The sequence below is a fragment of the Podarcis pityusensis genome (genome assembly GCF_964106645.2).
Source record: "Podarcis pityusensis genome assembly, chromosome: 16".
In the NCBI taxonomy this organism is placed as follows: domain Eukaryota; kingdom Metazoa; phylum Chordata; class Lepidosauria; order Squamata; family Lacertidae; genus Podarcis; species Podarcis pityusensis.
The window spans coordinates 28,124,803-28,267,608 of NC_138041.1; the positions used below are offsets into that span (position 1 = coordinate 28,124,803).

General features: G+C 46.6%; 3 protein-coding genes, 1 long non-coding RNA gene and 2 pseudogenes across 8 annotated transcripts; 3 read left to right on the forward strand and 3 right to left on the reverse strand.

Moving 5' to 3' along the window:
• Nucleotides 1-16,755: 16,755 nt before the first annotated feature.
• Nucleotides 16,756-76,088, reverse strand: DGCR2 (DiGeorge syndrome critical region gene 2). 3 transcript variants are annotated; one of them, XM_080985183.1, is made up of 11 exons: nt 75,740-76,088; nt 54,733-54,765; nt 43,762-43,884; nt 38,101-38,226; nt 36,864-37,074; nt 35,911-35,987; nt 33,739-33,915; nt 32,260-32,463; nt 24,953-25,105; nt 23,768-24,004; nt 16,756-22,647 (listed from the first exon to the last, which is right to left on the reverse strand). In XM_080985183.1, exons 1-11 carry the CDS (start codon nt 75,816-75,818, stop codon nt 22,406-22,408), a joined length of 1,662 nt encoding a protein of 553 aa, XP_080841309.1. In that variant the 5' UTR covers nt 75,819-76,088; the 3' UTR covers nt 16,756-22,405. The 3 variants fall into 3 exon arrangements, with proteins under 3 accessions (XP_080841309.1, XP_080841310.1, XP_080841311.1); XM_080985184.1 differs by lacking the exon at nt 54,733-54,765; XM_080985185.1 differs by lacking the exons at nt 43,762-43,884; nt 54,733-54,765.
• Nucleotides 76,089-85,037: 8,949 nt separating this feature from the next.
• Nucleotides 85,038-86,077, forward strand: LOC308465464 (testis-specific serine/threonine-protein kinase 1-like). The gene has a single exon (XM_080985411.1). It carries the CDS (start codon nt 85,159-85,161, stop codon nt 85,996-85,998), a length of 840 nt encoding a protein of 279 aa, XP_080841537.1. The 5' UTR covers nt 85,038-85,158; the 3' UTR covers nt 85,999-86,077.
• A 6,298-nt stretch (nt 86,078-92,375) lies between these two features.
• On the forward strand, nt 92,376-94,347 carry LOC308465350 (testis-specific serine/threonine-protein kinase 1 pseudogene; annotated as a pseudogene). The gene has a single exon. The product of its transcript is annotated as a testis-specific serine/threonine-protein kinase 1 pseudogene (transcript).
• A 5,610-nt stretch (nt 94,348-99,957) lies between these two features.
• LOC308465337 (testis-specific serine/threonine-protein kinase 2 pseudogene) lies at nt 99,958-101,675 on the forward strand (annotated as a pseudogene). Its single transcript has one exon. The product of its transcript is annotated as a testis-specific serine/threonine-protein kinase 2 pseudogene (transcript).
• Nucleotides 101,676-102,725: 1,050 nt separating this feature from the next.
• On the reverse strand, nt 102,726-117,128 carry ESS2 (ess-2 splicing factor homolog). Its single transcript, XM_080985197.1, has 10 exons — nt 116,836-117,128; nt 114,652-114,820; nt 114,011-114,106; nt 113,520-113,689; nt 112,502-112,622; nt 111,915-112,048; nt 110,335-110,437; nt 109,338-109,447; nt 107,944-108,059; nt 102,726-107,082 (listed from the first exon to the last, which is right to left on the reverse strand). The coding sequence occupies exons 1-10, from the start codon at nt 116,989-116,991 to the stop codon at nt 106,797-106,799; spliced, it is 1,461 nt and encodes a 486-aa protein (XP_080841323.1). The 5' UTR covers nt 116,992-117,128; the 3' UTR covers nt 102,726-106,796.
• An 8,082-nt stretch (nt 117,129-125,210) lies between these two features.
• Nucleotides 125,211-128,716, reverse strand: LOC308465764. Its single transcript, XR_013980559.1, has 2 exons — nt 127,914-128,716; nt 125,211-126,390 (listed from the first exon to the last, which is right to left on the reverse strand). It is a non-coding gene; the product is annotated as an uncharacterized lncRNA (long non-coding RNA).
• Between the last annotated feature and the right edge of the window lie 14,090 nt (nt 128,717-142,806).

Genomic DNA, 142,806 nt, shown 5'->3' on the forward strand with positions numbered 1-142,806 from the left:
TTTCCCAGTCGTAAATTCAGTTCTCCCCATTTTGAAGCAATTGGGGGGGGGGGCGGTTAAAAAATCCTCCTGAAAATTCATCGGCATTTTAGTGTGAATTTCTTCTGACACACACTTTTTCATATGCAGTTTTGACTACCATACACATTTTTAAAGCAACTTCCCCTAACAGAATATGTTTGTGCCTGTGTTCTCTTCACCAATATATTCATTTTTAGGCAAGCTTTCCCCTAATATATGCATTTTGGTGAACACTGTTTGGTTGGATAACTCCATAGCTAAATTCCGATGAGTTCAAATTTTGAGGGATCGCTCTGATCCATATTCTCATATTCTTTTCAGAAAGTGCAGATTCGATAGGTTCAGCTTCACATGAGACCTTGATCAAATTTCCCCACCATCCATGCACCTAACAGACACACCTTTGCAAGCTCTTATCTGTAATGCAATGCTCTTTCACATGCTACTTTTACTAAAATCATACGCATTTTTATGCACGATTTCCCGTAAAGTACATATGTTTGTGCGCCCCTTTTTGGTTACAGAACCGCACCGCAAAATTCAGAGACGTACACGGTTAGAAGGATAGGACCCCTGACCATTAAGTCCAGTCGTGGCTGACTCTGGGGTTGCGGCGCTCATCTCGCTTTATTGGCTGAGGGAGCCGGTGTACAGCTTCTGGGTCATGTGGCCAGCATAACTAAGCCGCTTTTGGCGAACCAGAGCAGTGCACGGAAATGCCGTTTACCTTCCCGCCGGAGCAGTACCTATTTATCTACTTGCACTTTGACGTGCTTTCGAACTGCTAGATTGACAGGAGCAGGGACCAAGCAATGGGAGCTCACCCCGTCGCGGGGATTCGAACCGCCGACCTTCTGATCAGCAAGTCCTAGGCTCAGTGGTTTAACCCACAGTGCCACTCGCGTCCCAGAAATCCACGTTAGAAGGATACCTGCCCCCTTTTGTTTGCATTCGGTTCCAGGAAGGTAGAACCCCATGAAAATGCAAGCACAGCCAAATTCCCCTTACCAGGGGCATTTGCTAGCATAGCTGATCTTTGCAGCAGTTGGCAGGATTGCAGAGGTGGAAGAGAACAGCCCAGTTTTGAGTACTCAGGACTCCTCCCAGCTCCACGGCCCTGTTCTGGATTCCCTGTTCTTCTGCGCTCAATGGCTGATTGTGTTGGATAGCGGTGGGGGCAGGCGATTTTTGCAGCTGCCCCAAGCTTAAGACAAAAGCCTTCTTTCCGAGGCAATTAACCCTCAGCTACCTGGCTGAACAGATGGTCGCAATCACAGCCAACTAGCCCAATGCTCAGCTTGATGTTCTGCCTCACAAATATTTAGTCCCAATGAAGTTTCACCATGGTGGGATCAATCGTCTTATCTGGGGCCATAGCTGAGGCGCACAGAGTCTGCTTTGGCATCTAGAGTGGCTGGGAAAATGCAGTCAAATGGACAGGGTCTAATAATAATAATAATAATAATAATAATAATAATAATTCCATGCAGAAGATCCCAAATTCAATCCCCAAAAACTGAGACTGAGGAGACATGATAGCTATCTTCCGGACTGTCACATGGAAGAGGGAACAAGCTTGTTTTCTTTTCTTTTTAAAATTTTATTTATTTGGTTTTTCAGATTGAAATTTTACAGTCACATATCCAACATACATTCAGCATCTTAAAAAGAAGAGACATCACCTTGCCAACAAAGGTCCGTATAGTTAAAGCCATGGTTTTCCCAGTAGTGATGTGTGGAAGTGAGAGCTGGACCATAAAGAAGGCTGATCACTGAAGAATTGATGTGTTTGAATTATGGTGCTGGAGGAGACTCTTGAGAGTCCCATGGACTGCAAGAAGATCAAACCTATCCATTCTGAAGGAAATCAGCCCTGAGTGCTCACTGGAAGGACAGATCCTGAAGCTGAGGCTCCAATACTTTGGCCACCTCATGAGAAGAGAAGACTCCCTGGAAAAGACCCTGATGTTGGGAAACATGGAGGGCACAAGGAGAAGGGGACGAGAGAGGATGAGATGGTTGGACAGTGTTCTCGAAGCTACAAACATGAGTCTGACCAAACTGCGGGAGGCAGTGGAAGACAGGAGTGCCTGGCGTGCTCTGGTCCATGGGGTCATGAAGAGTCGGACACGACTAAACGACTAAACAACAAAACAACAACAACATCCAACGTACAATGTAAAAAGCAAGATTCCGAGAAATCTCTTGGACTTCCCTCCTCCCCTTTGTGGGCCCTTTTCTTAATCATTTCCTCCTGCATCTTTTATAATAATCCAAATCTTTTACCTCTCCATTGTGTCCAAAATACACCATTAAACTACAAGTGACATTCCAAGCCTACTAACACCTGGGTAAGGTGATTGAGAGAGCGGTTGCTGAACAGCTTGGTGGTTTTCTGGATGAAACATCGGCTCTGGATCCATTCCAGTCCGGCTTCCGCACTGGTCATGGGACCGAGACGGCTCTGGTTGCCCTAACAGATGATCTTCGTAGACAGCTGGATCGAGGCGGGTCGGGGCTGCTGATTCTTCTAGATCTGTCAGCAGCTTTCGACATGGTCGATCACGAACTTCTAGACCACCGCCTTGCCGACGTGGGGATCCAGGGCACAGTCCTTCAATGGCTGAGCTCGTTTCTCTCTGGTCGGGGACAGAGGGTGGCGCTTGGGGGGGAATTGTCATCGCGCCACTCCTTGGTGTGTGGAGTACCTCAGGGTGCGATACTCTCCCCGATGCTTTTCAACATCTTTATGCGCCCCCTCGCCCAGCTTGTTCGGAGTTTTGGGCTGGGTTGCCATCAGTATGCCGATGACACCCAACTCTATCTGTTGATGGATGGCCATCCTGACTTGGCCCCAGACACACTGACTAGATGTTTGGAAGCTGTGGCTGGATGGTTTCGTGGGAGCCGGTTGAAGCTAAATCCTTCGAAGACAGAGGTCCTGTGGCTGGGACGGGGCGATATGGGATTGGGGGGGCAACTCCCATCTCTTGCGGGGGCGCAATTAGTGCCAGCACCGTCCGTTAAGAGTTTGGGTGTAATCTTCGACACCTCCCTTTCCATGGAGGCGCAGATTGCAGCTATAACAAAGGCGGCATTTTTCCATCTCCGCCAAGCTAAGCAGTTGGCTCCTTACCTCTCTCGCCCTGACCTAGCCACTGTGATCCATGCGACGGTCACCTCCAGACTGGATTATTGTAACTCACTCTACGTGGGGCTGCCCCTGAGACTGACCCAGAAACTCCAGCGGGTGCAGAATGCTGCAGCGAGACTCCTTACGAGGTCTTCGCTGCGAGATCACATTCACCCGGTGCTATACCAGCTGCACTGGCTCCCGGTGGAGTACAGGATCAGGTTTAAGGTGCTGGTTTTAACCTTTAAAGCCCTATACGGCCTAGGACCCTCGTACCTACGGGACCGCCTCTCCTGGTATGCCCCACAGAGAAACTTACGGTCTTCAAATAAAAACATCTTGAAGGTCCCAGGCCCCAGAGAAGTTAGGCTGGCCTCAACTAGAGCCAGGGCTTTTTCGGCTGTGGCTCCGATCTGGTGGAACACTCTGTCACAAGAGACCAGGGCCCTGCGGGACTTGACATCTTTCCGCAGGGCCTGCAAGACAGAGCTGTTCCACCAGGCCTTTGGCCAGGGCACAGCCTGACTCCCTCCCTCGGCAATCTTCGCGGAGCTCTGGCCCAATGGTTGCCAGTGGCTTGAATTAATTAATTTTATAACGAATGATTTTAGACTGTTGTTTATGCTGTACTTTTGTACTGTTTTATTGTTGTTAGCCGCCCTGAGCCCGGCTTCGGCTGGGGAGGGCGGGATATAAATAAAATTTATTATTATTATTATTATTTAACTGTTTACAATGGTCTTTAAGATAAGTTATAAAAATTTCCCCATTCCTTATTAAAATTTTGGTCTTCCTGATTTCTGATTCTTCCGGTCATTTTAAGCCATTTCGGCATAATCCAACAACTTGATTTGCCATTCTTCTCTGGTAGGGAATTGTTTTCTCCTGCTCTGAAGGGTAGGACTCGAACCAATGGCTTCAAGTTGCAAGAAAGGAGATTCCGACTAAACATATGAAAAAACTCTCCGGCAGTAAGAGCTGTTTGACAGTGGAACAGTCTCCCTTGGGGACTCTCCTTCCTTTTGTGGTTTTTAAGCAGAGGTTGGATGGTCATTTGTCATGGATGCTTTAGTTAAGATTCCTGCATTGCAGGGGGTTGGACTAGATGACCCTTGGGGTCCCTTCCAACTCTACAGTTCAATGATTCTATCCCCAGGTAGAATTTGAAGCCCTGGAGAGATGCTGCCAGTCATGGAGACGTCACTGAGCTGAATGGATCAATGGTCCAACTTCCTTTTAAGTGGGACGTTCTCGAGTTTTCTACTTAGGAGGACCCTGAAATTTCCTTTCGGGGCTTGCCCTTCAGTTTCAAAATTCTTTTTAAACCAAGAAATCCATTTCCCCCTTCTTTAACCTCTTAAGCAACGTTGCTTCCAGGTTGCCACATTCGAGGCTGGTCCTGCCATGTATCTATTATTTGAGCAGCATCACGTTGATATCTTTTGACAGAATCGAGAAAGAATTGCCATTATTCCCCTCCCCATTTTATACACACACACACACACAAATATGCACATATACACACAAACATATATATGCAAATATAACCAAAAGAAATTTCAGCTCAGATTAACAACAAGAATATGAGTCCTGATTCAAACATACACCTTCATATAAGCAGTACATCTTTCCCAACAGATATCAAAACAGGATCAATGGTTAGAAGATATCCCACAGCCACAAAAGAAAGTTTGCTCCCCTGAAATTGACCGTTGTTTTTCTCCCCTCTTTTTGTTTCTGGTGGCCCAAATTTTGAATCACAACGTAGATAAATCCAATTCTCGGTTTAGTCACACACACATTAGGCACACGCATTCTGAAAGCCAGGAATATAACTGATCGATCAATCCGAGATGTGAATTTTATGTCTGTTGGTTAAGGGTCTCCTTCTCTCTTTTTTTCTGTTGTTCTTGGCTTTATATAGCATTTTGTTTTGTTTTGTTTTTTAAGAGAAAATCAATGAGAGGTTTGTCATTCACAGCATGTGGATTGCACCTTTGGAGACGGACGAATAACAGTGATCATGGGATTTTTGTTGGGGGGGGCAGAACCGACATGATTGGTCAGTTAGTTTAGTATTTCTATTGTTTTACTTCAGGCATAGGCAAACTCTGGCCCTCCAGATCTTTGGGACTACAATTCCCATCATCCCTAGCTAACAGGACCAGTGGTCAGGGATGATGGGAATTGTAGTCCCAAAACATCTGGAGGGCCAGAGTTTACCTACGCCTGTTTTACTTGACCTGGGAGGGCAGCTGCCCTTTCCTGCCCCCCACCTTGGCTACCTTTCGAAATCTGCACTGGTCAAAATGAGACTTGAAGTCGTGGGGCGCTCCAGACCCAAGCCAAATTCAAGGGGTCCACGCTGACATCTCCTTCCCTGCTCACAGTTAAACTGGCTGGGAAATCAGAGCATCTCTCCTTTTTAAGACAACCCTGAAAAGGGGGGAGGGAGAGAGAGAATATTTTGGCAACTTGGCAAGTCAAGACAGGCTGCTTCTAGCTCTCTTGTGCATCACAGAAATTCAGGGAGCCTGCCTGGGCTCTGCAGGGCTGGATCTTTGCAAATGAGGACATTCACTGGTTTGGCACAAAGTTTCCCATCCCTAATGTGATTGCCTTGAAAGAGGCTCCTGGCTGACGCAGCCTGAGCCGATATTAAATGCAGCGTTGGCAGCGAGGTTCGTGCATCTCCTTGAAGAGTGACTCAGGTACAAGACGGGGGGGAACGTCTGGCCCGGAGGACACAATAATTGTGCCCAGAATTTATGTGTTTCACCTTCCTGCCCTCTTATGCCTGGAGCACACCCCTGCCTGCAATAAAAAGAGAGTTACCTGCATGATCTCAACTCTCCTTTTTTGCTCTTGCTTATATGTCCCTGTACCTCAATGGTAGATCAGTTGTTTTGCATGCAGAACATCCCAGGTATGATCTCCAAGCAGGGCTGGGAAAAGTCCCCTGTATGAAATTCCTGGGAGTTGCTGCTCTTCAGTGGAGACAATACTACGCTATATGAACCAATGGTCTGACTCAGTGCAAGGCCACTTCCCATGTCCTCAAAACCCACCAGTGACAGACCTTGGCGTCTCAAATTTCAGTGGCGCCCTGCTCAAAGCCAAAATATGGTGTCCCCTCACATCTGCATCTCGCCTTCCGTTGTACGGCAGTGTTGCAACGCCTGCTATAGCACTCAGTGGCATAGCGAGGGTTGCCAGTACCCGGGGCGGGTGGGAACAAGGGAAACGGATGGAGTACGCATGCACATTCAACCACCTCGTGACGTCCACAGAGATAAGAAAAGAAGAGCCATTCCGTTTTCTGGAGAGGTAGTTTCCTGGTTTGCATGGAGAAGCCATTTCCAAGAGCCCAGCAACGGAAGCACACAGCTGTATCAAGGTAGCACCGGGTGTTATAATTTCGCGCCTCAGAACAATTTTACACCAGGGGAAACTGCCCCTGCAGCAGCACCCCCCAAATGGTAAGCTACTGGCGGCTCCATGCCTGGCACGACCAATCCGGTCACACTCCCCTTTGTTGTTGTTGTTTAGTCGTTTAGTCGTGTCCGACTCTTCATGACCCCATGGACCAGAGCACGCCAGGCACTCCTGTCTTCCACTGCCTCCCGCAGTTTGGTCAAACTCATGCAGGTAGCTTCGAGAACACTGTCCAACCATCTCGTCCTCTGTCATCTCCTTCTCCTTGTGCCCTCCATCTTTCCCAACATCAGGGTCTTTTCAGGGAGTCTTCTCTTCTCATGAGGCGGCCAATGTATTGGAGCCTCAGCTTCAGGATCTGTCCTTCCAGTGAGTACTCAGGGATGATTTCCTTCAGAATGGATAGGTTTGATCTTCTTGCAGCCCATGGGACTCTGAAGAGTCTCCTCCAGCACCATAATTCAAAAGCATCAATTCTCCAGCGATCAGCCTTCTTTATGGTCCAGCTCTCACTTCCATACATCACTACTGGGAAAAGCATAGCTTTCACTATACGGACCTTTGTTGGCAAGGTGATGTCTCTGCTTTTTAAGATGCTGTCTAGGTTTGTCATTGCTTTTCTCTCAAGAAGCAGGGGTCTTACACTCACCTTTTCCAGAGAGTCATTCTACAGCCTTCTAAATGTGCTTGTGGGAGGGGGGTTGTTCTTTTAACTGTTTCCTTGTGTTTTTACCTGGTGTTTTCATCCTGTGAACTGCCCCAAGTTCTTGCGGTGAAGGGCAGTATATAAATCGAATAAATAAAAATAACAGCATTCTGCGGCACACATTGGGTGGTGTGGGGTCAGGTTTCCTTCCCCATTACTGAGATTTTTTTTCATCTCCTGGAAACTTCCGGGGCTTCTGCAAATCTCAGGGTCTCCCTGAGTCTGCGTACATTTCCCTCTTACCTATCTGTGGGGGTGACTTGCGTAACCAAAAGAGAATGGCACTCAGCACTAAACGCTGCAATTGGGGGGGGGGGAGAGTGAACTCTTTTCTACCCACTTTGCAATTTCCAAAGCAACACACCAACCCAAATGGAACTGGTTTTTGAAATGTATGTATGTATAATGTGTGCAAAAATTAGTGCATTAAGGGCATGTTCATAAAAATGCACATCTTAGTGAAAATGTATAAAGTGCATTTCCTTGCAATAATGGGGGGCACGGATTGCAATTCAAAAATATTTGGAGAAATTTGTGCTGAAAGGCTAAAAAATTTCCGTGAAGACTTTCTTATTTTGAAAAAAAAAATCACAAAGTGATGCAGAAATAAGGAGAACTCGGCGCAAGCCTGGATTATTGGAAATTTGCAACAACAACGAAAATATGCTGGTGAATTTCCATGGGGCCTTCAGATAAACAAACTGCAGGCTGATGCACAAATATGGAGATGTGAAGACTAGAAAATGAGAACTGGAGAGGAAAAAAGGGACAACTTCGTCCATCCCTACTCTGCCTAAATTGAGGCCAGGGCCATTGGCTCATCGCTAGTCACAAGTTAGTAAATACACAGAGGTATGAGGTATGAATATATAGTGGCACGCGGGTGGCGCTGTGTGTTAAACCACAGAGCCTAGGACTTGCCGATCAGAAGGTTGGCAGTTCGAATCCCCGTGACGGGGTGAGCTCCCATTGCTCGGTCCCTGCTCCTGCCAACCTAGCTATTCAAAAGCACGTCAAAGTGCAAGTAGATAAATGGATACCACTCCGGCGGGAAGGTAAACAGTGTTTCCATGCGCTGCTCTGGTTCGCCAGAAGCGGCTTAGTCCTGCTGGCCACATGACCCGGAAGCTGTACGCTGGCCAATAAAGCGAGATGAGCGCCGCAACCCCAGAGTCGGCCACGACTGGACCTAATGGTCAGGGGTCCCTTTATCTTTATGAATATATAAATAAAGACCTTGCTGTATCTGTTATGGCAGCAATGCAAAAACATCAGAATGATGCCTGGTGGCGGCGGCTGTAAAGAAATGTGTCCACTTGCATCAAATCCCTAGCCTTACACACACAAGCAAATGCACGCACCTTCTTGTGAAAATGCGATTCAGTTCTGTGCTTGTGGGCACACAGCCAACTTTGTCTGAAAGGTGTTGCCTGGCCCGGCGGAGAACACAGGTTGGGGGGGAAATCCCCCGCCAAACCCACAGCAGAACAGTTGGAGTAACAGCAGGTGCCAGAAGCTCCCCCTACTATTTTTTTCTGACAAAAGAGACAGACGAGCGTTGAAGGCAGCAGATGATGATGGAAAAGCAGCCTACAGGAGCTGCTTTGGCATTGCTGCTTCTTATTTAACTTCCTCACCCAATGTGCATGGCACTTTTCAACAAATCAAGATGATGGCAGCCTCTGCCCTGAGGAGCTGACAAATTCAAACAGAATGGAGGGAAGGGAAAAGAAAGAGGGAGGGAGGTGGATGTGAACAAGGGAGGACGAGTTCTTCAGTTTCATGTAAGCCTTGAGCAGGACCCACCTGTCAGCAGTAAAATAATATTTCTAAGGCATTTTATAAAAAGAAAAAGAAAGAAAAACTACCTGAACACAGGCCAAGAAGTATTGGCATGAGATGGAAATCCCTGCATATGCAAGCCAGGTGCATTGTGGGAATATCTCTGAGCCTTTCTTAAGCACAGAATTAGCCAGTCTGCTTAAACATGTGACAGCAGACCCATCCAAGCCATCTGAGCTGTACAGAAAGGGGATTATTGGTGATGCTTAGCCAACTCTAAGGGAGGCACAATTGAAGCTGAGCTCTGAGACAAAGGAGATGAAGCACAGGTTGCTTTCCACCAGTTCAGACCACTGGTCCATCTGGATGAGACTTATGAAAACATTGCTCCATCGAGCTCAAGATGCCCTACACTGACAGGCAGCAGCTGTCTATGGTTTCAGACTTCGGTTTTTCCCTTCAGGAGGGAGGCTGCGGCTCAGAAGTGTGTGGGGAGAGCAGAGCCACATGTGTCTCCCTTGTCCATCTCCCCAAAGAATTGACAGCATGTGAGATGTGCCTATTCTGGGATGTGGAAGCAACAATTGCATTACTCTAAGCAGCCGGGACGCGGGTGGCGCTGTGGGTTAAACCACAGAGCCAAGAACTTGCCAATCAGAAGGTTGACGGTTTGAATCCCCACGACAGGGTGAGCTCCCGTTGCTCAGTCCCTGCTCCTGCCAACCTAACAGTTCGAAAGCACGTGAAAGTGCAAGTAGATAAATAGGTACCACTCTGGCGGGAAGGTAAATGGCATTTCTGTGCGCTGCTCTGGCTCACCAGAAGCAGCTTAGTCATGCTGGCCACATGACCCGGAAGCTGTACGCCGGCTCCCTTGGCCAATAAAGCGTCGCAACCCCAGAGTTGGCCACAACTGGACCTAATGGTCAGGGGTCCCTTTACCTTTAGGCAGCAGAAAACAGCAACAGAAGGAGGGGTCGGAACAAAATTAGAGCATTTCATATTTGAAAACCTTTCAAAGCAAAGTGCCAACAGTAGGGGTGGTTTTTTTTGGGGGGGGAGCAGATCTCCTGTGAAACTAATAAAGCTTAAGCTCCAGGGCCCCTAATCCTGAAAGGCCTCAGGAAGCAATTTCAGTCCACGTTGCTTTAAAAAATTGGGTCTGGTAGGCCCAATTTGAGTCCCACAGCTCAAATGGATCATTTTTTTGCTGTACGTATTTCAACATTCTCAGAGTTTGAGAGTCAGTGGCTTGTACATTGTGAAGGTTGCTGTAAATTGAAGAAGATAACAAGGGTTACCCAGACCTCGTTGCTGGTTGCAAAGGGAACCCCACAACAGCTCAAGCTTCAGGGTCCCCAAAACGTAGATCTGCCACTGGACAGGATGCTGGCATCACAAAATCCAAACACAGAACAGCAGCCTACAAAACCAACCTTGAAAATGTTATTCTTCTGATTGAGGATGCTGGACCAGAGGGGCCATTGGCCTAATCCAGATGTTCCAATGGGCTGTGGATCTGATCCAGCAATTGCTCCCTGGTGTTCTAATGATGTGATGCTCTTTGGGGATGTACAAAAACCCCTGGAAGAGGGGTTTTTTCCCCCAGACGGAACCTACGCAGAGGCATATTGGCAAACTCCCCAAAGAACCATATTCATCTGCGTCAGAATGCAAATGGTGAGCATCACACACACACACACGCCTCTGTGTTAACTGCAGAGACAGGATGGAGCTGGCGGCTGCCTTCGAACCCAGCGATTCATAGGAGCGCTTTGCTCTGCCAGCTGGCCACAATGACATCTCTGGATTCCTGCAAGACAGCGTGATGATATCAGCCACAGCAGCTCAGAGCAGCAGCAGAAAGGCTCCTGCTGAAGGAACTGTTTTGTCCTGGGATTTTGGATTTGTTTACAGGGCCGCTCATCATCTCAATTGCAGTTGGCTTTGATTGTTCAGTTCTTTTAAAAGGGAAAAAAAAAAAAAAAGACGAGCAGGCTGCTTTTAATTGTTTATTTGGAAAGATTTAACAGTGGCGATCAAACTGTTCTCAAGGTGGATTGTGATCAACTGCAATACTTCAAACAATAACCTCTACTGCTTTATATGAATAGTTCACCTACGGAACTCACTGCCACTGGAGGCAGTGATGCCCACCCGCTTGGATGGCTTTAAGAGAGGATGATGCAAAGTCGTGGAGGATAAAGCTATCACTGGCTACTAGTTGTGATGGCTATGCTTTGCCTCCATGGTCAGAGGCAGCAATACTTCTGGGTACCAACTGATGGAAATTAAGGAAAAGGAGTGCAGCCTAGTGCTCAAATCCTGCTTGCTGGTTTCCCACAGGCATTTGGTCGGCCACTGGGAGAACAGGATACTGGACTAGGTGAGCCACTGGCCTGGTGCAGCAGGCTCTTACATGAAAACCCCAAAACCCACACGACCCCGGTACCCCAAGTGCAGAGACTGATGCAAGAGGCCAGAGAGCGATTCCTTTCTGCTCCGCAGAAAGTGAAGTCAGAGTAGTGCCAAGTGTTGGTCCCTGACACACAAACACCCAAGTGGTGAAAGCAAGCTCCCTGCTGCTGCTCCTTCTGTGGCCAATGGAATTGGGCCCAGCTGGTCTTCTCCTTGCCATGTTCTTCCAAAGGCACAGGGAGAGCAGCCGCCTTAGCCTCTTAAACTGGATGGGGCCAGAGCGTGCAACACCACATCAGCTCGGCAATCCCGGAGCAATTGAAGCTGAGTTTTCTCTCTTGCAAGAAAGGTGGAGAGGGAAGCGCCTTGCTGCTGTTCTTTCTCTGGCTGGTGACTGTGGCCAAGCTAATCTTCCTCCTGCTGCGATGTTCTTTCCTGGTAAATCTCTCAGCACCTTTTGCTGCAGCAGCTAATGAATGGGGACAGGAGCCTGTTTCCTTTCTGCTCTGAATATCCAGGTCAACTGATGGCATTTTAATTTAAAATACTTTCATCTTGGCCTTTTTCTGTTTCGTGCAAATGTGCCTTCTCTGAACCGTGTGTAAACAAAGCACTGTAACCCCCAGCTTTTGCCAGTCAGATGAACTATAGAAATCCTGAAATCCAGAACAGACGGGACAAAGATTGCATTGGCTCTACAATCTGAAGCAGATCGGGCGATTTATGCCTCCACAAACATCCAAAATAAAAACAAATGTTTGTGATGGCGTGGAGAAAACCAGCCCCGTCTGTGTGCAGAACTGCAACATGTGAACATTTGGTATGGAGTCCACAGATCATGGCAGAGTTTTGCAAGAGAAAGCCTGCAGTTCAAAACATGTTTTGAACTCTAGTCCCGTTTGCTGGCTTCCCAGAGGCATCTATCTGGTGGTGGACCATAGTGAGAACAGGATACTGGACCAGATGGGCCATTAGCCTGATCCAGCCGGGCTCTCCTTATGTTTTTAGGTTGGCAAAGGTTGATTTACACGTACAAGTTATTTCTTATTAAGCCAGTGAAACCTATGAGGGTTTTGGACTGTCCACTTCACTGCAGCACAAAACCTGGAGCCTGGTAGCCGCTAAGAGATGTCGTATTTATTTAACGAAATATAGTAGGGACGCGGGTGGCGCTGTGGGTTAAACCACAGAACCTAGGACTTGCCGATCAGAAGGTCGGCGGTTCGAATCCCCGCGACGGGGTGAGCTCCTGTTGCTCAGTCCCTGCTCCTGTCAACCTAGCAGTTCAAAAGCATGAAGTGCAAGTAGATAAATAGGTACCGCTTGGGCGGGAAGGTAAACGGCGTTTCTGTGCGCTGCTCTGGTTCGCCAGAAGCGGCTTAGTCATGCTGGCCACGTGACCCGGAAGCTGTACGCCGGCTCCCTCGGCCAATAAAGCGAGATGAGCGCCGCAACCCCAGAGTCGGCCACGACTGGACCTAATGGTCAGGGGTACCTTTACCTTTACCTATATACTGCTTAACTGTACTATATCCAAAATATATTTTAAATTACCGTATTTTTCACCCTATAGGACACACTTTTCCCCCTCCAAAAATGAAGGGGAAATGTGTGTGTGTCCTATGGGGCAAATGCAGGCTTTCGCTGAAGGCTGGAGAGCGAGAGGGGTCGGTGCGCACCGACCCCTCTCGCTCTCCAGCCTTCAGGAAGCTATCCGCAAGCCTTGGGAGCCCGCGGGAGTTCCCGCCAGGCTCCCACGGCTTGCGGAGAGCTGCCTGCACCCCGAAGCCCGGGCGCGCTGAGCAGTCGCGCCCGGGCTTTGGGTAGCTCTGTGCAAGCCGCGGGAGGGCTCCCACGGCTTGCGGAGAGCAGCCTGTTCTGGGGGCTGGGGTCGGGGGAAGCCCGACCAGCCCCCGCGCCTGGGGGGGAATATTTTTTTTCTTTAATTCGCCCCCAAAAAAACTAGGTGCGCCCTATGGGCCGGTGCACCCTATGGGGCGAAAAATACGGTAATAAACTAAAAACCGATTCAAACATGTCAACATTCTACCTAGGTGTATCCCCCCCCAAAAAAAATAAATCAGCAGCAGCAGCTGGAAAAGATATAGCAAAGAAACTTGTGTCAAGAAGCAGGGAGTTCCAAAGAGTAAAAGTGCCATCCCACTAAAATATTTTTATTATACTATGAATATTAATAAATAAAAGTAAATTCATACCTGGCCCATCATGCTGGGTTTCCCCTGCCACTTTTACAGGTGCAGAACAGGTAATCTGTGGCACCTGTAAAAATGCCAGTTCTACCTGTAACCAACTCTATTTAGTCAAGCTATACTCAAGAGTACACCCACCAAAATGAATGGCTCCAAGTCATCTCAATGGGTCTACTCTGAATAGCTTTAAAAAGAAATACAACCCTCTGTTTTCAGTCAAAATTGTTCCCTGCCCCCACATAACCGGAATACAATTTCAGGGTTATGTGATATTCCTTATCCACTAAATATCTCCAGTTTTATCTAAGATATCTTTGCCGGGCTTTTAATGGATAATGTTATTGCAACCATCTCTTATTTCATTGCGGCTTTTACTTCTGTTTTTAGCTGGCGGTGCAAAAAAAATAAAATGTTCATCAATTTTTATGTCAATTGCTAGAGTCCACGTCTTTTGTTAAGGTGGCCACATTGAAGGCTTCATCTGAAAGGCAGTCTTTTTTAAATCTTCCTTCAAAATAAAATAAAAATTGTCCTTTAGAGAAAAGCAAGGCAGGCACTTATGTGCAACGATAAAAACCCAGAATGCAAATTATTCTGCAGCTAAGTAACTAGTTCACAAGGGCTTTAAACATTGCTCACTTTAATTGCATGGCTTTTCTGCCATCTGAAAACCAGTATCATCCTAGTCGTTTAAGACATTGTGTCTGAATAGCTTTATGCTCTTAGTTGGGGATAGGAACAACTTTGCTTGCAGCTACTGCCCTCTGCAGGAGAGGAAAAGGTACTGAGGGAACTCTCCATGGTAGCAAAATTGAACCATATAATCAAATTTTTAGGAAACACAGCAGAAAGATGGAAATACCCAGCTGGTAAAAATTCTGCTTCCCTCCAGACATCGTTGGTTATATGGCACAGGTTTTTTTGGCAGTTGGGATGCAGGGAATCCAAGAATGTGCGTTCTGCTTTTTCAAACGCGTCCTAAGAGTAAGAATGAATAGTTAAGTTTTTCTAATCCCCCTTTGATCAGTTACTCATGGGCAAATCTTCAAACCCTATTAATCTTGCTGCTGCTCCTGTCTGGTGCATATACACTTTTTTTGTGTGTCCAGTGATGCAAATGCTAAGAGCTCAGCTGGATCGGGCCCAAAGGTAAAAGGTAAAGGACCCCTGGACAGTTAAGTCCAGTGAAAGGCGACTATGGGGTCGCAGCACTCATCTCACTTTCAGGCCGAGGGAGCCGGCATTTGTCCACAGACAGTTTTCTGGGTCACGTGGCCAGCAAGACTAAACCACTTCTGGGACACCGTGATGGAAACCAGAATGCACGGAAACACCGTTTACCTTCCCGCCGCGGCAGTACCTATTTATCTACTTGCACAGGTGTGTGTTTTTTTGGTTGTTGTTTTTTTTGCACTGGTGTGTTTGTTTTTGTTTTTGTTTTGTTTTTTTATTTTGCACTGGCAGGCTTCTGAACTGCTAGGTTGGCAGGAGCTGGGACAGATCAACGGGATTCGAACCGTCAACCTTCTGATCGGCAAGCCCAAGAGGCTCAGTGTTTTAGACCACAGCGCCACCCAAGGCTCACCTAGTCCAGCATCCCATCCTCACAGCAGCCAACCAGATCCCTGCAAGAAGCCTGCCAGGACACAAGTACAACGGCACTCTCCGCTCCTGCTGTTTCTGGCAACTGTTACTCAGAGGTACACTTCCTTTGACTGCGGAGGTTGTTGGCATCCATCTTGCCTCAAGAAATGGAGCGTGCCTCCAGGGGTAAAGCCAAACTGCTGCACTAGCAGCACCGAAGCCACTTCCCCAGGTACATACCTGGGCAGCATGTCTGGAGGTCCTGAGCTGCCCAGACAAGGGAACCCCCCCCCCCCCCGGCCTTGCTGATGTGATCCAAAGCAGAGCGATACGTTTGGCACCAGCTTGACTGCAGGAGTTGCTGGGATGAAGGAATACAAGGCGCCATCCATTTGTCTTAGGACTCCACTCTGGAGGTGTCTAGGCTTTACTGCTTAGTCTTTTCTTCTCCAACAAGGCAGCATAGGTTGAGGATCAGTGTCCGTCTGTCCCCCACCCCCCCCACCCCCCAAAAAAAACCAGAGTCCTTTTCATTGGGGATAATTCAGATGGAAATTCCAAGATGTCGGAAAAGGTTATTTATGTATGCCACTACTGCGGCCCATGTTTCATTAGCCCAAAAATGGAAAAAGAGCAAAGTCCAGACTAAAGAAGATTGGCAATTTATATCGATGGAATATGCGCAGCTTGCAGACTTAACATCCAGAATAAGAGAAGAAGAACGTACGTTTAAAGAAGGACGGAAAATGTTTATTGAATATATGGAGGAAAATTGTGTTTATTTGAAAATGTGGGCAGCATTAAGATAAATTCAACAGCGTAATTAAGTTTTGATGGGTATAATAATGGAACACTGAATAGTTTGGTTTATATAAGATATGCAGGGGTTTATGTTGAGCAAAATGAACCATGGAAAGAGAGGAAGGGAAGTCATTGATATCTTAAGGTTGTTTAAGTGAATATTATAAACAAGCCTCATATTATTACTTGGTGTAATAATCTCACTGCTGCTTTAGCAGGCTTGGGAGAGGTCAGTGGCCTGATGGGAATGCAGGGTTTGCCATTGTGAATTTCATGATGGATGAAATGCAAAATAGATAAATAGATCACTGTTACTCAACAGCACCCACAGCAAGGTTTGCAGCGCCTCACTAGAATCCTGGATTTGCATTCAGTCAGAGACAGGGAGAGAAGGCAGGTTTTATAACGGTGGTTTTAAAGAAAAGCAGTGACGGACAGACACAGAGGAGCAGTGAGGATGGGGGGCCTTCAAGGAACCAGGCAGGGATGGGGTGTAAAGGGATGGGGTGGGGTTAAAGCAAGCAGGAGCAGGAACCCCTAGCAAATATGATCTTTAAAAATATCCCACAACCACAATGGGAACTCCAATAAGTTAGGGAGGTCCACTGCCTCCCCCTTTAGAGGAGAGAGAGGGGCACACACACACACAAACACAGAGACAGGGCCCTCTTTACAGAACACGATTTATTTGGCATTTGGATGAAATGTCTCTCACAGCATCTTGAGAAAAATAAAAGATTAGTGTCATCCCATCCCACCCTCTTTTTCTCCTAAAAAATAAAATAATAATAATAAATCAAAACATTAAAACTTTAAAAAAAAATGTCACAGGGACCGAACTATTACAGTATCAAATTTCTTTTCTACATAGTATTTTCATGGAATATCAAAATCTTTTTTTTTTTAACACGCACACGCACGCACGCACACACAGCCACAGTGACATCCAATCACAAATCAACAACACGGGGTGGGGGCAGTCCTGCAGACACACAGCCTTGGCTAAAAGTGATTTTCTGAGAAGCTAATAAGCAAGTGTCTCATTTGTCGCCTTGTACGCATGTCCCAAGCAAACAGCAAGTCTAGCATCCAGCCGTCAGAAAAAGAAGCGTGACAATTAAGAGATTCGAACACAGAAAGCTGCCTTGCGCTGCATCAAATCATTGGTCCGTCTGGCTCACAAATTGTCTACACTGGGGGAGGTGGAGAGGGAGAAGAGGACCTGAGGATCTCCAGATGTTCATGGAGCCCAACTCCTGTTGAGACCACAGGATTCCCACCTGCGGACTACACTGGCTGGCAGCTCTCTGGAGTCTCCTCTACAATGCAACCTGGAGCTGTCAGGGGATGAGTCTAGGATCTTTCACAAGCAAACCTTGGGTCTACCCAGAGTTAGAGACCTCCCCCTTGGTGTTTCCCCATAATAAAAAGATGAGAGGGGCTGAAATTCAGCCAGTGCAAACTGGCTCTTCGTGCCTACGAGAAATCCCCTTAAAACTGGGGAACGGAATCCACCTCTGAACACATCTGCTGCTGCTGGCTTGCCTTCATTTTTTCACGTTAGCTGGGGTTTAATTTGGCCAAGGGCACACAGTCTATTAAGTGCTCTTTCCTGCCTCTCTTCCCCATCTCCACAACCGCATGCCGCCCTGTTGAAATTGACACGGTGCGGCAAAGGTTTCTGGGAGGCTGCCTTCCCTGCTCGCTGTATTGGGAGCGGTATGTACAGAAACCCAACACAATCATCTCTTTCAAACACAAGACCCACATCTGGGGGTGGGAGGAGACATGAACTGGAAGTCAACCAAGCCTATGTCCAAACATGCAATGTTTGAAGAACGACATCTTGGTCCCCAGAACCGATGAGAAGTTTCTTCCCTCCAGTAGTAAGACTATTGTTCTGTGTACATTGAATTGGGGGGGGGACACACACAAAAATACCTTCGTGCACAAACGGCACGCCCCACCCACCCGCCAAGAGAAAGGAAAAGAGGGTTTGCAAAGGGCAGCTTGTAAGCAGAGGGATGTGTCGTTTCAATAGCAAACAAAAAACAAAACCCCCAAAATAGACTTCGTTTTAATAAACTGAAATTCATAGCAGGGACCTATTTGTCTCAAATTGAGAGTTTGGCTTTTAAAAGGTTTGTTGTTGGTGTGTTTGTTTCTGCTCTCCATCCTGCACCCCTCCCAAGCAATTGGTCAACATGGAACATGTGGCTACAAGATTAACCGCTAAAGACATTTATGCTCTGATATCCGAGTTAAAGATCAATAGCCTCAATCAGACATTTGTGGAAAGATATGCAGAACCTTTACTGCTGACATCGGCTTTTTTTAAAAAAATGGGGCAAAACAGTATTAAAAATAGGCAGAGAAGAGAAAAGAAAAACAATTGGGCTATTTGCAAGATGCAGAAGCCTGCAGTACCGGGGGGGGGGGCATGTAGCCCAACACAAGAACTACTGATGAGCATTGCAGATTGGTTCTGCAGTTTACTATGGCACCTGCATTAGGCCTTATAGAACTGCAGTTGGAAGGGACCCCAAGGGTCATCTAGTCCAACCCCCTGCAATGCAGGAATCACAGCTAAAGAATCCCTGACAGACAGCCATCCAACCTCTGCTTCATCTCCCAAGGCAGTCTGTTCCACTGTCAGATCTCATCCTTAGAAAGTTCCTCCTAACGTTCCGCCGGAATCTCCTTTCCTGCCATTTGAATCCATCAGTTTGATTCTTCCTTTCCGGAGCAGCAGAAAAACAAGCCTGCTCCATCTTCCATGTGCCAGCCCTTCAGATATTTGAAGGTGGCTCTCATCTCACCCTCTCAGTCTTCTGCTCTCCAGGCTAGTCTTTCTGGCAACGCCCCGAGAAGCAACGCAGGAAGAAAATTAAAAGATCTCCACTGGCTAATAAAACAAATAAACACCGGCACTCGGGAAAGGGACAGAAGCCTTCAAAGGGACACTCTTAATAGCTTTGTGTACAGTGGTACCTCTGGATGCGAACGGGATCCATTCCGGAGTCCCGTTCGCATCTTGAGCAGAATGTAACACGCGACTGCACGTATGTGGGTCGCGTTTCACTGCTTCTGTGTGATGTCATTTTGAGCATCTGCGTATGCGCGAGCAGCGAAACCCGGAAGTAACGCATTCCGTTACTTCCAGGTCGCCGTGGAGCATAACCTGAAAACGCTCAACCTGAAGCATATTTAACCTGAGGTATGACTGTACAGTATTACCTTCCACTGACCCGCTGCAAAGCATGGGCAGTTCCGAGCAATAACACACTGAGGACTGGCTGCATGTGGCGATCAATTCAAACGCTTGGGTTAACCCAGCTGAGCTCCGCTATTGAAGGACTACAGGGACTGGGCATCTTACTTCGCTCTTAGGCCCAGACCCACCTGCTGCAGAACGAATCCAAGGGCCAGTTCTGCAGCCTGGGGAGAACCGGTTCCTATCACATGCTGCTCTGCTTTGCTTAAGATCGCAAGCTGCAGTACATGCAGGTATACTCAGCACCCTGAACACTCACTCTCACACACGTACAAAACTCAAGAAGCCAGTACATACAATGTATAAAACTTATGAGTGTGCTAAAAATGCACAAAACCCGCTTTTATTTCTCATACTTCAGAAACGCTCAGCACCATCCAACTCAGAACACGTACCTGTGGCCACAGCAGTCCAGCTACACCCGGACTTGCAGCCAAGAGGCTGCAAGTCCTCTCAGTAAAGGAGGACTCCTTCTTGTCCTACACTACATTCTGGGTGGGTGGGTGCAAGAAATCCAGGAACCAGATTTTCCTCGGCTGCGAGGCAACTTCTGCAACCATTGGGAGGACATCACATTTGAATCCGTGCCTTGCAGTAGCCATCGGGTCTGGCTCGGCCACCACACAGAGCAGCCAGCGTAGGGAGGAGAGGGGGGACCCGTTCTGCCAACCTATCAATGCTTGTTACACAAAATCCTATTACAAGACGGGTTTCCTTGCAGTTTCACCCCCCGGGGGCAACTCCACAGAGCCTATCCTACGCTGCCAGAAGGGCTGTGTCTGCAACGCTCCTCGAGGAAAGGGGATCCTCTTATCAATGATTATCTAAAATGCTTGGACAGGATCGTGATTGCCACACTGCAAATTGTCTTCCATCGGCTTGTGCTGATTGTTTTCAGGGGCTCTTCGCAGCTGCCCTATACAGACTTGGGCAAATGGCTTGCCGAGTGGGTACCATCGGCTCCCGACGGGCAAACAGCTCTCCAGGGATTCAGAGAGGGCTCCTTTTCCCCAGCCCTACCCAGAGATGTCGGGGATTGGGACCTTCTTCGTAATGAAGCCTATCCTCCTCCTTTAAACACAGCCCACGTGGTGGTTACTATCACAAATCCTAGTGTAGAAAAATAGAAAAGACCCCTGCAAAATATTGCATATGGAAATACGCCCAATGCAATGCAGGGGGAATGGAAAGACACCCTGACAAGCTGGGGCCTGAACTAGCCTGGTCAGCAAGTGGGAAAGTAGCGCGCTCGCTCTCTCTCTCTCTCTCTCTCTCTCTCTCTCTCTCTCACACACACACACACACACACACACACCATGTTCCTTTCCTGTCCCTCTAGGCTTCCTGCCTTTCATAAGGTAAGAGGAACACATCAGTGAAAGATGGAGGTTACCACCTCCTCGCCTGGCCAGCCTCTCCAAAAGGAAACTAGCTAGCGACGAGAGGCGTCCTCTCGGCTCAATTCAGAAACCTTCTCGCTATTTACAAGCTCTCTGGAACGAAGCGCACCTTGCCTTTCAAACTGGAGACAAAACTTCTCAGGGGAAAGTAACACCCTGAGCGTCATGACCTAAACTGTACAAAACGCATCTTCCGACTCGGGTTCGTTATGAATTCCAGCAACGTTCACTGGCGACGGCTTTTGTCAAGTGCCGGGGGCCAAGGGGGAAGGTGGGGAGGGGAAAAAGGAAAGAAGAAACCCAGCCACCTGCCTAGTGACTCTTTCAATCCCCATCCCACTTACGACAACAGTGGCTATTGGTTGGCCGAAATATTCACTGCTGTGCTAAACTCCACCCTCACCCAAAAAGCCTGCTATCGTTCTCTAGGGTTGCCTATTTTTTTAATGATACTTTAAGGCTTCAACTATCAACCCCCCCCCCCCCCAGTGGTGTAAAATTAACATCGATCTAAGTAATTCTAATGAAAACCTAGAATTAAATAAGGGGAGGGGCACAGAACCTGATGACACTGGACCAATTCATTGAAGCTTTATGGAGTTACCGACACCATTTCATCCCCCAAACCCAGAACCTCAAAAATGCCCAATGCCTGTTAGAAGCCATTGCATTGCAGGTCACAGAGTTTAAAAGAGCCGCTGTACAGGACTTGCAGTTTCGCAGAGAAGGAAGCAAGTTTTTGCAAACCGTCCCCCTTGCCCTCCCCCAAACATTTGGATCTCACTGCGCTACGTCGAGGAAACAGCCAAGTATCCATCAAACCCTTTTTTAAACCTCGCAGTCCCTCCTCCGTGGCAGTGTTGAAAGGAACATGACAATCAAAAGCTGCACGTCCATGTCTACATGCCTCTCTTTTCTTTGGCTCATGTTTCTATCTGCCAGGAGGGCGGTGGGGTTGTGGTTCTGCCTTCTGTTCAAAGGGACACCCAACAAGCAGCACCAAAATCCAATCTTCTGTGCTCAAAGAGGAAAGGTTTGAGTTGCGGCCGGGGAGCGTTTCAGGGCGACAAAAGAGATTCTCCAGCAGGCAGGCTCTCTGTAACCGCTTCCGAGTTTCCAAGCTCCTGTAGCCCCGTCCCCACAAAATTCAAGAAACGTCTCCATCCAATGTACAGCTCGCGGTTTCCTTTCCCGTGATTCACGAGGGAGGTGGAAAGAGGCCAGGCGACAAAAAGCTATCCGTGCTTTTTTCTTCCTCCTTGCGAACGAAGAGTCGGGATGCTGTTGTTCAAGAAAAATAAAAAAGAACATCCTCTGCACTCTTTCCATCATTAGTGAGAAAGGTGCAGCTTCCATAATCCTTTTTTTAAAAACAAAAATAAAATAAAATTTAAAGAGGGCAACCCAACCAGGCTAGAAAATGACAGCAACAGCCAAGACGCGTGATTTCCTAGAACATAAAAGTAGTGTCCTAAATAAGAGAAAAAGAAAGGAAGAGAAACAAGGAGCGGAGCTTATTTCTGAAGTTCGGTCCATTAGTGTCCGTCTACATCTGGTGTGCAAACAGTTGCTCAAAAAATTATTTCTGACCGGCAGTAAGATTTCTTTTTTTCAATCCCCTCCCGCCCCCCAATTTTTCCTTTATACAATGGTATTCAGAGAACAGTGACTGTGGAGGCTGCCTGAAAGTGTCTCTGCCGGCGGGCTTTCACTTAAGGGCGTGTCGGGAGGTACGAGGAGGGTGCTGCTGTCAACAGAGTCTTCCAGCTCTGCTGGAGAAGGACCGACTGAAGGAGGAAGAGATTCCTCTGTCAGCGGCGGAGATGCGTCGCCATTTCCGAGGGACAGCTGGTTGCTCTGGCCTGTCTGGGAATGGATTCCACCTGGAAAATGGAAAAGGCAAGGAGGAATCGACAAGTCAGAGGCAGCACTCTTGAGTACGTTTCCGAGCACAATTTGAAGTGTCGGAGATGACCTTTGAAGCCCCAAACGGGCTCAGCCCAGTATACCTGAATCTCCACCCCCAACACTCAGCCCAGACACTGAGGTCCAGCTCCAAGGGCTTTCTGGCAGTTCCCTCCCTGTGAGAAGTGAGGGTACAGGGAACCAGGCAGAGGGCTTTCTCGGTAGTGGCGCCCGCCCTGTGGAACACCCTCCCATCAGATGTCAAGGAGATAAGCAACTATATCATCTTTAAAAGACATCTGAAGTCAGCCGTGAATAGGGAAGTTTTTAATGTTTTGTGTTTTTATATATATATATATATATATATATATATATATATACACACACACACACACACACACACACACACACACACACACATCTGTATATGCTAGAAACCGCCCAGAGTGGCTGGGAGATGGGAGTGATGTTATTACTACTACTACTACAGTGGTACCTCGGATTAAGAACTTAATTTGTTCCGGAGGTCTGTTCTTAACCTGAAACTGTTCTTGACCTGAAGCACCACTTTAGCTAATGGGGCCTCCTGCTGCTGCTGCCGCATCTCCGGAGCACGATTTCTGTTCTCATCCTGAAGCAAAGTTCTTAACCCGAGGTACTATTTCTGGGTTAGCGGAGTCTGTAACCTGAAGCGTATGTAACCTGAAGCATAGGTAACCCGAGGTACCACTGTACTACTACTACTATTATTATTATTATTATTATTATTATTATTATTATTAGCAGCAGCAGCAGCAGCAGCAACAGAGTCATCATCAGCTACTTGGACATGGCCACCACCAATTCTTTGGAGCAGAATTCCACTGGCCATGCTACCTGAAGCTGATGGGAACTGCAGTCCAAACCATTTGGAGAGTGCCATGTCCCTGGACTAAGCTGACCAACGGTGGTCCTCTGGGATTTCAGGAAATGCTCTCTTCCAGCCCCAACTTGGATATGCCATGAATTGAACCTGGCACCTTCTGAGTGCACAATGTGCTCTACTGGTATAGCATCCTGCAGGCCAACAATACTCAAAACAACATCCCAATGATGTACCTGGGGGAGAACAAAGAATGCTGTCTGGGTTAATGGAAGCTTCGTAGGGCGGAGGTGGGTCATCGGGATGCTGGATATCTGGGTATTTGTACGCCGTGTAGGGAGGAGGAGGGTCGTGGAAATGAAACGCCCCACCTTCCCCGTCATCAGAAAGGTGGAGCGGCGTGAGTCCAGTCCCAAAGCCATCGGGGCCGTAATCGAAACCAGGCATCCTGCGACCCAAGTTGAAGTGGTGCACTATTGGAGGAGAGGGGAGTTAGGAGAAAAATACACACACAAAAAACCCCAAAATGCATTATTATTCCGCCACTACCTCTCGCCAAGTAGGTCATTCGTTCTGCAAAGGGTAAGCCTAACTTGAAACCCAAAAGCTCTGTGAACTGAAAGTGGAGACACTATTATATGTACTTTTGTTTGCTTGTTTTGAACACAAGGAAATTGTTAATAAAAACTAATTAAAGCAAGAAGCTTGGTCCTGTTAAGGATGAACAAAGCATCACAGGGAGTTACCAATGATGAACTGACATGAGCCATTAAGAGACTCTGGGCCATATACATAGCAATGTATATTAGCCTGACTCAGCGTAGTAGATCCTTTGAATCTAATTGATCTAAGCCATAAATTGATATTAGCCATATACATAGCAATGTATATAGCCCTGACTCAGCGTAGTAGATCCTTTGAATCTAATTGATCTAAGCCATGTCCATTAAGTTTGATGGGCCTAACTCTGAGTAAGGCTGCAAGTTCAGCAATATCTAGAGGGCCAGAAGGCTTCCACATCTGCACTGGGTCAAAGAGAGACATGTTTTCAAAAAACAGCAGCTGAAAGCTGCACGTAAGTGATTTTTTATTATTATTAATTCAATTTCTTACCCACCCTTCACCATAAAGTCCAAGAATGAGTGAAAATATGGTCAGAAGAGTAGGCTGCGTCTAGCGTGCCTTCTCTAACTTTCTTGTTTTATCTTCAGATTTCTTATGGCAATAGTGGGAACCTCTGATATTGCTGGACTACTTACTAACACTGTCATGACACCCTAACCCTAACTGGCCAGGGTTAAAAAGGCGCATATTCAGCATATGACGGCAATGACTTAATGAAGGTGCCAGGAGCACCCTTGCTGCAAAGGAGAGTTCCGCAACTTGGGGGCTTCCAGATCAAGCAGAGCCAAGGGACTTACGGTTTGCTCCGATCAGAGACTCGATGCGCTCCCTGCGCCGCTGCCGTAGCCGATGGACCATGAAGAGGAGCAGGGACAAGATCAGGAAGGAGGAGATGCAGCTCACGATGAGGCGCATGCCGCTCGCCATGGAGTCGAACAAGCTGTTGCCGTCTGCATAGAGGAATCAAAAGTAGAGATCTCATTAAAAAGGTAAAGGGACTCCTGACTATTAGGTCCACTCGTGGCCGACTCTGGGGTTGCGGTGCTCATCTCGCTTTATTGGCCGAGGGAGCCGGCGTACAGCTTCCGGGTCATGTGGCCAGCATGACTAAGCCGCTTCTGGCGAACCAGAGCAGTGCACGGAAACACCGTTTACCTTCCCACTGGAGCAGTACCTATTCATCTACTTGCACTTTGATGTGCTTTTGAACTGCTTGGTTGGCAGGAGCTGGGACCGAGCAACGGGAGCTCACCCCGTCACGGGGATTCGAACCGCTGACCTTCTGATCAGCAAGTCCTAGGCTCTGTGGTTTAACCCACAGCGCCACCCGAGTCCCATTACGTTACGTTACAGCAAAAAATCAGTGGTGTGCTGTTCATTTCCAACCAAGTTCTTTTCCGGCCATTCAGCAGGAGGGGCCAACCAAAAAAGAACTTCCTGGTAAACTGTGGAAGAGGAAGGGGAGATAGAGCAAGAACGTGTCTAGGTGTCTGGCGGTGGAGCTTCAGCCTCCGAGCCAAACTTGGCCTGCCGGGCCTCGACAATCGGTCCATGCGGCTGTTTTTCTGAAACCTCACCCACCTGAGGTCGTATGTGCCATTTGATGTGGGGCAGGCAAGAGAGGGGGACGCAGAAAACAGAACTGGGCTCCCCGCACAACTTTCTGCTGGACATCCTCTATCCCAACAGGCAACGTTGACAGGACAACCCCACCTGTCAATCGCCTGATGACACAATGACGGGTGATTGACAGGTGGGTGGGGTGGGAACTGTAAAAGTTGGCCTGGTGGGCTGGGGGAACATGAAGATCTGGTCCGCTGAGTCAAACAAGTTCTTCACACAATTCTCGGTAGCCTGGACCTGCAGGCTGCTTCTAATGGAGACTCCTCAAAATGGCATTAATCCTCTTCCAAAAATATCTTTCAGTGCCCCCACTATGCTTTTAAAGCACCTCTCAAATTTAGGGTGCAGATGCAGAACTGAGTCCTCTCCGTGCATTAGAAATCTGGACAGGAGTGCTGAGATGCATGCTGGTTTTCCTAATGGAAGTTATGCTCTGGGGGAATCAAACCTCTTGACTTGAGAGCCAGTGGGGTGTAGTGGTTAAGAGCGGTAGTCTCGTAATCTGGGGAACTGGGTTCGATTCCTCGCTCCTCCACATGCAGCTGCTGGGTGACCTTGGGCCAGTCACACTTCTCTGAAGTCTCTCAGCCTCACAGAGTGTTTGTTGTGGGGGAGGAAGGGAAAGGAGAATGTTAGCCGCTTTGAGACTCCTTAAAGGGAGTGAAAGGCGGGATATCAAATCCAAACTCTTCTTCTTCTTCTTCAGAGTTCAAATCCCCACTCAGCCATGAAACTCACTGGGTGACCTCGGCCCCATCACTGCCTCTCAGCTTAACCTACCTCACAGGGTTGCTGTACGGGGATTAAATGAGGAGCGTGAGGACCACATATACATCACGGTTGGTGGGACATAAATGCTATGCGATAAGTAAGCCAAGAATAGATGTGTAGCTTAAACGACTGTGATTCATCAAAATTAATAATCCACGTGAGAAAACACTTCCCAATAACTGCATCAGCTGAGAAGCCTCTGAGAAATGCACTGTCAGCTAAAAACTACTTTCCTTTTCATATTGCTCCCACTGCAAAACAAAATTAGCTAGTCACTAATCTGTTTTCCAATACAAGCAAATCCACTTAGATACAAAGCATTTGGAAAGCAAAAATGCAAGAAGTGTTAAGATCCTAAGTTTGCAACAAGACAAGGGGGAACAATTGTGAAACCACCAGGTGCCCATAAATTGGATTGGCATATGGCCTGTTATTCTAGCATTACTGCTTCTTGTCATGAAACATACTGTAACCTGATTCAAGAGCCTCTCTTCTGAAGCTAATCAAGAAACAGGAAGAGTATGTTGTGCCTCATAACAAGGGGTGATGGAAAAATTAATTGAAAAGCTTAATATAAATGTTTTTGTTTCCAAATCCAACCAATTTACTAAAAGCAAACTCATTTTCTGAGTTTAGATCCTTATAAAGCCCAAACAGCTCCACACATGTGCAGCTGTTTTAGACAAGCCTTCACAATGTGAATTTCTCTTTTGAAACAAGCAGCACCTGATGTTTTATATATACTTTTAATTGTGTTTTATAGATGCTTGCAGACTAGCTTTACTATATTTTCCATACTGTAAGCTTCCTCAATATACTTTATTCAAGGGCAGATTAAAAATATTTAATTGAATAAATGACAGGGGTGATGTGCATCAGCAGTCTCCAGGGAACCACATTTGCAAAAGCACTTTGGGGGGGGGGGGAGAAACTTCAGCATCCTCAGTGAGAATAGAATATTGACCAATTGTTAACAGGAAACCAGGAGGAAGAGGGAATGAAATGGAGCACTCTGGGAAAGAGTGTGGCTGGCTGAAAAAGGAGTACAAACAGCAAACAACAGTTTCAGGTCTAGTTTCACTGGTCTAAGTCATCCCTACTGCCCGGTTATCACCCTACTGTTCAGGCAGACAGCATCTGGGACTTTTCACAAACTGTAGGGGCAGGGGGGTTGCCCACAAAGAAAGTTTCAACTCCGACAGGTGTGGGGGAACCTTTGGCCCTCCAGATGCTGTTGAACTACAACCTCCAGCACCCCTAGCCATTGGCCATGCTTGCTGGAGCTGATGACAGCTGCAGTTCGACAGCATCCGGAACAGCCAAAGACTCCCGCACACCTGAACTAAGCAATGAAAGAACCGGGCATCTGGTCCCCTCACAGACACAATAATGCAACAATGCATAATACTGCTCACTTTTCTGGCCACCTTGGCTGAAAAGTAACCTGCCACAAGTGTTAAGCATAAGGACAGGAACTTTAGAAATAGTTGAGAACAACCTGCCACGTGCGTTCCAGGAATCCAAATATATTTCACAACAGCCAAGAGCCGATTCATTTTCCAGGCAATCCCAAACTGTAGAAGTCCAAATAGGTTCATGCCACCGGGGTTTGGGAGAGGGGCATCTCTCCAGTTTGGTCAAAAACTATTCCCTCTTTGGCTGAGGGAGGGGGGAAATAGGCAAGGAAATTTCAAGCAACCAAGTGTTTCCGTCAGTTTCAAGGAAACAAGACCAAACAGCAGCAGCACCATCTGCTGGCTACTTGCGGGACTGGCGGGCATTTCAAGTAATGATGGCATCACATATAACAGAAAAGTGAACAGTGGGTGGTGGTAGTGGTGGTTTTTGCAATGCATGAGAGGTACCCACACCTGGATGCCCAAGGTAAATATGTTTCCACCACACCTCCCTGGCTTAACCCAATTCAGCAGGCTCCTTAGAACATTTGCGACCTTCCAGTGATGCAAATATCATTCCGTTTCCTTAACAGAAACAAGGTCGACTCAGACTGGTCCAAGTCCTTGGTTATAATGCAAAAGCTCTTAAACAAAGAGTAGGAAACTAGATCCGACTGGTGACTGAGATCCTTAGCTTTTCATATCCCTCACTGGGCCAAGTTTGACAGGTAAGCAAATTTGCCTGCCTGCCTGCCTGCCAGTCACCTGACAGCACAATCATGTCAGGTGACCGCATGAAATCAAAATGTGCAGCCAAAAGAATAACATTGTGCAAGCTCTGCTGATCAGCTGATTGGCAGGACTTGCAAAGTGCTGTACAGCGACTTTTGCAGGTGCAGCCAATCCGCTGACTGGCGGTGCCTGCAAATGCCCTTTTGGCCCAATCACCTTTCTACCTGGCCCACACTCAGCAGTGCAGTGCAGGTGGGCATGACTTGGCCAAAATGGCCTGGTGGGCCAAAGAAGGGAAGTTGGAGGACCTAGTGAGGCCTGCAAGCTGAAGGCTCCCCAACTTGGTCTTAAAACTACAAGGCTGATCTGCCAGGGATGGGAGGTGTCAGAGCTGCTTCCAGATCCTAGCTCACAGAGGATCACGCTAGCCAGCGATCATTAAATAAAAGTCTTTATTGAGTTACAGTTTCCATTCTCAAGCTGCTGCGTGCAACTCTACGTCTCATGGTTAGATCGGCGAAGCTCCATCTGAGTCTCCGCCCCTTGTACACCAACTTAATATCCTAGCCTTGCTCCACCTTTTCCGCCTGACTGTTCTTCTCTGGGTCCCTCTGCCCCCCGGGGTCTCTTCCTTCCGGGATTCCTCTGACGCTGACGCTGACCCCCCTGACTCTTCACCCTCCTTTCGGCGGGCTTTAGGACCTGGCTCCCTTTCCGGGCTGCCTACTGCGCCACCTTCCTGTGCATTTGAACTTGGCACGCGCGCCCAACCTTCCACCTTCCGTCTGACCGTTTCTTCGCTCCCCGATGGAGGTGTGGCCACTCCTGACTCGTGCCCTCCCCCCTGTTGTGAGCTGCCAGCGCTTGATCCCTGGCGCCCTTCCTCTTCCCTGCTCTCTGGCGGTGACGCTGGTCCTGATTTCCAACTGCTCCCCTCTGAGTCCCCTCTGGCTCTATCTTCCTGGGGTGTCCCCCTAGGCTCCCCCCTTGCCCTGGCCACTGGTGCTCCTTTCTGTGAATCTTCTGATTCACTGGAAAGACTCGGAGATCTCGGGTCGTCGTCATCACTCATCTTTTCTTCTGCCTCCTCTCCCTCGCTCTCTGTTTCCTCCCTTGCCCTTGCCTCTGCTCCTGAACCCCTGACAGGAGGGCATCACAATGTTTGTGGGCAGACCAAGATCCTGAGGCAGCAGGAGTTTTCATCTGCCAGAACCAGGGTCAATGGAATGAACTATCTCATTAACAGGGAATCGTGGCTGATCCACATGGGATTCGTTATGTTGTTATAATGATCATCGGCTGGATGCGATTTTAAGAAGAGGTCAAGTATCCCCACCACTCCCACTCTAGTAGCAACTCGCAAGAGGTGAGTGGCAACAGGATTTCAGCCAGAAGAGAGCAACCAAGAAATAAGAGGGAGGGATCAGCATGCCTGGAGACCACTGAAGCACACATGTTCACTAGCCGCAGAATGTTGGGTATCATTTGGAAGATGAAATGGGGAAGAGGTGGATTGGGAAACACGAGCTTCTTACAGCTGATGATATCCTGAAGGACTGCATGCCTGGCAGGCAGGTACCTCAAACTGGAGCACTCCTTCCCAATTGGCGAGGCTACACTGCAACATTTTGTTGCAGAACTGGCCTCTCCTCCCTGCCCACTTTCCGATACCAATGTTGGGCAGGTACCCTAATTCACAAATACTCGCATGCAAGGCAGTGCTGAATGCCCCTTATGCAAAAGGGACAGCTAATGATTGTATTTCTGGTCCTGGCTTCTAGTCAGACCACAGCTTTTCAGACTTGATGCAAGGGGAAACTGCGGTTTGATAAACCGCAGAAGATTCAAGTTACAGTGTGCAAGGGAAGGGAGAAGGGGAGGAGGCATGAAGCAGCAAGGTTAAATCAAGGCTTGAAGAGCTCACTTGTTGCATTTGAACAGAGGCCATCTGAAATTTGCAGCAGAGCTGGAAGAAGCATGTATGGCTACTAACACATTAAGGGTCTTTTTCTGCCCCAACACTTATCCATTCAGAAAAAAAGGATTCCAGGTAGGAACATAAGTAGAGCCTGCTGGAAGCCCCAAATGGAAGCATATAGGGAGGATGTGAGGGCACCAGCCCTCTCCACTCTTGCTGTTTCCAAAAGCTGGCATTCGAACTGTCTCTGTCTGTAGAGGTAGCAACTTATCTTTGTTGCAGAAATCAAACCACAGGACAACGTTTGTTTTATGCCTGATGCTTCTCTTTATTCCAGGTATCTGGGAGAGGCCTCTGACACGGGTGCCAGAGAGTCCTCAGAACATGGTACAAAGCGTGTATTTATAAAGGAATCATCATGCAAAGTACAGAGGCTAACCTCCTTCAAAGATAGTGGAATATTACAAAAAGCTAAAAGCAGTATTTCAACATGTTACTGAAACAGCTGGTCAACCATTTAGATCCAGCTTACGTAGCAGGTGTTTTGCTTCACTGACACAGTCCGAGGGTCCACATGTTATAACATTTTTGCACAGCTTTCATTGGCACCCAGAGCCAATGATACATATGGTGGCAGCCACAATAATATAAAGTATATTTGATCCCCAATCTTCCAGCCATGACCAAAGGTTCCATTGATCCCTCTCATGCAGCTTGGCCATCTTTTATTATTATTATTATTATTATTATTATTATTATTATTATCTCTGCCTGATAAATTATTTTATCAGTGTCATCAGGGATGTAGACACGACGTTCAGCTCCTGCCAGAGCACATGCTTCTCCCTGACCGGCAAGCAAAACATCCAGACCATTCTATTTTGCAATGTTGCCTGTCTTATACTAGGCAATTCCACAGCAGTGTCTTCCAGTGCTTGCACAGCACTATTTGCAATCTTTCCATCACGGCGTTCATTTTTTAAAATTTGCCTTAGAAACAATTGCCACACCAAACGGTTATGTCCCAAGACTTTTGGGACTCTGAAAGTTCTCTGGTGTTCCTAATTTTACCAGAAGGGAACTGGGATATACGGTATTTTCCCGTGTATAAGACTATATCTCCCCCCCCCCCCCATTTTTTAAAGTTTAAAATTGGAGGTCGACTTATACACAGAATGTTGCAATTATTTATTTCTTAATTTTGGGCTCCAAAAATAGGGGTCATCTTATACATGGGAGCGTCTTATACACAGAAAAATACGGCAATTCTAACAGCAGGAGCAACTGTTCTTGTTTAGCAAGAACCATGTTAATTAGGTGGGAGTTTTACTAGCACATTTTCCACAGATAAAATATTGATCCATGAGAGCTAGAGCAAAGTGAACATAGCAGGAGCTCTACCTTCTCCACATAATTTTTGAGAAATTCCTTAAAGACAGTCCACTCCTTACTAACTTTCTGAAAGTATTTCCTCTAACTCTCCCTGTTAATTTAGCAATAAATATTCAATCATCTTAGCTAGCCAGTCTGTTTTGGTGGGGACATTATTACTTTCCCAGTTCTTGGATTCTTGTTTTTAAGGTGTATGTTGGATATATGATTGTAAAACTTCAATTTGAAAATACCAAATAAATAAACTTTTTTAAAAAGAAGCACCTCTTACCAGGATCTAAACAAGTAAACTTGCAGCACTCCTTGGGGTCCTTCCGATACTGCTGGCAGCCCTGAGGCCGCTCACATAGGGCCGCCACGCACATCTCTGGCTCGCCGTTGTGGCACGTGCAACTCAGACAGGGGTCATCTCCTTTCGGGGTGAAATAGTAGCCTTCATCGACAATGTTGTCTTTTATATCTACACAGGTTTGGCCTGAAACAGGAGAGGCGCGCACACGTTAGCTCCCACCTTCCCTCACTGATGGACAATAAGATGCACCTCACTTTCCTGAACAGAGGACAGATCAGTGTGGGTCTGCGCAGAAGCTAGCCTACTGTATAAAGGATTACATTTGCATGCCATCTTCGGCTAATTTTTGCCTTGGGCCCTGCCCACAACTGGAACATCCCCTCCACCAACCCTACCAGAAGGCTGCCCTTCTGGTAGTGCCCTTTTTCTGAGCTGAAAAAGGTTGCCCGCCCTGACAAAAATCTTTAAAAGCAAAGAAACAGGTGTGAGGCTTTTAATACCAATCAGCGTACATAAAAATCAATGGTGTTTTAAAAAAACATACAAAAAATCTTTTTTTATTTAAATCTGATTTTTATTATTTATATTGAATTTTTAATATAAAATGCTTTCGGAGGAAAAATCTTTCTAAAGATACGTTTTCTATTTAAGTTACACTATAGGCTATTCATTGGGAAATAAGGATTTGTTTCAAGTTTTTCATGTGTGCTAAAGCTCAGTCTGGTTTTTTTAATAAAAAAAACTGTTTAACCACATCAGTTAACAAACATGGATACGTGTGCTATAATGTTATTGTTTTAGTTAAATAAATTGTTCACATTGTGATTATGGAAATGTTTATTTTTCTCTTTCCAATAAAGTACAGCAGAAAAGTTGTCTAAATATCAACAGTTAACTTATTAAACCTCACAATAATTTCATAATTATCGGTCTATGTATTTCGAATAGTATAAACAAATCAGTGATTTTTGATATAACCGTAAAAACTACTCTGAAAATTTATTATTCCAAAAGTGAAACCTTCATCTTGTTGTAAATATTAAGAGTATACCAGCAAGAATGAGTCCCTCTGTAAAAAAATCAACTCTTACTGACTAGTGATTTAAAATCAATTTGATTTAAGTAAAATCCACCCGGATACCAACTGCTTTTCCAAGCACTTCAGCCGCAGCCTTTTGTAAAGTGGGGGAAATGCAGTTCTCGCCCCTGCCGTTGCAACTACCACAACAGCTCCTACCGTGCCAAATGCCATTGCAGAACAGTGGTAAGAAATACAGCTGTGGTCCAAAGAGCAGAGCGACCTAATCCTGGTCCGTACCACAATACAGTTCACTCGGTGGCCTCGGCCACTCTGTCCCCTGCTGCAGTGCAAGTGAGCATCCCTGCAGCTCTTTTGAATATTTAACTGTTCCTGCGTGCTTATAAGAGCTTGTGTGTAACCCAGAAAGGATGACTCACTTCTTTTGCAGAGGAATGAAGACTTCTCATAGCAGTTTTCAGCATACCAGCTGTGAAAACCGCGGTGCCGCAGGGTCGGGAAGTGGGAACATTGGAACTGGGCGCAAAGGATGTTTTCGTTTTCCGACACGGACGTACTGAAGGTAGGGTTAGGGGGCAAAAATACTTCCGATGAACCTGCAATGACAAAATGCATCATAATTTAAGAAAGTTGTTGCTGCAGAGCCTGTGGACAAATTCGGCTTTGCTGCCTCTTAGAACATTTTAAAGGAGAAAGTCATACCAATGCTTTACTCTGTATGCTTGGGTAGCTTGCTACGTTATCAGAAGGCTGATTTCAGGCTATTGTAGCTATAGCTCTATTTCAGAGAAATTCATGGGCCTAATGTTAAAAAAGGTGTTGCAAACATTGACTTTATTCTCAGAAGTGTACAAAACCAGGCTCCTGCACACGAGTCCTTGCGCTTTAAATTCAAACAGCATACACCTTTTTAAAAAAATTGCATTTCTTTCCAAAGAAGGCCAAAGCAGGTTAAGGAAGGTATAAATCCAGTTGATTAGCACACAAAGAGGGACATAAACAGTGGTACCTCGGTTTAAGAACAGCCCTGTTTATGAACGATTCAGTTTACAAACTCCACAAAACCGGAAATAGTGTCCCGGTTTGCGAACTTTACCTCGGTCTAAGAACGGAATCCGAACGGTAGAAGGGCACCAGCAACGGGAGGCCTCATTAGGGAAAGCACGCCTCGGTTTAAGAACAGTTTCGGTTTAAGAACGGACTTCCGGAACCAATTATGTTTGTAAACCGAGGTACCACTGTATATGCACCCTTGTGATATTCCACTGGTTAGTGGAGTCAGTTTCATTCTAGCGGACTTCTGCCTTGCAGGGCAGTTAATGGTTTTCTAAAAAAACATGGCATTTTATTTCCTGTATCCATCTCTGCTGTATTTGTATCAAGCATTGTTTTAGGATGATTTTGTGTTTTCAAAACTGTCAGAAGGCACCCCGAGTAACACTTAAATGGGAATGCAGAAACTCTTGTATAAATAAAATAAGTTGGCGGAATACTGTGCAACCTCCAAGACTTCGTTTACAAAGCTGGAGTACAGGAATGGGAACCTTTAAAGAAGGATATACACTGATATAGAATTGTATTTGGAAGGGGCCCCAAGGGTCATCTAGTCCAGCCCCCCCAAAAAATGCAGGAACTACAGCTAAAGAATCCCTGACAGATGGTTGTCTGTTTAAAAACCTCCATTGAAGGAGAGTCCTTCACCTCCCAAGGGAGTCCATCCACTGTCAAACAGCTCTTCCCATCAGAAAAGTATTCCTAATGTTTAGTGAGAATCTCCTTTCCTGTAGTTTGAATCCATCGGTTCGGATTCCTAAACGCCGAAACTTCTGACCAGTAGAAGTTTTGATTTGTCATGTGTTAGGACAGGTGAGAATTTTCTTTCACGCAAAATAAGTTCCTCATTCAAACATGCCACATAATTGTCAACTGTTGAGCTATCCCTTCTGCTTTTTCCTCCTTTTATAAATTAGCATTTAAACAACAAATCAAAAGCCAATTGCTTTCAGCAGTTCTGCCGCCAGATGGCAGTATTATTGCTAGCTTTGGGAGGAAAGCAGGATTGCCCAAAAAAAAAACATTATGCCAGCCTTTGAGTTAAACAAAGACATTAAACACTTGATCAGATTTCCTTATCACTGTGTTGACGCTTAGACCACCAACCACACTAAAATACAAAGTTTTATTAGGAGGACTGGGTGGTGCAGAAAGGTACTCAAGAACTGTGAAAACTTCTGTACGATGTGCTTAGCAGCAAAAATCCACCTGGTACCTGATAACTTTACAAGGCCATGTAAAGACTTAGCTGTTTCCATTGGCCTTTTGTTAGAGGGAGAGGGTGTTGTTTTGCTACTAGTGTGCTGCCCAAACTTCCTATGGCTATTATGGGGATTGTTGTTTTGGATAGTGTGATTATTTATATTAAATGTGTTCTAAGTCATTTGGAGACCTTTGGGCAACAAGCAACTAACAAGCCATCATTAATAACATTAACAACAGCAGCAACAGCAGCAGCAACACAAATACATGCTTTAGGTGGAATCAATTCTTAGTCAAGTGACACAAGAGTTCATCTCTCATTTCTTGGGTCTTACCTTTGTAAGCAACCTCCCAGTGACCTTCCAGAGAATGATTTCGGTTTGTGATGACATACTGGTATCCGACCCAGAACCTACAATCAGAAATGCGTAAGCTTTGTAAACTCAAGGGAAGAAAAAACAAATTATGCAAAAAAACAAAATCCTAAAAGGTAAGTTGAAAAGCTCCTAAGCATGGTTAATAAGCTTTTCTCTTTCCTGAGGTTTTCTATTTAGACAAGCTGAAAGCTGACTGTCGCTAACATAACAATCTTTGCAAAGGCTAAGGAACACCAGAGCCATGCTAATGTTGCTGTGAATCTCAGTTAAACCTTCAAATCCAGTATTTTGCAATGCAATCTCTTCAGATAATATCCATCACATGGACTGGGAAGAGTGACTAAGGCCCCATTAGTGTTATGCATTTAAAGCTGTTATCACATCACTTATAACAGTCATGGCTTCCCCCAAAGAAACCTGGTGATTGTAGTATGTCCAGCCCCCTGCCATTCCCGCCCCCCACATTAACTCCCTAGAGCTTTCCCTTCCATGAAACTACTCAGCTCATTTTCCACCTTCCCAACCCTCCTCCTTCACAAAAATCCAGGATTCTGATTTGGGGCTACAAATCCTGCAATAGAGACTGCATGATGACAGCCTTACATTTTTATGTATATAGGAAGATCAAATATATATTGCAAACACACACACACACACACACACACACACACACTAGTTTGTTTGTTTTAAAGAATGCATTTAATTTAAATGGTACACCCATCCAATCCCCCACCCCCGGTCAATGAGCATTTAGATTTCTCGATACCTGCAATTAAGACATGGATTCCATTCTAGTTTGGATCTTCACATAGCGTAATGTAACTTGTCCCATATTTATCCTTAACATATCCACCCATAATTGCCCATGTGTTGCCAGTGGGAATTCAGTTCTTCCGTGCATGCTCACTGACCTACTCTGGTCTTTCCGTCCAAAGGCTTTATCTTGCGAGTCCCATTCCTGCTGCAAGATAAACTTGAGCTCCTGGTCAGTTGTAAAAGTGGCCAGGGATCCATTCACCCTCTGACAGGTCTGGACGGCGTCCCAGTAGTTCTCACCACTTAAGTACACTCTGTAGCAGCTAGCCGTGCCCTCGTAGTGATGCCATTCTGACGGGCATTTCCCTAGGAAACATAAAGGAGAGAAGGGAAACAATCCCCCCCCAGTTAGGATCTCAACCTGATTCATCACTTCTGAAAACATTAGCATCAGCCCAGTCCTCACTGGGTGGAAAGCCCACGTGTCTAGGCAGGGCAGACTTCAGGCAGGGGCTCAGGTGGTTAACAATCTCTCCATACACAATTTTTCTCATGCAACTTATGTGTCTCCTGCCCTTGTACAGAACACTGGAATCCAGCCACACAAAAAATTAGAGGCTTCGAAAAAGAAACACCCACATCTCCCCATGCAGGCAAGCAAGAGACATCGTGACAGTTCAAGAATACAATCCAGCCAGGGAATATGCCTGATTATCGTCTTCCAGAGCAACTACTCTACTCCCAACTTAAAAATGGTAAGCGTAATGTTGGTGCTCAACAAAAGAGGTTCAAAGCCTCTCTCAAGGCAAATCTAAAAAAATGTAGAACAAACACCGACAACTGGAAAACACTGGCCTGCGAGCACTCCAATTGGAGAACAGCTTTTACCAAAGGTGTCATGGATTTTGAAGACGCTCGAACTCAGCACGAAAGGGAGAAATGTACTAAGAGGAAGGAATGCGTGGAAAACCCTCACTATGATTAACTCCCACCCGGAAACCTATGTCCCCACTGTGGAAGGACGTGTGAATCCAGAATTGGCCTCCACAGTCGCTTACAGACTCACTGTTAAGACCATGTTCATGGAAGACAATCTTACTTGGCTACAAGTGATCGCCAAAGAGTACAGAGGTGTTGTGGCCTGGGGAGAATCCCAAAACCCAGAAAGAGCTGCCTGGCCCGAAGTTCCCCATTCCTATGTTATACTTTATTCCAAATGTTCAGAGAATCATATCACAAAAACAGCTCAGACTAAATTGCCAAGAGACGTTAGGGAGCTTTAATATAAGATAATTTGCGTACACATGGAAGAACTTTTAAGAAGCATGTGCCTGGACCTGCAGCCGGCAACTTAGGGAGAATTTCAACCCTGCTTCCAAGTCTGCAACTTACTGCTGAACCGCACTGGCTGTGCCACATTGACGGTGTGGAAGCGGGTCGTGTCCCCTCCTCTTCCGCGATTGTGCCTGGAATCCGCATAATCCTTCCCGTGGTAAGTGCGCTGGTCCCCAGTAAAATCTAAAAGTGAGACATGGCCCATTCTTAGTGACACTGTGTGAGAACCATTAGCTTTTTCCCCCCCTTCATTCAGCTGCTGAAAGGAAAATATCGTCATAAATCCTTCCCAACATTCAAACAGGCAAAGACAGCTCCAAGTGGGCACAGGCAAATAGAAGATTCTTAGGCTACAGAGAACAGACCAACATTTCCCAAAAGAAAGCAGAAAAGAGTTAGGGCAGGTGTGGGGAACCCGTAATCCTCTGTTGTCCTCCCAACAGCCTTGCCACGACACTGATTGGCTACCTCATAATTTAGGCTACTGTAATGTACTTACTACGCATGAGGATATCCTTGCGCCTGGTTCAGAAGCTGCAGCTAGTGCAAAATGCAGCCGCAGGGGTGCTTTGTGGGACACCCAGGTTTACACATGTTACACTGGTGTTGAAAGATTTGTGCTGGTTCTCTATTAGCTACCAGGCAAAATTCGAGGTTTTGTTGTCATCATTAAAGCTCTAACAAATTGGGACCTAGATACCCAGCGAATTGCTCGTAAAAATCGAGTCAGTTTTAAGACCTCCCCAAAACACCCTGATGGTCATTACATGACCAGAGAATTGTCAGTTGATGCAGTTATAGAAGCTAAGCCCCAAATGGCACCTTAAATCTTGGTTACGGTCGCCACAGCATAATGTCTATTCGCCAAAGGGTTGGACTAGATGACTCTTTACGTCCCTTCCAGTGCTACAATTCTACAATTCTAATATCTCAACTACACTGCTCGACCATAGCTTGCTCTTACAGCAATTCACTTCTCCCAGTGTGCAAAGAGAAACACGCAGAGTGGAAATGGAAATAGTATTCATTAAAGCAGAGGTATTTGAGCCGTGGTCATCAAACTGGCACCCAGTAAGCTCCACTGCAACGTGCTCTCTCAAGTAGTTCATGGGGCAGAGACACTGATGACCTTTCAAACCTTCATTAATGCAGGTCATGGATCATAACAATAAAGATCTGATCTGATTTACCCCTTGCTGCCATTTGCTGCCAGACTCTGCCAACCTGAAAGGGATAGCCACACCCACTTGCAAGCAAATTAGCACAGACACACGCATGATGAATTAAAAATGATGTAGGGTTGTACCCAGTTAATGATACTGACGGACGCAGGTGCAGGGACACAGGTGGCGCTGTGGTCTAAACCACCGAGACTCGGGCTTGCCAGTGGCAAGGTTGGCAGTTCGAATCCACACAACAAGGTGAGCTCTTGTTGCTCTGTCCCAACTCCTACCAAACTAGCCGTTCGAAAGCATACCAGTTCAAGTAAATAGGTACTGCTGCGGAGGGAAGGTAAACAGTGTTTCCGTGCGCTCTGGCTTCCATCACAGTGTCCCATTGTGCCAGAAGCAGTTTAGTCATGCTGGCCACATGACCCGGAAAAGCTGTCTGTGGATAAACACCGGCTCCCACGGCCTGAAAGCAGGATGAGCACCGCACCCCAAAGTCGAATTTGACTGGACCTAGCCATCCAGAGGTCCTTTACCTTTACCATGCTCAAAACAGACCCACTGAAAGTAGCAGAGTTGACCAACCTAGGTCCACTTTGGTGGCTCTACTCAAATTTAGTAGGATGCAATCCCTGTTTCTTTGAGCACAAAAAGCCTCCCAGGATGAACAGTTCAAAGACTCAACTGTAGTGTTGGAAGGGACAACGAGGATCATCTAGTCAAACCCTCTGCGATAACAGAAATCTTTTGTGGAATGTCAGGCTCCAATCCCATGCTCTACTGACTGAGCCATCCCTAACAATTATTCAGTGTGTGTCCCCCAAAAATGGAAAGCATTAAAAACAGGTGGTTAAAACATGGTTGTGCAGAGCTGTTTACATTCACTGTGTGGAATTACAACTCTGCTGTTCTCCTCTGAAAGTACTTTGGCCAGGAGGGAAAAGGGGATCACAGTTCGAAGAGTTCATGGAACAGTCAGCAAAAGCTGGAATCACAGCTCTTTGACCTCTTGCTTGGACGCAAAATCTGCAAATGTTTTGTCAGCACTAGAACACATTCACTCACTTGGTGCACGGCCAGCTTACTTGCCCTTTGCCCCCTACAGCAGAAAAGAAATTGATAATAGGGCTGTCAGAAAAATGTGAAATTGCAAAAGAAGGGGTCAAGACTGCCAGGAAAGTGAAAGACAACTCATCTATCTCTGCTTAAGTTTCCACGGAGAGACAACAACTTAAAGAGCTTCACTGGAGACCCAGTTCACTGTCCCTGCCTTCTGAAACAAAGCGAGTGGCTGCCAGGGACAGGACTTTCTCTCTAGGAAAGAGCCAAAGTGCCTTAAAACATTTACTGAAAACTAGTACACAGTAACTGCATAGGATTGTATTGTTTTCATTTGTATTAGTGCAGGGGTTGACAATTTTTTTTAGCCGCGGGCCGGCCCACTGTCCCTCAGACCTTGTGGTGGTTCAGAGAAGCGGCACCGGGGGGGGGGCTGGAAGAGGCAAGGGGAGCAAGTAGTCCTCCTCCCCAGCCCCCAGCCGCTGCGCTTATCTTCCCAGGGGCTGCTGCCGCCACAACCGCTGCTGCTTCTTGTGGGTAGGCAGAGCGAACGCATCCAATCCGCTCTCTGGCCCACAGGAGCACCAGTGGTAGCAGCAGAGGGAAGATGAGCAGCACAAAAGGACTGGCTCCGGAGAGGGGCTGCCTAAAATGGCACTCAGCCAGCTCAGCCCAGTCCCCTTCCTCCTCTAGGCAGGGCGGGGAGAAGCCAGGAGAAGGGAGGGAAGAGGCGCCGCCGCGATGTGTGTGAGGAAGAAGGGGGAAATAGAATGGCGCAGGGGGGAAATGGCGCAGCCCGAATGAACAGAATCCCCACACCGATCCACGGGCCAGATCCTGAAGGCAATTGGGCCTGATCCGGCCCGTGAGCCTTGGTTTGCCGACCCCTGTATTAGTGCTATAACATTTCCATCGTGGTGCTACTTTTTAAAAAAAAAACAAACAAACAGCCATTAAACCTCTGTAAAGTATTTGGAGCTACCAAGACTGAGTGTCCGGGGGGAAAGCATTTGATTTGGCACCAAGTAAATAAATCAGGGGAGGAAGAAAGAATTGCCATTTACTGTGTTCATAAAGTTAGATAAGAAACTTAAACAGCCACAGCAATGATACACAGTGCTCTAGGTGTTGGGACACTGATACTATCGCTCTTTGAACTGGTAAAATCTGCCGATTTTCAAACAAAACCCAGCGGGACATTATTTCATGTGACTAAGACTTAGAGCAAAAGAAAAGGAGCTGTGAATACATGCTATACAAATCCTCCCAGTAATTTTGAGCACACAGGCAAGTTAGCGGCAGCCAGTGACTTCATCCCCTTTTTGAGCAAAAGATCAAAGATACAAAACTGCTGAGCTACAGATGCTCCTAGTTATTTGGGTTTGATGTTAAGAAAAAGAAAATGTTTTGAGTGTCGGGGGCTTAAAGTTAAGCTGGATTTTAACAGAATTTGGATGTTAAAAATAAAATTCGTACAGTGAGCAAAAGGAGTCTCTTTTTTTGCCGGCGGGGGCCTGACAGTGATATAAAGCTGGCAAATAATGAGTATGCACTCAGAACGCCTTAACCGTTCTGTCTGCTGCTCACATGCCATGTGGGTTATGGAATGGAGGAAGTAATGCATGGGTAGGCAAACTAAGGCCCGGGGGCCGGATGCGGCCCAATCGCCTTCTCAATCCAGCCTGCGGACAGTCTAGGAATCAGTGTATTTTTACATGAGTAGAATGTGTCCTTTTATTGAAAATGCATCTCTGGGTTATTTGTGGGGCCTGCCTGGTGTTTTTACATAAGTAGAATGTGTGCTTTTATTTAAAACGCATCTCTTGGTTATTTGTGGGGCACAGGAATTCATTCATATTTTTTTTTCAAAATATAATCCGGGCCCCCCACAAGGTCTGAGGGACAGTGGACTGGCCCCCTGCTGAAAAAGTTTGCTGACCCCTGAAGTAATGACTCCCACCAAGACACATTTAAGACCCCCCCCCCAAAATTTGTGGAAATGGAATAGGTCTAACTGTCTTGATATTTTTGATCCCTAAAGTACAGACATTATGGCTTTACAGCCCCTTAGATTGCATACCTGACATCTAGGGTTAGAAACTCAAATATATAAGCTAGGCACCAAACTCTCAGCTTCTCTACCCAATGCAAGCTGCCTTCCTACCATCACATAACAGAATCTCCCTATTCCTGGCCTGCTGTGCTCAGATTCGCTTATGTAGGCATATACATAGCAGAGTTGTTTTAAATCAAAATGCCAAGAAACAGCTGTTATGTTACGAATTAGGACTGTCAAGACAAGCAGAGCTCTCCATCTGTACTGAACACAAATGGTGAAGACAGTAAAATAGCTGGCAACTGTCCGCAGATGATAAAAAAAGTATGTCTCTTATGTAATCTTGCCAGGCACTTTGAGTATACTGAACTGCACGCTGCGTATTCTCTCTCTTCCAAGGATTCTGAATTTCCAACTTCAGTAGAAGCTAGCTTCAAAAAATAATGATGCATCTACACATGTTAAGAGACTTTACACTTGATATTAAACATGACTGATCCAAAGGTGTTTCTGTGTGAAATCTGACATGCCATTCAAAAATGAGTTATGACTCCAGCTTTTTCAGAAGTGTACAGACTAACTGGATAGAAAGCCTCCATAAAAGGGCACCAATGTGTTCAGGTAGACCCTGAAATACAGCCCACAAATAGCAATAAAGGGGGAAATTAAACTACAGCCTCTGAGAAGAAATGAAGTTGCAATAGGAATTCTGAGACAAAATTTCCTAACCAGAATTTGCTTGCAAATATGTAGTAAGTGCCATAAAGCTTTCCAGATGGTGTGGTACTTTATATTATTATTATTATTATTATTATTATTATTATTATTATTATTAACCTACCCTTCACCCTAAAACACAGTACTAGATTAAAACAGCTTACAGTCACAAAGTGACCCACTGAGGACAGAGGAACTGCCAAGGGGGCCTCTTTCTGTTGAATTCAGCAGCCGAGAGGATCTGTAGCGAAGGAGGCAAGTCTTTCAGCTATTTGGGGCCTGAGTCATTTTGGGCTTTAAATACTAACGGAAGCACCTTAAGTTGGCCCAGAAAAGAACTGGCAACTGGTGCAGCTGTTTTACAAAAGGGGTTATATGAAATCTAAACGAAACCCCAGCCTGTAATCTGGCTGCTGCATTTTGGAGCAACTGAAGTTCTCAAGTCATCTTTAAGGGCCACCCCACATACAAGCAATCAGTGAAAGCCGGTGAATTAGGGCACTGCCCCACCAACCTGAGCCTGTCCTCAGCCACCAAGCTCCTTACTCATTCCCATCATATTTATTATTTATTCAATGTATATCCCACTATACCTGACCCTGGCTCTGGCTCCCCTAACTGTTGGGTCTCCCTGCTTCCCCCACCCCCAACCAGTACTAATGATCATCAACCATCACTGCATACAATTCTTTCTTCTTCTTTTTTAGGTGCACTTACTTGGGCAGTCAACTTCATCACTCTCATCCTCACAGGTGGGCCATCCATCACACTGCCAGTTCAATGGGATGCACTGGATGGAGCCACTGCGACAAGCGAATTGCCCTGGGATGCAGCGCAGTTCTGCAAAACACAAGGAGTAGGAAGCTGAAGGTTTCAGGCGAAAACAACTGCTCTACTAAATCTACAATAGATCTACTAGGAAACTTCAGGCTAATATCCCTACTGTACAAGTACAAAAAGTTTAACCCCTTACAATTGTTTATGAGTTTCCTAGGGTGAAAATGGTGATCAAGACTTGATATACAATGACCAGAAGGAAGTTTTACCAGGTGGTGGTTGTTTTTAATATAGCTGAAAAGCAGGCATGACTTCACTGAAATAAATACATACTCTGGAGACCTAGGGCTGATGTGCACCATGGTCTGTTTTGCACATAACACTAAGCCAGGGTTTAATGGCTTAGTGTTATGTGTAAACCCAGCAATTTATAAACTATGATAGTTCACTCATTAACCAAGGTGTACAGCTTGTTTATAAACCTTACTGTTAACCATAAGCTTAGTGGTACATATAAATCCGGACCTCCTCCTCAACTATAGCTGGGTTGTAGCTCACTTCAATAAAATATAATTTAAAAAAAAAACACAAAACTATAGCTCAAAAACTGCAGAGCCCTGAGTGAAGTCTTTATTTGCAACAAGGTCCTACTTATTTTCTGCAAGTGTTCCTGGAATTACAGCCCACAAAAGCTACCTTACCAGTGTGACTGAAGGCGTCTGTTCAAATTATCCATTTTGCAAGTCTCTTCTAATCAGAAGACACACCCTGTGCAGGGCATGTGGGGTGATCACAAAGCTTGCCAGCTTTTATAGTATGGATTTTTCAGGCAAGGTGACGGGGGGCAAAAAGTTTAGTCTAAACTAGATACACAGAACAAAGGCAACAAAAACATGGCAGCACAGTTAAGACATCCTTAAAAAGCCCAGCAAGGCAAAATAATTCAACCAATGGGTGTTGAATTAGATGACCCTTGGGTCCCTTCGAACTATACGATTCTATGAATGTACAATTTATGTACAGTGGTGCCTCGCAAGACGAAATTAATCCGTTCCGCGAGAGTCGTCGTCTAGCGGTTTTTTCGTCTTGCGAAGCAACCCTATTAGCGGCTTAACGGATTAGCGCTATTAGCGGTTTAGCGGCTATTAAAGGCTTAAAGGCTTAGCGGATTAGCTGCTAAAAGGCTATTAAAGGCTTAGCGGCTTAGATAAAGGGGGGGGGGAGCGGGAAAAAAATCTCAAGACTCGCAAGACATTTTCGTTTTGCGAAGCAAGCCCATAGGAAAATTCGTCCTGCGAAGCAACTCAAAAACGGAAAACCCTTTCGTCTAGCGGGTTTTCCGTCTTGCGAGGCATTCGTCTTGCGGGGCACCACTGTACCCATGTATACAAATAGTTAAGCAGTACCCTCATACTGTTATTCAAATGTAAAGTTCAGCAAGTGTACAGTCTATATATCTGGGTATAGAATAGCTGAGTTATGCAAATCAAGTGCACACTCTTTCACACTAAGACAAGTGCCTACATAGAGCTATCTTATACCTATGTTCAGTGCAGAGTGTTAACAAGTCACATGTTAGCAGCAATCGGAGGACTGATCCTGCTTATCAGTCTGGATCAAAAGTTACGCAAGCATAGCAGTTCATCTAGGAAAGCTGTAGCTCACTGACAGGGAGATTGTTTTTCATGCTGAAGATCTCAGGGTTCAGTCCCTGGCATCTCCTGGTAGGATTCACTGTGGGCAATACTGAGCTAGATGGACTAAGTTGCATAAGACAGCTTCCTATGAAATGATGCAACAAAGTAGGTTTGTGCTGTGCACTCCAGCCTCATGGAAAAGATCCACTGAACAAGTTTTTAAAACTGTGCATGCTCAGTGCACAATCTTGGGGAGCATTTGGATCTCTACAAGGTAGCATGTGCACTGCTGAACGCTGTCTCTCCCACACGTACTAAGTCTCTGCACACCTTCCAGGGCAGATCTACCTGCCAAACCCCATTCTAGGAATGCAATCTTCTGGAGTGGGGAATTCTCTAAAGCAGGAGTTGGGGGAGGGGGCTGTGGTCCTCCACCCGATGTTTTGAACTACAGCTTCATCAGAGCCTATGGTCAGGAAGCTGAGGTTGCTGTTGGCAACACTGTGTGGGCCACAGGTTCCCCACCCCTGAATAAAGCAAGTGAGAGAAAGGAAATGTTGGCATTGCCAAACAAATAAAGTAATTTCTATCATACTGTGTGGCTTGGAGGGGGGGAGCTCCAGATTTCTGGAAAGAAAGTGGCAGTCAGCACCATTTGTAAAAGATTTCAGTTACAAATACCCTTAAAACCAATGAGTCATTCCTGGAAAAAGTTAAATAAACCTGCCCTTGGTATCAAGAGTTTCCCATATATATTAGCTATTGCTAGACTTCTCTCCTTGCCAAATATTCTGAGACAAAAGCAGGTAGAACGGCTCAATAAAAATATAAAGCAGCTATAAATTCCTGAAATTGAAAATGCTGCAAAAATATATTTAAATATCAAGAGGTTAATCAAGCTTAGAGTCTTCTTATTGAATTATCAAAAAGCTCTCAATGTCCACTATGAACCTGAACCTGAGAGGACAGCAGAGAAAGGGATGCCGTAGCAGACAGACTTTTGTGACCATTCAATTGGCAGACAGTCATTAACCTTGACAAGATCACCTTTGCAGCACAGCAGGAAAAGTCCATCTCATTACAGTTCAAATCAGTTAAGGCTTGCAGCAAGAATCTGCCAGTACTTTGATGCTTTAAAACATTAAATGTTATTCTCCTCCGAAGTGAACTAGGTGTTTCCTAAATTGGCATTAATCAAAGGCAGAATCAGTCTGACATCCTGGAAATGTTCGAGCTTAAGGAGTCCTTGCTTTTAATGCATGCAATCCTATATTTACAAGTCAAAGCAGAATTTTAAAAAACCCCATTTTAACACACACTAGTTATTTTTACTGCTGCATAACTGTAGTTTCCTTCCAAGTTAAAAACTGATTTACAAAAGTTGCTTTGCTTCAAGGTCTCATGCAAAAAGACAGGTCAAACTCACTGAGGAGGCAATCAGAACAGAGGGTACCCACACATAAAATAGGTAATAAGAGAAATAAATAGTTTCATGATAGCGTGAAAGGCTCTCTGTTAAGGAGCAGGAAAGCAGCTCAAGTAAGAGGGTGGGAATAAAAATAGGCCTTCCTTGCCTGACACACCGCCTACTCGGGATGAACATTGAGGTCACAAAGACAGCCAAGAACTCAGACCTGCCAGACTGCTATAGACAACAATGCAAAGTTACAACACAGCCAGAACAGCTTTGACTCATTTGCGGGTGCATGCTTGTTTTGTTTTCGTATTATCATAATTATCATAGTCTAAGACGGCTGGATGGCATCTTGTACGCCTCCTTCCGGCAACTCCTGCAGCCAAGCTGGTGCCAAATGTATTGCTCTGCTTTCCTTTGGACCACACCAGCAAGGCCCAGAGGGGGAGCTTGTTGTCTGGGCAGGCCAAGACCTCCAGACACACTGCCCAGCCTTGTCCCCCAGGGAGGTCGCTTCAGCAAAAACAATACAGGAGGCAACAGTTATGAGGTACAGGCCTTTGCAGCCCCAGCAGGCGCTGTGATTCTCCAGTTCCCCAAGGAGCACTCCACTGTCTCTCAAGACGGACGAATGCCAGCAACAACAGCGAAAGAAACACAGCACAATTGGGCAAAGCTAAAAGTCATACCCATCCAGAAGCAAAGGGAAGCTGGAATGCCAAACTCAGAGTTTGGGTTCTGTATAAATACCACACTTCACAAGATGAAGGAAAGATGGCTGCTATATCACCAGAACTCAAGAACGCTCAATCCATGATCAAACTCCCATCATCACCATCTTGTGAGTTAAAGGGGGGGAAACCTAAACTAGGGCATCTTACTACTTGGGTTTATAGGATCTGTGGTCACTCATCTCCATGTTTGTAACTTAGGGTGCTAACAGTACAGAAGCTTGAAATTCAAACTATAAGTGCCTTGTGTCAAACAAGAATGGTGCATGCATGTTTAACCTTCTGTTTAACATCACGTGTGAACCAGGCCAGTGTCTAAAACCATCTCTGTTCTCCATAGCCTATAACTTCTGCTCCCTGCCACTCCTTCATTTGTCTGGCAAATGTAAATGAAAGGGCTTGTCCTTTTTGGCGCAATTGTTGTACAATGGCTATCTACTAGTAGGCACTTTGTACATAATAACTATTGTTATTTAAGTCATCTCTCATCTTAAAGAAATACAGTGGTACCTCGGGTTACATACACTTCAGGTTACACACTCCGCTAACCTAGAAATAGTGCTTCAGGTTAAGAACTTTGCTTCAGGATAAGAACAGAAATCGGGCTCCGGCGGCAGCAGGAGGCCCCATTAGCTAAAGTGGTGCTTCAGGTTAAGAACAGTTTCAGGTTAATTACGGACCTCCTGAACGAATTAAGTACTTAACCCGAGGTACCACTGTACATAGAAGTGGTTAGGGCCCTGTTGAGTGACAGCTCAGTGGTACAGCAAGTTGCTCTAAATCAGGCATGTCCAAAGTTCATTTCGGGGGCCTAATCCGGCCCGCTGGCCCCTGTGGCAGTTTATTTCCTGGGATAAAATCCTAAAAAAAGCTCAACAAATTTGGTTGGCCCTCACAGCCCTTCACTTCATCAAATCGGGCCCTCTTTCAAAAAAGTTTGGACGCCACAACTCTAAATCCAGGAAGGCCCCAAGTTTAATCTCCAGCATAAAAGGACCTCAGGAAGCAGGAGTACAAGGAGAGATCCTCTGCTTGAGACAATGGAAAATCACCATCAGAGTAGATGGATTAGATCAGGCATCCCCAACCTTCGGCCCTCCAGATGTTTTGGACTACAATTCCCATCATCCCTGACCACTGGTCCTGTTAGCTAGGGATCATGGGAGTTGTAGGCCAAAACATCTGGAGGGCCGCAGGTTGGGGATGCCTGGATTAGATGAACTCATTGTGTAATTCATTTTAAGGCAACCTCCTTATGTGCCATTCTCAAAATGATTTTACTGCATTTATTAACCACCCTGTGTGGTCTGGGAGTAATTCAAGAACCAAGGGGGGAATAAAATAAAAATCCTAAAACACAAGGAACACAGCACTAAACCAGCTAAAAGGGGTCTAATAAACCTAAGCAGCAATAAACAACTTTTAGTCATTTCCAAGAGTAAATTCAGAGGCTAAACTATGAGATTTTAAAGGTCTTGGAGAATAAAAATGCCTTTGTTTGCAAACAAAAGGTCACTGACAAAGGCACCGGGAGAACCTCTCTGGGAAGGGCATTCCATAAACAGGGTGCCACTACTAAGAAGGCCCTTTATAGCAACCTGCCATACCTACATTCGTTGCTGCACCCATAAGGTAGGTTTAAGCTGCCATTCAGGTCCTAGCTTTCATATCTCAGTTTCTAACACTGCTCGGTTGGTGAGGGTACTCAGCACAGAGCCACCGTAGATTAGCTCATAGAACAGGCAGGTACATATGGGAAGAGACAGTCCTTCAGATACTGTGGCCCCATATCAATGAAGAGCCTCAAAAGTCAAAAACAGCAGTTCGAACTGGGCCCAGAAAGGAACAAGTAGCCGGTGAAGTTAATGGGAGTTCTAGCAAAACTTCAATGGGGCATCTACATTTTGCATTCTAGATTTTGAACTAACAACCAAAATACAAAACAGTTATGATGCACCAGCACATTTGAGAACAGTACGCAAATGTTATTTTAAAGTGCAGTTTGTCCTGGAGAAATACTCAGGAAACAGAGCCCAGTTCCAGCTGTCACTTTGATGCACTTCTGCAAGGAAAGCAATTTAAGCATGCATGTGCAGCCCTCCATGGAAGCACACGCATGGACTCTGTACGTACTCGGGAATTCACGCCCAAGTGAAAAATATAAAGTGGAATGCGTCCCAAAGACTTGTTGCAACACCAAATAAATGCACAAAATGCTGTGTCAGTTAATCATCCCAGGGCTTCAGATCAAGAAGCCAGCTCACATTTTTAGGATGAAGGAGCTGCTCTCTTTTTCAGGGCTGCTGCATCTCAGGACTGGCCATATAATCTTATTCACATATTCAATCTCTCCCCTTTAGCATGTAGAGCAAAGAACAAACATTTACACGATGTAATTGCCGGCCTACCACAAACACCTCATTACATTCAGCAACTATTGGTTTTGGGTTTCTAGCACAGAAGCCAGCTAAGTATTACTTTTGTTTGAAGTAAGACTACTTTTTTAAAGGAAAGAACAGCCACAGTCCTTTGCCAAGTATCTGACAATGCAAGCATTTTGAAGTGATGGGACACTGTTAGGAGGCTAACGTTGTTAGCAACACAGCCAATTGTTAAGCATTATTCCACAATGAAGTTTATATGTGATGAGCATGTACAATGTGAAGACCCTTTGTCTCAAAGAAATCTTTAGTAGTTCAACATATGTTCCAAATGTGACAAGGTCCTATATTCAGCCTCCCCCAACTTGGTGCCCTCCAGATGTTTGCACTGAACCTCCCATCAGTTTCAGCGGCACATCATGCTGGCTTGGACGGGTGCAGGTTGTAGTCCAAAACATCTGGAGGGCACCAGGTTGGGGGTGGTTAAATATGCGTATGCACACACACACAAGTCCTGCTGACACACAAGTCCCGCACACACAGGCCATGGCTGTATACAAAGACCATGGGGCAAAGGCTTGGAAGTACTGATCTTCCCCAAAAAAATTTGAAGGTCAACCCTAAGGTGACAGAACTACATGACCAGAAGGCAGCCTTTGCCAAGCCTCTTATACAGTTCCAAAAGCAAGCACTTCCAGGTCAATACCCACATTATTTAAACTAGTGTAGTGTTCATCAACATCAGGTCCCCAGATGTTGGACTACAACTCCCATCAACCCCAGCTGGTTAAGTCAATGGCCAGGGACAATGGGAACTGTAGTGTTATGGTTAATAGTGTTGGGAAATGACCTGGGAGACTAGGGTTTGAATTCCTACTCAGCCAGGAAGCTCACTGAGTCGTGTCGGACCAGTTCCTATCTCGCAGCCTAACCAACTCACAGGGTCGTTGCGATGACAAAATAAGGAGGGAAGAATCATGTACACCACTCTGAGATCCTTGGATGAAAAAGTGGCATATTCATATATTAAATAAGCAAAGGTACATCTGCGAATTGACCAAGAGAATGCCATGAAAAGGACTACACACAGGGCAAGGAATATGTTTATGCTCTCAGCTGTCCTGATCCACAACTCAAGAGTAGACAACAACATTCATGTCCATCTCTTCACATCTGAGAAAACACCTGAGGAATCCCAACCGTGAAAAACAGTCACCACCGTTCCACTTAAATGGCGAAAAAGAACTTCCCAAGCACAGCTTGTAATCCAGGAACAACCAGACAAAACAGACCAAAGCTGTTACCATTGACAACAGAGACAAATGTAAGGTCTTACACTTAGGCAGAAAGAACCAGCTGCACAAATATAAAATGGGGGACACCATGTGAAAAGGATCTAGGGGTCTTAGTAGACCACAAGCTTAACATTAGTCAACAGTGTGATGCAGCATGAACAGAAGTATAGTGTCTTGATCAAGGGAAGTAACAGTCCCACTCTATTCTGCCTTGGTCAGACCACACCTAGAATACTGTGTCTAGTTCAGGGTGGCACAAATCAAGGATACTGACAAGCTGGAACATGTGCAAAGGAGGGCAACCAAGATGATCAAGGGTCTGGAAACCATAAGGTAAACCTTATGAGGAACAGAAGAGATAGCTCGGTATGTTCAGCCTGGAAATGAAGAGACTGAGAGGAGATATGATAGCCAACTTCAAATATCTAAAAGGCTGTCACATGGAAGATGGAGCAGGCTTGTTTTCTCCAGCTCTTGAGGGTAGGACCCAAACCAATGGATTCGAGTTACAAGAAAGGAGATTCATACTAAACATCAGGGAAAACTTTCTGACAGTAAGAGATGTTCAACAGTGGAACAGACATCCTTGAAAGGTTGTGGATTCTCCTTCCTTGGAGGTTTTTAAGCAAAGGTTGGATGGCCATCTGTCATGATTCCTACATTGCAGGAGACTGGACTAGATGATTCCTTCCAGCTCTACAATTCTATGATTCTTTGAGACATCCCTAGATCCCAACCCCTTGACCACTGTTCTTTTTAGGTTTGCACAGTAACCACTTTCAGTCTGTTCGTGCCTCTACTGCTCGAGATCAAAACATGCACTGCAATGCAGCCACTGCAGAACCCAGATTAAAAGGAAAGCAGAGAGCTGGATGTTTCAAGCAAGCCCTCCAGCGTTTCACAGATGAGAACTAGGATAGGCTTTTATCATCACGCCAGAAAGGACTCCTAAGACCCTGTCCCCTCGCCCCTATTGTTCACTGCCAGTGGTGTACCACACTTCCTTTATGTTCACACTGATAAAACTCTGGAATGAGTTCTACCAATTTTGAAGCTGGGCGAGTGCATATTCTTATGCCAGAAAATGTGACTGTCCCTACAGTAGGACATTAACAGTTAGTAGCTGGAATGAGAAACTGCAGCAGGCTGTAGACCAGGGGTTGTCAAATTTTTTGGACCAGTGGGCACATTTCGAATTTTGAGGGAGTACTGCAGGTTGCTGAGGGAGCACGGTAAAATACAACAGAGCTGCCTCCCATGGGGAGTGGAGGCATGGCATAACACAAAATTAGACAATACAGCCATAGTGAAGCTTTTCCCATAACTATGTCCATACTATAAAAGGCTTAGCCTATTGTATTGCTGCCTGCCATGCAGCCACTAAAGGCATAAGAAACCTGTTCCCTCCCCCATGCCAACACTAGATCAAAGTCTGGGCTGCCCCACTAAAAACATATAGATTTCGCGCAGCATTCGAAATTAGCCAAGCATCAGGCACGTTTTGCACCTGGCTTTCAGTCACTGTCTCCACCATCGGGAGGTGCATGCCTGGGGATCCTTGGATCTTGACTGTTTTAACACACTAGCAACACATGCTGTAGAATTCTACAATGGTACCTCTGGTTACGAACTTAATTCGTTCCAGAGGTCCGTTCTTAAGCTGAAACTGTTCTTATCCTGAGGCGCACTTGCGCTAATGGGGCCTCCCGCAGCTGCAGCGCCGCCAGCATGCAACTTCCGTTTGCATCCTGGGGCAAAGTTCGCAATCAGGAGCAACTACTTCCGGGTTAGTGGAGCTCATAACCTGAAGCACTCGTAACCAGAGGTACCACTGTATCAGTTATATTTTATCTGCACAATCAGAATGAATTTCAGGAACCAAAAAGTCGCACTGAAAAATTCGACTTTTGAGCTGTCTGGTCCAAAAATGGCAACCAGGCATTCTGTTTTGGCAACGGTAACCCTGATTAAAGGAACCATTTGGCACCTAGCTTATATATCTAAGTTTGTGTCACTGATAGTGCTCACGCTAATGCGCTTACTTGAATGAAGGAAACAGGGCAAGTTGAAGTGTAAGCATTAGCTGAACCACTTCAAACTTTCTAAGCAAATCCTTCAGCAGAGGAAAAGCTTCCAAATCCTAATAGCATGACTATTAAGCAACCATATTAAGTTAAAACTACTGGACAAGTCTGAGGGAGTTAGCATAACCATGAAAGCTTCTCACATCTTTGGGCTGGATTTCCAACGGCTACCATGTCATATTTGGCAACTGATGGGATGAGCCCAAGGCGTATGGATTCATAGCAGAGGCTTTTCAGCAGCCCTCACATGTCGGCAGGTTTGGTTTTTTTATGAAAGACATCTTGACAGTATAGCAAGCTGTGTCAAGCAAAATGTCAAGCCTGCATTGTGAGATTCAAGGGCTTGCTTAAAGAGTCTGAGGCAGATTCGAGTTCTTCCAACTTAAAAAAAAAAACAACCCTAACCAAAGTAACAGAAATGGCATATGAGAAGTTCTTCAAAGAGTTTTCTGCACCAAATTTAATGAAATGCATCAAGGCTTTCAAGATTTCCTTTAAAAAGATATGACACATGGAAATAAAATGGCTGGGGTGCAAATACCTATACACTCAGCAGAATGATCAGGGCAGCCCTTTCCACAAAGTCCACTCATCCCTGCAGCACAAGTGTCACTCCTGAAGTTTGGAGAATCTTTTGAAGCAGGTGTGGAGAGACCTTTGGGCCTGCAGATGCTGCTGAACTACAACTCCCATCATCCCTGGCCACTGGCTATGCTTGCTGAGGCTTATGGGAGCTGTAATTCAGCAACATCTACAGGGTCACACCTGCGTTGGATCAATTGCCTCAATAACGTAACAGTCCTGCTTGATCATCATTTATAAAGGCACCTAAAAAAAATTAAGCAGCGTGGCAGGAAGTACAACACAAAACAGTCCCTGCCCACAGGCTTGCATTGTAATAGACACAATACAACAGCAGGAGAGGAATAGAGAGGTAAGCAAGCAAATGCAGACCAAACTTCTCCTCCTAGTCTACCATCCTGATGGCCACAGTAGCCAATCAGACGTCTCTGAAAAGCCCACCAGCAGGGCTTGAATGCAACAGCCTCCCCACCAACTAGCATTCTGGTCAACAGCTGTAATCGGACCCACCTTCTAGGTATCTGCCTGTTTGTCTTTTAGAGATATCTATTCTACTCTGCTGTTCCAAAAGCTAATTACATACTGCATAAAATACTTTGTCCTGAATCTGTTGTACCAATTTAATTTATTAGTGGATCCTGTGTCCTACTGCTAGAATGTAATATGCAGAACACACTGGGCATCAAAAAGAAAAGCATGGCACAAAATTATTAAATTCAAAAGCTGTAAACACCATTTGGTTAGGTTATGTGACCCTGTCAACAATCCGTCCACATCGAACACTCACCTGAAAGAAGTCTTGCCAGAGCTAGTCTTGCACCTGCAGGTTGAAATGTAAAAGAAAACTTACAAAAGAATAGGAGACTTAAATGTACCAATATCAGAGAGGTCAACTGCCCCTTAAAAAAAATGAAATATGGATGGAGGCATGAAGCTAATCTACTTCAACAAGGTACACATGCCTGCTAAAGCATAGAGTCAAATGTCTTTCATGAGCACAATGCAGACCTTCCAAAGGAAAGGTCATGTTGGAAAGAGGGAGTGGGCATATTCAACTAACCACCACCACACAACTCAACAATGCACTCTGACAATTACCTGCATTAGTACATTACTAGCTTCATTCACACATTGCTGTAAGCCACCTTTAATAGTTTACCATGAGCAGACCAATTTTGCTCACTTTGCTCCTTCCCACAACTGGGAAGAGATCCACAATTCCTGGCTTATTGTTATGTCTCATCAGTTTATGCTTTGCCCAGACAAACCATGATCAGTAAGCCAAGAGCAAACCTTGGCTACAGATCATGGTTTGTTTGGAACAACAGAACCCATGATCCCAAGTCAGACAAAATGCTCAATCAGGGATTGTGATTTGTTTCCCCCCACATGCTAGTGAGCAGCAGCAAAGTGGGAGAGAGCAGCATGTTCACACTAAGCCATTAACCATGGTTTACAGTGCTGTGCAAACTGGGCTGTTGTTTTAGCAACATTTCAAGTCCCACATCAGTGCCAGTGTTAGAAACTCAGATATATAAGCTAGGCACCAGATACCACCTTAAACCTAAGTCATGGTCACCACCACGGAATGTCTGTTCTCCAGGGGGTTGGACTAATGACCCTTGGGGTCCAATGCTACAATTCCACAATTCTATGACTGTGCGATCTCAACTACATTGTTTGACGTAGCTTGCTCTTACAACAATTCACTTGTCCCAGTATGCAAGAAGGAGAAACACACACAATGCAAATGGAAATAGTATTAATTATGGACTAAGGCAGAGGTTTTTAAGCTGTGGTTGCCAACCTGGTACCCAGCAATCTCCACATGGTCACAACTGGACCTGTGCCAGTACTCAAACATGCCTGGTGAATTTTGAACACTGATCAGCGCTACATGTTGGGCAGCATTGGATCTATATCTGTATGTACCCTTTTGCCCAACATGCCTTTGAAAAGACTATTGGCTGGGACATGTTCTCAAATAAACAAGCAAACACCTGGCTGGTTCCAGGTCAAGCGGTGGTGTAACACAGTGGGTGAGAGCATCCTGCTTCCCAGGATAACATCAAGAAAACCTCAGCAACATATGGAGGAAACCACTTTTCCCAACTGGAATTCAGAAGTATATTACCTTTTATGTTCCAACATGGCCAATAGCCATTGCTCTCCAGTGCAGCTTTCCCCCAACCAATAAACTCACTAAACGTAAGTTACTTTTTTTTTAGCCCTCACATCTGCATAACAGGGATAATATTGTTCTATCTTAAATAGCTGTTGCGAGGATTGCTGAGAAACACTTGGAACATTTGGAGTCCACAATATGCGCACACCTTAAATATGCTTACATGCTAACAAGTAGCACCGAAAAAACAGATCCAAGTCTCTACATCCCGGCAGGTTGCACTTCAAGCACTTTAAAGGCAGACAATCTATGTCTTATTGCACCCTTTTCATCTGCTCTTAAGTGTGCATGACGAAACTCAAAACATATTATTTGAAAAATTAAGGCTATGCTGGTAATCCTTCTGACAGTATAAAGTAGTATCTTCAAAGAAATTTAAGAGGAGAACACAGAGAACATTGTAGGAGTCCCAGACACTGGATAGCAAGACTCTTTGATCGGCTATACTGGGACGGAGGCGGGGGGAGATGATGCTCAGATTGGGTGAAGGGGACTGTTGTACTAAGTCGATCTTGCCAAATCGTGTCCTCGGAGCAGCATTCAACCTCTGCAGCTGTGCACCGTACAAGACATTGCATAAATAAGAGTTCTAATACAGGTCAACTACAGAATGGTTGGCTAGGCTCCAACACTCATAATTTATGTTTATGGAGGAAGTTATGTTTTATGTTCATACAGAATAAGGAACAACACAGACAGTGTTGCAGGTACGGCACCCTCTTGTTACTGCTCAGAATACTTTGGGACCAGACAATTATGCAAGATCGTGCTTTGCTTCTGCAAGTTTCCTTACGCAATTTCACCGTATTAGTTGCTTTAAAATAAACAGTGATGTTGCCACCTTAGGAAAAAAATGTTTCTAATCATCCACGGGGTTAGAGCCAGAGAAAAATGAGCTGAAAGCAGGATGATATAAGTAAATTTTTCCTCCTCTGGCATCCCCATAATAAGCCTCTCTTGAGGATCAGGGCCTTGCTGAATGACTGCAATGTGGCACGAATGGTAATCGAATCATGTGGAGGCAACATCGGTGGTCAGACATTGTCGGCTAAGGTCACTTCTAATAGTGCCCTTCAGCACAATTATCTCTGGATCTTCAATATTTAGCAGTTTTCCAAACCTTTTGAGTTCACCGACCCCTTGATGAGCTTATAAAGTTATCATTGACCCCAACACAATTTTTTAGAAAAGGAAAATAAAGTCAAGAAATATCATCAATCACCATTACTAAGAATCATTAAGATACTGGGCATACTTTTGTATTATGGAAGCATCTTATTAAACGCGGAGGTTTCTCATTGGCAAGAGATGTGTACTCTGTACATGCCCTTTATTTCTGAGGCCCATGGCCCCTCATTATATATTTTTCACTGTAGCTCACAAACTTTTTTGCCCCCCTCATTTTTCATGGGTGCCCTTTCCACCCATAAGAATTTTATTCACTCCCTTAACAGCCCAACCACTGAGGGGAGGAGGTCAATATTGAGCGCTCTGATTGAGTAGGAAGGAATCAGTAATATTCTGCCTGTCTAGCCCCGCACTATCCCCAAAAATAGTGCCGTTTAGAGGAAAAGCAAGTGGAAAGCAGCATGATGGAAGCATATAAAATCATGTGTTGTATGGAGAAAGTGGGGGAAATACACTTTTTCACATAACACTGGAACTTGTGGAGACTCCATGAAGCTGCATGTTGAAAGATTTAGGAGGGGCAAAAGGAAGTACCGTGTTTTTCGCTCCATAAGACGCACCTGACCATAAGACACACCTAGTTTTTAGAGGGGGAATGCAAGAAAAAAAAATATTCTTTAAAGGGAGCGCTGAGCAGAGTCTGTAGGCTCTGCTCAGCGTTCCCTTTCACGAGTCGCGTGTGTGCTGTGCTTGCAGGCTTTTACCCGAGGAGGGCAGCCCGTCACTGATGGGTTGCCCTTCTTCCTCCTCAGGGAAAGTCCCCAAGAGTCGCACACACGCTCCGTGTGGCTCTTGTGGGCTTTTGCGGGAGGTGGAGGAAGGGACAGAGTGCGACTAAGCCAGAAGCTAGAACAGCGAGAGGGAGCGCTGCGCAGCGATCCCTCTCGCTGTTCTGGCTTCTGGGATAGCTGCGCAGCCTGCATTCGCTCCATAAGACACACACACATTTCCCCTTACTTTTTAGGAGGGAAAAAGTATGTCTTATAGAGCGAAAAATACGGTACTTCTTCACACAGCTTATGGTTAGACAAGTTCATGGAGGATAATTCTACCTCCGTTGTCAGAGGTAAGCTTTTGGATACCAGATGCTGGTATCTGCAAGAGGGGAGAGTTGCTGTTGCACTCAGGTCCTGCTTTCAGGCTTCCCATAGACACCTGTCTGGCCACGGTGAGAACAGGATGCTGGACTAGATGGGCCACTGGCCTGAACCAGCAGCCTCTTTTTAGATTTTAAACAACTGACGCACCCATATCAGCTGGAGGAATTCCTGAATGGGGCTTATTTCGTGAGGGCAGTTTGAGGAGCAGAGCCCCAAGCAATTTGAAGAACTGCAAGTGAACTTGGGTCTGCCCCAGCTTCACCTTTATCCTTGCAAGTCTCTTGTTCCCAAACTGAGCATTTGCAATTTTGCCCTTTGTTCAGAAGAGGCCAGTTGCTGTGCCAGTAAGATCAACACAATAAGCTAAAGAAATGTGTCATTTTGGCTGAACATCAGGATTGGCAAGGACATTTTTTTAAGTGGGTGAACCGAATCCCTGGTTCTAAATTCCTCGGGCCTCCCCCTCTGCTGAAGACGTGGTGCATTCAAAAACAAAGAGACCTTTTTTCAAATGCTGAAAAGAGGGGTATATTTTCCAAGCACCTCATGTTCTTCCAAAATATGAAGGAAAGCAAGAAAACCCAAATGCCTAAAGAGAGCTGCAGATTACACAATGCAGAAATCTGGCTCAAATACTTCTCTTCCTTCCAAAATATTGGTGCAGTTCAGTAAATGAACTACTTACTTTGCATTGCAGAAGAACTATTACCTCATGATGGCAAGTAAACAAGGAAAAAGTCCTAAGCAAAGTGCTAGCACAAGAAAAAGTCAAACGAGCGCAAACTACTAACACTACCTATGAAGGACTCAGAATTAGTTTGGCTTTATTGGTTTCACACCTATGTAAAATGGATCAATCAACTAAATTAAATAGAGTGGGTTTTCTCTGATAAGCAGCCCTATTATTAAACATATTCTAATAATATGATTGTGCTGATGTTCAGAATACGTATATATGTGCAGTACAAATTCAGACTCATGGAGGCTCCAGTGGTACATATGCCCTGCCTCAACATAATACATTGGATGGAAGTGGTCACACCAGACAAATTAGATATTCTGTAGTATTAACTTCCACCCATTTCTGTACTGTAAGTCCAAAATCAGCTGAATAGACCATCCTGCCACTAATGCAGCTGAATGGACCATCCTGCCACTAATCCTGTCACTAATGCAGACACGTTGCTCATAAGAAAATGAAACACATACACAGATATACTAACGCTAAGCAGACATTGTACCTCTTATTGCTCAGATGACCAACCCTCTGCCATCCCTCCTCCTATACACCGCTGTGCAACCTGCCTTCTGTTTTGCTCCCCTTCCTCATCCTAACATCATGCAGATCCAGTATTGTGATGCAGTGCTATAAATCCTCCAACAGGGACTGCATGATGACAGCCTTACATTTAGATATATATATATATATATATATATGAATATATTTGGACTCTGTGATATTAAAGAGCATAATAGCCTGAAGTATAGAAGGCATGTTACCCATTGGATCACATCGTTGCTTTGAATGAGCCTAGGATATTTGGTATGTTTAATGGCTTGCTGGTCTACTTTCTTATTTAATATATATTCATATTGGTATTTTAAAACAGTTGTGGATACAATGCTCTCCTACATTGCTTTAGCAATGACAGTAGTAAACACTAGCATAGGACCATTTGTAGACACAACCACCGAGCCTAATGAACTATCCTTTGCAGATACGATAAGAATTAATTTGCATACACTGATACAAACTTTGCCAAAATAACATTCCACCACTGAAAGTCTCCTACTATTCAAAATAGGCTGGCTCAGCCTTCCCCAACTTGGTGCCCTCCAGATGTTTTGGACTTCAGTTCCCATCAGTCTCAGTCAGCACAGCTAGGCAGGCAGGTGATGGAAATTACAGTCCAAAGCACCAGGAGAGAACGAGGTTGGGAGCGCCTCAGCTAGATTATGCACATTTGCCGTAACGTGAATCAAACAGTGTACATTTTATAGGCTTTTTTCATTAATTAAATAAATGGAGTTGCTGACCCTTAAAAACTGTTGATGCTCAGCGGAAATCAAGGAGCTTCAGCTTCACTTGCAGACTCAGCGCTGGGGGAACGGGGGGGCGACAAAAATAACATGCATGATCTCAGCCAAGTTTTCTTGCTCTTGCAGGCTATCCAAGATTGGAGAAACCCAGATTCCAATAATAAAAAAAGCTGCAAAATATTCACATGCTCCCCTACCCAGGCATGCTGCTACTGTTCAAGCACAGAGGAAGCTTAGGTCCGGCATTCATCATCTTCGGTTTCAGCTCAGGGGTGGGGAACCCCAAGTCTAAGGGTGGCCCTCCGGACCTATTTGGCCCTCAGAACACTCTCCAGGCTACATCCCTTGCTGCCCTGCTTTGCCACTGAATGTTTTTGCCAGGCTGGAATACCTCGTTGATCATGCCTCTTGCTTGCCTATATGGAGGATGGAGTGGTGGATGATTATGCAGAAACCATCTACCGTGCAGAGATCAATGGTACATTCTTTGCTCCACCCATTTCCCCCTCTAGTCATGCCCAACACTGGCATGTGGCCCCAAGGTTGCCCAAATGGGAACGCAGATCCCAAGCTGAAAAAGTTTCCCACCTCTGCTCTACCAGATTATATCACTTCGTAGCCAAATGTGCTTGGCACTAGGAGCAAAACCAGCTCCGTTATAGACTAAAATAAGCAAAAAGGATGGTGTGTGCCTTCTTCTATCACTACTTGAGAGAATGAGGGGAAATGATGCCAAGTTAAGACGTGCCTCCTGGGCCAATCAAGATTCGCAGTGTGGGTGGTCAGGACAAAGCTGCCCAGGCAGCCGTCCAAGTCTGCTCAGCCAGGGCCCGTTTCGCACTTGGAACACAACAGCCAATACACTCAGGACCACTTCACAGGGAGCAGCTCTTTGACATCTATGACGAATCATTTAATTACATTTGCACAGAACCTCTCACAATGCGGCTGAGGCTCGCTGCAATCCTTCACTGGCATTTGCTTAGACGTTTCTTAGGAAGCAGGTTTATACTGAATCAGACCACTTGCCAGTCTAGCTCACTTGTCTTCAGCTGCGGGGCCACGGCCTGATCCAAGTTGGATTGCAACAGGAACACTACCCCCTTGCAAATACACGGGGAGAGCCATATTCGAAATTCCCCAAACACGTTTTGCCCCTGGCATGTGTCCAATTGCAACCATATTTTAAAGAACAAGTCTCAAAGCAGTTTACATTAAAACATGAAATAATGCAAGCCAGAATAAAACAAATTCAAGCTTCAAGGGAAATGTTTCAGATCCTTCTCTAATAATAATAATAATAGTAATTTTTTTTATACCCCGCCCTCCCCAGCCAAGACCGGGCTCAGGGCGGCTAACAACCAATAATAAAAACAAGTTGATTAAAATACAATTTAAAAGATTTTAAGTGACCTTTCGTCTTCCCGAGTCGTCAGCCTAGCATCCAGAGATCTCCACATGGTTGCCATTGGACCCATGCCAGTTTCAAAACATGTCTGGCACCTGGCTAATTTTGAACACTGCCATGTGGAGATCTCTGGGTGCCCAGCTGGCAAGAGACATCTCCATCTGGCTGAACCCTCCAGCGTTCTTAAGCAGGTTAGAAGAAGCGCTTATCTTTTGCATTTATTTCCCATCATTTGCTCCAAGGAATACATAGTTCAGCTAATCCCTACAACGACCCTGTGAGGTAGGTTAAGAGGCTGCAACTGGCCCAAGATCAAACAGTGAGCTTCATGACTAAGGATGGATTTGAATGCTGATCTCCCAGGTCCTAGTCCGACACTCTAACCACTACACCACCCTGCCTTCCTAGAGTACTTCTGCTATATAAATCAAGTAGGTAAATAAATATGAAGAAAGCAACATGTCACTTAGAGAAAGAGCTGAAATATTTTCCTTGAAGCTTGAATTTGCTTTATTCTGGATTCACAAATTCACATCTTTTGCCACGTGTAGAAACTGGTTGGGTACTTCTGCTATGCTGTCGCATCATATCAGGCAATGGGATAAAGTTTAATAAGATTCTAATGTACAAAAAAAAGTGCAACAGAAGCAAAAAAAATGTTGCCAAAAATAGTATTAAATGTTCTTTTCCTTTCAATTCAGGATTCAGCACCAGCTACTGGAACCTAAAAAGATTCTGTAATTAGCTGACACAAAATTCTTCATGTCCCTATTCGATGAGCTACTTTTAGAAGACAGCTATGTGGCTTCTCCAGAATATAAAGAATTGAATCAGGAACTTTTCCAGTACACTAAATCTCATTTGGCATGTTGAATTATTATGTGTACTTTAACTAACTATACCATCTACCCCACTTCAGAAGGAGGCGGGGCTGCATTCATAATCAGTAATGAACAACAGCAAATCTTATATCACATGTTCCTCATCGTTGTCCACCTTCATCTGCGCACAAGCAGGTGAAATTAGCAGCTTCGGTTTCTGGTTAGTGTACAGTACACCATGTTTTGTCGATGCATCCAAATGCAGTAAACTACAACTTCCCTGCAAACAGCGACTTGGGATCTTTTGGTTCTGGGTGAACTATGGCTTGAGCAAGTCAAGGTTTACACATCTGGATGCATCACCAAACTATGGTTTGCAGCTAACCAGAACCAGGAGGAAGGAGCATGTGAGCCCAAACCTCCAAACCAGTTTAGAATAGTGTCTGTATGGAGTCAAGATAATTAGTGCATATGATTCCTAAGGGAAGTCACCTGGAATTAAGATAGTTACCATTTTGAAACCGCCCAATTTAATTGATATTGCAACCATTCATGATAAACAGAGCAGGGGGGGGATTTTGCTGATGTTGAAGCCATGGTCATGTGGTCCACAGGCCCAAGATAGAGTGGGGAAAGAAGATGGAATAGGAGAGGAAGAAGCAGACATTCAAAAAAAGACTCTTTTAGATGCTAGTATCAAGTTGCAGTAAAGGCCTGCTGGGAACAAGGAGCTTAGCAATGGCTGATTCCTAATCTCGGAAAAAAACCAAGACCTGGCTGTTACCCAAGACTGTCTCCAGCCCCAGGCAAAACAGACTGGTTCCTTGGTAGGTGGGAAACAGGAATCAATAGATCCGAGGGAGTCCTTTATATTAGGAAGAGGGGGGATTTAATTTCAGGTGGTAGGCTAGGCAAAAAGTCAACAGAAGCCAAACTGAATTGCTTTACCTAGCAGTTGGCGGGAACATCCCCACAGGGAATAAAGTCACATCTTCAGGTGATAGAAGATCCTCTTCTTCCAGTTTAGAATCCCACCGCTTCAAAGCTAAATTTGGCATTTTCCAAAGTCCCACAAAATGGGAAAGTAGGATGTTACTGTATTTTTTGCTCTATAAGACTCACCTTTTCCCTCCTAAAAAGTAAGGGGAAATGTGTGTGCGTCTTATGGAGCGAATGCAGGCTGCGCAGCTATCCCAGAAGCCAGAACAGCAAGAGGGATTGCTGCTTTCACTGCGCAGTGATCCCTCTTGCTGTTCTGGCTTCTGAGATTCAGAACATTTTTTTTCTTGTTTTCCTCCTCCAAAAACTTTCCTCCTCTTGTGGTCTTGTGCATTTTATAGAGCGAAAAATATGGTATTCTCCAAGGGAGCATTCCCTTCCATAGCTAGGCAAAGCTAGCCCAATTTGGCTTCTACTGACTTTCCTTTCCCTACGTACAACAGCTAATCTGTTGGTAGAGTATGAGAAGCTCAGGTTCGTGGTGGGGTCGAGCCCCACATTGGGGAAAGATTCCTGCGTTGCAGGGGATTGAACTACTTCCAGCTCTACAATTCTATGACTATAAACATTCTTCAAATAAGTGAAAGTAGCCAGTTTTGGAAAGGCACTTTATTCAAACAGGCCAAATTCAAATAAGCAGTTTAAAATAGCTCTTTTAAAATAAACAATACCTGATGGTAGAAGACAAGTTTAGATAATTTAAAAGGATGAGGAGGAAAGCCACTACTCCAAGAATCCACATATTTGCTGCCAGCTCTCCAGAAGCAAATGCCCCCCCTAACCTCTTGCACCCCGCAGATTCTACCCCACAGGTCTCACCTGCTTTAAAAAATGTAGAGGATATAAAAAGCAGCAGTAGAAAATCATATTGATGCTTCAACATCTAAATTTATGACACAAATGACAGACAGCCCTGACCATCTCCCAATCCTTCTGGGCACCCCAGAACCTGCAGGAGATTGGTTGCAACCACACATAAGAGATGGCCAATAAAACAAGTCAGTGTTTGAGGTGCCCCTGCATATCTTACACTGTACAAGTCCATTAAACGGGAATCAAAGTATATCCTGGTTAATGAGAAAACAAGATTCAAATCAATTTTTAATTATACCAGCAGTGGTAAGCCTCATAGTTAATGTTGATTAGCCGAGACACAAGATTTTAACAATATTAAATTTCCTCCAGGTAACCTTGATTATTCCATCTTGTGGGGAGAAGCTATTAAGAAACTTTGGTTAAGAGCCTGCTAAAAATGCCCAGTGACCCTACATAACAGTCTGCTGGTCTTGCTGACTGTTGATAAGATTAATATTCTAAAAAGCTAGCCTGTGTTAAATCCTCACTGAACAATAACATGTTTCTGAAAAATATTAAAGCATTACAATTGCCCTGAGCTGCAATAATCTGAATCAAAGTTCTACACAATCCAACTGCGTTGCAGGGGGTAGGATTAGATGACCCTCAGGATTCCTCCCTATGTTGAAATTCTATGATAAAATAGGACTTGCCGTGACCATTTCAGGCTTTCAATCAAACTTTTTAGTGTTCTCAAGCCATATTACTCTTACAACTAGAACCTTCAACAAGGAAACAGTTGGCTTCTCTCTTATAGAAAAAGCTAAAGCCAATGTCAATTAGTGTAAGAAATGGAGGTCAACCTCAAAATACACCAATAAAATTCTTGTGGCACCTTTAAAGACTAGAATATACACTGTGGCATGTTTTCATGGACCAGAGAGATCACTGGATCAGATACAGGAAAATTGCAAAGCTCTCTTAAATAAAGAGAGACCACTGTTCTACCTCCTGCTCAATACTGCCTCCTCCACACTGACTGTCAACAGCTTTCCCAAAGCTTCAGAAAGAAGAAGTGGTGGATTAACCCTGCACCTTTCGGCAGACACAGAGTATGTGCCCCACCACAGGGTTATCTTTGGCTGGCAGAGACAAATAGACACAGATAAAACCATATTCTAAACAGCAAGGCTAAAAGGCTGCAAAATACACAAGAGTCATTTGGGGCCTAGCTTATATATATTTGAGTTTCTAACACTACACCCGATTGGCATGGACAGGACTGGTCAGTTTCTCTGCTCCTATCACACACGTAAGCAGTGATGTTTGAGTGCTTATGTTTAAAACTATGTAATAAAATGATGTCATGATGAACAATGGTTGGCCTCAATCCACACGGCAGGAGCAAGGTGTACATGCAAGCCTAGACATGCAAACACTAGACAAACATACAGCTAGTAATATTGGTTTTTATAGCATCCATCACCTGACTTAGGGGAAGGGCTGTAGATTCAGTGGTGGAGCACATGCTTTTTGTGTATAAGGTCATAGGTGCACGCCCTGGCATCTCATAAGAACCTGAGAGGAGGCTGCCGGATCAGGCCAATGGCCCATCTAGCCCAGCATCCTGTTCTCACAATAACTAACCAGATGGCTGTGGGAAACCTGCAAACACAAGAACACTCTCCTCCTGCCATTTCCAGCAACTGGTATTCAGGAGCATTACTGCCTCTGACCATGGAGGCAGAGGGCAACCAGTGTTAGAAACTTAGATATACAAGCTGGGCACCAAATGGTTCTTTAAACCAGGGTTACAGTCAGAACAGGATGTCTAGTTGCCATTTGGGGGCCAGACCACTCAAAAGTAATATTTTTCAATACAATTACAGTGGTACCTCAGGTTAAGTACTTAATTCGTTCCGGAGGTCCGTACTTAACCTGGAAACTGTTCTTAACCTGAAGTATCACTTTAGCTAATGGGGCCTCCTGCAGCTGCTGCGCTGCCGGAGAACAATTTCTGTTCTCATCCTGAAGCAAAGTTCTTAACCTGAAGCACTATTTCTGAGTTAGTGGAGTCTGTAACCTGAAGCGTATGTAACCCGAGGTACCACTGTATTTGGTTCCTGAAATTCGTTCTGATTGTGTAGATATAATGGATAGAATTCCACAGGATGTGTTGCAAAAAAACAAGTTCCAAGGATCTTTTTCCAATGTGTGGAAAAAAACAAGTTCCAAGGATCTGCAGGCATGCACCTCCAGATGATAGAGACATCAGGCACCATCCTGGTGCCTGGGCATCTTCACTTGGTAGCAAGTGGCTGGTATAGGTAAAGGGACCCCTGACCATTAGGTCCAGTCGCAGCCGACTCAGGGGCTGCGGCACTCATCTCGCTTTATTGGCCGAGGGAGCCGGTATACAGCTTCCGGGTCATGTGGCCAGCATGACTAAGCCACTTCTGGCAAACCAGAGCAGCGCACAGAAACGTCGTTTATCTTCCTGCTGGAGCGGTACCTATTAATCTACTTGCACTTTGACGTGCTTTCGAACTGCTAGGTTGGCAGGAGCAGGGATTGAGCAACAGGAGCTCACCCCGTCGCGGGGATTCAAACCGCCGACCTTCTGATCAGCAAGCCCTAGGCTCTGTGATTTAGATCACAGCGCCACCCACGTCCCAAGTGGCTGATAGCCAGGTGCAAAATTTGCATGGCAAATTTCAAGCACAGAGGGTAGCCATTGTGATTAGTAGTTTGGGGGGGGGGGTGTTGCAGGGAGATTCTGAACCACTAGTGCCAGTCCATGTAGGCAATGCTGAGCTAGACAATGGCTTGCCTCAATAAAAGGCATCTTCCTACAGGGATAAGGAGAAAAGGGAACCTGGATTAAGTCTGCATATCCAAAGCAAGCAAGCAGTACTGTCAGCACTGCCAATTCCAAAGCATGAGCGATGTGCACGCAGCTCCATTTGTATAAGAGGAACTCCTACAACTAAACGGTAGCTGCTGAATGTGGGGATCCCGCATTCGTAGCCATCAAGTCAAATGGAGACCCACGCACGTGAGTCTGTTCTGTACATCTGGTCCCTTTGCATGACAGGGGAGAATAAGAAGGGCACCAATCCCAGGGGGAGTAAATATAAGCATATAGTAATATGGGAACGAGACTAGCACAGATTTACTGAAAAGCTAAAAGGGATTACTTGACTGGCAGAAACAGAGTCACAGGATACAAGTTCAGGCCTAAGCCTCATGCTGCATAGCGATTATTACATTCAGAAAGATTTGAGAACAGTATTACGCCCTACATAGTAGCCATAATGGGAACATAAAGCAAGACAGAAACCTTAATATTGTCCTTTAATTAAAAAAAAATCTTCACGCTAGAAAAATTATTCTCTCTAGAAAATCCCAAAAGAAATCTGAATTTAAGGGGAGGAAGTGTTCTAATTACATGGCCTTCAGTAATTGCCCCTTGGTTTTCCAAATATTTTGGAATACAGCTTACTTCTAAGCACCTTTGTAGCACTTTCCTGCATCTTCGGCCTCATCACACCATGCGAGGGAAGTACTCCTGCTTCTCTAATTATATAGTTTTAAATGTTATCTCAAAGGCACTTCCTGAAGGAAGTACTAGGAGCAAGACAAACAGTCTTGATCTATCCCTTAGGGCTGGCAAGCTCCAAGCTGTAGGTCGCTGAAATCGAGAGTCAGTCGCTGGGAAGAGCTCAGCAAAGCTCAACTAGCTGGGCAGAAGGTCAGTATTTTAAAACTTAGGTTTGTGGCAGTGAAGTCTCAACTTGCACACAGCGCATGAGCTAAGAAGAAAGAACAGAGAAAGGTGGGAGATGGGACACCCACCTGCTATTATCCTCATCATTGTCTGTTTATTAGTATGCCACTTTTCCACAATGGTGCACAAAGTGGCTCACAACATACCAAATGAACCATAATAACTGTAACAATTAAAATGTACATTAAGAAAAATTAGAAACAATCATGTCAGTAGGTACAGAAAATAAATCCATACGAAAATGGTACAAATAGGCCAACACAATAAAACAGCTCAAAACTGAACGGGGGAGAGAATAAAGAAATAAAATGGCAGCACACAAAATTGGGAACGGGGTTGCTATTCCCAGAAGCTCACCACAATTAACTTGCAAACATTGTGGTAGCCTTATCTCCCAGCTCTCACCCGGGTCTCCCTCTCTCATTCACTTCCCAATTTCTCACCTCCCTACTGTCATCAAATATATGAGCACAAAAGAGGGCAGTGTGAGAGAAAGTGCCCCTGGTCACAGTGTTCGAAACTCCCATTGTTCCAGGCGCATATTGCAACAGGGAATTTCATTAGCGCAAGCAGTTTCTGAGATCTGGGCTCAGTACTGCGCCTAAGATTTCAGATTAAAACTGCATAGTGGAAGGAAAGGGTCTTCTTCTGCATCTCCACTTCCAGCTGCTCTCTGAAGACTGGAGAAGAGACCCTCTTAAGAATATTAGGGGGGTGGGCAGGGGAAGGACTAGACCATGTGAAAAATGAACATAATATTTTAGCTGAGGTTCATTCATTTTCAGCTTTGTATTCTTATAAAAAAGGAGGCCTAAACATTCCATTGTTGCACCCATAACCTAGGTTTAAGGTGCCATCTAGCTCCTAGCTATCATATCTCTGTTTCTAACACTGCCTGTTCACTATTTTTAAATCACCTTCTAGTGATCTCTTATTGCCTCTCACCTCCACACCTCAGCAGATCTGCTTGCCTTCCTTGGCTCACAGGTAAATTCCACATTTGTAAGTACAGTGGTACCTCTGGTTGCGAATGGGATCCGTTCCAGAGCCCCGTTCGCAACCTGAAAGGAACGCAACCTGCGTCTGCGCACACGCCGGTCACGATTCGCCGCTTCTGCGCATGACATCATTTTGCGCATCTGCGCATGCATGAACGGCAAAACCCAGAAGTAACCCTTTCCGGTACTTCCGGGTCGCCGCGGGACGCAACCTGAAAAGACTTAAACCTGAAGCAAAAGAAACAAGAAGTATGATTGTAATGCAAAGTCAAGAATCTTGGCTTAAACTATACTATACCATGCACACGGTGTTAGAAACTGAGATATGAAAGCTAGCAGCTCAATGGCACCTTAAACCTAAGTTATGGGAGCAACAACAGAATGCCTAGGCACACTTTTTTATAACAAGAATACAGAGCTGAAATGAACTGCAGCTAAAATATTTTCACATAGTCTAGTCCTTCTCCTGCCCACCCCCCTAATATTCTGAAGAGGGTCCCTTCTCCAGTCTTCATAGAGTAGCTGGAAGTGGGGGGGGGGGGGCCAGAAAAAGATTCTCCTTTCTTTCCACTCTGCAGTTTTAATCTGAAAACTTAGGCGCAGTACTGTGCCCAGAGCTCAGAAACTGCTCGCGCTAATGAAATTCCATCGCAAAATACGCCTAGAATAATGTGAATTTCGAACACTGCCTGCATGAAGCCCCTAACTGTGATGCGCTGGTAAACAAACCAGGAAGGAGGTAACTTCATGTTATGCCCATAAAACAGGATGGCTAGCCAGCTTTAAAGAATTGTTTGTTGTTGGCTTACAAATCCTGGTTTGTCAAGGTAAAAAAAGCCACGATCCTGGGCTTAAGCCATAACGCTAAGCTATCATCTTCTTGGTTTGTTTTTTACTCACTCGAGCCAAGGGAGAAGCAAAGCAGAAACACTGGCATGTGGGCCATGCACAGTATGGTTTGCTAAGTCAAGGTTCTTCACATACCATGACCTGCAACACAGGCAAAGAGTAGCTGCTGACTTCCTTCTCCCAGCCACTGAGCAACAGAACAGGAAACCAAAGTTCTTACCAAGCAGCTCCTGCTCTTCCTCAAAAGCCTGTGTTTTTGAGAGGAACTTGGCTGCATCTGTGTTTAGCAAATAAAAAGCGGGGGGGGGGGGGGGGCCTGGAATGGACATTTTTTGATGAAGGGAAAGAAGAGGGTACATTTTGTACCTGGGGCTGTAAATACATATCAGGGCTCAGCTCAGGAATAGAATTCTGGATGGAATGAAAAGGGACAATTAAACAGGCAAGCAGGGAGAGATTTGGTTTTTTCGATGCGGGGATAAAATGTCCTCTTGAAAGGAACTGCTAATAAGGGGGTGGATGTGAAATAGCAGGTTTTGGGGGTGTATGCAGGCAAAGGAGGAGTAAAACTTAATTTCAAGGTACTGAAGCTCAGGCCTCTATATGCCTTAGACTGAATCAAACCACAGGTATGTCAAGTTCAGTATTGTCTACACTGGCTGGCAGCAGCACTTCAGGGGTTTCAGGCAGGGTTCTCTCCCAACACTATCTGGCGATGCCACTGTGGTTTGAACTTGGGACCTTCTGCATGCAAATTCAAGGTTTTGCCACTGGCCCTTGGCCATGCTTATGGAAATTTAAACATTGCCATGGCATTCCCGGGAGAAACATGCTGATGTACACCCGCAACATCATTGTTCTGGGGCTCAGGGTGAGATCCCACAAAGTGCTGCCATACTTGCTCAAGACGGCATGTTAATTATGATTACCCTACCCTTCACTCCCTTGTTAATAGTTAGTTCCTGTATGGAAGGCACTCCACGGAAGGCACTCCTGTCCTCATCTCACTTTGCTCTCTGGGAAGCAGCATCCTAAAAGGTGCACATGGTTTCAAGGAAAAAAGGATGTGAGCTATCAGCTGGCGACAGATAAGAAAGTGGAGCATGGAAGACAGAACCACCCACCACAAGGACTAGAGTAATTCTGTGGTGTTAGGTAACAGAATGGGGCCTCTGCACCCCAGTCCTTGTTGAGCCACTGCTAGTCAAGAGTTCTGGGCTAGACGAATTAATGGGCTGACTCAGTGTGGTTGAATCAGCTATGCTGAAAACCAAAAACTTCCAAAGCACACACAAGGGAGGCCAGCACACCTTGTGGCACAGAACAAAACAAAAAAAACCTAGAATAACTGCAAACCTTGGTTTGGAGCACAATGAAAAGGGAGGCTTGCACTAGTGTGATTTGCTTGGAGCCTGACTTAAGCAAGGGCCACCAACGAGTGAAAAAATGAACGACAGTGTAACCCAGTAAGGAAAGCTCAATTATTATACTACAGTGATACCTGAAAGAGCATGTCGGTGCTCTTGATTCTGCAAAATGGAACACTGAAGTCATTCATAAACAAGTTAGTTGCAAATCAACAACTGGGTAACAATCAGGTTTTGAAGAGGCTGGACAATTTGTTTTTGAACAGCATGATGTGGCAATAATACAGGAGTCCTGCTTCAATGTGACAGCAGAGCAACACAACCCATTTTATACAGTGGCCAGATGCAGTATTTTTGCCATGCTGTGGAACTAAAGGCTTTAAATTAGGGAAAGGGAATGCATGGTCCTCTAGATTTCATCACTGGACTCCAGCAGCCCTATGTAGCATAGCCAATGGACAGCATCTGAAGGACAATAGGTTCCCCTTCCCTGCTTTCAACAGAACCATACAGAGAACACATACCAACCCCTCAACTTCGTCATATGGAGGACCTTAGCCTTCACTTAAAATGGCAAACTAAAAAAACTATGAGCATTCACCAGTAACAAAAAAAGGTGGCACTCTTTATTTTAATAGGAAACAAGAAGCCACCAAGTTAACATACCACTGACCAAGCAATGTAAAAAGAAATTCCTTCAGAAATTTAAAAGCCCTAGGTCTCTGTGATATGGTTATACAATAAAGCTGATGCAGTATCTACAATAAAACACCAAGAACAATTTGCAGGAACATGCTCATGAAAGCACAAGATCCTCAGATCAGAGGAAAAGGTCTCAATTTGTACAGCTACCCAAGCTGTTAACAAGTACTTTAAAGGGGGGTCGGGGAAGAGAGAACCACTTATAACAGAATCTGTTTATTAGGAAGCACCAAAGCAGCAGAGAAAATAATAAATTACAGAAAATGCATGAAAGAAGTCTTTGCTTTTGCTTTTGCTCCTGCTTCCTTTAGGTATTACCATGCTTAAAAGGCAACAGACTTCATTAATTCAGACCGACATATTCCATTTCACTAGTTATATTTAAATAACGATTTTATCACCATTAAAATCACTCACACATACTAATTAAGGACCCAGGCCATGATCTAACAAAGATATATGCTGCACATGGATAAACCCCTGGGAGCAGGCAAAAGTTGCTTTAGAATTTTCACCTCTCCTACCGCTGAAGAGGCAAACCAACTGCCTATTTAAAAACCAGCTTGCCTCTTCAGCAGCAAGAATGGTTCTCCCTCATATACGTGCAGTTTTGCTAGTTCAAAGTTCCACTTTCCACATGCAGATATAATCCCAAGTTGTAGGATAGAAAAGATGTAGGAGACAATTTTACGAAACTATTGCTCCAAGCAACAAAAGCTCCACTTGTCAGCTCAGTGTATTTTACAGCCAAATTTTAAACTTATTTAAAAACAAAAAGAGGGCAAAGAACACACTATGAAGAACTTGATAATATTGCGGCAACAAGCCTCTTCCAAAGCAAACCACCTAAAGACTGGTGCATGTTCTAAAGGTTATTAATGTTGTGATTAAATCTTAAATGTTATGCTCCATGCTAGAGTGCATCAGCAGTTTAAGCAAACAAGCCACTACTAGGCTCTATGAGATCATCATTCAGGTTCTCAGCAATATTCTTATTTATAAGAGCAAAGGCAGAAAACCCCAGTTAAATTCTGCATGCAATGAGGTTATATAACATGGCAAAACCATTTCATGAAGATTAACTTTAAAAAAAGTTCAAGTTCTGAAAAGACCATATAATCTGGAGTTCCTCCCGACCACACACATACAATGACCACTTACGTAACTCTAGTCATATTACTTTGAAAATGCTAAATCATATCCTCTGCAGATTGTTTCCTGATAAGGATTCCTTCCAAATAAATGTAACTTAGCAAGAAGCAAAGGCGCACCATTAATTTCATCCATACATTATAATTTCCTCCACAGCTAGGTGCAAATTTTTTGGACGGGGGGGGGGGATGGGGGGACTTAACAGCCACATTTTCTGAGAGCTATGTAGAATGCCAAATTGCACTACAGAAAAATGAAACAGAACAACGGGAAAAGGTCCCATCAGTCAATTAAAACTCCACCACAAGACAAAGCCCTCTGTTCTCAATGCGCTCACCATTATTCCTTTGCCAAGCAGCTTCTGTATACAGTGACAGGTAGACAAAGCAGGCCTTTTTCCTACCCAAGGGTGATTATCCAATATTCTTCTTTAGAGTAGACCCATTGAAATTAATGAACTTCAGCCTGCTAATTTCAATGGGTCTACTCCAAGTATGGCCAGAGTTCTATATCCTCCTCCTGACTTACCTGCAGAACTACACTTCTAGATTTCGGCTTGCATTGCAAACTGCAGACAAATCTTGGGGGGAACAAGTACTGAAAGGGAAAATCTGTGGAAAGCATTCTGCTTTTCCCTCAGCCCCACAACAGGTGAAGAACTGAAAGGGGTCCTAGATACTGTCACCCCCATCAGCCAGGTCCAATAGAAGTTTCCAAAGTGGAGATCAGCTTCTGTTCAGCAGGGCTTAATAAGAAAATGACACTGCAACTAGGACAGGATTATTTTGTCCTATCAATCAGCACTACAACATCCCACTGGGAAACCATTTTTTCTTTCCCCATCTCGCACATATGCTTCAAATGCATAGGCTCAGAGGTTTTCTCACATCATTTCACCTGTTTCTTTCCCAAGTCCCTGAAACTCCATTAATTTTCATTTCCTTCCATACAGGTGACTATTTTCCTCTTCCTCTTTTTACTTTAGCCTGTGCCATCATTTCTCTCTTCCCAACCTGCTTGTTTTTTGTTTTGATTTTAATGCCAGTGTAAACCACAGGAGTCATCAAGTTCTCCCAACCCCATCATTTCTTGGTGCCATATACTAAGCTCCCTCTGACATTTTTGGACCCCTTCCTGATCTCAGTGCATCACAATTCCTGACTAGATCTGAATTTCATATCTTACAACCGACTTATACATACAAATGTGCACACACCTCATTCTAGGTAGTAACACATCTCCAGATCCTACTGCCCCTTATCCTCGCCGATCTCAATTATTGACTGCAAAGGCCTATGAGATACTCTATAACCCCAGATACATTCTTGGAGAACCACCAGGGGCTCCCTACTGTCACCACTCCAATGAGGGAGGGGGAATCCCATCCCCCTCTCCACTAACACAAGACCTCAGAACTCAGTCTCCCATTGCACAGACAGATCCCCAAAAACAACCCACACCCTAAACATCCCCTTACTTATAAAACCACACAGGTGCTATATAGGGAAACCACCTGGGAAGAGGTGCTTCTTTTTGAGCTCCCAAACTCCAGTGCAAGAAGGTGGAAGGCCTTGAGGTTGCAGGCCAGAGCCACCACCTCCCAACTGAAGGTGGGGCCACAGCCCCCCACCCTTTGGCAGAGATCTCTCCCCACCTCCATCTCCCATTTAAAAAGCCAAACCCTCAAGACACCCTCCTTATCCCAGTATCCTAAATCCCCACCTCTCTTGTAGATTTATAAAATGTGCTGGTGCTGGTGTTGGTAGGGAAACCACCTGGGGGCTCCTTGGCAACCCCCAAACTCCGGCACAAGGGGGCTTGAAATCTCTTCCTAAAGTGTCATCCCAGAGCACCCCCACCTGCAAGTGGGACCCCTCCCCTTATTTATAAAATGCAATGGTGTAGATAGGGAAGCCACCTGGGGGATCGTTAGCAACATCCAAACTCCTGCGCAAGGGAGCTTGAAATCTCCCCTTAAGGTCCCATCCCAGATCCCCCCCACCTACAAGTGGGACCCCTCCCCTTATTTATAAAATGCATAGGTGCAGATAGGGAAACCACCTGGGGGATCTTTAGCAACATCCAAACTCCTGCGCAAGGGGGCTTGAAATCTCCCCTTAAGGTCCCATCTCAGATCCGCCCCACCTACAAGTGGGACCCCTCCCCTTATTTATAAAATGCATAGGTGCTGGTAGAGAAACCACCAGGGGGATCCTCAGCAACATCCAAACTCCTGCGCAAGGGGGCCTGAAGTATCTCCCTAAGGGCTCATCCTAGAGCCCCACCACCTGCAAATGGGGCCCACCACCCCTTTAACCCTTGCGTGTGCGCGCGCGCTTCCCCCCTCCAAGCCCCCTCCCCGAGCCCCCCGCTTCCCCACATGTCCCTTCCCGGCCCCCGTACCTGGCCGCAACGGCTCGGTGATGCTAAGTACCAGGAGGAAGAGGAGGAGGAAGGTGCCGCTGTCTGCCTTGGGCACCATTTATCCTCCGTTCATCCTCCCCCAGCGCAGCAACGTAAACCCCCCCGCGGGAGGGGGGCGGTGAGGGGAAAGGAAAAATAAAAACAACAAAAAAGGCGTCGGAGGCGGCCTCCGCTTCTCCGTCACAGCCCCGGGAGCGAAGCGGGAGGCGGGGAGGGGGAGGAATCCGGAGAGCTCGCCAAGGCGCGGGGGCCGTTCAGCCCGCCTGGCTCGGCTGACTGGCTGTCGCTACACGCACAAGATGGCGGCCGCGTCTCCCCTGCTCCTCCTGAGGCGCCGCCTCCTCTCCCTCCTTCGCCGCCGCGCGCCTCGCAGCCAATAGGGAGGCGGGGGCGGGGCCTCGGAGGCGGAGCGATCTGCATAGGCGCGTGGGGTAATGAGGAGCGCGTAGTTCTCGCTGTGAAGGAGCCTTAGGAGCGGAGCGGGGGGCGGGGGGAGAGGCGAGGAGGCTCCGCCCACACGCATGCGCAATCGAGCGAGCGCGCCTCCCTGAGTTTGCAAAGCATATGGAATGCACCGTTGAGTTCAATGGGGTTAATCCCTTCCAGGTATGCTGGGATGCGGCTGTTTGGACCACTTATAAACGTCATCTCTCCAACTCCTCGAAAGATTCCAACAATGCTATCTGCGAAAAAAATTGCACATCAGTTGGGAAGACAGAAATTGTACTAAAGTAATTTGGTTGGATCACTGCAGATGGTGACAGCAGTCACGAAATTAAGACACCTGCTTCTTGGGAGAAAAACAATGACAAACCTAGACAGCATCTTTAAAAGCAGAGACATCACCTTGCCGACAAAGGTCTGTATAGTTAAAGCTATGGTTTTCCCAGTAGTGATGTATGGAAGTGAGAACTGGACCATAAAGAAGGCTGATCGCCGAAGAATTGATACTTTTGAATTACAGTGCTGGAGGAGACTCTTGAGAGTCCCATGGACTGCAAGAAGATCAAATTTCTCCATTCTTAAGGAAATCAGCCCTGAGTGCTCACTGGAAGGACAGATCCTGAAGCTGAGACTCCAATACTTTGGCCACCTCCTGAGAAGAGAAGACTCCCTGGAAAAGACCCTGATGTTGGGAAAGATGGAGGGCACAAGGAGAAGGGGACGACAGAGGACGAGATGGTTGGACAGTGTTCTTAAAGCTACCAGCATGAGTTTGACCAAACTGCGGGAGGCAGTGGAAGACAGGAGCGCCTGGCATGCTCTGGTCCATGGGGTCACGAAGAGTCGGACATGACTAAACAACTAAACAACAACAACAATTTGGTTGGATTTGTAATAATTTGGAAAATTAATAAAAATAATTGAACTGCAGAGTGTTTGAGGACCGGAACATTGGCAGGGAAACCAAAATGCTCGTTTACAAAGATATTGTACATACCTTACTGTATGCTTGTGAAACATGGACCACTTATAAACGCCAGCTCCAGCTCCTCGAAAGTTTCCATCAACAGTGTCTCCAAAACCTTTTACACATTACTAGTGAAGACAGGCAAACTAATGCCAGTGTAGTGGAAGAAGCAAAGATTACCTGTGACAAAGCAATGATTCTTCAATATCAACTTTGTTGGACTGGTTATGTTGTGTGGATGCCTTATATAATGTTATATTTATTTATTTTAATTGAAAAATAAAGAAGTTTTTAAAGAAGAAAAAAGTGGTAGTTATATGATTATCCTTCTCCTCATTTAATCCCACAACTACCCTGCGAGGTACCGTATTTTTCGCTCTATAACACACACCCCACCATAACACGCACGTAGATTTTAGAGGAGGAAAATCCGTAGGCATGCCACCCGTAGGCATTCCCTCCATAACACGCACAGACATTTCCCCTTACTTTTTAGGAGGAAAAAAGTGAGTGTTATGGTGCAAAAAATACGGTAGGTTAGGCTGAGAGAGTGACCGGCCCAAGGTCACCCAGTGAGCTTCATGGTTGTGCGGGGATTCGAACTCTAGACTCCTAGTTCCTAGTCTTGACAATCTAACCACTGCACCTCACTGACATCAGGCAGGTGCCTTTCACTGCACTCTTCCTAGAGCACCTGCTGTTAAGTTGTGAGTGAACATATCAGACGACACAGCAATTCTTCAAACAGCTCTTGTTTATTCACAGGCCAGAACAGAACTGAACTGAAGGGTTCAGTCAGCCTGCTTATATAGAGGTCCAGTACAACGTTACTGTAACAAATTTCTAAAACTATCCAATCACTGAACGTCACTTTCGATCCCTTATTTGCATAACTATCTACAGTATCCCCCTGCTGGCCCAGGGTGAGAACTTCAGTACATAACACAATCCAATACCTCAAGGACAATAATAATTGTTGTTACCAAACGAGAGTAGCCAAAGCAAACCTGTGTGACCCAACTGCAGAATACAGTGGTACTTTGGGTTAAGAACTTAATTCGTTCTGGAGGTCCGTTCTTAACCTGAAACTGTTCTTAACCTGAAGCACCACTTTAGCTAATGGGGCCTCGTGCTGCCGCCGCGCCGCTGGAGCACGATTTCTGTTCTCATCCTGAAGCAAAGTTCTTAACCTGAGGTACTATTTCTGCGTTAATCTGTAACCTGAAGCATCTGAAACCTGAAGCATCTGTAACCCGAGGTACCACTGTACTTGGCATGACGCTCATTCGTGATTTAGGAAATCAGGAAGTTCTCCGATGCCTTTGTAACTCTCACAGATACGAATTCTCTTTGAAGGCCATGCATTGTCCTTCTCTGTAGAGAACTTTCTTCTTCCTCTTCTTCTTTTCTACAAAGGGGACGGACTTATGCTTTGTTTCCTTCTTACAATCGCCTTTTTACCAAGGCTGCGGAAACCACGTCAGGGGGGAGAAGCCACCTCCTCGACCTCTTAGGGTTCAGTCAGCCTGCTTATATAGAGCTCCACTAGAACGCAGCAGTAACCATTTTCTGTAACTATCCAATCACTGAACGTCACTTTCGATCCCTTATTTGCATATGTGGACCTGAGTGAAAACAGTATCCCCCTGCTGGCCCAGGGTGAGAACTTCAGTACATAACACATGCTTAATACCATTTTTGTGTAGACAAGCCTACTCATATATCTTGAATGTTGACGTGTGCCTTTCTAGTTTATTGTTGATTTCAATCATTTTGAAATACTTTTAACTGGCTGTTTTTGACAGTTTTTACTGATGCAATTTTATTGTTTTATTCTTTTGGTAAATGCTTTGAGGCTTTTTACAATCAAGCAGCATGAAATAAAGAAAGATGGTCTGGTACAGTGATTAGAGCAGGGGTGCGGGACCTTTTCCAGCCTGAGGGCTGCATTCTATTGTAGGCAACCTTTCAGAGGGCCACATAGTTAAGCTATGGAACTCAATCCCACTTGATGTAGCGTCTGCCACCAATTCAGATGACTTTAAAAGAAGGTTAGACAGATTCATGGAGGGAAAGGCTATCAGCGGCTAGAAGCCACAGTGACTATGCTCTGCCTCCATAGCTGGAAGCTGTAATGCTTCTTTGATACCAGTTCCTGGAAACTCTGGGAGAGGAAAGTGCTTTTAATCTGTGTATGAGCGGATGGGTGATAGTTGCAAGAGGCAAAGTACCAGGGGTGAGAGGTTGTGAAATTCTACAAACAGGTGCTCACAACATCCAAGGGTTTCACAGAGCCCCAGGGCCCTTCCAGATGGCATGTTTTATTTGTTGAGCATTCACCCTAATTTGTTGGAAGGGGGGGGGGGTTAGACAATGTTGCGTCAAAGCAAGTGTTACTCCACACTTTGCAGGGCATTTCCCCATTTCCTTATTGCAAAAAGTCTGATCTTTTGGGGAAGTAGGTTTTATCTCCCAGTCAACCATCTTATTGTTATTTCTTACTATGTATTTATATCGTGCCCAGCACAGCAAGTCTACTGCAAAACAAAGCAAAAACAATACAAAACGAATTACAATTTAAACATGCCATCAGAGCCTTTCTAAAATGCAATTGCATTTTCCTGACTCCCCCCCCCCTTAACTCGTAGAAGGATTCCTTGCTCTTCCCACGGGGTGGGGGTGGGGAATTATCCTTTGCTTATTTCCATATGATTGATATAAATTGAGCCAAACTTTGTACAGTTTCCCATGCTTAATGCTGTGAAAACGGCTCCCGGCTCTTAAAATATATGGGTTTTATCCAATGACAGCCCTACTCAGAGTAGACCCACTGCCATTATAGGAAACAGAACAATTAATGAGTATAATGTAGTTGGATAAAATCCTATATACTGTATATATGCCCTGGTGCAGCCTGGCAAGACATAGGAAGCTGTCTCAGAAAGACTCAAAGATCTAGCCTTGTATTGTCTTCACAAACCAGCAGTCTCAAGGATTTCAGCTGCAGCTGCAGCGCCAGATTTAGGGCAGTGCAAAATAACAACAACCTATACAGTGGTACCTCGGGTTAAGAACTTAATTCATTCTGGAGGTCCGTTCTTAACCTGAAACTGTTCTTAACCTGAGGTACCACTTTAGCTAATGGGGCCTCGTGCTGCCGCCGCACGATTTTTGTTCTCATCCTGAGGTAAAGTTCTTAACCTGAGGTACTATTTCTGGGTTAGTGGAGTCTGTAACCTGAAGCGTCTGTAACCCAAGGTACCACTGTATTTACACAGGTACCTACTAGAAGATCCATGAAAAAGCAACTGTACCAAAAGAATTATTGTGAAAATAAGAAATATTTAGGGGAGGGCTGCCAAATTTTGTCCTTCCTCAGGGAACCATATTACCAAATTTATCTCTCCCCCCCCCCCATGCTACCTGTGAAACAAGAGTCAGAGGGGGAGAGAGTAGAGGCTGTGACATTAAGATATGAGAGTGATTGTTATGTACCGAGTTGAATAGGATCCAAAATGCAGCAGTCTGATTGGTCCTAGAACAATAGGATCCAAAATGCAGCAGTCTGATTGGTCCTAGAACAATAGGATTCAGAATGCAGCAGTCTGATTGGTCCTAGAACAATGCAGCAGTATGATTGGTCTGCAGGAGCCACCCAATCCAGCTCCAGGTGGAAGTGAATCCACAACCTGATTGGCCCACAGGAGAATTCCAGAATTAGCAAATCACATGCAGCCCATTGTGTAAATAATGTATATAAAGCAGATACTTTGAGGGGACTTTCATTCCTCCTCACCACTATGAGCTGAATAAAGAGCATGAAATCCACTCTCGACTCTGAGTATATTTCAGTGATGGAGGTGAATTAGTTAAACAAATTACCCAATCAGAACCCAGGGGGGTGGAGTCAGAGGGACTATAAAACCAGCTCTGGGAGGGGTGAAAGCGGAGTTCGTTGGGAGTTGGGTGGTTGGTTGGAGTGGGAGTGAATTGGGATAGAGTCTGTGGGTAGGTTGAGTTAGTGTAGCAAAATAAGCTGAGTCAGGAACAGTTAGGAGCTAGGAAGACAAGTAAATATCTGAGAGGTGGTTTAGTGAGTGAGAGCAGGTAGCAGAAGTTATAGGTCTGGATAGGCACCCCATAATTGTAATTGACTGATGCCATTTATGAAACCACACGCTTGTTAAACTGCAATAAATAAACAGAAGTTTATGTTCCAATTTAACCCTGACTGGATTCAGTATTGTCCCAGGTAGGGCCTGGGTGGTGGCAGCGAGAAATCAAGTGGTGGCACAGGGATCAATAGACGGTGAAACGTCCGGGGACCCTGTGTGATCGCCATTGCCTGCCTTTTGAATCAAACGTCTTAAGTCACAGGTGTCAGGCCCACGCCCCCAGTGCTGCCTGCCAGCACCGAGGCAAAGAACGACAAAGCGGTTGTTTGCGGTTTGCATTTCTCAGAGATATAGCTGAGATACCTGCTCTTCCTGTGGTTTCTGCAGATCTTCCCACAATGTGATGAAGGGGGTTAACACCTGGTTATTGGCAAAAAGCCAATAAAGTACAGGAGACCGGGGGGGGGATGTGTTCGGAGGTGAGAATTTGTTTTACCGGTTTGCTCACATCGCATAGATAGATTGGGACAGCATTGCAATTATCAACACACATCTCCATGTGTTGCCTTTCGGCTAGCTCTCCTATTTTCTGTCTGCAAGTACGTTGCTCTGTCCCAGCTCCTGCCAACCTAGCAGTTCGAAAGCATGCCAATGCAAGTAGATAAATTGGTACCACTGTGGCGGGAAGGTAAACGGCATTTCTGTTGGCCCTGGTATCCGTCACGGTGTTCCTTTGTGCCCGAAGCGGTTTAGTTATGCTGGCCACATGACCCGGGAAGCTGTCTGTGGACAAACGCCGGCTCCCTTGGCCTGAAAGCAAGATGGGCGCCGCAACCCCATAGTCACCTTTGACTGGACTTAACCATCCAGATTTCTTTACCTTTCCCCCTTTTTTCCTTGTGCATCATCTGGGACATGGGTGGTGCTGTGGTCTACACTACTGAGACTCTTGGGCTTGCCGATCGGAAGGTCGGCGGTTCGAATCCCAGTGATGGAGTGAGTTCCCATTGCTTTGTCCCAGCTCCTGCCAACCTAGCAGTTTGAAAGCACACCAGTGCAAGTAGATAAATAGGTACTGCTGTGGTGGGAAGGTAAACTCTGGTTTCCACCACAGTGTTCCATTGCGCCAGAAGTGGTTTAGTCCTGTTGGCTACATGACCCGGAAAGCTGTCTGTGGACAAACGCCAGCTCCCTTGGCCTGAAAAGCAAGATGAGCGTCGCAACCCCATCGTCACCTTTGACTGGACGTAACCATCCAAGGGTCCTTTACCTTTACCTTTACGTAGGCAAATGATTTTGGCATGCCCTACTATCTTCTTTTGGAGTGGCTTTCCTTGAAGTTCCATCGTATGTAATAGAATTTGCACAACATTCTCTTGAAATTGTTTTTTCAGTATCAACCTTGGATCATCCAGAACAACTCCTCGGCATTCTTCCCTAGCACCTTCTCCAAAGTGGTCCTAGGAGCCAATCCTTGGTGGCTGACTCATCTCCTTTCACTTTGCTTGGCTCCAATCAGTACAAAAGGCAAGGAAGCCTCTTCTTAGTGGCTAAAAAGCTTCCCTTTCATGCTGACTGGGCAGCTCTAGGACACTGTTCTTAGGCCTGTGCCGTTTCCCTCTGACTGATGATTCCTGGTTATAAGGAACTGGAGGGGAGCTGGCCTAACAGCAATCTGCTCTTAATGATATGCCCCTCATTGCACAGTGAGACGGAAAGAGGTCGAGGAGATGGCTTCTCCCCCCTGACGTGGTTTCCGCAGCCTTGGTAAAAAGGTGATTGTAAGAAGGAAACAAAGCATAAGTCCGTCCCCTTTGTAGAAAAGAAGAAGAGGAAGAAGAAAGTTCTCTACAGAGAAGGACAATGCATAGCCTTCAAAGAGAATTCGTATCTGTGAGAGTTACAAAGGCATCAGAGAACTTCCTTATTTCCTAAATCACGAATGAGCTTCATGCCAAGTACAGTGGTACCTCGGGTTACAGATGCTTCAGGTTTCAGATGCTTCAGGTTACAGATTAACGCAGAAATAGTACCTCAGGTTAAGAACTTTGCTTCAGGATGAGAACAGAAATCGTGCTCCAGCGGCGCGGCGGCAGCATGAGGCCCCATTAGCTAAAGTGGTGCTTCAGGTTAAGAACAGTTTCAGGTTAAGAACGGACCTCCAGAACGAATTAAGTTCTTAACCAGAGGTACCACTGTATTCTGCAGTTGGGTCACACAGGTTTGCTTTGGCTACTCTCGTTTGGTAACAACAATCATTATTGTCCTTGAGGTATTGGATTGGATCCAAATACTGGTCCTCTTCGGTGTAGAGCCAATCAAGACAGTGATGGCCTCCAAGCTGGGTGACTTTAGAAGAGGGTTCAACAGATTCATGGAGAAGAGGGCTTTCAATAGGTCATTATGGCTATGCTTGTCTCCACAGTTGGAGCTCCTGAATACCAGCTACTAGATCCCACAGGAGGGGAAAGGGCTCTTGTGTTTGAGTCTTGCTTATGGGCTTCCCACAGGCATCTGGTTGGCCACTGTGAGAACAGGATCCTGGATGAGATGGACCACTGGCCTGACCCAACAGGCTCTTACATTCTTCTGAGTCCATTTCCTCTGCATCATCCCTTCAATTATAATTGGAAAAAAGCAGGGATTTCTCACCTACGAGAAATGGAAACAGATACTTGAATTCCCAGCAAAGGTGCAGGGATGAGGGATAAAATCCTGTTGTGTTATTTCATTTCTCACACCCACTCGCTCTGCTTCCCTATCCATAGCAAGACCCCACATATGGGGACAGGAGACACCGAAAAGGGATACAGTGGTACCTTGGGTCTCAAACGCCTTGGTACTCAAATAACTTGAAATCTCAACACTGAAAACCCGGAAACAAGTGTTCCGGTTTGTGAACTTTTTTTGGAAGCCGAACATGCTCCGTTTTGAGTGCCACACTTCCGTTTTGTGTGTTACGCTGAGGTCTGTCTGTTATTGCTAGTTGTGTTTTCGTTTTTGCGGCTTTTTTGTTATTGTGACAGTGTGGAACCCAGTTCAGCTTCTGATTGATTGATTGATTGATTGCATGGCTGCAGTACATTGTTTATTGCTTTCATTTTATGGATCTATGGTCTCATTAGATAGTAAAATTCATCTTAAATTGCTGTTTTAAGGGTTGTTTTCTGGAACAGATGAATCCATTTTGCACTACTTTCTATGTGCCTTGGTTTTGGAATGCTTTGGTATTGGAACGGACTTCCGGAACGGATTAAGTTTGAGAACCAAGGTACCACTGTGCTAAAATGTTGTTTGGTTTGCACTCTAGCCTCAAAAGGATGGAATTGTTCTATATAAAGCCAAGGCTTTACATTAAAATCAATGTTCATAGCACCCATTGCATTAAATAGCAGTTAGTGAGATGAGACACATAGTATTTGGTGGAAATCAAACTGCAGCAGAATGGATACAATGCTGATTGTGACGAATACAGGTCAGCATTGGAATTCTTACATGCTTATTATCCAGAGTTATGGGTAGCTGCTTCTGAGCTTCCGAAAGGCATCCGGTTGGTCACTATGGGAGATAGGATGCTGTCCTAGATGGGTCTTTGGTCTGATCTAGCAGGCACATTCTGCCCCGTGGAATTAGCTGCGATTGTTTGGGGATGTCAATGGGCAACGATAGTGTACAATTTTCATTTGAGCCCCTGAATCACATGTTCATGCTCCTTATGACCTCAGCTGATGACATCAGGTATTCAAAACAGTGCTTGAGAAACCAGGCAGTATCTCCAATCTCCCACCCCAATGATGACCACCACACAGCCGGAAGGAATGCACCACTAAATTACACTCAGATGGGAGGTGGGTGTTCCCACCCTTTGCGTCATGGATGATGCAGCTGTGCTTAAGAAGAAAGGTTATATTTTGGGGCATACTCTGGGCGAGAGTTCCTTTGCCAAAGTGAAATCCGCCTACTCGGAGCGCCTGAAATTCAACGTGGCCGTGAAAATCACAGACCGGAGGAAAGTCCCAAATGAGTTCCTGGAAAAATTCCTCCCCCGGGAGTTGGATATCTTGTCGATGGTGAACCACTGCTCCATCGTCAAAATCTACGAGATCTTTGAGACGTCCGGCAAGGTTTACATCGTGATGGAGCTCTGTGTGCAGGGAGACCTCTTGGAGTTCATCAAGAGCAACCATGGTCTGCCAGAGGAAGTTGCCTGCCGGATGTTCCGCCAGCTGTGCTGCGCCGTCAAATATTGCCACGATTTAGACGTGGTGCACAGGGACCTGAAATGCGACAACGTCCTCCTGGACAAAGAGATGAACGTCAAGCTGTCGGATTTCGGGTTTTCCAAGCGGTGCTTCCGGGACGGGAGCGGGAAAATCATCCCCAGCCAGACTTTCTGTGGCTCTGCAGCTTATGCCGCTCCTGAGGTCATCCAAGGCATCCCTTACCACCCCAAAATTTATGACATGTGGAGCTTGGGCGTCATCCTGTATGTCATGGTCTCTGGGTACATGCCCTATGATGACTCCAACGTCAAGAGGATGCTGCGACTGCAGAAGGAACACAGAGTGCTCTTCCCAGATTCCCTGAGCATGGAATGCAAAGACCTTATTTTCCGCATGCTGCAGCCTGACGTTTCTCACCGACTACGGATTGAAGATGTTTTGAACCACCCCTGGGTGCAAGGGAAGCGCCTGAAGGCCCGCATCTTGTAAGAGTAGCTAGCTGGTAAAGGGGAAACATGAACGATCTTGCTTTTGCAGAGTACAGTAAATGTGAATTCCTTTTCCGTAAGCTCCACCGCACCGCTCTCCTTATGAGATCAGGATATTATTTACATGGTTGTTTGTTTGTTTACTTTGTGCATTCCTACTTAGGTTTTCATTATTTACATTTCGGCTTATACCAGCTTTCTCCTAAAGCACACCGGAAAAAACAGCTGGCTTACTAAGATATAAGGCTTCAAAGGAAAGGGGAATGGGGAGGGTAGAAGAAAAATGAGCACTTTCAGCAACAACTCTTTCATTAGCGTTACTGAAATATACTCGGAGTCAAGAGTGGATTTCATGCTCTTTATTCAGCTCATAGTGGTGAGGAGGAATGAAAGTTCCCCCAAAGTATCTACTTTATATACATTATTTACACAATGGGCTGCACGTGATTGGCTAATTCCGGGATTCTCCTGTAGGCCAATCAGGTTGTGGATTCACTTCCATCTGGAGCTGGATTGGGTGGCTCCTGCGGACCAATCATACTGCTGCATTGTTCTAGAACCAATCAGACTGCTGCATTCTGAATCCTATTCAACTCAGTACATAAGTTACAGAATGAAGTTAAGCTATTGATCGGGTAGAATGGAGGGTAAGAATTACCGTATTTTTTGCTCTATAAGACTCACTTTTTTCCTCCTAAAAAGTAAGGGGAAATGTGTGTGCGTCTTATGGAGTGAATGCAGGCTGCGCAGCTATCCCAGAAGCCAGAACAGCAAGAGGGATTGCTGCTTTCACTGTGCAGCGATCCCTCTTGCTGTTCTGGCTTCTGAGATTCAGAATATTTTTTTTCTTGTTTTCCTCCTCCAAAAACTAGGTGCGTCTTTTGGTCTGGTGCGTCTTATAGAGCGAAAAATACGGTAATAGTAGTGGGTTCCAGCAAAGCTAACAGAGGGGGGTTTGCTGCTTTCATATGATGCAGCTGGTTCCAGCAGAGCCAATGGAAGCAGCTCTGAAAAAGGAGAGGGGACTTTCCACTTCCCCCTTCCCTCCACCAATTGCAGCCAGGTAGATGGGCTGTGGATTAAACTATTCTAGTCCTTTCAGACCATGTGGTCTGAACGGTTGTAAGCTATTATATGCACGAAGGTCATCCTTCTTTCCTTTTTAAACTTTCTACTACCATAATTTTTAGCTGGCCCTATTCTGTTAATTTGAATGTTCCATTTCATCTTATTGCAATCAGATTTGGGTAACAATAAAATTTATTACCTGCCCTTTATCCTAAGATCCTGGGGCAGGATTCCACAATTTAAAATGCAACTTTAAAAACAGATTTAATACTTATTGTTGCAAAAAAATAAAATAATGCAACCACAAAAATAGGATGGAAAATATGCATCTTAAGTGTCAAAGGCCAGCGAATTACAATCAAGCAGTATATAAATGTTAGCTAAATAAGTAAACCCATTTAGTGGTAGCTGGTGCCCATTGGGACATGTGGGGCAGCAGGCAGGGAGGTCGCCAGTAGGTGGCATCAAAGCCAACTCCGTCTAGTTTGGTCCCTATCTTCCTCCTTGCCTTGTTATAGAAGGGCAACAGTGAGACGACAAAAGCAAAAAATGTGCATTTGTTGCTCCACCCACTTGTGCCTCTGGCCCTGCCCGCCACTGGAATGTTGTGGCCCTCAGAAGGTTTCGCAGAAGGGAACATGGCCCTTGGGTTGAGAAAGCTTCCCTACCTCTACTATAGACCTTGAGAGACAGCCACCTCATGCTTATCCAGGAAACAAGGAAGAAGTATATTGGGAATAGGAGTTTCCAGGTACATAATACATAAATTGTTGTTGTTGTTGTTGTTGTTGTTGTTGTTGTTGTTGTTGTTATTTATTAATACCCTGCCCATCTGGCTGGGTTTCCCCAGCCACTCTGGGTGGCTTCCAACAGAATATTAAAAATACAACAAAACATCAAACATTAAAAACTTCCCAATACAGGGCTGCCTTCAGATGTCTTCTAAAATTCAGGTAGTTGTTTATTTCCTTGACATCTGACAGGAGGGCGTTCCACAGGGCGGGCACCACTACCAAGAAGGCCCTCTGCCTGATCCCCTCTAACCTCACTTCTCACAGTGAGGGAACTGCCAGAAAGCCCTCGGAGCTGGACCTCAGTGTCCGGGCAGAATGAGGGGGTGGAGACGCTCCTTCAGGTATACTGAGCCATTTGGGGCTTTAGAGGTCAGCACCAACACTTTGAATTGTGCTCGGAAACATACTGGGAGCCAATGTAGGTCCTGTGTTATATGGTCTCGGCGGCCCTCCCAGTCACCATTCTAGCTGCCGCATTCTGGATTAGTTGCAGTTTCCGGGTCACCTTCAAAGGTAGAGCGCATTGCAGTAGTCCAAGCTACATAGCACACATAGACAGTTGCCTTATCAAAGGTCAGGTACTTTGCCTACCTAGCCCTATATTGTCTGCTCTGGTTGACAGCAGCTCTTCAGAGTCTCAGGCAAAAGCAGTGGAGGCATCCCCTCCCCCCACCCCATTTGTACTTTAGGCAAGTTTCTCCGCAAACCCCACTCTGTCCTCCGTCCAGCAGACCAAGGTCTGTGATCAGAGTTCAAGGGCACTTTTCCAGGTGAGCAAACTCACCTGGCGGTTTTAAGCAGTGGTGGTGAGGGGTTACAGCCTGAAGAGAGGAGTGTCGCCTGGGGAGAATTCCAAGGGGTCAGGCACAGAGGCTTAGGGCTGAATCACACGTTATGAAATCATTAAACGTATCCTAAGAACAGAGCATTTCCATGTGCTGCTCTGGTTTCACCAGAAGCGGCTTAGTCATGCTGGCCACATGACCCGGAAAAACTGTCTGCGGACAAACGTTGGCTGCCTCGGCCAGTAAAGCGAGATGAGCGCCGCAACCCCAGAGTCATTCGCGACTGGACTTAACTGTCAGGGGTCCTTTACCTTTACCTTTTAAGAACATAAAACAGCAAAATGAAACAGCAGAGGTACAAAGATACGGGGGAAGAATAAATAAATATGGCCTTTGTAGAATTACAGAGATGGAAGGGGTCTGCCAAGGATCACCAAGCCCAAGCCCTGAAATGCAGAAATCACCTTGCTAGGGTGTCAAGAAACACCTGGGAACTAAAAAGCATGTTTGTTTACCGCACTCCCTTTTCTGCCGTTGGGTTCTGAGACATTGGCCGTTCCAAAGTCACTTGGTCCCACGCATAGCTTTGGGTGGGGGCTTGAAAAGAGGAAGTGTGTCTCTTAATGGTCTAACCACTATTCCACACTCCTCCTCCTCTCGTGCTACTTCTTCCTGATTTTGACAGCCCAGGACTCAGTTTATTACATTGTGTGTGTGTGTAAACAGAGAACAACCTTAAATTTACAGAGCAAAACGTCTTCTTGAATTATATACCCAGCATATAGGTAAAGGGAATCCTGACCATTAGGTCCAGTCGTGGCCGACTCTGGGGTTGCAGCGCTCATCTCGCTTTACTGGCCGAGGGAGCCGGCGTACAGCTTCTGGGTCATGTGGCCAGCACGACTAAGCCGCTTCTGGCGAACCAGAGCAGCGCACGGAAATGCCATTTACCTTCCCGCCGGAGCGGTACCTATTTATCTACTTGCACTTTGACGTGCTTTCGAACTGCTAGGTTGGCAGGAGCAGGGACCGAGCAACAGGAGCTCACCCCGTCGCAGGAATTTGAACTGCAGACCTTCTGATCGGCAAGCCCTAGGCTCTGTGGTTTAACCCACAGCGCCACCCGCATCCCCTTATTATTTATTATGTAGTGTGTGTGTGTAAACAGAGAACAACCTTACATTTACAGAGCAAAATGTCCTCTTGAATTATATACCCAGCATATAGAACCTTACAAAAGGACAATACAAGTGGACTCTCTGTGCCCTTATCGCAGCAAAAAGACTGATACTGATGAATCGGAAAAATAAAAATGCGGCTTCCTTCTACGATTGGATTGAAGATTTATACAAACTCGCAACATATAAACAACTTGCATATAAACACAGATTTGCCTTGGACAAATTCAATGATATTTGGAATCCATTCTTACAAATACTGTAATAGGTTAAGATCTGGTGAATAACAACCTTGTAAAGGTTACAGTTTTGGGGTTCCCCCCTCCCCTCTTTATTTTCCCTTCTACACAGGTTCTGCTTCTCTTTTTCTTTCTCTTTTATTTATGTCTCACCACGTTTAGTGCACATATAATTATGTCCTTTTTGAAGGTTCAGTAAAGATGTTTAAAATCTAAAAAAATAAAACAAGAGAGTGGGTTTCAGTACAGCTCTCAATTTGATTCAAGGTTCTTCTGAAAGATCTTCCCAAAACTTAATGGAGAAGAAATGTCACCTTTGGCGGGAAAGATCTGGCGCCATCCTTCAGAGGCAGAGCAGTCCTCCTCTTCAAGCAGGGTGGGTGGGTTTTTTTCTTCAAAGGAATCATCTCCCAAGAGCCTTCTGCGATGAATGGAATAGTGGCTCTTATTAATAAGAATTGCCTCCAAACTTCCTTGTTTATCAAAGCTTTGATGTTTTACCAAGGTGCAGTGACACCATTGGAGAGACCCAGCACATCATCTGTAGGCAAGGCACGTTCCATTGACCGTGTTCTCCTTGATTCAAGGGTACCTGAAGACAGGGGAAGGGAGGGCTGTTCTTTCTAAGTGTGTGTCCTTTACTGTATTCTATTTCTTCAAAAGTTTTTGTGTATCATGAGTGGGCCAGGTTGACAAGGAGGAAGTTAGTCAGCAGCGTGATGTGGGGCTATCAGCCTTGACATCAGTCCCATGTTCCTTGTGACCCATAAAAGGTAAAGGGACCCCTGACCATTAGGTCCAGTCATGGCAGACTCTGGGGTTGCGGCGCTCATCTCGCTTTATTGGCTGAGGGAGCCGGCGTACAGCTTCTGGGTCATGTGGCCAGCATGACTAAGCCGCTTCTGGCGAACCAGAGCAGCGCATGGAAACGCTGTTTACCTTCCCGCCGGAGCGGTACCTATTTATCTACTTGCACTTTGACGTGCTTTTGAACTGCTAGGTTGGCAGGAGCAGGGACCGAGCAACGGGAGCTCACCCCGTTGTGGGGATTCGAACCGCCGACCTTCTGATCGGCAAGTCCTAGGCTCTGTGGTTTAACCCACAGTGCCAATCGTGTCCCATAGCTCTGCCTTAATTAAGAACTAGCTGGGAGTGCCCAGGAATTTGTAGAAATAAAAAAAATGGTTTTTTAAAAAATGGATAGTGTAATTTGTCTGTGTGTGGACCCATCACACCAAATAATGGGTCCGCCATCTTGAATCAAAATGGCGCCTGGAATCCAAGTGTAGGCAAACACCACGTTCCCCCTGCCCTTTGGGAACCCGCATGCCAGGTTTGGTAATGATATCCCCAGAGGCAGCCAAATCTATGCCAAAAAGGGCCAAGTCGCTTTACAGTCATATTTTGGTCCACCATCTTGATTCAAGTTGGCACCTGGCGTCCAAATGCCACTGCTAACTGCCGCCACCACCTCACGACCCTTTGTGTCAAGTTTAGTGATGATTTCTCAAGAGGCAGATAGACAACCAACAAACAGGTGGACAGGCAGACCAACCACTCTTCCAAATATTTAGTAGATCCAGTGTTAGTCCTGGGCCTCATCTGCACTATACATTTAAAGTGGTACCATACCGCTTTAAACATCCACAGTTTCCTGCAAACAATTCTGGGCCCTGCCTTTTGTTCAGGGTGCTGAGAGTTGTTAGGAGACACACACATACCATTCCCCTCCCAGGGTTACAATTCCCAGCATTCCCTTTGGAAGAAGAATGTGCCCTAAGTTTACTTGACATATCCAGACCTATAGTTTTGTAGGGGAAATGTAGCATGGAGCTTTGATCTCCCTCCTGTCTGCAATACATAGGTTGGTCTTTTTGCAAAAAGGTCAACCCTTTTAAAGGCTCCCAGGCTACCTGAAATATCATATCTCCCTATATAAGCCTGCCTGGGTGTTGAGATCCTCAGGTAAGCACCTCAGAAGCACAGCTGCTCGTGACAAGAGACAAGAGTCTTTTCTGTTGCTGCCCCATATTGTGGAATTCCCTGTCTGGACAAATGACATTTTAATTGCTGGTTCTAAATGTATGCTATTTGGGGTGGATGAGTTTATTTTTATGGCTTTGGATTTTATATATTGATGTTTTTAAAGTTGCAAGTTGCCATGAATTTCAGTCTGGGAGAAAGGTGGGATATGAAGACATCAAATAAGGAAATAAATAAATAGACACAAGCCCGTACTTTCAGATGACATGCGGGAATGTTACCTGAACCCTTGGCGTCCCGAATGACTCAGCTCTGACACAAGCCATTGTGACATCACAAAAGAATGCTGAGGGTTCTCCTGCAACATCCCAGGAAGGGGAGCCCCAGGCCATTTCAGATGACCATCCTGGAATGTGCGTGAATCGGAGGGGGGCAGGATACGGGATGCTCAGCCAACTTGAACATATTGCTTAGGGTCTGCCTCCAGGACTATGGATGATGCTGAAGTTCTTAAAAAGAGAGGCTACATCATGGGGATCAACCTCGGAGAAGGGTCTTACGCCAAGGTGAAATCGGCCTACTCGGATCGGCTGAAGTGCAACGTGGCCGTCAAGATCATCGACAAGAGGAAGGCTCCTCGGGACTTCTTGGAGAGGTTCCTCCCCAGAGAGATAGAGATGCTGGCCAGGGTGAAGCACCCCGGCATCATCAAGACCTATGAGATCTTTGAGACCTCCGACGGCAAAGTCTACATCGTGACGGAACTGGGCGTGCAAGGAGACTTGCTGGAGTTCATCAAGAAGAGAGGAGCCATTCCTGAAGACGTAGCCCGCAAGATGTTCTACCAGCTTGCCAGCGCCATCAAGTACTGCCATGAGCTGGACATTGTCCACCGGGACTTGAAATGCGAGAACCTTCTTCTGGACAAAGAATTCAACATCAAACTGACGGACTTTGGCTTTTCCAAGAGAGTCGCCCGCGACGAAGATGGCAGGGCGGTCCTCAGCAAGACTTTCTGCGGTTCGGCGGCCTATGCGGCCCCGGAAGTCCTGCAAGGCATCCCTTACCAGCCGAAGGTTTACGACATATGGAGCTTGGGGGTGGTGCTGTTCATCATGGTGTGTGGCTCGATGCCTTATGATGACTCGAACATTAAGAAAATGCTCAAGCTACAGAAGGAGCACCGGGTACATTTCCCCCGGTCCAAAGTGCTATCGGTCGAATGCAAAGATCTCATTTACCGCATGCTCCAACCTGACGTCTCCCGCCGACTCTGCATCGACGAGGTTTTAATGCATGTGTGGATGCAGGACCAGAGATCCGCTTCGGACACCACGCTCATGAAGTCGGGGGAATGCTCCCACCACCATAATCAGATAAGGGCCATGTTTGGGAAGGAGTCGTCGGGGCCGGAGCCTTCGGACAATGAGCAAATTCTCCAGGAAGAAAGGCATGCAGACTTGGATGTCCTCTCTGACAAGATGCAAAGGACTTGTCTTTGAAAAATCCAGCAGCCCAGTGACAAGCAGAGGTGAATAGGACAGTGGGTTTCTGTAGCACCGCCAGTTCCAGAGACCTCTTTAAAGACTACGTCCTGAAAACTTTTTTTGGAAAGAGATAAAAACAATTTGGGAGGCATTTTCTTTTCTTTTCTTTTGGTCATCATCAAGTCCTTTCAGATTGTTGTTGGCCACAGGAGCCAACAACATCTGCACCTCTCGACATTTGCAAGATGCACAATGTTGGATGGAGAGGGAATAGATTTTTCTCACCCTTTTTTAATCCTCTGTAAACAAACGCACCATGCAGCTTAAAGCGCTCTTATACCACTTCAACAATCATGGAGGATCCTGGGATCTGTCATTTGCTAAGGATGCCGGGGGGTTAGCTCCGTGAGGTCAGCACCCTTAACCAACAACAGTTCCCAGGATCCTTTGGGGTGGAGAGGAGCCATGACGGTAAAAGTGGCCTAAGAGTGTTTTCAAAATGGGTGGCGTAGATGTGACTTTTGCCATGTCCTGATGAGTCTTGGCCTGATACACCTTCCAGGTTGGTACCTGCTACTCGTGAGATCTAAAACATAGCTTCAAAGAGACCCGCCTGCTGTAGCACCAGTCAGTTTTTTCTGCAATGATGACCAGCTGCAAACCCTTTGAACTGTCTGCGTCTGTGATGGCAACTTCTGCCACGGAAGGTACACACACATAAGGTATCTGTGCTGAAGTTCCACGTAAGAAATCAGTCCCAGTGAAATTAAGGTTATAGAAAATCCAGATCCAGTAAAACTATAATCTTAAACTCTCTCCCTGTGTTTTGTTTTTAAATGGATTCCTTACTTAGCATGTGCAGTGCAGGAATTTCAGCTAAATCAGGGGTGATTTTGACTGGCTTCCGGCCAGTTTCCCCCAAACCATGCCCACCTGCTTCTCAGTGGATGTGGCTCGTGTGACATCATCTGATGGGCAGGAAGGCAAGATAAAATCCTGTTGCACATGCCTGCTATCTGGAGGGACCAGGGGCACACAACACAGCCAAACAGAGCAGGGTTTAACCCCCACTTGTCAGTCGATGAGCAGGGGTTAAATCCTGCTTAGATATTAACCCCCATTCCTGATTCAGCATAGTAGGTAAGGTAAAGGGACCATTAGATCCAGTCGTGACCGATTCTGGGGTTGCGGTGCTCATCTCACTTTATTGGCGGAGAGAGCCGGCGTACAGCTTCCGGGTCATGTGGCCAGCATGACTAAGCCGCTTCTGGTGAACCAGAGCAGCGCACGGAAATGCTGTTTACCTTCCCGCCGGAGCAGTACCTATTTATCTACTTGCACTTTGACATGCTTTCGAACTGCTAGGTTGGCAGGAGCAGGGACCGAGCAACGAGAGCTCACCCCATCGTGGGGATTTGAACCGCCGACCTTCTGATCGGCAAGTCCTAGGCTCTGTGGTTTAACCCACAGCGCCACACCCTGCTAAAATAATGGGGTTCCCCCCTCTAGTTTAGCAGGGGATTTTGATGCACTCCCCTTCATGAGTCAGGAAGCGGTTGGCCTAGAACCTCCTGTTAAAACAGTGCCCAAAATACTTCTGTTGACCACCAGCATTACGCTTTCCACTTCTAAGTTCGGAATAGAGTAGTTGCTTTGGAAGATGATACTCAGGCATCCGAACAACATGACCAGTCCAACGAAGTTGATGTTGAAGAATCATTGCTTCGACACTGGTGATCTTTGCTTCTTCCAGTACACTGGCATTAGTTTGCCTGTCTTCCCAAGTGATTTTTTTCTGGAGACACTGTTGATGGTATCTTTCAAGGAGTTGGAGATGGTGTTTATTATAAGTGGTCCATGTTTCACAAGCATACAGTAAGGCTGGTAGTACAATAGCTTTGTAAACAAGCATTTTGGTTTCCCTGCAAATGTCCCAATCCTCTTACACTCAATTATTTTTATTAATTTTCCAAACTATTACAAATCCAACCAAATTACTTTAATACAATTTCTTAAAATCAGGTTTCCCACTCCTGTTGCAAACATATGTCAATCGTTTCCTCCCATAGCTGCATAATTTCTTATTTAGTGTTTAGTTGTCATCCGTCAGTCTTTGTTACGTCATTCTTGCAGCTGACCACATTTTTCTCCTTACAAACAGCGCCTCTGTTACATCTTATAAGTATAAAATCCACTACATGTGTATAATCCTTCATAAACATTGTTGTTTCAGACCTGGTGTCCTGGGAGAATTAATTACTATCTTCCATTGTTCAGTTCTTTGCAGTGTTTTTCTGGATGTTACAAGGTCCCATTACATCCCTTCCACTGTTCACCAACTAGCGTACAGGCTGCGGCCGTAAATAACTCACAGAGTACATGTCCAGTCTCTGCCATTAAAACTCCACTCTGGAGTTCTTCCTTGGCACACAGTTAAAAACAAAATATTTTCTCAAGTTTGGCCTCTTGCCAGATCTATTCGGCAGCCGTTCATTCTTCTCTGCATCGCTCCATCACACTCCTGGCCTGATCCAAAAAATAATTTTAAATAAAATCCATTCAACCTCAGTCGAGGGGGGAGGGCATAATAAAGCCTTGTTAAATTCCTTGTTGAGCATAAATCAAAAGCCTCCCCCCTCTTTTCTGTGGTAACAGACAGAATTATTTCATTATTCAGGGGAGGACAAGAAATAAAACCATTTGAAAACCCTTTGAAAGCACAACGCACCTTGTCCTCCCCTTTCCTTTCCCAGCTGTTGTAAGGATTATCAAGCTTAAAAATAAAATATTTGGATACCTTCAAAGAACCAAGCTCAGTTCTTTCATTAGCTGATTGATTGCAGCCCATTGGCATATAATAATAATAATAATAATAATAATAATAATAATAATAATAATATAATAATAATAATAATAATAATAATAATACTACAGTGGTACCTCGGGTTAAGTACTTAATTCATTCTGGAGGTCCGTTCTTAACCTGAAACTGTTCTTAACCTGAAGCACCACTTTAGCTAATGGGGCCTCCCGCTGCTGCTGCGCCGCCGGAGCACGATTTCTGTTCTTATCCTGAAGCAAAGTTCTTAACCTGAAGCACTATTTCTGGCTTAGTGGAGTGTGCAACCTGAAGCGTATGTAACCTGAGGTACCACAATAATAATAATAATAATAATAATAATAATAATAATGTATTATTTGTACCCCGTCCATCTGGCTGGGTTTCCCCAGCCACTCTGGGCTGCTTCCAACAAAGATTAAAAATACATTAAAAATGTCACACATTAAAAGCTTCCCTAAACAGGGCTGCCTTCAGATGTCTTCCAAATGTCAGGTAGTTGTTTTTCTCTTTGACATCTGGTGGGAGGAAGTTCCATAGGGCAGGCACCACTACCGAGAAGGCCCTCTGCCTGGTTCCCTGTAACTTCACTTCTCGCAGCAAGGGAACCGCCAGAAGGCCCTCAGCGCTGGACCTCAGTGTCCAGGCAGAACGATGGAGGTGGAGACGCTCCTTCAGGTATACTGAACCGAGGCCGTTTAGGGCTTTAAAGGTCATCACCAACACTTTAAAGCCCTAAGGAGTGACTGCCATTGACTCATGATGCAAGCTGGAAACCCAAACACTCTGCAGTCGGGAGAAAGCTGCACACACAGAGCTCAGGCAATGCTGGATTTCGGTATCTGCATGCTGGGAACAAGACTGCACTCTGTCTAGGATGGGTGTAGGGAGCAGACAAGGGAGCTTGCCTCTTCAAAGCGGCTTTCTCAGCTAACATACTTATTTCATTTTTTTTACAATGAAGAAACCATATCCCACCTTCAGTGTTATCACCTGTTGGTCAGTTAAAAGCTAGGGCAAGTAGAAAGGTCTTAAGGTAAAGGTAAAGGACCCCTGACAGTTATGTCCAGTCGAGAACGACTCTGGGGTTGCGGTGCTCATCTCGCTTTACTGGCCGAGGGAGCCGGCGTTTGTCCGCAGACAGTTTTTCCGAGTCATGTGGCCAGCAGGACTAAGCCGCTTCTGGCAAAACCAGAGCAGCGCATGGAAATGCCGTTTACCTTCCCGCCCGGAGCGGTACCTATTTATCTACTTGCACTTTGACGTGCTTTCGAACTGCTAGGTTGGCAGGAGCTGGGACTGAGCAACGGGAGCTCACTCCGTCGCAGGGATTCGAACTGCCGACCTTCTGATCGGCAAGCCCTAGGCTCAGTGGTTTAGACCACAGCCAGCTTGGTGCAAAAGCTGCCAACAAATTGGCTGAGGGCACTCACAAAGCCTCCTTCCATTCATGGACCCCTTGGTCAAGAACTGGTGAGTGTGACTGCTTTTCTCTCCCATGGGAAGTACACAGAGCTGAAGGAGGAAGTTGGAAGAGTACCCCTCTTTCCCATTTCGCTCAGCTCTATGTGCTTTTTAATACTACCAGACCTGGCTTTAACCCAGTTCACTCAGAAAAGTCAAACTTGTGTGTACATGTGCATGTACACATGCTCTCTCTTTCTCTGCAGGAGGGAGCTGATCCAGCAGAGAGGAGAGGAGAGAGCAGTTGTTATGTACTGAAGTTCTCACCCTGGGCCAGCAGGGGGATACTGTAGATAGTTTTCACTCAGGTCCACATATGCAAATAAGGAATTGAAAGTGACATTCAGTGATTGGATAGTTACAGAAAGTTGTTACTGTTGCTTTGTAGTTGAGCTCTATATAAGCAGGTTGGCTGAACCCTTCAGTTCAGTTCTGTTCTAGCCTGTGAATAAACAAGAGCTGTCTGAAGAATCGCTGTGTCGTCTGATATGTTCACCCACAACTTAACAGCAGTGTCCAGAGTTCTCCCTCAAAAATCCAAATGTGCCAATGTGGACTTAAAACTGGTAGTGATCCCTGCCTGGAACCTATCAGACTAGGGACTTAGCTATACAGCTGCAAATATAACATTTTAAGAGTGTTTTAAGTACATTATTCAAACGTGACATTAGATGGCGATGGCGAGCTTATGGCAAATTCAACATATTTTTCAAAATGTTTTTTAAAACATTTTTGCGTTTTTTTATATGGGTCTAGATTCTACCTAGGCTCTGGGGAGCAGCCTTTCCCACAATTTCCACCCGCCTAACTCCCAAAGTTGAGGGGCGGGCAGGGGGCAACCAAAGAAGGGCCTCCAACCATGGTATGGACAAGTGAGAAGGTGCTTCTGGAAGGAGACGGCCCTTTCATTGCCTACTTGAGTCTCGGCACCAGCAAATTCACACAGCCGAACTGTTGGGTTAGGGCGCTTGCTCACCCAACTGCTTTCATCATCGTTGGCAAGCCCATAGCCTCCAGCATTCCTCAAATGAAAATAAGAGCCGTTGCTCACTCCCCTACCCCTTCCCCAACCCTTCCGGGACCTCAATTTTTGTACTCCCACCACCACTGCAGAGCATTTCCAGTCAGAAGACCAGCGAGAGCAACCATCATTGCACCAATGGGACACAAGGTGGTCCTGAGCCAAGTGGTTCAGAAGGAGGTTTCCCCCCCAGACACACCAGGGACTGGGGGCAATACTTTGATCTGGGACAGGGGATGAAGTGGACTAGGTCAGGAGGGAGAAATATGATGGGGACACCCAGAATGCCAGCACGATGGCAGGTGTACTCCTGGAATTGTGCTTCGAAATCCTGCATACAGCTACGGTTTTGGGACTGGGGTGGGAGTTTAGAATTTCTGACCACAACCAGAGAGGCCAAATCTGTGGGTTTGGCACAAAAATGGCTGTTTAACTTGCTTGCGCTGAGAACATTATGAAAGTGCCACAAGGAACTCCATGTAGCCTCATGATTCACTAAAGATGAAGAACCCCGTGAAACCCCAAGGTGAAGGACCATGCAGAGTCTGTTTGGGCCTGTTTTCTGATATTTTTTATTTTTTTCTGCAGGGATCTTTCCTGAAAGTTAGCAATGATCTTTAAATGCTGTTAATTCATGCTTTTTACATGACTGGTAGTCTGAAAAACTCTGGGGCTTAATTTTAATCTTAACATGTAACTTGGTTTCTGTCACCTCAAAACACGTCGTTTGACTTCTGCATTTCATATTTAACAAGATACGGAATTTTAAAAATGATGTCACCTGATTCCTCTGCAACCCCAATGCATTGTGGGAATCTGTTCAGAAGCTGACTTAGCGAGGACATCTTACCTCATCCATTGTCTGGAAATTTCATGTTTAACCACTGTATTTGCTACAGGGAAATGAATAAAGGACCCTTCAAAGTCCAGTCAAGTTTTCTGTACCCAGTCTGTATGTGTTCCATGGATTCTTTTTGTGGCTGCTAGCTTTCACCCGCAATTTAAAACACACTTATTATGATAAGCTAATTCAGCATTTGAGCACTGTGGAGTGGGGTGAAATTCCGCTATGCAGATTGATTTGAGGGTTGCTTGATAATGTTGTGAAGGTGGAAAGGAAATAGCGCCTGTGTACTAATCAGCAAATGTCCAAACTCTTTGCTTACAAGACAATTTCCTTCTTTCACTATCAGGCTAAAAAAAACAACCCAAACAAGAACAGAGATGGGTTGTTTGTTTTTAAAGAACCTATAATGTTCCCTCACCAAAGATCATTTGTCTCTGAGGTTGATCTTGACTATTATATCACAGACTGCTAGTTGCTTAATGCTAGTTGTGACATCACATGGAGACATCACCTGATAAACAATGCTCAAAATTCTATGTCATCCAACTTCCCAGAACCAGGCAACCCTCCAATGACCAACGATGGAATACCTAGTAAGTGGCTGGAAGAGTACGCCAACAACGTGACCAAACTTATCTTTGCATCTGTCTATAGCATGATGGATGACGCTGCCGTGCTTAAAAAAAGAGGCTACATCATGGGAGGAAATTTGGGAGAAGGCTCTTACGCCAAGGTGAAATCGGCCTTTTCGGAACGGCTGAAATTTGACGTAGCAGTAAAAATCATAGACAGGAAGAAAGCTCCGCTGGACTTTCTGGAGAGGTTCCTTCCGAGGGAAATAGACATCTTAGCCAAAGTGAACCACCGATCCATCATAAAAACCTATGAGATCTTCGAGACGTCAGATGGCAAAGTCTACATCGTGATGGAGTTGGGAGTCCAGGGGGATTTGCTGGAGTTCATCAAGAGCAAAGGGGCAATGCCCGAAGACATTGCGAGGAAGATGTTCCGCCAGCTATGCGCCGCTATAAAATACTGCCATGATTCTGACATTGTCCACCGGGACTTGAAATGTGAAAACCTTCTTCTGGACAAAGATTATCACATCAAGCTTTCGGACTTTGGCTTCTCCAAACGCTTGACCCGTGATGAAGACGGCAAAATTATCCACAGCAAGACCTTTTGTGGTTCTGCTGCTTACGCCGCCCCAGAGGTGCTGCAAGGCATCCCCTACGAGCCCAAGATCTACGATATGTGGAGCCTAGGCGTCATTCTGTACATCATGGTCTGCGGCTCCATGCCTTACGACGACTCCAACATTCGGAAGATGCTGAGGCTGCAAAAGGAGCACCGGGTGCATTTCCCCAAGTCGAAAAACCTGACCATGGAATGCAAAGACCTCATCTACCGCATGCTCCAACCGGACGTCGCCCGGCGGCTCCACATCGACGACGTTTTGAGCCACGTGTGGATGCAGCCCCCGAAACCCAAGTGCGTCTCGACGACTTCTGTCATGAAAAACGGGGAGAGTTCCCGGACTGAGTGCGATCACAAGCCAAATCACAAAAGTGAAGTGCAAGTCAGCAGCAAATCGGAGTCCAAACAGGCTGGACATTCCCGGCTGGAGATAGCCGAAGGAGTGGGGAAACTGGGGGAAATCGTGAAACCGGACAACCTGGCAGACGATGTCGTGCTGCCCCAGTTTGAGAACACGGAAATCTGATACACCTGGACCAGCAGATGCCCATTCACTCAGGCAACAGAGAATAGGTAGCCCAAATGCCCAATCAAATGGACAAGGTGGTTTTGGGGTCGGGAGAAGATAAAAGATTAGTGGAGGAAGCAATCAGAAAAGCAGTCTAAATGAAAAGAAAGTAAAGAGGTTTCTTTATAAGCACTTTTATACTTATATATATATATCGATACCTATAAAAGGACACAATATTATTAAATATTTTATACCTTGATAAATATTTTACTGTAATTGCCCACTGCCTATGAACCAAAACGGGTGGTGTTTTTAAACACCTTGGAATTAAGCTGACGTGCCTTTGAAAATACAAGGTTTTACGCTCTCCAAGGCCTCACTAAAGAGAGGCAGGCAGTTGCAAAGAGAGTCTCAAGCTCCTTCTTGAAACCCACTCCATCTTTTAGGCCCCACCTGCAGCCCTGTAACAGTTTATACTGTCATGGCTTCCCCCAAAGAATTCTGGGAACTGTGGATTGTTAAGGGAGCTGAGAGTTGTTAGGAGACCCAGATTCCCAGAACTACAATTCTCAAAGTGGTTTCACTGTCAGTCTGTGAATGAATAATAAACAAACAATAACAAATAATAATTGTAGCCCTGGGAGGGAAATAGGTTTCCTAACTCCCAGCGCCCTTAACAGACCACAGTTCCCAGAATTTTTTTGGGGGAAGTTATGGCAATTCAAAGTGGGTGTGGCATGGCTTTAAACATTTAGTGCGTATGGGGGCTTTGTGAGCCTGTAAAAGGGCTTGCTTGACTCCAGTGTGGTGTAGTGGTTAAGAACGGTGGACTCGTAATCTGGTGAACCGGGTTCGATTCCCTGCTCCTCCACATGCAGCTGCTGGGTGACCTTGGGCTAGTCAGGCTTCTCTGAAGTCTCTCAGCCCCACTCACCTCACAGAGTGTTTGTTGTGGGGGAGGAAGGGAAAGGAGAATGTTAGCCGTTTTGAGACTCCTTCAGGGAGTGATAAAGCGGGATATCAAATCCAAACTCTTTTTCTTCAACCCAGACCAAACAAACAAAAGGACATATCTATGTAATTTGCCTGCATTTCTCCCTCTGCAAAATAAATAATGTTAGATGTCAATGGACAACTCCAAATTGTAAGAAGCAATCGCTTCCTTAATACAGTGGTACCTTGGTTCTCAAACTAAATCCGTTCCGGAAGTCCGTTTCAAAATCAAAGTGTTCCAAAACCAAGGCGTGCTTTCCCATAGAAAGTAATGCAAAATTGATTAATCCATCTCAGACTTTTAAAAACGACCCCTAAAACAGCAATTTAACATGAATTTTACTATCTAACGAGACCATTGATCCATAAAATGAAAGCAATAAACAATGTACTGCAGTCACACAATCAATCAATCAGTAGCTGAACTGGGGTTCCACACAGTCACAAAAAGAAAAAAAGAGCCACAAAAACGCAAAATAAATAGCAAAAACAGACAGACCTCAGTGTAACACTCAAAACGAAAGTGTAGCCCTCAAATCGGAAGCGTAACACTCAAAACAAAACACATCCAGCTTCCGGAAAAAGTTCGCAAACCGGAATACTTACTTCCAGGTTTGCAGCGTTTGGGTTGCAAGTTGTTCAAGTACCAAGGCTTTTGAGAACCAAGGTATCACTGTACAATTTTTGGCAGAGAGCCTTACACACCAGAAAAAGACTGGAATAATCATTCCCTGCTAAGCTGCCCGAATTTCATTTGGTTATTTAGATGTAGGTTTGGAGCTTAATGCGTTGCAGATTCAGCTCTCCTCCGCACCAAGCCAAGCTAACTAAAGTGCCACTTTCCCCAAAGGATGCTGTGCCAAAGAGGTAGGCAATCTGGGGTCCTCCAGATGTTGCCCAGCCATGACAATTATCCCTGATCATTGGCCATGCTGGCTGCAGCTGATGGGGATGGGAGCCCCAAAACATGATCTAGACTAGAGGACCACAGGTTCTGCATCTCTGCCCTAAAGCTCTGCAGCGAAGAGAGGAAGTCAGTTCACTAATTGATTGTTAGAACGGTTTAAGTTTGTGGTGTAGACGTGCCATAGGTTTACTTGGGCCTATAGTTTTGTAGGGGAAATAAGAGCTTTGCTTTCCTCCTGTCTAGAATACACAGTGTTTTTTGCAAACAGAACAAACCTCCCTATACAACCCGGTTCCCCTCTCAGACCTACAATCGAGTGGTTCAGTAGTCAATCCATTTTCATAGGTAAACTCTGGGAATTGTGAACACAGTAATCTCCTAACAACTCTCAGCATCCTTAACAAACTACAGGTCCCATAATTCTTTGGGGGGAAACTGTGACTATTTAAAGTGGTATAGTGCTTAAATGTTAAGGTGTGAATATAGCCATAGTGATATCTGCAACTGGATGGTGAAACTGTGAAGTTTGCTTATTGTTTTTGTCGGGTTTTTCCAAGCACAGAGACAACTTGGTGTTTAATTCTGACGTCGAGTAATAGTTCAGGAAGTTGATTTTGCAATGCCTTGCTTACTGAGACCTACTTCCCCCACCACTGCAGTCTACATGAAGAAATACATGTGAAAAAATTGTACAGCGAAAATGCAAGAACAGTGTGCATTTGACTCAAGAAGTCCCGACCGACTCACATATTTGTTTATGTTTCCTGCAAATATTTTTCATAGGCATTTCTCCAGTGAGAATAAGCCTATCAGCAAAGGATGGGGAAGCTGCGGTCCTCTAAATACTAACGGACTCCAACACCCATCAACTGCAACCAGCAGGTCCAATGATCAAGGATGATGGGAGCTGGAGTACAGGACCGTACAGAGGACCACAGCTTCCCCCATCCATGCTATAGGCTGCTTGGTTTAAAGAAAATGGGCTCCTGGTGGCCCCCCAATAATTGTCTTTTGCTAAGATGGTATTAAGAAACATCCTGGAAATGTTATATATTCTCAAGTCTCCCCTCTTCTGGTGATGTCTAACAAAACAAAGTCAGTGACAGATCAGAGATACCTTGACCTTGCTATTACGATTTAATGTAAGGTAAAGGTAAAGGTACCCCTGACCATTAGGTCCAGTCGTGGCCGACTCTGGGGTTGCAGCGCTTATCTTGCTTTATTGGCCGAGGGAGCCAGCGTACAGCTTCTGGGTCATGTGGCCAGCATGACTAAGCCGCTTCTGGCGAACCAGAGCAGCACACGGAAACGCCGTTTACCTTCCCACCAGAGCGGTACCTGTTTATCTACTTGCACTTTGACATGCTTTCAAACTGCTAGGTTGGCAGGAGCAGGGACCGACCAACGGGAGCTCACTCTGTTGCGGGGATTCGAATCACCGACCTTCTGATCAGCAAGTCCTAGGCTCTGTTGTTTAACCCACAGCGCCAGCTGTGTCCCATGATTTAATGTACAATACACTAAGTAATCTCTGCCTGGTTTTATTTTACAAGAGTAAAAAGCTGCTCACACAACTAGGGGAAAAATGAGATTTGAATGTTGCTGTGCTGTGCTGGTAGCCCTTGCGATAGAGAGTCATGGCAACTTTCATTAAACCTCTAGATAAGTTGCAGCATTTAGGACTTTTTAGTTTCGGGAAAAGGCAAGTTAAGAGGTGACATGACCAAAGTTTATAAAATGATGCACAGCATGGAGAAAATGGATAAAGAAGTTTTTTTCTCCCTCTCTCATAGCACTAGAACTCATAAGACAAAGAAACTCAACAGTTAGAAAATTCACAACACATAAAAGGAGGTTTTTCACACAGCGCATAGTTAAACAATGGAACTCGCTCCCACAAGAGGCAGTGATGGCCATCGACAAATGACTGTAGAATAGTAGACAAATTCATTGAGAGGGATGCCAAGGGCTAATAGACATGATGGCTATGCTCTTCCTCCACATTTGGAAGCCGAAATGCTTTAGAACTCCAGTTGCTAAAAACCAGAAAAGTGAGAGCTCTTGTGCTCGGGTCCTGTTTGTAGGCTTCCCAAAGGCATCTGGGTGGCCACTGTGAGAACAGGATGCTGACTAGACAGACCATTGGCCTGATCCAGCTAGCCCTTCTTATGTTCTTCTGATATAGACAAGTGGTGCAGTGAATTCCAAGCGCCACCCATCTCTGCACACCTGAAATCATTAACACACAATGACTTATTGGTTCCGAGACAAAGTGACTAAATGGCTTTCTAAGACCAGAACTCCATTGCCTGGAAAGCCTTCCCTGTGGTAGAGGGATGGCCAACCTGGGGCCTTCCAAATGTTGTTAAGACTCCAACTCCCATCAGCCCCAGCCAGCATATCCAATGGTCAAGGGTGCTGGGGGCTGGAGTCCAATGACATTTGAAGGCTACAGAAATAGCCGGACTCTGGCATACTTTGCCAATCCCAAAATTAATCAGGCTCCCACTTTGTGAGCTGAAAGCACATTTCCCTGAAGATTCAATGTATTAACACTTCCTAATACTGCTCCCAGTTTAAACTTGCAATATGTTTTACCTCTGCTGCCCCTGTTGGCTTATTTATTTAGGTTTTCTGTTCTTATTACTTTTACACACAGTTCTTCAGTTGTACATGTAGTTTTTTATTGATTATATACTATATGCTTTACCAAGTGTGTTGTATGCTGCTCTGGATACTGTTGGTAGAAGAGCAAAATATACAAAAATAAATTACTATTTTTAAAAATAAAGCCAACCTTTTCCAGCTTTGTGGGATATCACGCTTACACATCCCATAACCAAAGCCAGGCTTCCTGTAGGCACCTTGAGAGCAAAAGCTCTGGCCCTCCCAAGCAGATATCCCAATTCTCCACATCTGCCAAATGACACATGCCACTGAGAAGCAGCCTGAAAGTCATTCCCTGGATGAATAATGTAAAGCTGGAAAGTGGCTCTCATATATTCATCAGAATTTTTCCAACTGTGATGTTGAGAGCCGCAGGCACACCCTCGATTCAGATTTGTGCCGAGTCTTTATCCAAAGGCTTTCTGTGTTCAATAAATAAAAACATACGCCTGTACAGACAGAATCAGAGGCACCCAAACGCAAACAACAAGGTCCCCTTTGTAAAATCGCCCAAAATGCTTTAGAAAGGCTTGTGTCACATACATCATTTCAACTACAGTCTTTCTTTCCTTGGCTCCTGGGCTCATGTAGCACAGAAGGCGACAAAGATCAAACCCGATGCCTGGCCAAAAAAGGCTTCTTCTACCCGTGTTACTCCTTGCAGCTGACAAATGTGCAGCAGCAACACAGGTTTGGAGGGTAGACACAATCCTGAAAATCCGGGCAGCCCTTCTTGTCGCTACTGTGTCTATTTTGTCTGCTATATCCGCATGCTCTGCTATGCAGGGCCCGGCAGAGGAGAAAGAGCGATGCCGTTCCTCAGAAAAAATCTGAGGCTTTGCGTCTTTTAGGTAGCTGCAGCAGATTGTCCGTGATTGAGGTGGGGTCCTGAGTCTCTGGTGTTTGAGACGCTGTCCTGGAAGTTGGGGTGACAGTGGGTGTCTGCGGCCCACCTGCCGGGGTCTTGTAGCCAGGTGTGCTCAGGTGTGCAGGGGATGGGGTGTAGCTGGCTCGGAGGGCTTTGTCTGTGAATTTGCTGGCAGTCCTGTTTACTAAGCGTTGCATGGCTGGTGACATCACTGGGTTTAGTCCTTTGGGAGTAAGACTAGAAGAAGAAGAAGAAGAAGAAGAAGAAACACATGGGTTTTTAAAATAAAACTAATAATAATTTTAGATAAGAGACGACTTGCATTGGTTGGTTGTGACTATGTAAGGCTCTATCTGCAATAGCCATGTAAAAGCATCATGGCACTGCTTTAAACAGTCATGGCTTCCTCCAGAGGCTGCTGAGAGTTGTTAGGAGACCTCCTATTCACACAGAACTACAATTCACACAGTACAGTGGTGCCTCGCAAGACGAAATTAATCCGTTCCGCGAGAGTCTTCGTCTAGCGGTTTTTTCGTCTTGCGAAGCAACCCTATTAGCGGCTTAACGGATTAGCGCTATTAGCGGTTTAGCGGCTATTAAAGGCCTATCGGCTTATCGGATTAGCTGCTAAAAGGCTATTAAAGGCTTAGCGGCTTAGATAAAGGGGGGGAAAGCGGAAAAAAAATCTCAAGACTCGCAAGACATTTTCGTCTTGCGAAGCAAGCCCATAGGGAAATTCGTCCTGCGAAGCAACTAAAAAACGGAAAACCCTTTCGTCTAGCGGGTTTTTCGTCTTGCGAGGCATTCGTCTTGCGGGGCACCACTGTACACAGAAAAGAGGATTGTTTACCTCCCAGACATAGCGCTGGCTACCAAAAAGGTACCTGAAGAACAGATGAAGCAGAGCATTCAATATCTACCACTAAGCTAAGACATCCAATTTCTTTGCTTCTAAAAATCAACATCCAAAATTCAGGTTAGCCATTCTGATGCTCTAAAAATGCCAAGTCTTCCTGTTTCCCCCCCAGTGTGTTTTTCCTCTTGAATGCTGCAGTTAGATTTTTGGAAAAGAGGCCCCTGATTTTAGCAAAGTCTCACCTGGCGAGGTTCTCTGTGACTCTTCTTAAAGCTTCCTGCTTTTTTGCTCGGTTCTTAGCAGCTGCCTCGTTGGCCATCTTAAGCCCTAGCCTCTCTCTGCGACCAGGCTCCAGGATCTGGGAAAAGACCAGGGTTTACCGGTACTACATGAGAAACTTATCCTTCCAGCCATAGGTTCATTGCTCACTTGTGCTTTTGCTATGAAAGAAATGTAGCCAGAGGTGGGGAACCTATGGATGTTATTGGATTCCACCTCCCATCCCTGCATTGAACATTTCCAGGACAAACACAGAAGCTCTACACCTTGTGCTCTAAACTCTTCAACAGTGCTACTCAAACTAGGGCAGTAAGAGACCTTAGAGTCTAGGACTGGGGTAGGGGAACCTGTGGCTCTCTAGATGTTGCCTGACTACAACTCCCATCATCCTCAACAACTGAGTTATGCTATTTAGGACTTATGGGAGTTGGAGTCCACCATCCAGAGGGCATCTTGTCAGCTACCCCTGGGCTAGAGTGATGGATTGGTTCAGAGAGACCCAGGTTATAATTCCAGGTATGAGACAAAGCTCACTGGGTGATCTGAGGTTGGACACCATCTCTCAGCCTGACCTACCTACCGGGCAACTGGGCAAGTACGTGATGGTGAGAACTTAGTATGTCGCCCTGAAGCAGAAACAGAAATCTGCACACACAGCCCTTCTCACTTAACTGCAAAAATACCCAAGAGTGCAAAACCGAAACACTCTCTATCTGAGCCACCTTCTTAGAGTTGCTTCGCTTTTGCAAGAAGTATACTGGTGGGTTTTTTTTACAGAAAAGACACATCAAGGGCAAAGATGAAACACTGATCTCTAAACTTGGATGTGCTGGATGGATGTGCTGGATAGCTTTAATAATAACTGCCGTCCATCAATGCCCTCCCACTGCATGCAATTTTGACTGCTAGGAGACACGCATTTCTTCTTCACCTTTTTGCCCATTTATCACAGCAAATGCAGGTGTACTGCAAAGGCAGCAGAAGAGCTCTAAAGCCTTTTGGGCTCAGATGACTCTGCAGTGGGTGATGGGGTTGAACCAGGGAAAAGAAACACCAGGCATCAAGATTCCCTCACCTTCACCATAGGAAGTGGGCGGCAGGAGAAGACCCACAAATTAATTCCCCACTGTCTTTGTCACTTTGTTCCCACTGGTGCACACTCAGAGCTGGGCTTTAATATGCCCGAGGCTAGAACAGTTTCTGATGCCCAAGTGGCAATTGCTGTACCCGGCATGCTATTTCAGCCAACCTCTCCCACCCCACCCCCCCAGCTGGAAGCTACAACCTCATTTGTGCAGCCAGGCTCCACCCAGTTTGAACAGCAGACAATGTTCTGAGAACCTCGCCAGTTAAATACCTTGAAGGCTGGTCCAGGGGTCCTGTCTACATACGGTGTGTCTGAGCCTTCTAACCTCAAAGGGGTGCTTTCAATCTCACCCCATGTCATAAGAGGGGAGTCGTTCACACCTATGAATAGAGTTTCACAAGTTAAGTCTAATGAGACGGACTGATGGCAGGCTCGTTGCTTAAATATTGCCAGTTATAGCTTGAACTGCAGTCGTGGTGGCCTTCAATTAAATCCACAAGAACTACCTTTGGGGGGGGGGGGGCAAATCGTGGTTCCCCAATTGCTATGCAGCCTGACCCTAGCTAAGCGGGTCAGTAATAAAGTCTAAACCACAGAGCCTAGGGCTTGCCAATCAGAAGGTCGGCAGTTCGAATCCCTGCGATGGGGTGAGCTCCCGTTGTTCGGTCCCAGCTCCTGCCCACCTAGCAGTTTGAAAGCACGTCAAAGTGCAAGTAGATAAATAGGTACTGCTGCAGTGGGAAGGTAAACAGCGTTTCTGTGCGCTGCTCTGGTTCGCCAGAAGCGGCTTAGTCATGCTGGCCACGTGACCCAGAAGCTGTCTGCAGACAAACGCAGGCTCCCTCAGCCTATAGAGTGAGATGAGCGCCGCAACCCCAGAGTTGTCCACGACTGGACCTAATGGTCAGGAGTCCCTTTACCTTTTAATAAAGAGTTAAAGGGACAGGCACCCTCTCCCCTCCATACCTTAGCGGACTGCCCACAAACACTCTCCACTATGTGCTCAGTATTACTAGCCAATGCCAGGAATTATAATGTAATTATTTACTCCATGAGCCATCCCCTTGCTTCAGCCTGTTAGAAAGCTATGCTTTCTTCCCCATAACCCTGCAGAATTAGCTCCTGTGGCTTAAACTGCCCTTTCCCAATGAACAAGGTTTTGTGGACTCCGGGCGCTAAGCATTCAGTCACATTGCCTTGTCTAACTGCAAGTTAATTTATTTTTCTACAACACAATTCTCGGTATTCCCCGCCCGCCTCTTCTTACCGGGAGCTGGGGAGGGTGTGGCCACAAATCCATATCCATTGACCTTTGGAGATTCCTGGGGTATGAGCTCCTTCCCATCAGGACCTACTTTACCCTGCTTGTACTAGATTTCGCAAAGGAAAAAAAGAGAAGTTTGGTAACAATTGCTTACACAGATCCAAAAAGCTTGCTTAACATTTTATAATTTTTTAAAAAAATTATTTCAAATATTTATACCACTTAATCCTGAACCATCTAGTACATAGGCTCTCACTCTTTAACTCCTCTAAGGCAGATCATGCATCAAGCTCCCCCCTCCCCACCTTCAATAAAAAAATCTTCTTTTTTGTCTTAAACTGATACTTGATCATTTGATTATTTTATAATGTTTGGCAATACACTTCACTGGTCATATTTGCACCTGATGCTAAACCAAGATTTAGCACGCTGCACATAAGCAAGGAAGATCCACAACAATCCTTCGGATCACACGCTCCCCCTCTCGATGGCTGGCAGAGAGACTTCAAAAGCTTTTACTCATAGGTTTTCCTTAAACCTAGCTTTTTCTGTCATCCAGACAAGGAATTGTGGTTTAATGTTTCTGAGCCAGATTTGAGGTTCTTGTATTCATTTACAAGGCCCTTTAGCAACTTAGTCCAGGATATGTTAAGAACAGACTGATCCTTTTTATCCCTGTCTAATCACTAAAATCCTTGGGGGAGTCTCAGCTGGAGGTCCCCTGTGGCTGAACTGCTCGGCTCATAAGCCTTGCAACTCCCTCCAAACTGAATTAGACAGGTGCCCTCCTGGCTGAACTTAAGATGCACGACAGAGGCTTTCTTATTCAAGCAGGCATTAAAAGGTAGTGTTTGTGTTTCTGTTTGGTTTTATGATTTTTATTGATTTACTCTCTGCATGGTTAATTTTTATGTACATCGCTGACAAAGGCCAACAACTGAGAAGTATAGAAATGCACTAAATACAATACAATAGTTGTAATCAAGTCACCTTCAACACCCACATCTGAAGCTGGCTTGTTTTGCAACTGATCATGATCCCCTGTCTGGGTGATATGGCAAGCTGTGATTAATAGGGGAGGAGTAAAAGCTTTCAAAGTCATCCTCCCAGCTGAACAAGGAGCAAAGGTGTTCGCATCCATTGCTTGCTGTGGTTACCTCCTGTTCATTCAACATGGTTTTATGCAAAATGCAAATGCAACCACTGACGGTCAATATAAACAGAGGAGAGCAAATAATAATAATAATAATAATAATAGTTGTTATTATTATTATTATTACCATTCCCCAGCCACTCTGGGTGGCTTCCAACCAAATATTAAAATACAGTAATGCAAAGTCTTCTGCAAGAGGCTCTCTCCACTGGAACTCACCAGCCTTCTCTTTCCTATTTAAAATTGCATTTAATCAATTGAAGGACGTTAAAGATGCTTTGCTTAAAGCTAGTAAGGGTAGAATTTTCCCTCAGCTGCATGTATGGGGGGTGGGTGGAATATATAATTTTAAATGTATCCATCTGTAAGTAGAGGAAACACACCGATTTCAAATAAAGAGGATGTGGGAAAGTTAAATCAGCTCTCTAACCTGAGCATTGAGGGCTGCTGCCTGTTGGAGCTGGGATTTGCTCAAGGCTTGGCTGAACGGATCCTTCAGGAAACGGGTGTTTCTGTGGACAACTTCCCGTGGCTTTTTAAACACATTCTCCTCTTCGGGAACACCTGGAAAAGGCAGAACATTAGCATCAGACCAGAGGCCTGATATCAAAGCAGCAAACAAAAGTCTTGCCATTTGCAATTTTAAAAGAAAACTGTACTCCCATAAGAATGAAAACTCAAATAGAAGAACAGAGGATGAGTTTTCTCACAATTACACTTCCATGTTCATCTCTCAATGGTGCAGGGAATGAATCAGTATCCCCCCCCAACCCATAATATTAGAACTCAGAAAGAGCACCTCAAAGGCAGCAATGACCAATTAGGCCCAACAAAATTATTAATTCTGAAAAGGTGTGGAAATATGAGAAGACACACAGGGAAGAAGATGCAGAGAATCCTGTCTGGCGTGTGTGTGTGTGTGTGTGTGTGTGTGCACATACAAACACACACTTACAGCTATCGGTCCATTTGGCTGTCTCCATTTGCTGGAGACTCTTGCGATATCACTGAGCTCACCTGGTGGGTAATACATGAGGGAATTCTTAGCCTTGTACTCCCATGTCTCCACCCCAGCTTTCCCATTCGCCAGGGCCTGCTGCTCTTCTGCTGACGGAAGTGCCAGCTGCTCCTGGTGCCGCTGAAACAGATTTGACAGAGATCTTTAGTGATGGGCACAAACGGTAGTACATAAGAGTGAAAAGGTGCAAATTAAGTCGGCCTGCAATTTACTTGGGGAGTATATAATTATCTTATAATAATTACCGTATTTTTCGCTCTATAGGACGCATCGGACCATAGGAGGGGGAGAACAGGGGGAAAAAATTCTCCCCCTCTCTTCTCAGCGCCCCTTCAGCGAAGCGGCAAGAGAAATGGAGCCCCTTCCATTTCTCCTTCCGCTTCACTGAAGGGGTGCTGCGCAGAGAGGGAAAACTGTGCAGCGCCTCTCCAGCAACCCCTCTTGCTCTCCAGGCTTCAGGCGGCTATCCGCAAGCCTTCGGAACGCAGCAGGAGTTCTCGCTGCGCTCCGAAGGCTTGCGGGTATCTGCCTGAAGCCCCCGGAGCACAGCCTCCCTCTGCACTCCGGAGGCTTTGCGTTGCTATCGCAGAAGCCAAGGAGCCTGCATTTGCTCCACAAGACGTACACACATTTCCCCTTAATTTTTGAAGGGGAAAAAGTGCGTCTTATAGAGCGAAAAATACGGTATAAGATATGCATGCCTTACTATATTACTTTGTGTAACGGTTGGTGTCGAAACATGGCTTAACCCCATTTTTTCCCATTAGAAGTCAAGAGTGTGTGTATGGCACATACCGGTTCATTTACAGGCCCCAAGCACTTCACCATAACCAGATTGCTTGGCTAGAGTGAGTTTGCTGCATATGCTTCAGGACCATAGGTGATCATTTCAGAAGAGAACGCAAACTAAAAGTCTTAAGGGAGGGCTTTGTTGGTGGACCTCTCTTACCAATGGAAGATCAGTCTCCTACATGGAGCTATTTAAATAATGGAGATACACAAAGCTCTTTCCCGCACCTGGGCAAATTCCTCTTCTGCATCGTAGAGCCATGAATGCCTGGCTCTCTCCTTCTCTTCTGCCACGTCCATGATCTGCTCAAAAGAAGCGTTATCCTCGCTGGTGTGTTTTGCCAAGAAGCTGTCCAGGCTGGGCAGAGCATCTTTGCTCTCTTCTTCCTCCGTTTCACCTTTAGGAAAGGGGGGAGGAAGCAAACACAGATAAGACTCTGAAGTCCTGCCTCAGTCCTTCAAATGATGGATTTCCCCATGCCTTTAAACAAGGCACCAATGAGGATACCAGAAGCTACGACACAATACAACTAGAGATGACAGGGATTGAACCTGAGATCTTTTTGCGTGTAAACCATGTGCTCTTATATCACCAAACTGCACCCCCCCAATTTTTAATACTAGGGATACCAGGAGGAATTGTTTCACATTCTTCTCAGCCCTGAAACCAAACAGCAACATATAGAACAACCCAAACAAACAAAATGAGAATTTCTTACCTTCCTCTGTAGTTTTTACTGGGAGCTTGGGTTTATTCAATGTGGAGGGGTCACCGGGATGAACCTCGGGCGTTTCAAACGTGGCTGGAGTAACATCTGTTGAAAAGCATTTTTGAAAAAGCAATGACTTAGGAATGTATTGTTCTGGGAGCCAGCATAGACAAGGCACCGGTTCAAATATCCACTGAGCCACAAAGTATAGTGTGTGTATTTGATTAACACAACCCCCATCCACCTAATTACCTCACAGGATAAAAGGGGGATATCATATATCACGTGTAGGGAACCTTTGGCCCACCAGATGTTGCTGGACTACAAATCCCATCACCCCTGGCCACACTTGCTGATGGGAGCTGTAGATCAGCAACACTTGTAGGGCCAAAGGTTCCATAAATGCTGCCTCTAACTCTTTCGAGAAACAGAAAAGACTGAAATGAAAAAGGAAAAAACCCAAGCAAAAAAACCCAAAGAGTATTCTGGCCCCGTCAGCAGCATTATATAAGGTTTTGGCAATGCATATAAAATTGCTCTACTGGGTATTCTTTGCAAATCACAAAGACACCCCCAAAATGACAAAGGAACATGTTCAAAACTCTATGACAAACAACACCAATAATCCAAGGATCCAAATAAATTCTTACATGGTGCAGGGGTGTCTTTGGAAGTTCTCCCCAAGGAAGAGCCAAATTTGATGGCTATCTGCCTCATTTTCTCCAAATCACCACTTTCTTCAGCATCTAGATAGTCCTTCTGAGCACGCAATTTCTCAACGTCAGGGAAAAAGTCCCTTTGAATGATTTTCTCCAGGCTCTGCAAAACACCAAATTAACAATGTTTCAGGGTAGCAGGAAAATAAAAAAATTAAAGGAACACATAATCTAATTTTGTGGTCTGCGTGACAGGATCCTCAGAAATTTAGCTTAAGTACAGCAGCTTGCTGGCCCAGGCCTGTCAAAACTTCAACCCATATGCTGTGACACCTTAGCAACATATTCCATCTTACAAGTTACCTGAGAAACCACCCCGAGACCTGCAGGTATAGGGCGTCATATAAATTCAAATGAATAAATAAATAAATGCCTTGTTTTGCACCCCAAGAAACAAAGGTTTTGATCCAAAACTCAGCTGGCCTAAATTAATATAACCGCCGTCACCAGTGGAGATAGAAAACAGCCATCATGACGAGCAGACTTACGACTTCATAAGGTCTGTCTGTTGGCATCACCCACATTTACTTATTTATCTTCGAAAGAAATACGTGCAGGATATTGTAACCTTAAGCATATGTAACCTGAAGTGTATGTAACCCGAGGTACCACTGTATACTAATAATCGCATTAGACATTTAATAGTAATAATTATAATTACCGTATTTTTCGCCCCATAGGGCGCACCGCCCCATAGGACACACCGAGGTTTTTTTTTGGGGGGGGGGGAAATAAAGAAAAAAAAGTTTATTCCCCCCCAGGCGCGGGGGAAGCCCGAGCTTCCCCCGACCCCAGCCCCCAGAACAGCCTGCTATCTGCAAGCCTAGGGAGCCCGGCGCGAAGTCGCGCCGGTCCCCCCAGGCTTGTGGAGAGGTGCGCGAAGCCTGGGGGCGATCTTCAGCGTGTCCCAGGCTTCGGAATGCAGGCAGGTCCGTGCAGCCGTCGGGAGCCCGGCGCGACTTCGCGCAGGGCACCCGAGGGCTGCGCAGAGCTTCCTGAAGCCTGGAGAGCAAGAGGGGTCGGTACACACCGACCCCTCTCGCTCTCCAGGCTTCAGCGAAAGCCTGCATTCGCCCCATAGGACGCACACACATTTCCCCTTCATTTTTGGAGGGGAAAAAGTGCGTCCTACAGGGCGAAAAATACGGTACTTATTGAATTTATATACTGCCCTACACCCAGGGGTCTCAGGGCAGATCACAGAATAAAATCAAGATATAAAACTACAAAATACATAATAAAAGAAAAACAACCTAATAGTCCACCCTACTATAAATAAATGAATAAATAAATAAACAATAATACCTCGCACAGCACCACACTGTCTCTCCAAACACCCAAGCCAAGGAAATGCCCTGCCAGACCCCCGCTCCCACTGGACACCCCCCTCGCCAGACCCCCTACTCTGCCAGACCCGCCAGACCCTCTCCACTCCCACCGGACCCCCCACCCCGCCAGACCCAACTCCTACTGAACCCCCTACCCTGCCAGATCCCCGCTCTCACCGGATCCCCCACCCCGCCAGACCCCCTCACTCCCACCGGATCCCCACCCCACCCAGACCCCTCACTCCACCAGACCCCCCCACTCCCACCGGATCCCCACCCCACCAGACCCCTCACCCCGCCATACCCCCCCACTCCCACCTGACCCCCACTCCCACCGGACCCATCACCCCGCCAGACCACCCCACTCCCACCTGACCCCCCCCTCTCACCAGACCCCTCACCCCGCCATACCCCCCCACTCCCACCTGACCCCCCCCTCCCACCTGACCCCCCCTCCCACCAGACCCCTCACCCCGCCATACCCCCCCACTCCCACCTGACCCCCCCTCCCACCAGACCCCTCACCCCGCCAGACCCCCCCACTCCCACCTGACCCCCCCTCCCACCGGACCCCTCACCCCGCCATACCCCCCCACTCCCACCTGACCCCCACTCCCACCGGACCCCTCACCCCGCCAGACCACCCCACTCCCACCTGACCCCCCCTCCCACCAGACCCCTCACCCCGCCAGACCCCCCGCTCCCACCTGACCCCCCCTCCCACCTGACCCCCCCTCCCACCGGACCCCTCACCCCGCCAGACCCCCCCGCTCCCATTCCCCTCGCTCGCCTGGATGTAGCTCTCCTCGTCCAGGACCCTCTTGCTGCTCTTGGGGGCCTCCTGGGCCGCCTCCTTCACCACAGCCACGGCGCCCGCCTCGGCCGGGACTGGCACCAGCGCTCTGGCCGAGGCGGCGGCGGCGGCGGCGGGGCCCGGCTCGCCCATCTCTCCCGCCAGGCCCAGAAAATCCCAGCAACGGCACCTCGGTCGCCCTTAGCAACGCGCCCGGGGGTCCTTCGGCCTTACGCAGAGGCCCGGCCTGGGCGACGCACCTTCGCTTCCGGCAACAGCGACACAGACGCCCGGAAGCGGCGCGGCTACATGTCCCCCCCTTTGGGGGGGGATGGTCGTGGGGAACCGCAAAGGCCTTCGGGATTTGTAGTCTCTGTGAGGGGAAAATTGCCTAGTCAGGAAACCACGCCTCGCTCCATCCGTCGCCATAGAGGTGTAAGCGGTAGATGTTACCAAACAGCTGCAGCTTCCGGGTCTGTTTGGAAGCCGAGGTGCGGCTCGGTTTGGTTCGGCTGGTCTGCATTGCAGGGTTGGCGTAGTAGCTCTTCCATTGGCGCCACTTGGGGTCCAATAGGGATCGAATGTGGCCCTCCAAGTCCAGCCCTCTAAAATCTCCCCAGGCCACACCCCTCACCCTGATTGATTGATTGATTGATTGATTCTATTTCTCTGCTGCTTTTTATTCCAATAAATCCCAAAGCGGAGTTTGCGCTAATAACTAATAATAATAATAGTTTCATAATAACTGCCCCTCATTTATATAAATGCCTACCATTATTACGTGGGAATGGGGAGCTGTACTTTGGTTTTAACGACTTTGATTATGTAACACAGCTGCAGAATGACAATAAAAATGTTGCTATTAATTAATGCAATTTTTTTTGCATTGTACATTGTCATCACTTCCCCATCCCCATGAAGCAAAAGAAAAATATTTAATAATAAATAAATAAAAATCAAAAATAATGGAATTACACTGCACTAAACACAGTGCCTGATCACCTCATCTGCCTCCTGAGAAATCTCTATGTGGAACAAGAAGCTACAGTTAGAACTGGGTATGGAACAACTGATTGGTTCAAAATTGGGAAAGGAGTACGACAAGGCTGTATACTGTCGCCCTGCTTATTTAACTTATATGCAGAATTCATCATGCGAAAGGCTGGGCTGGATGAATCCCTAGCCGGAATTAAGATTGCTGGAAGAAATATCAACAACCTCAGATATGCAGATGACACAACCTTGATGGCAGAAAGTGAGGAGGAATTAAAGAACCTTTTATTGAGGGTGAAAGAGGAGAGCGCAATATATGGTCTGAAGCTCTACATCAAAAAAACGAAGATCATGGCCACTGGGCCCATCACCTCCTGGCAAATAGAAGGGGAAGAAATGGAGGCAGTGAGAGATTTTATTTTCTTGGGCTCCATGATCACTGCAGATGGTGACAGCAGCCATAAAATTAAAAGACGCCTGCTTCTTGGGAGAAAAGCAATGACAAACCTAGACAGCATCTTAAAAAGTAGAGACATCACGTTGCTGACAAAGGTCTGTATAGTTAAAGTTATGGTTTTCCCAGCAGTGATGTATGGAAGTGAGAGCTGGACCATAAAGAAGGCTGACTGTCGAAGAATTGATGCTTTTGAATTCTGGTGCTGGAGTCCCATGAGAGTCCCATGGACTGCAAGAAGATCAAACCTATCCATTCTGAAGGAAATCAGTCTTGAGTGCTCACTGGAAGGACAGATCCTGAAGCTGAGGCTCCAATACTTTGGCCACCTCATGAGAAGAGAAGACTCCCTGGAAAAGACCCTGATGGAGGGCACAAGGTGAAGGGGACGACAGAGGACGAGATGGTTGGACAGTGTTCTCGAAGCTACAAACATGAGTCTGTCCAAACTGTGGGAGGCAGTGGAAGACAGGAGTGCCTGGTGTGCTCTGATCCATGGGGTCACGAAGAGTCGGACACGACTAAACGACTAAACAACAACAACAACAAACACAGTGAAGGGGGGGCAACCTTGTACGTTTATATGAGATGTTACTATGAAGGAGTCCTGTACATCATAAACTGTACTTTATTCCTGGGGGGGAGGGGACCACAATTGCATAAAGGTGACTCCACAAGCCTTCTGATACACCACTACACTGATATACCTCACACATTCAGTGAAAGAAATGACACCAGGCAGGGTAACTGACAATAGTTTATTCATTAGATGCAGACACTGAGACTACTAGTAAATGTGCATCAGGAGATGAGACTGCAAGGGGCCACAAACATTCCAGCGGAAATCCATAGATGTCCTGAGTCAAGTAGCTGTTGCATTCTTTTTGCAAAGCTGTTCCTGTTGGGTGGGGGGGGGGAGAGAGAAGACAGATTAGCCAGCAATTATTGCGGGCACACGCGCTAAACCCTGTCTGTGGTGCCTACCCCTTTACCCCAAATGATGAGACAAGAGACCAGAAAAAGACAATGGGGAGGTTTCCCACTTTGACCTTGCAGAGAAATAATTGACGTCAATTTGTTCAGGAGTTTTTTTCTGTGGGGTTTTCAGACATGTGGTTTATATATTTATGTACGTGTTTGCTTGGTACATTTATGAACATTTATTACATATCAAAGACCTTAAAATTCTTATCACACCTAACCCAAGTGCCAGACAGGTAGCCATCAAGATCACAAAGAGCTGCAGCAGCCCAGGAATGGATTCTGACTCCGGAGAACAAAAAGGATAGTGAGCAACTTAACCAGTTGGGTCAGGAAGTGTAAATAGATTTATTGTCTTGTTTTTATCGGGTGTCAGGTGATGGGTAAAAGGCGGGAAGGATAGCTACCTGACACCCAGGCTCTGCCCATTTACCTCCCCTTCTGATGATGTAGAAACGATGTAGTGATGATGAAAGGTGAGAGGGTGTTCCACAGGGAGGGCGCCACTACCGAGAAGGCCCTCTGCCTGGTTCCCTGTAATTCTTTACAAGTCGTTCTTAATCTAATCCTAAGCCTATTTGATACTTCCAAGTGATTTCTAATTATCTTATGTTACAATATTTGGTTAAATATTCTTTGAATTTCTTCCAGTCTTCTTGATATTCCTCTTCCTTCTGGTCGCGGATTCTTCCATTCAGGTCAGCCAGCTCCAAAAAGTCCAACATCTTCATCTGCCATTCTTCTATTGTTGGTCCTGCTATAGCAGTTTTGCTTACAAAGAAAGGTCAGGCTTCTTAGCCACTTTGCTTTAAGTTTTGCCTTGGTCTTGCCTGTTTTCTTAAAACCCTCTGACCGCAGGGAATCCTTTCACCTGGTGGGCTCACGGAATCCCCTAAGGACTGGAGAGCAGCCGGTGAGCATTTCTGGTTCTTTTCAACTGAATGGTATAGTTTTTGTAAAAGATGCAGGGACTTCTGATATTTAAATGAACCATGGAAAAAGAAGAAGGGAAGTCATTGATATCTTAAGGATGTAAGATGAGTGTTTTAATTGTAAAACAGAAAACTTAACAAATAGTCTCTTGTGCTCACAGCAGCCACCAAGCACATGAGCACTTTCCCATCTTGTGGGGAAACAAAACATACAGAAGCAAAATATAGCCATCGTGACAAGTTGTCATTGGTAGCCTTCTTCCTGGGAGCCAGTTCCACAGTTTAACTGTGCAGCTAAATGTGCTTCTTTTATGCGTGTGATGGCCGGCGATTCGGACTCGGAGGCTGAACCTGAGGGATCCCAGCCTGCCCAGGATTCCCCGCCTCCAGAACCAGCTGAGCCGGGGCTGGGGCTTGAGCCTGAAAGGTCCTCACCTGTTCTGGATCCTCAGGTGCAGGCACCAGCTGAGTCTGCTCTGGCTCCTGAGGTGATGGAGGACCCATTGCCTGCAGGTGCTCCACTCTCAGCCCCATCAGGGGAAGCTGAGGTTGCCTCTGGGTCCGGTAACCCTCCAGCCTCTCCTGAGCTGCAGAGGCTCAGGGCAGAGAGGCGGAGGGAACTAAGTTCCTGCAGGAGGAGTGCTCACCTCCAGGCCAGGAGAGGCGAGTCACCTGTGGACCAGGGCCGCCCTATGCCTCGGGGCAGATAAAAGCCAGCCAGCCCCAGTCCCAAGTTGTGGGAGCAACATTGTTGGTATCCAGTTCCTGCCTGCACCCTGTCCTGCTCTTGACCTCAACCGACTCCCTGCCTTGGACCCAACCTCATCTTTGACAGACTGCCTCCATACTGCACCCTCGACCACGGACTGGACTTGGACCTTGCCTCTTGATTAACCCCCGGGACCAGCACAATGCGTCTTGAATTCTTCTTCTGTCTGCCTGAAAATTCAAGTGTATTTTTACACTTGTTTCTTGTAACAGATGTATTTTATAAAGAGTTTAGTGTAGTATAGGCACGATTGCAGATAGCATCCTCTTTATAAAATTTATTTCTGTATTTTTCCACGAGTGTTCATATTCTTTACATCTTCGCTTCAAGAACTGCATTGTTAGATTTGGAGAAGTGCAGTTTTCAAAGGAGAGCAGCGTTTTGATTCATGCATTGATTTGGGACATGCAAATTTGGGATCCTCTCATTAAAACCAAAATAAATTACCCCCCCGCTGCCACGTCTCTACACGACATGGAAAGAAAGACAAGGAAGCCGAAGTAGATATTTTAATGTTTGTGTTCCTGTGGATCGTGTTTCTAAATGTGTGCCAATAGTAAAGATAATTAAAATGTCTCATGCAGCCACATTTTAAAGATTTGAACTGCAGACTGAAACATTTACTTTGCAAAGCTTTCTAAGTGGTAAATTCTATTCTAGGCAATTTTGGTTGCTGGCAAAAGAGCTAATTTGACACTTGGTGAAGAACCTAGCCATCCTGGGCAGTCACTACTGATAGCCTCATCCTGCCTGAATTTGTTCAATCCTCTTTCAAAGCCATCCCTTCCTCCTATGGGAGTGAGAGTAACTACCGTATTTTTTGCTCTATAAGACTCACTTTTTCCCTCCTAAAAAGTAAGAGGAAATGTGTGTGCATCTTATGGAGTGAATGCAGGCTGCACAGCTATCCAAGAAGCCAGAACAGCAAAAGGGATTGCTGCTTTCACTGCGCAGCGATCCCTCTTGCTGTTCTGGCTTCTGAGATTCAGAATATTTTTTTTATTGTTTTCCTCCTCCAAAAACTAGGTGCGTCTTGTGGTCTGGTGCGTCTTATGGAGCGAAAAATACGGTATGTGCTGCATGAACTATGTGCTGATTCATATATGTCCTGAATCTTCCAACGTCCAGCTTCATGGGATCTCCACGACTTCTGTGTGTGCTGCCAAATACAGCAGTTCTTTCCAAGGATATCAGGACAAAAGGAATGAGGAGGTGAAAGGGGAACCAAACCAGTTTTATTAACAAATAAACAGCAGGCATACAAAGCATAACATAAAACATACCCGACAGGGGCTACCCAATCTCCCCTTCAGCTGCCTGGAGCCCCAGGTAGAGCAGCAGGAGAAAGACCCTGACCGTCGGTCTCCCAGCATCAGGTCCTTTGATCTGGGCAGCAGCTCACTGGGCCCCTCCCACTTATGGCTTTTATAGCCTGCCTTGATGTAATCAAGTGAACCTGGCATTAAAGGTAAAGGGACCCCTGACCATTAGGTGCAGTCGTGACCGACTCTGGGGTTGCGGCGCTCATCTCGCTTTATTGGCTGAGGGAGCCGGCGTACAGCTTCCGGGTCATGTGGCCAGCATGACTAAGCCGCTTCTGGCGAACCAGAGCAGCGCACAGAAACACCGTTTACCTTCCCGCCGGAGCGGTACCTATTTATCTACTTGCACTTTGATGTGTTTTTGAACTGCTAGGTTGGCAGGAGCAGGGACCGAGCAACGGGAGCTCACCCCGTCGCGGGGATTCGAACCGCTGACCTTCTGATCAGCAAGTCCTAGGCTCTGTGGTTTAACCCACAGCGCCACCCGCGTCCTGAACCTGGCATTATTCATGATTAATACAGAGCGGCTGAGAGTCTCCGTCTACCTGCAGCCGGCATTCAGCCTTCACTTGCAACACAGAAGAACCCAATAAACTCCCGACAGGTGTGTGAAACGCAATAATGCAGCAGACCTCCAACTGGGGATGTTAAAGGGAAAGGGACATGCCACCTAACTCCTCGAAATACAATTGTCTTCCGCATTTCCACTACACTGCGTCATGGGAGAGGAAAGGATATCCGCTTTCTCCAAGCAAAGCAGAATTGTATAAACTTCTATCAGGTCACCTCTTGAAGGTTTATATAATAGCTTTATAATATGTGCAGCTTTTCTCTAAACTGAAAAGCCCCAAATGCTGTAACTTATCCCCATAGGGAAGTAGTTCCAACCCCTAGATGGTTTTTGGTTGCCCTTTTCTGAACCTTTTCTACCACTGCAGTAACCTTTTTTAAATGTGGCAACCAAATGGCATGCAGTATTCCAGCTGTCTGAATGGTCTGAAGCTCAACATCCAAAAAACAAAGATCATGGCCACTGGGCCCATCACCTCCTGGCAAACAGAAGGGGAAGAAATGGAGGCAGTGAGAGATTTTACTTTCTTGGGCTCCATGATCACTGCAGATGGTGACAGCAGCCACAAAATTAAAAGATGGCTGCTTCTTGTGAGAAAAGCAATGACAAACCTAGACAGCATCTTAAAAAGCAGAGACATCACCTTGCCAACAAAGGTCCGTATAGTAAAAGCTATGGTTTTCCCAGTAGTGATGTATGGAAGTGAGAGCTGGACCATAAAGAAGGCTGACTGTCGAAGAATTGATGCTTTTGAATTCTGGTGCTGGAGGAGACTCTTGAGAGTCCCATGGACTGCAGGAAGATCAAATTTCTCCATTCTTAAGGAAATCAGCCCTGAGTGTGCACTGGAAGGACAGATCCTGAAGCTGAGGCTCCAATACTTTGGCCACCTCACGAGAAGAGAAGACTCCCTGGAAAAGACCCTGATGTTGGGAAAGATGGAGGGCACAAGGAGAAGGGGACGACAGGTTTTCTATCATATGAAAGAAGGTAGATGGTAATCTCCCTCCCTTTGATTGTCTCTCTTTTTTTTTGTTCTACCTTGATCAATAGATGAAACACCATTAAAATCTCCCATAAGGATAATCTCCTCATTTATATATTCAAGTAGCTTGCACTCTACTTCCCTAAAAAATATTGTCTTATTTCCATTACGTGCATATACGCCTGCAATGATTATTTGTTCATTCCCTCTAGTAACCTGAACTCCCAGTATCCTACTGTCATGGTCTTTGAAAACTTGTTGTGATTCCAATTTTGGGTTTACATAAATTACAATTCCCCTTTTCTTTTTAATATCTAGGGAGACAGATTCTTGACCTAGTTTTTTATTTTCTAAAACCCTTTAATGCTTCTTAGCTACGTGGGTCTCTTGCAGGCAGATAACATCCCATTGTTTTTTCTTTAGTATATGCTCTATCTTATTCCTCTTATCATTTAAACCGTTAACATTCCATGATATAATCCTTAGCTCCATTAAACTTTATAACTGTTTATTTCCTGGTATAGTATCTTTAGGAGAAGAAAAATCATTTTGTATCTTCTTGATTCTTTGTCTCTGTTTTTATTGTTACTTGTCTTCACTAGCTTTCTTGAAGTTCTTGGGTTTCGTCGTCTCTTTCCGGTCCTGAGTCTCCTCATCTCCCCAGCTCCTTTTTGTACCTTCTCCAGAATTTTCCAGCCTCCTCTGGTGTCCTAAGAGTTTTTCTTCTGTCCTTGTAGGTAAACGTGATTCCCTCCGGGAACTCCCAGCGATAATCTGATCGATTTTTTCTTGAGTGCATCTGTCACGACTTTATAATTTTGCCTTTCCCTGAGAATTCTTTTAGGGATTTCTTTATGAATTATGATGTTCTTGTCATCAATTATTAATTTAGATTGTCCCTTTTTTGTAGTATTTTATCCTTTAGAACTCTTGAGTTAAGGAATACTAAGCAGTCTCCTGGGCCTTTAAACGTCTTTGATGTTTCAGATCTAACCCGGAAGATTTTGTCAATGTCCAGCAGCATCTCATCTTCTTGTACCACCAGCTAGTTTGCAAGTTCTTGAATCAGCTTCTCAGCTATTCTTTCTCCTTGGGATTCCGGTACACTGCAAAAGTGGAGAATCAGCTCCCGCTGGTGTAATTTCAACATAGCAATTCCATCCTGGATTTCTTCGTATGTTCTCTTTAATTCTAATATTTCTTCATTTGTTGCTTCCTGTATTTTTTTTATTTCTTTATTTTCATTTTGCAAATTCTTAGACACTTCTTCTTGTTTATTAGCTCTACCTTTAAGATCTTGTACAGATTTGTCCAAGTCCTTAGTTTTAGTATTTAATTCCTGTATTTGAGTTGTTAAATCTAAAATTAGCTTAGAGTTCTGTACAATTTTACCTTCCAATGATTCTTGAAGTGAGTCTAATTTATCATTTAAATTTCTGTTCATTCCCATTATCAGTTCTTTCACATCTGCATTAGGATCAATTTCTGCGGCTGATCGTCTTCTAACTTGAAGTCCCGTAGCAGATGTTAATGTGGTTTGATATTTTTGACTCAATGTTGTCTTGGATATCATTAATTATTTTTATGTAATTCAAATCAATTTCCAAGTTGATTATCTATTTTATCCACCAAGAAGCTACAATAATTGTTTTCCAGAATTAATTTTATATCCCAAAGTCTATCAATTAATTCAGGTCGTGGGATTATTTGTCAGTTGAGGTCCTGATAGGAATTACTTTTAATATTTCATTTGTATGAATTTATGAGTCTGTGAGAAGTAATCACACTTCCTTTTTCTGGTATTATCTGGACCTCCTTCAGCCTTATTTTGTCACTCCGTCTTTGTTATTTCCCCGTAAGAATTCTGCTCTCCCTTTCTACTGATTTTTGTTGTTTCGTCTTCAGAAATATGGGAGTGAGTTTGTACCCACTGTCTGCCATATGGAGTAACCTGGTGCTTTTCTCCTTGGGGTCTTGGGGCATTTCACAGTCAGGCTTGCGTCCTTCCTGCGCTGAGATCCCTCTGACTTCCCCCACTTAAACTGTGCTGGAATGACAGAGGATCCCTTTCTGCGCTGCTTGGTGCCTTTTTTGATCTGAGACCTCCTCTCAGACCTTTCTAGGGGTTCACGTCACCCTTGCTCCCCCTTATTACACGCGTTCACCATGACTGGAAATGCTACACTAAGGCAGAACAAATTCCCTGACCCACCACTTGAGAGCACCACAGCCAGAAGATCGCCAGGGATTTCTTCTTGTTGTGCCTCGCCTGGCCAGGGATTTTTCCTTGTTGTGCCCCAGCCAGAGATTTCGTCTTCTTGTGTCCTGGCTGGGGATTTCCTCTTGTGCCCTGCCTGGCCAGGGATTTCTTCTTATTGTGGCCTGCCAGCCACATATTTCTTCTTGTTGTGCCCGGCCGGCCAGTGATTTCTTCTTCTGCCCTGGCCAGGGATGTATTCGTGTGCCCTGGTTGATGGGTGATGGTTCTGCCTTCGTTGTTGTTGTTGTGCCTGCCGCCCTTGCCTGTGAATCGTGATGGTTTTGCCTTGGTTGTTGTTGTTGTTGTGCCTGCCGCCGCTGCCTGTGCAGGGTGATGTTCCACCTTTGTTGTTGTTGTTCTTCGGTCTGCAGTCCCTGCCTGCGAATCGTGATGGTTCTGCCTTGGTTGTTGTTGTTGTTCTCCCTGCCACCCCTGCCTGCACACGATGATTTTCCAACTTGGTTGTTCCTCTGCCTGCCGCCCCTGCCCGCGAATTGCGATGGTTTTGCCTTGGTTGTTATTGTTGTTCTGCCTACTGCCCCTGCCTGCGAATCGTGATGGTTCCGCCTTGGTTGTTGTTGTTGTTGTTGTTGTGCCTGCCGACCCCTGCCTGCGAATCGTGATGGTTCTGCCTTGGTTGATGTTGTTGTTGTGCCTGCCGCCCCTGCCTGCAAATTGTGATGGTTCTGCCTTCGTTGTTGTTGTTGTGCCTACTGCCCCTACCTGCACAGGGTGATGCTACGCCTTGGTTGTTGTTGTTGTTGCGCCTGCCGCCCCTGCCTGCAAATTGAGAAGGTTCTGCCTTGGTTGTTGTTGTTGTTGTTGTTGTTGTTGTTGTTGTTGTTGTTGTGTCTGCCGACACCTGCCTGCTCAGGGTGTTGTTCTGCCTTTGTTGTTGTTGTTTTTGTTGTGCCTGCCACCCATGCCTCCAAATTGTGATGGTTCTGCCTTCGTTGTTCTTGTTGTGCCTGCCGCCCCTGGCTGCGCAGGGTGATGTTCCGCCTTCGTTGTTGTTCTGCCTGCCGCCCCTGCATGCGAATTGTGATGGTTCTGCCTTCGTTGTTCTTGTTGTGCCTGCCGCCCCTGGCTGCGCAGGGTGATGTTCCGCCTTCGTTGTTGTTCTGCCTGCCGCCCCTGCATGCGAATTGTGATGGTTCTGCCTTGGTTGTTGTTGTTGTGCCTGCTGCCCCTGCCTGCGAATCGTGATGGTTCTGCCTTGGTTGTTGTTGTTGTTTTGCCTGCCGCCCCTGGCTGTGCAGGGAGATGTTCCGCCTTCGTTGTTTTTGTCATTCTGTGTGCCGCCCTTCCCTGTGAATTGTGATGGTTCTGCCTTGGTTGTTGTTGTGCCTGCTGCCCCTGCCTGTGAATTGGGATGGTGCTGCCTTGGGTGTTATTGTTGTTCTGCCTGCCGCCGCTGCCTGAGCAGCGTTATGTTTCCGCATTGGTTGTGGTTGTTGTTGTTGTTGTTGTGCCTGCCGCTCCTTCCTGCGAATCATGATGGTTTTCCCTTGGTTGTTGTTGTTGTTCTGCCTGCCGCCCCTTGCTCCGTAGGGTGATGTTCCGCCTTGGTTGTTGTTGTTGTTGTTGTGCCTGCTGCCCCTCCCTGCGAAATGTGATGGTTCCGCAATGGTTGTTGTTGTTGTTGTTCTGCCTGCCGACCCCTGCATGCACAGGGTGATGTTCCGCCTTTGTTGTTATTGTTGTTGTTGTTGTTGTGCCTGCCGCCCCTGCCTTCGAATTCTGATGCTTCTGCCATAGTTGTTGTTGTCGTGCCTGCCGCCCCTGCCTGCGAATCGTGATGGTTCTGCCTTGGTTGTTGTTGTTGTTGTTGTGCCTGCGGACCCCTGCCTGCACTGGGTGATGTTCCTCCTTGGTTGTGGTTGTTGTTCTGCCTGCTGCCTCTGCCTGCGCATGTTCCGCCTTTGTTGTTGTTCTACCTGCCGCCCCTGGCATCACACGATGATTTTCTGCCTTGGTTGTTGTTGTTGTTCTGCCTGCCGCTACTGCCTGCAAAGCGTGATGGTTCTGCCTTGGTTGTTCTTGTTGTTGTGGCTGCCACCCCTGCCAGCGCACGGTGATACTCTGCCTTTGTTGTTGTTGTTCTTCGGTCTGCCGCCCCTGCCTGCGAATCGGGATGGTTCTGCGTTGGTTGTTGTTGTTGTTCTGCCTCCCACCCCTGCCTGCGCAGGGAGATGTTTCACCTTTGTTGTTGTTGTTGTGCCTGCCACCCCTGCTTGCGAATCGTGATGGTTCTGCCTTTGTTCTTGTTGTTGTTGTGCCTGCCCCCCCGCCTGTGAATCGTGATGGTTCTGCCTTGGTTGTTGTTGTTGTTGTGCCTGCCGACCCCTGCACAAGGTGATGTTCCACGTTTGTTTTGTTATTGTTCTGCCTGCCGCCCCTGCCTGCGAATCATGATGGTTCCGCCGTGGTTGTTGTTGTTGTTGTGCCTGCCGCCCCTGGCTGTGCAGGGTGATTGTTGTTGTTGTTATTGTTGTTGTTATTGTTTCTTTGTTGTTGTGCCTACCACCCCTGCCTGCAAATTGTGATGGTTCTGCCTTGCTTGTTGTTGTGGTTGTGCCTGCCGACCCCTGCCTTGCAGGGTGATGTTCCGCCTTTCTTGTTGCTTTTGTTGTTGTTGTGCCTGCCGCTCCTGCCTGCAAATCGTGATGGTTCTGCCTTGGATGTTGTTCTGCCTGCTGCCCCTGCCTGCGAATCATGATGGATCCGCCTTGGTTGTTGTTGTTGTTGTTGTTGTTGTGTCTGCCGCCCCGTCCTGCGAATCTTGATGGTTCTGCCTTGGTTGCTGTTGTTGTTGTGCGTGCCGACCCCTGCGAATTGTGATGGGTCCGCGTTGGTTGTTGTTGTTGTTGTGCCTGTCGACCCGTGCCTGCGAATCATGATTGTCCTGCTTTCGTTTTTGTTGCTGTTGTGCCTGCCACCAATGGATGCATAGGGTGATATTCCGCCTTTCTTTTTGTTGTTGTTGTTGTTGTGCCTGCCACCCCTGCCTGCGAATCGTGATGGTTCTGCCTTGGTTGTTGTTGTGGTTGTTGTGCCTGCCGCCCCTGCCTGTGAATCGTGATGGTTCTGCCTTGGTTGTTGTTGTTGTTGTTGTTGTGCCTGCCGACTCCTGCCTGCGCAAGGTGAAGTTCCACGTTTGTTTTGTTGTTGTTCTGCCTGCTGCCCCTGCCTGTGAATCATGATGGTTCTGCCTTGGATTTTGTTCTGCCTGCTGTCCCTGCCTGCGAATCGTGATGGTTCCGCCGTGGTTGTTGTTGTGCCTGCCGACCCCTGCCTGCGTATCGTGATGTTCCTGCCTTGGTTGATGTTGTAGTTGTGCCTGCCGCACCTGCCTGCGAATCGTGATGGTTCAGCCTTCGTTGTTGTTGTTGTTGTGCCTGCCGCCCCTGGCTGCGCAGGGTGATGTTCCCCCTAAGTTGTTGTTGTTTCTTTGTTGTTGTGCCTACCACCGCTGCCTGCGAATTTTGATGGTTCTGCCTTGCTTGTTGTTGTTGTTGTGCCTGCCAACCCCTGCCTTGCAGGGTGATATTCCGCCTTTCTTGTTGTTGTGCCTGCCGCCCCTGCCTGCGAATCGTGATGTTTCTGCCTTGGTGGTTGTTGTTGTTGTTGTGCCTGCCGACCCCTGCCTTGCAGGGTGATGTTCTGCCTTTCTTGTTGTTGTTGTAGTTGTGCCTGCCGCTCCTGCCTGCGAATCGTGATGGTTCTGCCTTGGTTGTTGTTGTTGTTATTATTGTGCCTGCCGACCCCTGCCTGCGCAGGGTGATGTTCCGCCTTTGTCCTTGTTGTTGTTGTGCCTGCCAAACCTGCCTGCGAATCGTGATGGTTCTGCCTTGGATGTTGTTATGCCTTCTGCCCCTGCCTGTGAATCGTGATGGTTCTGCCTTGCTTGATGTTGTAGTTGTGCCTGCTGCCCCTGCCACTGAATTGTGATGGTTCTGCCTTCATTGTTGTTGTTTTTGTGCCTTCCAACCCATGCCTGCGAATCGTGATTGTTCTGCCTTCGTTGTTGTTGCTGTTGTGCCTGCCGCCCCTGGCTGTGCAGGGTGATGTTCCCCCTATGTTGTTGTTGTTTCTTTGTTGTTGTGCCTACCACCTCTGCCTGCAAATTGTGATGGTTCTGCCTTGCTTGTTGTTGTGGTTGTGCCTGCCGACCCCTGCCTTGCAGGGTGATGTTCCGCCTTTCTTGTTGTTGTTGTTGTTGTTGTGCCTGCCGCCCCTGCTTCCGAATTGTGTTGGTTCTGCCTTGGTTGTTATTGTTGTTCTGCCTGCTCCCGCTGCCTGCGAAGCGTTATGGTTCCGCCTTGGTTGTTGTTGTTGTGCCTGCCGAACCCTGCCTTTTCAAGATGATGTTCCGCCTTTCTTGTTGTTCTGCCTGCCCCCATTGCCTGCGGAGCATTATGGTTCCGCATTGGTGGTGGTTGTTGTGCCTGCCGAACCCCGCCTTCGCAAGGTGATGTTCCGCCTTTCCTGTTGTTGTGCCTGCCACCCCTGCCTGCGCAAGGTGATGTTCCGCGTTTGTTTTGTTGTTGTTCTGCCTGCCGACCCTGCCTGCGAATCATGATGGTTCTGCCTTGGATGTTGTTCTGCCTGCTGTCCCTGCCTGCGAATCGTGATGTTCCTGCCTTGGTTGATGTTGTAGTTGTGCCTGCCGCACCTGCCTGCCAATCGTGATGGTTCTGCCTTCCTTGTTGTTGTTGTGCCTGCCGCCCCTGGCTGCGCAGGGTGATGTTCCGCCTTTCTTGTTGTTGTGCCTGCTGCCCCTGCCAGCGAATCGTGATGGTTCTGCCTTGGTTGTTGTTGTTATGCCTGCTACCCCTGGCTGCGCAGGGAGATATTCCGCCTTCGTTGTTGTTGTCGTTCTGCCTGCCGCCCCTGCCTGCGAATCGTGATGGTTCTGCCTTGGTTGTTGTTGTTGTTGTGCCTGCCGACCCCTGCCTGCGAATTGTGATGTTCCGCCTTCGTTGTTGTTGTTCTTGGGGTTGTGCCTGCCAACCCGTGCCTGCACAGGGTGATCTTCCGCCTTTCTTGTTGTTGTTGTTGTTGTGCCTGCCGCTCCTGCCTGCGAATTGTGATGTTCCGCCTTCGTTGTTGTTGTTCTTGGGGTTGTGCCTTCCAACCCCTGCCTGCACAGGGTGACTTTCCGCCCTTGTTGTTGTTGTTGTGCCTGCCGCCTCTGACTGCGAATCGTGATGGTTCTGCCTTCATTTTTGTTGTTGTTGTTGTTGTGCCTGCCGCCCCTGGCTGCGCAGAGTGATATTCCACATTCGTTGTTGTTGTTGTGCCTGCCCCTGTTGCCTGCAAAGCGTTATGGTTCCGCCTAGGTTCCGCCCTTGTTGTTGTGGTTGTTGTGGTGGTGCCTGCCGAACCCTGCCTTCGCAAGGTGATGTACCGCCATTGTTGTTTTTGTGCCTGCCACCCCTGCCTGCGAATCATGATGTTCCTGCCTTGGTTGATGTTGTAGTTGTGCCTGCCACCCCTGCCTGCGAATCGTGATGTTCCTGCCTTGGTTGATGTTGTAGTTGTGCCTGCCACCCCTGCCTGCGAATCGTGATGTTCCTGCCTTGGTTGTTATTGTTGCTCTGCCTGCCGCTGCTGCCTGCGAAGCGTTATGGTTCCACCTTGGTTGTTCTTGTTGTGCCTGCCGCCCCTGCCTGCGAACGGCGATGGTTCTCCCTTGGTTGTTATTGTTGTTCTGCCTGCTGCCGCTGCCTGCGAAGCGTTATAGTTCCGCCTTGGTTGTTGTTGTTGTTGTTGTGTCTGCCGCCCCTGGCTGCGCAGGGTGATGTTCCGCCTTGGTTGTTGTTGTTTTTGTGCCTGCCGCCCCTGCCTGCGAATTACGATGGTTCTGCCTTGGTTGTTATTGTTCTTCTGCCTGCTGCCGCTGCCTGCGAAGCGTTATACTTCCGCCTTGGTTGTTGTTGTTGTGCCTGCCGACCCCTGCCTGCGCATGGTGATTTTCCCCGGATGTTGTTGTTGTTGTTATTGTGCCTGCTGCCCCTGCCTGCGAATCGTGATGGTTCTGCCTTGGTTGTTATTGTTGTTCTGTCTGCCACTGCTGCCTGAGAAGCGTTATGGTTCCACCTTGGTTGTTGTTGTTGTGCCTGCCCACCCCTGCCTGCGTATCGTGATGTTCCTGCCTTGGTTGATGTTGTTGTTGATGTGCCTGCCACCCCTGCCTGCAAATCATGATGATTCTGCCATGGATGTTGTTCTGCCTGCTGCCCTTGCCTGCGAATCGTGATGGTTCCGCCTTTGTTGTTGTTGTTTTGCTTGCCGCCCCTTCCTGCGCAGGGGGAAGTTCTGCCTTGGTTGTTGTTGTTGTTGTGCCTGCCGCCACTGCCTCCGAAGCATTATGGTTCTGCCTTGGATGTTGTTCTGCCTGCTGCCCCTGCCTGCGAAACGTGATGGTTCTGCCTTTGTTGTTGTTGTACCTGCCGACTCCTGCCTGCGCAGGGTGATGTTCCGCCTTTTTTGTTTTTGTTGTTGTGCCTGCCGTCTCTGCCTGCGAATCGTGATGGTTCTGCCTTGGTTGTTGTTGTGCCTGCCGACTCCTGCCTGCGCAGGGTGATGTTCCGCCTTTTTTGTTTTTGTTGTTGTGCCTGCCGCCTCTGCCTGCGAATCGTGATGGTTCTGCCTTGGTTGTTGTTGTTGTTGTGCCTGCCGCCCCTGCCTGCGCAGGGTGATGTTCTGCCTTTATTGTTGTTGTTGTTGTGCCTACCGCCCCTGCCTGCGAATCGTGATGGTTCTGCCTTGGTTGTTATTGTTGTTCTGCCTGCCGCTGCTGCCTGCGAAGCGTTACGGTTCCACCTTGGTTGTTGTTGTTGTTGTTGTGCCTGCCGCCCCTGGCTGCGCAGCGTGATGTTCCGTCTTGGTTGTTGTTGTTTTTGTGCCTGCCGCCCCTGCCTGCGAATTACGATGGTTCTGCCTTGGTTGTTATTGCTGTTCTGCCTGCTGCCGCTGCCTGAGAAGCGTTATGGTTCCACCTTGGTGGTTGCTGTTGTTGCTGTTGTGCCTACCGCCTCTTCCTGCGAATCGTGATGGTTCTGCCTTGGTTGTTGTTGTTGTTGATGTCCCTGCCGCCCCTGCCTGCAAATCGTGATGATTCTGCCTTGGATGTTGTTCTGCCTGCGAATCGTGATGGTTCCGCCGTGGTTGTTGTTGTGCCTGCCGCACCTGCCTGCGAATCGTGATGGTTCTGCCTTGGTTGTTATTCTTGTTCTGCCTGCCGCTGCTGCCTGCGAAGTGTTATGGTTCCACCTTGGTTGTTGTTGTTGTGCCTGCCGCCCCTGGCTGCGCAGGGTGATGTTCCGCCTTGGTTGTTGTTGTTTTTGTGCCTGCCGCCCCTGCCTGCGAATTACGATGGTTCTGCCTTGGTTGTTATTGTTGTTCTGCCTGCTGCCGCTGCCTGCGAAGCGTTATAGTTCCGCCTTTGTTGTTGTTGTTGTTGTCCCTTCCGACCCCTGCCAGCGCATGGTGATTTTCCCCGGATGTTGTTGTTGTTGTTGTTGTTGTTGTTGTTGTGCCTGCTGCCCCTGCCTGATAATCGTGATGGTTTGCCATGGTTTTTATTGTTGTTCTGCCTGCCACTGCTGCCTGAGAAGCGTTATGGTTCCACCTTGGTTGTTGTTGTTGTTGTGCCTACCGCCACTTCCTGCGAATCGTGATGGTGCTGCCTTGGTTGTTGTTGTTGTTGATGTGCCTGCCGCCCCTGCCTGCAAATCGTGATGATTCTGCCTTGGATGTTGTTCTGCCTGCTGCCCCTGCCTGCGAATCGTGATGGTTCCGCCTTTGTTGTTGTTGTTTTGCTTGCCGCCCCTTCCTGCGCAGGGAGATGTTCTGCCTTGGTTGTTGTGCATGGCGCCCCTGCCTGTGAATCGTGATGGTTCTGCCTTGGTTGATGTTTATTTTGTGCCTGCCGCCACTGCCTCCGAAGCGTTATGGTTCTGCCTTGGATGTTGTTCTGCCTGCTGCCCCTGCCTGCGAATCGTGATGGTTCTGCCTTGGTTGTTGTTGTGCCTGCTGACTCCTGCCTGCGCAGGGTGATGTTCCGCCTTTTTTGTTTTTGTTGTTGTGCCTGCCGCCTCTGCCTGCGAATCATGATGGTTCTGCCTTGGTTGTTGTTGTTGTTGTTGTGCCTGCCGCCCCTGCCTGCGCAGGATGATGTTCTGCCTTTATTATTGTTGTTGTTGTGACTGCCGCCCCTGCCTGCGAATCGTGATGGTTCTGCCTTGGTTGTTATTGTTGTTCTGCCTGCCGCTGTTGCCTGCGAAGCTTTATGGTTCCACGTTGGTTGTTGTTGTTGTTGTTGTGCCTGCCGCCCCTAGCTGCGCAGGGTGATGTTCCGCCTTGGTTGTTGTTGTTTGTGTGCCTGCCGCCCCTGCCTGCGAATTACGATGGTTCTGGCTTGGTTGTTATTGTTGTTCTGCCTGCTGCCGCTGCCTGCGAAGCGTTATAGTTCAGCCTTGGTTGTTGTTGTTGTGCCTGCCGACCCCTGCCTGCGCATGGTGATTTCCCCCAGATGTTGTTCTTGTTGTTGTTGTTGTTGTGCCTGCTGCCCCTGCCTGAGAATCGTGATGGTTCTGCCTTGGTTGTTATTGTTGTTGTGCCTGCCACTGCTGCCTGAGAAGCGTTATGGTTCCACCTTGGTTGTTGTTGTTGTGCCTACCGCCACTTTCTGCGAATCGTAATGGTTCTGCCTTGGTTGTTGTTGTTGTTGATGTGCCTGCCGCCCCTACCTGCAAATCGTGAGGATTCTGCCTTGGATGTTGTTCTGCCTGCTGTCCCTGCCTACAAATCGTTATGGTTCCGCCGTGGTTGTTGTTGTGCCTGCCCACCCCTGCCTGCCTATCGTGATGTTCCTGCCTTGGTTGATGTTGTAGTTGTGCCTGCCGCACCTGCCTGCGAATCGTGATGGTTCTGCCTTGGTTGTTATTGTTGTTCTGCCTGCTGCTGCTGCCTGCGAAGCGTTATGGTTCCACCTTGGTTGTGGTTGTTGTTGTTGTGCCTGCCGCCCCTGGCTGCGCAGGGTGATGTTCCGCCTTGGTTTTTGTTGTTTTTGTGCCTGCCGCCCCTGCCTGCGAATTACGATGGTTCTGGCTTGGTTGTTATTGTTGTTCTGCCTGCTGCCGCTGCCTGCAAAGCGTTATAGTTCCACGTTGGTTGTTGTTGTTGTGCCTGCCGACCCCTGCCTGCGCATAGTGATTTCCCCCGGATGTTGTTGTTGTTGTTGTTGTTGTTGTTATTGTTGTTCTGCCTGACGCTGCTGCCTGCGAAGCGTTATGGTTCCACCTTGGTTGTTGTTGTTGTGCCTGCCGCCCCTGGCTGCGCAGGGTGATGTTCCGCCTTGGTTGTTGTTGTTTTTGTGCCTGCCGCCCCTGCCTGCGAATTACGATGGTTCTGCCTTGGTTGTTATTGTTGTTCTGCCTGCTGCCGCTGCCTGAGAAGCGTTATGGTTCCACTTTGGTTGTTGTTGTTGTGCCTGCCGCCCCTGGCTGCGCAGGGTGATGTTCCGCCTTGGTTGTTGTTGTTGTGCCTGCCGCCCCTGGCTGCGCAGGGTGATGTTCCGCCTTGGTTGTTGTTGTTGTGCCTGCCGCCCCTGCCTGCGAATGGCGATTGTTCTGCCTTGGTTGTTATTGTTGTTCTGCCTGCTGCCGCTGCCTGCGAAGCGTTATAGTTCCACCTTGGTTGTGGTTGTTGTGGTTGTTGTTGTTGTTGTTGTTGTGCCTGCCGACCCCTGCCTGCGCATGGTGATTTTCCCCGGATGTTGTTGTTGTTGTTGTTGTTCTTGTTGTGCCTGCTGCCCCTGCCTGCGAATCGTGATGGTTTTGCCTTGGTTTTTATTGTTCTTCTGCCTGCCACTGCTGCCTGACAAGCGTTATGGTTCCACCTTGGTTGTTGTTGTTGTTGTTGTTGTGCCTACCGCCACTTCCTGCGAATCGTGATGGTTCTGCCTTGGTTGTTGTTGTTGTTGATGTGCCTGCCGCCCCTGCCTGCAAATTGTAATGATTCTGCCTTGATTGTTGTTCTGCCTGCTGTCCCTGCCTGCGAATCGTGATGGTTCCGCCGTGGTTGTTGTTGTGCCTGCCCACCCCTGCCTGCTTATCGTGATGTTCCTGCCTTGGTTGATGTTGTAGTTGTCCCTGCCGCACCTGCCTGCGAATTGTGATGGTTCTGCCTTCGTTGTTATTGTTGTTCTGCCTGCCGCTGCTGCCTGCGAAGCGTTATGGTTCCACCTTGGTTGTTGTTGTTGTTGTTGTGCCTGCCGCCCCTGGCTGCGCAGGGTGATGTTCCGCCTTGGTTGTTGTTGTTGTTGTGCCTGCCGCCCCTGCCTGCGAATGGCGATGGTTCTGCCTTGGTTGTTATTGTTGTTCTGCCTGCTGCCGCTGCCTGCGAAGCGTTATAGTTCCGCCTTGGTTGTTGTTGTTCTTGTGCCTGCCGCCCCTGCCTGCGAATGGCGATGGTTCTGCCTTGGTTGTTATTGTTGTTCTGCCTGCTGCCGCTGCCTGCGAAGCGTTATAGTTCCGCCTTGGTTGTTGTTGTTGTGCCTGCCGACCCCTGCCTGCGCATGGTGATTTCCCCCAGATGTTGTTCTTGTTGTTGTTTTTGTTGTTGTTGTGCCTGCTGCCCCTGCCTGCGTATCGTGATGGTTTTGCCTTGCTTTTTATTGTTGTTCTGCCTGCCACTGCTGCCTGAGAAGCGTTATGGTTCCACCTTGGTTGTTGTTGTTGTTGTGCCTACCGCCACTTCCTGCGAATCGTGATGGTTCTGCCTTGGTTGTTGTTGTTGTTGATGTGCCTGCCGCCCCTGCCTGCAAATCGTCATGATTCTGCCTTGGATGTTGTTCTGCCTGCTGTCCCTGCCTGCGAATCGTGATGGTTCCGCCGTGGTTGTTGTTGTGCCTGCCCACCCCTGCCTGCGTATCGTGATGTTCCTGCCTTGGTTGATGTTGTACTTGTGCCTGCCGCACCTGCCTGCGAATCGTGATGGTTTTGCCTTGGTTTTTATTGTTGTTCTGCCTGCCACTGCTGCCTGAGAAGCGTTATGGTTCCACCTTGGTTGTTGTAGTTGTTGTGCCTACCGCCACTTCCTGCGAATCGTGATGGTTCTGCCTTGGTTGTTGTTGTTGTTGATGTGCCTGCCGCCCCTGCCTGCAAATCATGATGATTTTGCCTTGGATGGTGTTCTGCCTGCTGTCCCTGCCTGCGAATCGTGATGGTTCCGCCGTGGTTGTTGTTCTGCCTGCCCACCCCTGCCTGCGTATCGTGATGTTCCTGCCTTGGTTGATGTTGTAGTTGTGCCTGGCGCACCTGCCTGCGAATCGTGATGGTTCTGCCTTGGTTGTTATTGTTGCTCTGCCTGCCGCTGCTGCCTGCGAAGCGTTATGGTTCCACCTTGGTTGTTCTTGTTGTGCCTGCCGCCCCTGCCTGCGAATGGCGATGGTTCTCCCTTGGTTGTTATTGTTGTTCTGCCTGCTGCCGCTGCCTGCGAAGCGTTATAGTTCCGCCTTGGTTGTTGTTGTTGTTGTTGTTGTGTCTGCCGCCCCTGGCTGCGCAGGGTGATGTTCCGCCTTGGTTGTTGTTGTTTTTGTGCCTCCCGCCCCTGCCTGCGAATTACGATGGTTCTGCCTTGGTTGTTATTGTTGTTCTGCCTGCTGCCGCTGCCTGCGAAGCGTTATACTTCCGCCTTGGTTGTTGTTGTTGTGCCTGCCGACCCCTGCCTGCGCATGGTGATTTTCCCCGGATGTTGTTGTTGTTGTTGTTGTTGTTATTGTGCCTGCTGCCCCTGCCTGCGAATCGTGATGGTTCTGCCTTGGTTGTTATTGTTGTTCTGCCTGCCACTGCTGCCTGAGAAGCGTTATGGTTCCACCTTGGTTGTTGTTGTTGTGCCTACCGCCACGTCCTGCGAATCGTGATGGTTCTCCTTGGTTGTTGTTGTTGATGTGCCTGCCGCCCCTGCCTGCAAATCGTGATGATTTTGCCTTGGATGGTGTTCTGCCTGCTGTCCCTGCCTGCGAATCGTGATGGTTCCGCCGTGGTTGTTGTTCTGCCTGCCCACCCCTGCCTGCGTATCGTGATGTTCCTGCCTTGGTTGATGTTGTAGTTGTGCCTGGCGCACCTGCCTGCGAATCGTGATGGTTCTGCCTTGGTTGTTATTGTTGCTCTGCCTGCCGCTGCTGCCTGCGAAGCGTTATGGTTCCACCTTGGTTGTTCTTGTTGTGCCTGCCGCCCCTGCCTGCGAATGGCGATGGTTCTCCCTTGGTTGTTATTGTTGTTCTGTCTGCTGCCGCTGCCTGCGAAGCGTTATAGTTCCGCCTTGGTTGTTGTTGTTGTTGTTGTTGTGTCTGCCGCCCCTGGCTGCGCAGGGTGATGTTCCGCCTTGGTTGTTGTTGTTTTTGTGCCTCCCGCCCTTGCCTGCGAATTACGATGGTTCTGCCTTGGTTGTTATTGTTGTTCTGCCTGCTGCCGCTGCCTGCGAAGCGTTATAGTTCCGCCTTGGTTGTTGTTGTTGTGCCTGCCGACCCCTGCCTGCGCATGGTGATTTTCCCCGGATGTTGTTGTTGTTGTTGTTGTTGTTATTGTGCCTGCTGCCCCTGCCTGCGAATCGTGATGGTTCTCCCTTGGTTGTTATTGTTGTTCTGCCTGCTGCCGCTGCCTGCGAAGCGTTATAGTTCCGCCTTGGTTGTTGTTGTTGTGCCTGCCGACCCCTGCCTGCGCATGGTGATTTCCCCCGGATGTTGTTGTTGTTGTTGTTGTTGTTGTTGTTGTTGTTGTTGTGCCTGCTGTCCCTGCCTGCGAATCGTGATGGTTCTGCCTTGGTTGTTATTGTTGTTCTGCCTGCCACTGCTGCCTGAGAAGCGTTATGGTTCCACCTTGGTTGTTGTTGTTGTTGTGCCTACCGCCACTTCCTGCGAATCGTGATGGTGCTGCCTTGTTTGTTGTTGTTGATGATGTGCCTGCCGCCCCTGCCTGCAAATCGTGATGATTCTGCCTTGGATGTTGTTCTGCCTGCTGCCCCTGCCTGCGAATCGTGATGGTTCCGCCTTTGTTGTTGTTGTTTTGCTTGCCGCCCCTTCCTGCGCAGGGGGATGTTCTGCCTTGGTTGTTGTTGTTGTTGTGCATGGCGCCCCTGCCTGTGAATCGTGATGGTTCTGCATTGGTTGATGTTTATTTTGTGCCTGCCGCCACTGCCTCCGAAGCGTTATGGTTCTGCCTTGGATGTTGTTCTGCCTGCTGCCCCTGCCTGCGAATCGTGATGGTTCTGCCTTGCTTTTTATTGTTGTTCTGCCTGCCACTGCTGCCTGAGAAGCGTTATGGTTCCACCTTGGTTGTTGTTGTTGTTGTGCCTACCGCCACTTCCTGCGAATCGTGATGGTTCTGCCTTGGTTGTTGTTGTTGTTGATGTGCCTGCCGCCCCTGCCTGCAAATCGTCATGATTCTGCCTTGGATGTTGTTCTGCCTGCTGTCCCTGCCTGCGAATCGTGATGGTTCCGCCGTGGTTGTTGTTGTGCCTGCCCACCCCTGCCTGCGTATCGTGATGTTCCTGCCTTGGTTGATGTTGTACTTGTGCCTGCCGCACCTGCCTGCGAATCGTGATGGTTTTGCCTTGGTTTTTATTGTTGTTCTGCCTGCCACTGCTGCCTGAGAAGCGTTATGGTTCCACCTTGGTTGTTGTAGTTGTTGTGCCTACCGCCACTTCCTGCGAATCGTGATGGTTCTGCCTTGGTTGTTGTTGTTGTTGATGTGCCTGCCGCCCCTGCCTGCAAATCATGATGATTTTGCCTTGGATGGTGTTCTGCCTGCTGTCCCTGCCTGCGAATCGTGATGGTTCCGCCGTGGTTGTTGTTCTGCCTGCCCACCCCTGCCTGCGTATCGTGATGTTCCTGCCTTGGTTGATGTTGTAGTTGTGCCTGGCGCACCTGCCTGCGAATCGTGATGGTTCTGCCTTGGTTGTTATTGTTGCTCTGCCTGCCGCTGCTGCCTGCGAAGCGTTATGGTTCCACCTTGGTTGTTCTTGTTGTGCCTGCCGCCCCTGCCTGCGAATGGCGATGGTTCTCCCTTGGTTGTTATTGTTGTTCTGCCTGCTGCCGCTGCCTGCGAAGCGTTATAGTTCCGCCTTGGTTGTTGTTGTTGTTGTTGTTGTGTCTGCCGCCCCTGGCTGCGCAGGGTGATGTTCCGCCTTGGTTGTTGTTGTTTTTGTGCCTCCCGCCCCTGCCTGCGAATTACGATGGTTCTGCCTTGGTTGTTATTGTTGTTCTGCCTGCTGCCGCTGCCTGCGAAGCGTTATACTTCCGCCTTGGTTGTTGTTGTTGTGCCTGCCGACCCCTGCCTGCGCATGGTGATTTTCCCCGGATGTTGTTGTTGTTGTTGTTGTTGTTATTGTGCCTGCTGCCCCTGCCTGCGAATCGTGATGGTTCTGCCTTGGTTGTTATTGTTGTTCTGCCTGCCACTGCTGCCTGAGAAGCGTTATGGTTCCACCTTGGTTGTTGTTGTTGTGCCTACCGCCACGTCCTGCGAATCGTGATGGTTCTCCTTGGTTGTTGTTGTTGATGTGCCTGCCGCCCCTGCCTGCAAATCGTGATGATTTTGCCTTGGATGGTGTTCTGCCTGCTGTCCCTGCCTGCGAATCGTGATGGTTCCGCCGTGGTTGTTGTTCTGCCTGCCCACCCCTGCCTGCGTATCGTGATGTTCCTGCCTTGGTTGATGTTGTAGTTGTGCCTGGCGCACCTGCCTGCGAATCGTGATGGTTCTGCCTTGGTTGTTATTGTTGCTCTGCCTGCCGCTGCTGCCTGCGAAGCGTTATGGTTCCACCTTGGTTGTTCTTGTTGTGCCTGCCGCCCCTGCCTGCGAATGGCGATGGTTCTCCCTTGGTTGTTATTGTTGTTCTGTCTGCTGCCGCTGCCTGCGAAGCGTTATAGTTCCGCCTTGGTTGTTGTTGTTGTTGTTGTTGTGTCTGCCGCCCCTGGCTGCGCAGGGTGATGTTCCGCCTTGGTTGTTGTTGTTTTTGTGCCTCCCGCCCTTGCCTGCGAATTACGATGGTTCTGCCTTGGTTGTTATTGTTGTTCTGCCTGCTGCCGCTGCCTGCGAAGCGTTATAGTTCCGCCTTGGTTGTTGTTGTTGTGCCTGCCGACCCCTGCCTGCGCATGGTGATTTTCCCCGGATGTTGTTGTTGTTGTTGTTGTTGTTATTGTGCCTGCTGCCCCTGCCTGCGAATCGTGATGGTTCTCCCTTGGTTGTTATTGTTGTTCTGCCTGCTGCCGCTGCCTGCGAAGCGTTATAGTTCCGCCTTGGTTGTTGTTGTTGTGCCTGCCGACCCCTGCCTGCGCATGGTGATTTCCCCCGGATGTTGTTGTTGTTGTTGTTGTTGTTGTTGTTGTTGTGCCTGCTGTCCCTGCCTGCGAATCGTGATGGTTCTGCCTTGGTTGTTATTGTTGTTCTGCCTGCCACTGCTGCCTGAGAAGCGTTATGGTTCCACCTTGGTTGTTGTTGTTGTTGTGCCTACCCCCACTTCCTGCGAATCGTGATGGTGCTGCCTTGTTTGTTGTTGTTGATGATGTGCCTGCCGCCCCTGCCTGCAAATCGTGATGATTCTGCCTTGGATGTTGTTCTGCCTGCTGCCCCTGCCTGCGAATCGTGATGGTTCCGCCTTTGTTGTTGTTGTTTTGCTTGCCGCCCCTTCCTGCGCAGGGGGATGTTCTGCCTTGGTTGTTGTTGTTGTTGTGCATGGCGCCCCTGCCTGTGAATCGTGATGGTTCTGCATTGGTTGATGTTTATTTTGTGCCTGCCGCCACTGCCTCCGAAGCGTTATGGTTCTGCCTTGGATGTTGTTCTGCCTGCTGCCCCTGCCTGCGAATCGTGATGGTTCTGCCTTTCTTGTTGTTGTGCCTGCCGACTCCTGCCTGCGCAGGGTGATGTTCCGCCTTTTTTGTTTTTGTTGTTGTGTCTGCCGCCTCTGCCTGCGAATCGTGATGGTTCTGCCTTGGTTGTTGTTGTTGTTGTGCCTGCCGCCCCTGCCTGCGCAGGGTGATGTTCTGCCTTTATTGTTGTTGTTGCTGTGACTGCCGTCCCTGCCTGCGAATCGTGATGGTTCTGCCTTGGTTGTTATTGTTGTTCTGCCTGCCACTGCTGCCTGAGAAGCGTTATGGTTCCACCTTGGTTGTTGTTGTTGTTGTTGTGCCTGCCGCCCCTGGCTGCTCAGGGTGATGTTCCGCCTTGGTTGTTGTTGTTTTTGTGCCCGCCGCCCCTGCCTGCGCAGGGTGATGTTCTGCCTGCTGGGTGATTGGTTGTTATTGTTGTTCTGCCTGCTGCCGCTGCCTGCGAAGCGTTATAGTTCTGCCTTGGTTGTTGTTGTTGTGCCTGCCGACCCCTGCAAGCGCATGGGGATTTTCCCCGGATGTTGTTGTTGTTGTTGTTGTTGTTGTGCCTGCTGTCCCTGCCTGCGAATCGTGATGGTTCTGCCTTGGTTGTTATTGCTGTTCTGTCTGCCACTGCTGCCTGCGAATCGTGATATTTCTGCCTTGGTTGTTATTGTTGTTCTGCCTGCCACTGTTGCCTGAGAAGCGTTATGGTTCCGCCTTGGTTGTTGTTGTTGTGCCTGCCGCCTCTGCCTGCGCATGGTGATTTTCCCCGGATGTTGTTGTTGTTGTTGTTGTGCCTGCTGCCCCTGCCTGCGAATCGTGATGGT

Bases quoted from the DNA above. Each gene is read 5' to 3' on its own strand.
- DGCR2 (XM_080985183.1), bottom strand. From the start codon at position 75,818: ATGGTGCCCAAGGCAGACAGCGGCACCTTCCTCCTCCTCTTCCTCCTG. The intron at 54,766-75,739 runs GTACGGGGGCCG...TTCAACCTGCAG, and splicing joins CACCGAGCCGTTGCGGCCAG to GTGCAAGACTAGCTCTGGCA. The intron at 35,988-36,863 runs GTCAGTGAGCAT...TTCTGATTGTAG, and splicing joins GGACGGAAAGACCAGAGTAG to GTTCTGGGTCGGATACCAGT.
- LOC308465464 (XM_080985411.1), top strand. From the start codon at position 85,159: ATGGATGATGCAGCTGTGCTTAAGAAGAAAGGTTATATTTTGGGGCAT.
- ESS2 (XM_080985197.1), bottom strand. From the start codon at position 116,991: ATGGGCGAGCCGGGCCCCGCCGCCGCCGCCGCCGCCTCGGCCAGAGCG. The intron at 112,049-112,501 runs GTGAGCTCAGTG...TGCCTTTTCCAG, and splicing joins CCTCATGTATTACCCACCAG to GTGTTCCCGAAGAGGAGAAT. The intron at 109,448-110,334 runs GTAAGAAGAGGC...CTCTATTCATAG, and splicing joins CACACCCTCCCCAGCTCCCG to GTGTGAACGACTCCCCTCTT.